The following is a 144179-nucleotide window of genomic DNA, read 5'->3' as shown; positions in this document are numbered from 1 at the left end:
TGGCAGCTGGCCAGGAAGGTGACCATGCTCATATGCTCCCCTTCAATAGCATCTCCTGCTGCTGTCCACTGACCCTGGCTACTGCCTGCGTGGACCACTGGTCTGACACTTCAGGCCCTTTTTAATGTCAGTTTCTGCTTGGTGTGCACATGAGGAGACACAAGGCAAAGCAGAGCCCAGGCTGACTGTTCCTGAGAGATCTCTGCAGTGCCCAACCCACTCAAAGGCAGATGGCAAAATATCACACCAGGAGTCAAGAATGAGCACCCCACACAGCCGAGCACAGTACTCACGCCCAACTCCTGCAGGAGGGTCAGCTTCAGGAAGGTCAGCATTCTTACCAGTGTAATAACAGTGCCATCCACAGAGAACAACAATCCATTTTCAAATATCTGTTTCTAAAATAGCTTAACTTGTATATTTTCTCTAAAGCCTGAAAAAGTTCTGTATGCATTCAATTCAGCAGAGTTTTGATTTTAGCAGGACATGCAAGAGGTGTCTGCTAATGCTTTTTCTTCTGCATAAAATACATAGGAAAAGAAATAAGCCAAATGATCACTGCCAAATACCACAACTAAGCACACTTTGTCCATCATACATGTCATTATCTTTATTATGGTAGCACTTCATGTGGATTATAAAATGTCATAGAAACGTCATTGCTTCCTCTGTTCAAAGATATATAACAATAATAATAATCCCTTACAAGTTTAATATTTTCTGTGGATGTCAGAAGCTCTTTAAAAAGGTCATCATCATTATCCTCCCTTTATGGCAGGGGAAAAAAGACAAAGGCCAAGCTGTTCCTTCTAGCTTTAGGCGTCGAGGATCCTTCTGCCATCAGTGAAGGAAGACAGAAAGATATGCATATGCAAGGAGACCTGAGTCCCTTTTTGGAAGGGACAAGTCCTCTCTTGGTGCCTTGCTGTCAGAAATCTGAAGTCTGAGGGATTAATTAGAGCCTGATCATTTGTACCTAGTTTCTACTCGTTCAACAACAAAGAACGGAACAGAGCCCAGCTGCTGATTCCCATCCTCCTTCTAGGTGCCCTCTCTTTCTTTCTGAAATAACAATGATGCTGTGCTTCCAGCATTACCCAGGCAAGCATAATGTGCTGCTTTTGGCTGGGGCAGAGTTAATTTTCTTCACAGTGGCTGATATGGGGCTATGTTTTGGATTTGTGCTGAACACAGGGTTGATAATATAGTGATGTTTTTGTTTTTGCTGAACAGGGCTTACACAGAGGCAAGACTTTTTCTGCTTTTCATACTGCCACACTGGCAAGGGGAGTGGGGGTGCATGAGAAGTTAGAAAGACAGCCAGGACAGGTGACCCAAACTGAACAAAGGGATATTCCATACCACAGGACATCATGCTCAGTGTATAAAGTGGGGAGAAGAAGGATGAAAGGGGAAATCTTTGAAGTGATGGTGTTTTTCTTCTCAAGTCACTGTTACGTATTATAGGACCCTGCTCTCCTGGAGATGGTTGAACATCTGCCCGACCTTGGGAATCACACACAGACTCACACAGAATCACTAGGTTGGAAGAGACTTTCAAGATCACTGAGTTCAACCCAGCCCTAACACCTCAATCAAACCATGGCACAGAATGCCACGTCCAGTGCTTTTTAAACACATCCAGGGATGGTGACTCCACCACCTCCCCAGGCAAACCATTCCAGTACTTTACTACCCTTTCTGTAAAAACTTTATCCTGATATCCAACCTATATTTCCCTTGGTGCAGCTTAAGACTGTGTCCTCTCATTCTGTCAGCTGCTGCCCGGAGAAAGAGACCAACTCCCACCTGACTACAGCCACCTTTCAGGGAGTTATAGAGAGTGATAAGGTCACTTCTGAGTCTTCTTTTCTCCAGGCTAAACAACCCCAGATCCCTGGGTGAGATGGAGGTGGTGATTTAATTCCTTGTTGCTTTGCTTGCGTACAGAGATTTTGCTTTCCCTACTTAATTGCCTTTATCTCATCCCAGGAATTTTCCAGCTTTTACCATCTGATTCCCTCCCCAATCCTGCTGATGGGAGACTGAGTGAGGAGCTGTGTGGGGCTTGGCTGCTGTTGGGGGTTAAACCTCGACACATAGGTCCTTGTGTAGACAAGATTTAATGCTGGGGGTGTGGTAGAGAAATTTTTGTCTTCCCATGCCTGATGGTATAGTAGATAAATTACTGAAAGAAACGTGCAGTCAGCATACTCTGAAGCCCTGCTTTCCTAAACATCCTAACTGTATGAAGTACTTTATCTGAGAAACCTGATCTCCCCACTGCTGTGTTACCTCTGGCAATGGCTCTGTGGGGAAAGTAAGGTGGAAGCAGAACTGACCAGCATGCTCCTGTTGCAGGTCCACAGCAGCCAAAGTCATGACAAGAAATTCACCCAGCTGATAGCCTGCCCTGCTTCCACCAAGGACACTGCAAATCAGCTGCTGGTCATGAATCATCATGAATCATCATGAAGTGTGACTGTCTTTGGCCATGGAAATGTCCTTGAATTAATGTCTTCCATTGTGAAAGTAATCCTAACATCAATCACCACAGTTTCCCTAATTGCCTTTTTTTCTTTCACAGTGGTGAGTATCAGCATTATTACCACTGATTTCACCCACAGTACAGGCTGATCTGGTGGTTTTCCTTGTGTGTTTTTGATATGCTTTTCCTTCCTGGGCCTTCATTATACTGTAATTTTCCTGATAAAATCTATCACAAGTATCTTTTAAATACTGCAACTTCCACACAGGAAATGTTAAAGAAACATGATACTTATAATAGAGAAAATAGTGGAGTTATTCATATAACTCCACACACACATACTACCATTAGTGTCAGTGTGTTAGTACAAATGTTTATGTAGGCAAATGTAAAATGCACAAAGGATTCTCACAATCCACCTGCAGAGTGGTGCCATGCATTGAAGTTGCTGTGCATTTATGCACACTGAAAGGCATCCAACCTAATAAGGTGCCCCCAAAGTTGGGACTTGGGTTGTGAAACCCACTTGCCTTGTAGCCAGCAATCCTATCTGCCTGGTTTCTGGACTGGGTAACCCTACATGCAGGTAAATTCACCAGGCATATCCATGCTTGGTCTGACAGCTGTCTGGATGTCCATATCCAATTTGGAGAACTCTCACTTTTCAATAATGCTAAGAGTTCATCTGTGCTGGGGAACTGACGCCAAGATAAGTTGATTTTGGAGACTCCTCAGAAGTCAGATGGGTAGTGACAGCACAGTGTTCTCCTCCTTCACACCAGCCAAGTGGAGCAGAAGTTGTGAAGGAGGGCTTTAATGGTGTGCCATGAGGGATCTCGGCTATTGCTATCTCACCTGGGAACACCCAGTTGCTGAATGAGGCTGAGTCACTGTGCAACCAAACACAAGAGCAGGGAAAGCAGGAAGGAGAAAGCCTGAGTCTGGCCTTCTGATCAGGGCATTCATCTGATGGTTTGGGGACAGGGAAAACTAAACCTCTAACAAAATACTCTAACACCATAGCTCAGCCTACTTTGAGACGGAGGTCGGATTGGGAAGAAAACTTTCAAAATGCTCTCAGGTTAAAGAAAAAGTTGAAGGCAAATCCAAGGCTTTACTCTACCACAGTAACCAGTTTAATTTGTTGTGACCCATGGAAAGACTCAAGAAAATAACAGCAACTAGATAACTGCAGTATGGTTTACCTGTACAGAACAAGCTGCTTATACTGATCCATTCTCTCAAACTTCTAGCTTCAGTATATTAGTATTCATGGATTAAAACTCAATGCATTTCTCCTCCTGTGCCACTCTGTATCTGAGGCTCTATTCACAGCATTTGTTAACAACAGCAGGTAGTGAAGGCCACTGCCCTGGGCCAGATGTGTGCAGCTTTGCAGGGGACTACAATTCTGACCAGAAGGACTATTAGAGAATAACCCACATGTTTCATTTTTATTCTGGTTTTGTCCACTCCATGCCCTTTTGTATTAAATAGCACATGCATATGAAAAATTAGGCAACTGTTGAAAGATATTTAAAAGTCATTAAGAGCGAATATTTAGATTATCTTCTTGTCCTGTTCATCTTAGGTTGCAATGCAAGATGTAACCAAAAGTATGTATTCTATTACCATTTGTTAAGACCAGGTGGGGCAGTGTTCTTTACCTCTTCCATGACCCATCCTCTGCCTGGGGGATATCTTCTGTTAATGGGCCCTTAAGGCTCTCTGCATGACTGATAAAATTACATCTTCCCATTGTGAGATGCTCCAGCCAGTGGGAGGAGCCAAGCATTCCTACCTGGATAACATCTGAGAGTCAGGACACCAAGGCAGTTGGTTTTCCACTGGATTCCCAGAGGAGGACTGGGCCCATCTACACCACCACCACTGGACCTTCAGAGGAAAACTACACCCTTCATTGCTTCAACAGAACCACTTCAGTCACTCGAGGACAGGAGCCACAATTCTAACTGGACTGCCACCAAACACTGACCAACAGAGTGTCAGGTCATATTCTGACTGTCAGTGGTTTTTTTCTACTACTGCATTTTTAGTTTAATTTTCCTAGTAAAGAACTGTTATTCCTATTCCCATATCTTTGCCTGAGAGTCCGTTAATTTCAAAATTGTAATTCAGAGGGAGGGGGTTTATACTTTTCATTTTCAGGGAGTCTCCTGCCTTCCTTAGCAGACACCTATCTTTTCAAATCAAGACACTCTTGAAACCCAAAATGTTGTCTGAAGAGCAAGCTACAGCTTGACATTGGTAAGAGCAGAGTACTCAAGGTCTTCATTATTCAGAATACAAAATACTTTGGTCTCATGGTGAAGTGCAGTTCTGCTCTCTCTCTTGATAACAGCATTGTGACAAGGCTGATAACAACAAGCCACGTGCTGTACCTTTTGCACAGCTACAAATGCAATGAAAACGAAGGCCAAGTGTTACTGACCTTCACAAGGACAAGGTCATTTGATCATGGTAGAAGAAAGCATGCCCACAATTTGGCTAAATGTGTGGCCTGATAACAGCCAGGTCCTGGCATTGGACTATGAACTGCTGCAAAACAAATACCATTTGTCTATTATGTTTAGTCATAAATAATTCTTATCTCTGCACCTCCAGAGCTCTTTTCAATATCAATTTGCTAATCTGTACAATCTTCCAGTGGTGAAAGGGAGGCAGTGCTGATCTGGGGTGCCCCAGGCTGACCCTGACTATGGGCCCAGGCTCTGCTCTGGCAACAGACACTGCTGCTGGCTTTGCTGAGGGCTGCCTGCATGGCCCCTGCAGTGTTCCAGGTCTGGTTGGGCCATGGGACCCACCTGCCTGCAAAAGGCAGATAGTACTTTCTTTTCCACCTCTCTTCTCCCTGCTTTGATGGATTTTGCAAAGAGGATTCTTCCTCTTGTCTATATCCAAAGGACTGAACTAGAAGCAGAGTCTGTCTCACTCCCCATTTTGAGCAAAATCCCATTTTTTAATAAAAAATCACCACTGGATCTCCCTGATGGTTATCTATCAAAAGTTTTCAACATTACAGGTTGTACAGCTATCTGCTGTACATTCCAACCACACACTCTTGAAAAATGCTCCAACAACCAAGCTTCTCACAGATTTCCAAAACTTTTCTGAATTATTGTCAGACTTTGCTTTATTTTTCTTAAGTGCAGCTTGAGAAGAGTCACCAAAACAGAGCACCTGCTGAGCCAGGCAGTTGTGCACTGGGGCCAGCACATGGGATCCCAGCTGAGGGCTGCAGCACCGCATGGGTACGAGTGAGTGACACAGAGTGTCTGAGTCATTCCTGCGTGCCCAGAGGTGAGGGGAAAGGTGCAGCTGGAAGCAGTACAAGGCACGGTGCTGCACTGACTGCCTCCGCAGGGATGAGGTGCTCAGTGCAGCTCCAGAGCAAGCGTAGGGCACCCCAGCTGAAGAAGCATCCCTGGAGGCTGTACCACCCTACAAACACCTGAGTCATAATCCCCTGTCCTCCTCCTTCCTCCTGGGAGTGGCAGCGATTTGCTATCTGTGTAAGCCTGCCAGAGCAAACCCCAATCAGGGGCCAAGGGACAAGCCTCCACCCTATTGTCCACCTACACTTCACTCTCCTGTTTTGGAAGGAAGGGAACAGGAAAGACTTTGGCTCTCTCCTCCACGCCTGGGCCCCAGGTCTGAGCAGCTCTGAGTTGTCAGAGGTGTTTTTTCCCAGGACGATTTTCTTCCTCCTGTAGGTTGTTTGGGATTTTTTTGCGTGCAGAGGAAGAATTTGTTCTTGCTCTCCATCCACGTGTGGGCGTGCTGCCAGGCACTGGCTCTCAAGCTGGTTTTGGCATCTTCTCCTCAAAAGTAATATTCCATCTACAACACCAGACTATCGCTGGGTCTGCTCATCCAGCCTTTTCTAAAAGATTTTACAGAATAACTCTCCGAAGGAGGTAATACGTGGCTCCCAGTGATCTCCTCTTCATAGCTGGGGATGAGTGAAGCTCCTAGTAAAGGATTCTTCCATTAAAAAAAATCAGATCACTTCCTGAACTTGCCTAGTTCACCAGTTTCATTAATAATAATAATAATAATAATAATAATAATAATAATAATAATAGAGTGGATAATGAATAATCATTTATCATCTTGGAATTGCAATTCCTGCAAGTTATGGAGAAGCATGTGTCTGTCCCAAATTCTGCATTTCCCTCCCCTCTGGACTAATGGAGCATGTGCATTAATTCCTTCAGAGATGTCTTTCTATCTTCCCCACTTAACCTACTCATCTTAAACTATCTTATCCTATTTGCTCCACAATTTCTAAAAAAGATCCTACCCCAGGACAAGATCATTCTTGTGAAATTTTTGTGTGTATTGGTTTAGTTTTGGCAAAGTTAGGATGTAGTTAAAATGAGACTTATAATGGAAAGCTAGTTGCTAACGACTCTCCATAATACATGTCTACCTTGCAGGAGAGTTGTGAGGATTAATTATTTGTGTTTGTTAAGCACTTTGAGATCCTAAGATTAAAGGTTCTATAAAAATGCAAATTGTTATTACAATGATAAATTCTTTATATGAACTCATATATTTTGCCTTAGAGGCACAGTCTCACCCTGAGTTGCGTAGTTATACACGTAAATCTTCAAACATTATGATGAAAATGTACCTCTGAAGGCCTGATCCTTACTACTACTCTACCATTTCATGACTACTACTCTACCATTTCATGCATAGAGCTGCCCTTGATTTCAGGCAGGTCCCATCCAAGGGACAATTGTAGGATTCAATGTGCTTAAGAAAAGAAAAGACCGTTGTGTGCCTCCAGGCTTCACATTGAGACACATAACTTACCGTTTCACTCCATAAAACCACTACTGTAGTTATTCCATCTTATTAATGAAAGGATTGAGCAGATGACAAAATCTGGATCTTAATTCTGACCCTTCCGAAACTCATGTTTTCAGAGATTTGTTTAACCTGTTAGAGAACAAGGGAGGTAAAAGCCCACTAATGGATATAGGATTGAATGACACTCATCTATCCGAAGAGAGCAAAATTTGGACAAAGGCTGTGGGGAAAACCAAGAAACTGAGCTTTCCAGCTGTCCTTACTTTTACTGCAAATCATTAGTGTGTACTCAGAGCTCTGCACTGGGACATCCAATATGCAGAAGACAAACTTTTGTGACCAAATGTCATGAATGAGCAACATGCACACATGTTGAATGAGGTCCAACAGGGCTGGGTTCTGCTCACCAACACATTCCATGGGCCCCTATTGTTCCCTGTCTATTCACATCATGCAGGGAATTCCCCACCAGCAACTGTGAGTTTGCTGGAGCAGTCTATTATCTCATGTGTTTGCACAATACCTTAAGACCTGATCCATGGGAGAGGTCTTAGGATTTAAATCTACAAAATGTTAATTTATGCAAATTGTGGCCAATTCAGGTCCTGCAGCTGCTGTCATCAGACAGCATTCTCCTTTCTGAGTGGCCATTGCAGTATGTGCCAGAGAGGACACATGAAGGGGTCAGGCCAGCACTGACACCACCAGTGGTCATCATTTGATTGTGATACTCGATGGACATACAAACACTGAGTGCTTCTTCACTCAAACCTTCAGGCTGTTTCTGGAGTAAATCAAGCTCTTTACCAGGGTGGGTGGGCTGAGAACCTGGCTGTGAATTATCTGTGACAACAATGCCCCACAGCCCCACCACTGCTTCACTATAGCAGAAGACAGTCCTTTACAGAACAGAGAGATGCAGGGCTGAGCACCAGTGCTGTGCCAACAGGACTGACCATTGCCTCCCGAGTCACTGGCTGCACACACAGGATCTGTCTGTCTCTTCCATGGCTCCCTTTGCATCAATCCCACAGATTAATGGAAATCCCACAGAACAGGCTGACCACTGATTTTCAAGCTAATGTTCAACAGCTTGCAAGAGCTCTTCTCTTTCTTTCTGACTCTCGGAGAATTTTGACATTGTCTTTGCTGAGAGCAAGATGAGGAGTCTATTAAAATACAAAGTGTTTAAATTCTGCTTAAACTCTGCTTAAACTACCATCGCATATTGCCTACAGAGCCCATGAATTAACTATAACAATGCTAGAGTCAAATCTCGTTATTTGGCTCACTTCTGGTGGGTGCTGAGTTCTTACAGAGGATGATGATACTCAAACACCTTGATGCAGTAAGTACATTTAACAACATGCATATGAGAGTACCAACTTTAAAATTTATTTTTCATATAGATCTATCTCAAATCTGTAACTGTGAAGGATTAGACAATGCTCAGACACAAAACTGGTGCTGTAATGTCAGAGTTATGTGCTTCACCTCGTGGCATGTGATGTTTTGAACTAATTTTTAACCATACTGGGCTACTAGGCCCAAAAAAGGCAAATCAGAAAACAGATCCATAAGCGTTTCTGGAGTTGAGCTGCAAAGCAAAGCTCTCTAGTCACTTCACAAGAATTTTGGTTACTCTACCTCCTTTAGTTTAGCCACTGCAAGGAGTTATTTTAGTTCATTGCTCTGACTCAAAAGGATGAAACATTACATTTGTAGCACTGAGTTGCAAGAAACTGTATTGAAAAGCCTAGAAAATGTGTAATAAAAGGGGACAAAAAATGTATCCTGGAAACATTGTTTTTCTCTAATGGTCTTTGTTGGATGACAGGCACAATTTGTAGGTTTTCTTTTCTGTGACAATGAACTGAAAGGGAATGAAGAGCTGCTGCCACAAGAGAGCTGCAGGTAGTCCCATGAGATTCCCCCATGCACATATCCTGCATCCCACAGCCTACATAGTACCTGCACCTCACACGGGCCCACATCTCAGCACACCCCTATCTGGAATTTACTCTCTGCAATCCTTGGTAAGTCCCTGAATCTTCCTCTGAGTCACTTTTTCATCCAGAAAGTGGAGGTACTATTTACCAACCTCCATGAGCTGTCACAGGGCTTAATTTCTTAAGAAGCGTGACAACTGTGGATAGACTCAGAGGGAAGGAAAGCAGTTGAGAAATGCCAGGCATTACCTTGAGGTTTCCCCCTGCTGCTGTGGTGGTGCTGGCCACTTCATCTCCTACTGGGCAGCTCTCCCCACCTGGCCAAAGCTCAAAGGAGCCTGGGGTTTGACTCCAGCTCCTCCCAAATTTAGGGGTCCATGAGAGCTAGGACATCCACCATTCGGCAGAGTGAGAGCCCACCAGGTGGCTGCTGCTGCTGTACTACAAGACGTAGGAGACACTGACAGATAGAGGGAAGTCAGACAGTCTTCCCCATCCTCTGCCCATCCACAGCAGCAAGGGCCCTGTGTGGAGAGAAAGCGAGGAGGGGAAAATCAGGAAGATACGGCCACAGTCTCCTACCAACAAGTGCTTTTCCAGTGCCCTCTTCTGGAAAACATTTTTGGCCCAAGAAACTGCTTCATACAAGGTAGTCTGGACTGGTGGTGACTTGCCTAAAGCTGCAGGAGCATCCCCCAGTTCTTCACACCCAGGATCTGCTCTGCCCCTGTGACTGGTAGAGCTGGGCAGCTGCTCATGCCCTTCAGAGCAGCTTGGCCAGACCCTCAGGGCACTAGCCAAGACACATGAAGAAAAGGACACGCCTCCTTTTTTGTACCTGATATGCCTGAAAGCTGCTCTTGACTGTCCTCTGACACAGGCACCCAGAGATCCTGAACTGGAGCACCTCCTGCAAACATTCTGCTCTTCGAAGACACCAGCTTCATCACCAAGGTGACCCTTGTCACCACCAGCTTTCAAGGGTCCTCCAGAGACAAGGACTGGGAGGATGAAATACTTGGTAATCCCATTCCTTTGAGGAGCTGATAAAACATTGCTATTAAGCATCTGCAAACAGCTAAGGAATGCATTGGTTCCCCAGGTAATTGCATCCTGTGGTTGTTTTTGTCACCTCTTTCCCTTGGAGGAGTCCAGCCTTTACTCCCCAGTCTTGGGTACAGTTCCATTTTGTCTCACACCAGAGCAGTGCCTACCCACTGGTCCCTGCCCCCCTGTCCCAGCCAAGGTCAGTCAACTGGGACACCACTGGGGACAGCCACAGGCTCTTCTCCAGCCCCGGCCAGAGGGGAGAAGGTGATGGGGGAACAGCTGGTACCAGAGCTGTGTTGGAGTGCTGGGGCCAGGTGATGGCCATTGTCTTTATCCAGACCACAGCCCTTGCTTTTGAGCCAGCTCAGTGAGCAGCTGGCTCCTGTGGTGGTGGCACAGCCCTTCCGTCTCTGCCTGCTTTTCCAATGCTTAATTCCAACTCAGACTATTCTGTGATTCTGTGATCCCTGATTGTTTACAGTCAGCAGAAGAAAAATAAAATTATACCTGCTGGCCACAGAGCCAAATCTATAGGCATGTGGACCCCATTATTTGCCCTGTTAACTGGCAGGGGAGGTGGTATGACATTCCTCAGGGATTTTGATGAGTTATCTTAAAAAGGACAATGCTTGTGCAGTGGTCCCACTGCATCAGAATCGCTGTTGAGGGCAGGTAGTGTCCTGAGGATCAGCTGATGTAGGTGCTACACACTGGGATGGTTTTCCCCACTCCTGGCTGTTATTTAGAAAACCTTCCGTAATTCATATCTGGATGGGTGATGACATACAAACACACCAAGTACATATATATTTAAAATATTTTAGGATATTTTGTTCCTTCTTTCAGTAAATTATTTTAACCAAAACCAGGACCTCTGTCCCCTGACATTTCTTTTGGCTGTGTCCCAATCCACCTTTTGCTTATTATCTGCTTGATCTTGATGTTCTCCTTTATTTCAATCCTTCAAGGGATTCTTTTGCAGCCCCAGCCTGATGCCCTCCACCTACAAGCCAGCTCCAGAAGGCAGGGGCTGTGGGACGGACAAGGATATCCCATTCATCTGCTTCTGCCTGAAATACAGTGGGTTTTCCAGCTGAGCTTGGTGGGAGAGGTGGGAGGATGGAACCTCTGGGGCCAGTGAGCACAACCTTTTGATTTTGTATCTCCATGAGAGCATCCCACACCCCACAGCAGCCATCACTTTTCCCCATGTAGGATGAAGGATTTTCTCCACCTTGCAGTGCTCACTCACCAGCTCTGCAGGAGGGTAGGGGCTGCCCAGATATCTGCTTTCAGAAAGCCATTAAAACAGCCTTCGGTAAGTTGAATATGGGGAGCAGGAGCACCCTGAGCTCTGTCCTGCAGCATGGGCTGCAGAAAGGTTCCTTGCCTCTCTTACAAATGCTCCAGAGGCAGCAGGGTGTAAAAAAATCACATTTTCAGCATGGCAAGGGCAGCTCCATCCTCCCACAAACATTGACAGGGCAGGGACTCAGTCCATCTAGCATTGGGTGAGGCTCCAACTTCTTCAAGAGAGGGGGAGAGGGGCAGAAAATGTCTGTCCTGGCAAGGGCAAAAAGCACAGTCGTTCAAGGATAAACCAAAAAATGGATTGAAAGGATCAGTTGATACCTTCTTAAAACTTCCACTGACGCTCATCTTTAAAACAAGCCAGCAATACAAAATAACCTTACAGTGGAAACAGCTACCAGTGTCAGAACAAGAGCGGTTGGAAAACCTGTGGTCAGTGTCACGGAAATGTTTCGGATAACACCCTCGGTGGTCAGGGATGCAGGCAGGGGCAGCAGCATCGCTGCGGACAGCAGCCAGCGCAGAGCACAAGGGCTGCGAGAGCCGCGTAAACTGGATGGCTCTGTCCTCCCACCGACACGTCGGGTGTGACACACTCCGGGTCCCCTGGCTCAGCAGTGCTTTCCTCCAGCATCAGCCAAAGGCATCGCTTGAAGCTGCAGCCCTCCGGCCTCCTGCAGCCGCTTTTTCACGCTAGGGCTGCGGTATCGAACCGGGAGTTCCGACTCGGGGGTACCGAACCGGCGAGGACGGCGCGGGCCGTGCACCTGCTGGCAGCCGGCAGGACTGGGGGCGCGCACATCACCCCACACGCGGATCCTGTCCCGGGCGGCCCCACGGGGGACGAGGCCCGGGGTGGGGCACAGCCCGGCACGCCCGGCGCACGGCAGGGGCCGGGGCAGGGGCCGGGGCCGGGCGGGGCGGCGAGGGGCGCACGGCGCCGTGCGCATGTTCGGCCGTACGTCACAATAGCGGCGGCGGGAGCGCGCCCGGTCCCAGCCGATCGCGGCTGGTTTGAGCTGGTGCGTTGCCACAGCGACGCCGCGGCGCTATAAATAGGAGCGCGGCGGCCGTGGCGAAGCTTTGTCAGCCGCGGCGCCTCGCTCGTCCCGCCAGCCCCGCTCCTCCTCAGCCGGTCCGGCGCTCCCGCCCGGCTCCGCGCACCGCGCCCGGCTCGCAGGAGGAGGGGGAGGCGGCTCGGAGCGAGGGGATCGGCTGCCGCGGGGCTTGACAGCAGCTCCGCCACCGCTGCCCGAGGCGAGGTGAGGCGGGCGGCGGGATGTGCCGCGGAGCGGGCGGGCGGGCGGCGGGGCCGCGGCGGAAGCGGCCGGCGCGGAGCCACGTGTCTGCGGGGCCGCTGCCAAGCGGCGCGGCTCGGGCTGGGCGCCGGTGCTGCCGCCGGCACGGGGATCCCCGGCCCCGGCGGGGAGGCGGGAGGCTTCGGGCGGCTGTAAGCGGGCCAGACCGGCTCCCCGGCTCGCCTGGGGAGTATTGGCGGCGTTTCCCGGCTGCGGGGGAAGGGACGGCCCCGCCGTGGCCGCCGGGCTGTTTCCGGGGTGGGGAAAGGCAGGTGCGTGGCAGGAGCAGGGCTTGGGGCGCCCGGGCTCGCCTTTGGGCCGAGTGGCGCCGGGGCGCGGGGCGCTGCCCCCCTGCACACCCGGCGGGCACTGGCCTGGGCCGGGACCGAATCAGAGAATCACAGAGTAGTCTGGGGGAAGGGACCTTAAAGACCATCTAGTTCCAGCTCTGCCTGCGGCAGGGGCACCTTCCACAAGACACGGCCGCTCAGAGCCCCATCCAACCTGGCCTTGAATCCCCCGAGGGATGAGGAGCGAGCCCTTCTCCCGCGGAGCGCTGCGCCCCCGGGGGTCTCGGGTGGGGTCCCAGCCTCAGGGTGATGTGAGCTGTAACAAAGGTGCCCCCCGGGGCTGACAGGCGCCTCCTCGGGAGGCCGCAGTGTCAGGCTGGGCGTGCAGTGCCCCGCTGCCGAGCCGGACAGCGCAGCCCAAGGCCGGCCGCGTCAGGCTCTGCTGCGGGACCGTGGGGCTTTGCAGGCAGAAGGCGTCGGTGAGCGCAGGGCAGCCGGCCCCGTCCGTGCTCACCGCCGCCCGCAGCGCTCTGCAGGCTCCGGAGTCAGGGGCGCCTCGGGCACCTTTTCTAGACGCAGCTTGGCTGTTTGAATACGGTGCCTGGAGGCATGACTCAGCTCTGTCTGAATACAGCTGCTGAATAGGGGAATGTTCTGGAGAACAAATTCTAAATGACCGTAAATTGCCTTTCTTCTGGGGAGCTGCAGACACTTTGCACACAGTCCAAATAGAAACATACTTTGGGAGGCTACAGTTCGCACCTACATGATTGTGTTCTGTCTATATGCTGTGTAATTACACTGTAGTTAAAATTGCACAATAAGGTGGAGATGGAAAGCTTGCAGGTACTTTTTAACAAAATCTGTTGTGGCCAGTAAAAGTAATTTCCCTTTTACATGTTGAAAAGTGCTTTTCATGCAGTGCTTTGCAGAGGGGAGGTTGAACTAAATGCTTCCTCATGATAGTCACTGCTCTTAACCACAGCTGAAGTCCCTGAACTGCTTTCTGCAAAGCTGCAAGTCTATGATGGGCTACAACTTCTCCTTAGTAAAAAGCACCTTCCTGAGAAGTGTTTAATTTGCTGTTTCTTATGATCCTTTCAAAGAGGCTTTTAAGAGAAGACTTTAATCCAGTTTGTGGTAGAATTATCACTGCACGTGAATGAGAGCAGAGGGAGAATGAGGTTCAAAAGATTGTTGGGTCTATTAGCATCAAAGCTTAATCTAGTTTGAATCTCACATTTGATTTGTCTCTGATACGTGAGAAGCGATCAAAGGATGTGAAGTAGTTCTTGTTGCCGTATGTTTCTGAAGGTTGAAAAGAAGTATAATTGCTGATGTTTCAGAGTTATTCAATAAAATTAAATGAATTTTATTACAGACATACATAGTATGAATGATTTTTGTTGGTTTTAGAACCTTGTTAATTGTAACAGCTATATAACATCCTTTTTCAATTGGTTTATAGCCAGACTTTTTGAAAATAGAGGAAACAGTAGCATAACTTAAAATTAGTGAATAATTCAGAGTTTGCATAGTTTTCAATCCTAGTCTGCGTGACTAGTTTGAGTGTAAAAATTGCTGAGAAAAGGAAGAGGGCTGGACCCTGTTACATGAAATTGTCTTCCCTATGAGTGACTTGCAGTGCTGAGGTGTTTGAAAGGTAGCACACACTCTGCTTGGCAGCTTGATGGAGCATGCTGTCATTTCGTATTTAGACTACACAGTAAAAGGGTGGCCCATGGACTTCATTGATCAAGGATGGCAGAGGAGTGTGCTTTTGCTCTTAAGTTCTAGTACTCAAGGGACTTTCTACTTGACAGGTAGATTTCTGATAGCAATGAAGATTTGCAACTGACTGCTGTAAAATCCTGTTCTAAAGCGCTAATTGGGATCACTGTTAAGACTTTGCAGGTCAGAGTTACAAACCAGTCTCAAAGTGTGTATCTGCCACTCATGACAGCTGAGGTTTTCATGTAGCTTGGAGGTCATTAGTAGGACAGGGAAGCTCTAACTACAAACAGAGCAACAAGGAAAGCCCTGTTTTCATGTCTGCTTTATGCATAGTCTGAACTGTATTGAGAATCCAGTTATTTACCTCACTTGGACCTAATGAGAGTTGTTACTACTCAGGAGTCAGTAACAGTCTTGGATTCTGTTGGTAAACCCTTTCTTCTGAAACTGGTGAGCTAAAATAGTGCTTATGAGTTGTTTAAAAAAACCTAGCCATAATATTGATAGCTCTGATGTGGAGGTGAAGAAAAAGACAGCAGAAGCTTCTAGAGAACCAGACTAATAATGTCTGACAGTATTTACTTGATTAATTTTTTCCTATGAGTAGATTCAGAACATCATAGAGTTGTTGAACAGAGGAGAACTTGCCTTCCAGCTAACAAGATTATTTTGGCCTGCCTCCTTGGTTCTGATTACATCTGTCATTATGCAAGTGTCTAATCTATGCAGCTATCAGTGATCGCTGTAGGAGCTGTATATATACATTGTAAATGATACGAGTACAAATTAGTGGACACATAATGACTATATGAATCTAAATGAAGTATTGAATGTAAACTATGTGAATTCAAATTAAGTAATTAATGGTTTGGGGTTTTTTTTCAGCAGTTCATACCCAGGTCTTTTCACGTAAATCTGAAATCTTGGAAGTCATGAGTAACTTCAGCAAAGAAGAATTTGAGTTGACCTTCCTTGATGAAGGCTTTACTGCCAAGGATATCCTTGACCAAAAAATAAATGAAGTGTCATCTTCTGTAAGTAAGATGGGAAAACCACTACATTTCATGATGCTACAAACTTATAAACTAATAGAACAAGTTGTCCTTGCAAATGATCTGCAAGACAGCCCCCTCAAATGCTGACCTCTAGGCTTATCATGTTATCTCTTGTTTGTAACGTTAAGATGTGTGTTTGCTTTAGGATGATAAAGATGCCTTCTATGTTGCTGACCTCGGGGACATTGTGAAGAAGCACATGCGGTGGCATAAGGCCCTTCCTCGGGTGACCCCCTTCTATGCCGTAAAATGTAACGACAGCAAAGCTGTTGTGAAGACACTTGCTGTTCTTGGGGCAGGATTTGATTGTGCCAGTAAGGTGAGATCTCGACTATCTCCTGATCTGTGATGTTAGTATCTGTTCAACCTTACAAGACGTGTTTGTATAAAATTAAGCATAACCCAGTAGTGTTGCTTTTGTTGTTCTGATTACGTTAATCATCCACCTAGAAATATCTTCTACAAGTGTAATCTGTTCTTTCTTCAGACGGAAATACAGCTGGTACAGAGCATTGGTGTGCCTCCTGAGCGAATAATATATGCAAATCCCTGCAAACAAGTATCTCAAATCAAACATGCTGCTAGCAGTGGTGTGCAGATGATGACATTTGATAGTGAAGTAGAACTAATGAAAGTTGCAAGGGCCCATCCAAAAGCCAAGTAAGTAATGCTAATTGTCCTGATATTCTTCCTTGGGTTCCCATGATAAAGAAATATCTGCTTTATCTGAAACTTGTTCTTCATTAGTTTAAGGTGGTCTGCAAAACTGAAATAATAAACATACTTTTAACCAGTGAAATCTAATCTCATAGAGTTTACTTGCACTTTCATAAGAGATACACAGAGCAGCTTGTATCTTTAAGCTCACTCATTCTGAGATCATACATGCCTGATAATGATGTCTGTTATACTGAAACTTCTCATTTTTTCCTGTTGCTAGGTTGGTCTTGCGCATTACCACTGATGACTCCAAAGCAGTCTGTCGTCTGAGTGTTAAATTTGGAGCTACGCTTAAGACTAGCAGGCTTCTTCTGGAGCGTGCAAAAGAGCTCGACCTTGCCGTTGTTGGAGTTAGGTGAGCAGACAGTATCAAAACACAGTTGTATTAAATAAGTTTTCTTTAAATACGCTACCTGACAATAGAATTGCCTTTGCTTGTGATGACATGAGTTTATATAAAATTTCTTGATTAATTTGCCAAGTACCAACTGATATTTTGTATCTTTTTGTAGTTTCCATGTTGGAAGTGGATGTACAGACCCAGAGACCTTTGTTCAAGCCATTTCTGATGCCCGCTGTGTGTTTGATATGGGAGTAAGTCTAGTTTGACTTTATCTGGAACTACTGCTCAGCTGTTGTGGCAAAACTGAATGAAGTGTACAACTATTATGGGTTAAAAGCTAGCTAAGTCACTCACTTCATGTTGTTGGAATTTTTTTGGTTCTGGTAGCTTGCTTTGACCAGCTTGGCAAAACTCATCTACAGATGCACTAAAATTGGCAGCTCAAACTCAAATGACTGTTACTTGAACATGTGTTAGCTCTGTTTTAAGTGTTAATGAAAGTGCATTACATTACTTTTTAAACTAAAATGATAAATTATGAACTGATATAAATTATAAACTTTCCTTGACAGTGTTGCTGTTAATCTCATTTTAGGCTGAACTTGGCTTTAATATGTATCTGCTTGATATTGGTGGTGGCTTCCCTGGCTCTGAAGATGTCAAGCTTAAATTTGAAGAGGTATAGCTTTGCTAAGAAGTTCTCAAGTTGTGGAGTCTGCTTGAGTGTTGTTCTGGATTAAATAAAATCTTGATTTTTCTGTTTGTATGCAGACACATTTGCAAAAATGTGTCTGCTTGGTCAGAAACGTAATTAAGAGGAAAAGAGGAACATTTCTAAAAACTGAAAATTAGATGTAGATAATTAAATACGTAGATAAACGACTGCACAAAAAAGTCTCAAAAAAGTAAGGCTGGTTTTAACTACAGGCTTGATTCTTACTGACATACAGACTTCTTCCAGTTGGTGCTGTAGTCAGACTGAATAGATTGGCACTGCTCCGAAATAGGGTGAAAGGGTGGGGCTGAACCCATACTGTCCTTAGGGGTGGCAGCATATGAGGTCAGTGTCTGATCCAACTAGCTTTTGGATAATTTTTAAGTTGTTCAGTGTTTTCTAGTCTGCTTTACCTCAGTAAAACTCTGCTTTCAGAAGAGACAAGGGGACTGAATATTGATAGGACTTCCACTTAAAGCAGTGTTGTCACCTTGCCTTCTAACCCAAGGAGGTGTTAAATGTTACATATAAACACAAGGATACAGTAAGTTACATAAAAAGTGTTTCCTTATAATAGTGTGAGCTAACATTGTAGCACTTCTGGTACCTCCTAATGGAGTCTGGCTTCTCATAGTGCAGTATGGGAATAGGTGAGGCATCAAAAGCAAATTATGTCATTGGGCTCCACGGCATGATACAGTCATGTTGGGGTTGGAGGCAGCTTCATGATAACTTTGGAACCTGGAAATAACTGATCATGAAGTCAACTGAATTGCAAGTATGATAGTAAAGCCCTTTGTTTGCTTATGATCCCATGAGATGACATCTTTAGGATTTAGTAAGCTGTGGAATAGCGCATAAGTAGCAGCACTACAAGTGGTCTACAAATCAAATTGGAAGTGTGGGGACTTGGAGGGCATTAATCGTGGTTCAAAGAGCCTAGGAGGGGTGATTTCCTTCAGCCTCAAACATGACCTGTTTTGTTACTTAAACTTTAGGCTGGGAGTGATGTCTGCTCTTGTTACTTTGTATAAATTTAATTGCAAACAAGATTTTGAATTGGAAAAAAAAGCAAAAGCAGTCTTTAGAAATTACAATAGATGTTAATACATGTTACATATTTCACTAGTATGTAATTTTGAATTTGAGGATCTTACTTCATCTCAGACTTCTAAAGTAGCACCTGAACAGCTGCTGAAATTTTAATACTGGCATCTGATTTTTCCCCTAGATCACAAGTGTAATCAACCCAGCACTGGATAAATACTTTCCTTCAGATTCTGGAATAAATATTATTGCAGAGCCAGGAAGATACTATGTTGCCTCAGCATTCACACTGGCAGTCAACATCATTGCAAAGAAAATTGTGTTAAAGGAGCAAACAGGTTCTGATGGTATGTTAATCGAGACCTGGTCTTAGATCTAGCCAACTGTGTGTTTCTTTCCAAGACTTTTTCTCACTGGTGTCTCAACTTCTTCCAGATGAAGATGATGCAAATGACAAAACTCTTATGTACTATGTGAATGATGGGGTCTATGGATCATTCAACTGCATCTTGTATGATCATGCACATGTTAAGCCAGTCCTGCAAAAGGTATGCCTGTTCAGAAGTATCACATACTAGTCACATATCACGGGTGTAGGAGAGTCCTTGTGACAGCAGTCACTTCTCAGTTCACTGCTCCCTTCATGTTGCCAGACTTTGGCATTTAACTTAGGAAGTATGCAATGGAATCAACTCAAAGCCAGAGGTGAAGAAGAACCTGCAAGCAGCTCTTCTTTCCTTCAGAGGTGGAATGTTACACTAACTATGATACTACTTCTGGAAGCTCTGGTTTGATAGTCGAATAATTGAACTCCACTCTCTTCTTTAGCGGCCTAAGCCAGATGACAACTGCTACTCCTGCAGCATTTGGGGACCAACCTGTGATGGCTTAGATCGGATCGTTGAGCGCTTTAATATGCCAGAGCTGCAAGTTGGTGACTGGATCCTCTTTGAAAACATGGGTGCCTATACTGTTGCTGCAGCTTCTACTTTCAATGGATTCCAGAGGCCAACAATACACTACGTGATGTCAAGACCAGCATGGTTAGTAACTAAATATTTTGATCCATCTGTACTTCTGAGATCACTGTAATAAATAGCTCATATCAGCTGATATGACAAACAGGGGTAGTTTTGGTTCCACAGCTCTTGTAAAACCTTCTGGTGTGGAAGAAGGCAGTGCCTCTGAAGGTTTTTGCTGTATGGTTAGAAAAATGCTGATGCTACTAATTACTTTTCTCTGTTTTACATATTTATAGGAGAGATGTTTTTAAAGGGGTGTAATGTTAGGAGTCTTCATTAATCTGGATTCTAGCTAGTGTTTTCACTATTGCACAGCATACAGAAACATTATGAATTCTTTACATTTAGCTTCTGTGACTAGTAATCAGAGACCAGTTAATCACAGCTTTAATACATTGTCTTCTAAATTAGTACCTTACTAAATCCTGATGCAGGGTCATTCAACAGTGTTGCTTCACAGTGTGATCTCTATGTTTGTTTGAGAGCTATTCCTTGGTTTAGGTTGAGCTCTGGCTCAGTGCTCAGTGCAGAGTGCTAGATCTCCATGGGAAGTTATTAAACAGGTAAGCAAAGAAAGCAGGACTACCTTTTAAGGGCACGGATACTGTGAAACTGCAACTTAAGCAGCAGTTTAAAGTAACTTGAGTGCTCTGCAGTGCAACAAAGATTTCACCTTCTATAAAAGTGGGGTTTCCTGTAAGAGGAAGCCCTTACATCTCTACTGGTATCTGCCTGCTCAGCTGGCAGAGGGCTTTTGGGCAGAAGTGTTTGCCCTAAAGCATGAATAGTTCTGATCTGGAGTTGTGTTTGAATTTATTGAAAATCTTTGAATTCAGGCGAATTCCTGAAATAAAAGTTAGTGGAAGCTTCCTCTATTTTCCTACTAACCCTGCCGGTGAAGCAGGGCTTGTATTGTTTCTTTACCTTAGTGAAACCTCGGGTCAATTGAAGCATTTTTCAAAACACATGATGAAGCTTTTAGACTTCCCTTAACATTCCAAAACTGTGTCTAATTGAACTAAATATGGCTCTGCAGGAGAATAATTAGCTTTTTCACTGTATCACTAGGTTGCTGTTAAAATTTAATACTTGGCCTGAGGCATGCTGAGCTTAATTGTGCAAACATAAGTGTCATCCAAGGCCACAGCAGAGCTCTCTTTCAGCCCTATGTGTGTTTCTGTTTTGGCAAGACAATTCTGTGATAAAGGCTGCCCCTTAACTGAGAGGCGTGCATCAATGAGATTATGGTGCAGATCTTACTAGGACGGGCAAAAGTCTTTTGGAATTTCATTCACATATTGTAAAGGCGTACAACTAAATTTGTGGCTAGAAACTGTGAAAGATAAAGAACAAGATGATTACATGTGTCCAAGTAAAAACTAGAAATACATGAGGAGCCATGCAGTAGCACAACTGTTTGCCTTGCATATCTAAGATAACTAGAACTGTAAGATGACACCAAGGTGAGTGTTGCTGTTGACACACCTGAGGGATGGGATGCCACCCCACACCTAAGGGACCTGGACAGGCTTGAGAAGTGGGACCATGGGAATCTCACGAGGTTTACCTTGGTTTAACCAAGTGCAAGGTGCTGCACCTGGACTGGGGCAACCCCTGGTATGAATCCAGGCTGGGGGATGAACAGATCCAGAGCACTCTGGCTGAGAAGGACTTGGGGTGCTGTGGGTGAGAGGCTGGACATGACCCAGCCATGTGCCCTTGTAGCTCAGAAAGCCAAACATGTCCTGGGCTGCATCAAAGGCTGCATGTGCAGCAGGTGAGGGAGGGGATTCTGCCCCTCTGCTCTGCTCTGCTCTGGTGAGACCCCACCTGCAGGGCTCTATCCAGCTCTGGGGTCCTCAGCACAGAAAGGACATGGACCTGTTGGAGCGAGTTCTGAGGAAAGGCACCAAGATGATCAGAGGGATGGAGCATTTCTGCTATGAGGAAAGACTGAGAGAACTGGATTTGTTGAGCCTGGAGAAGGCCTTGGGGTGACCTTATTGCAGGCTTCCCATACCTGAAGGGGACTTACAGGAAAGATGGGGCAAGATTGTTTGCAAAAGCACATAGTGACAGGATAAGTGGTAATGGTGTCCAATTGAAAGAAATGTCCCATTCCTGGAAGTGTTCAAGGTCGGGCTGGATGTGTCTCTGAGCAACTTGGTCTAGTTGGAGGTGTCCCTACCCATGTTGGAGGGTGGGGGGTAGAACTAAAACTTGAAGGTCCCCTTCCAACCCAAACCATTCTATGAACTAGGTCCAAAAACTTAGTCAGCTGAAGTTCTTCTGAGGCTGTGTTTTAGTACAACTCATTGTCTGAATATGGAAGGAGTTTAATGGTTTTTATTGGTCTGCTCAGCTCTCGTATATTCCTAGTCTGTTATCCATACTTTTTCTTGATTCAAGTTACCCAGTAATGTGAGGGTGTTGGATAAGTGGCAGTCAAGTTGTCAGGGATTTTCACATCTGAAATTCTGAACTGTTGATCACTAAGTCAGTAAATCTGTATAGCAGATTTCCTGTATAAATGAGGTATACAGGTGTAGCTACAGGTGTATATAGGTGCGTCTTTGCAGATCTAAGTCCTACACAGAAATGGTAAAATCAGCTTGGTATTGGCACTTACACTAAAAGCCTAGCCAGCCACAAGTGGCCTGCATAGATTCTACAGTTTTTTTATTTTTCCCCCCCCCATGATGATAATGTCTGGATTGTAGGTAATGCATAAAGAGTTCATTTCATACTCATTGGCAATTAAAAAAAATGTTTTACCTTACATTTATAGGTAGATTGCAGTGAAACAGTTTTTGACTCACTCTATTGTTGTTTTTTTTTCTTTCTAGGCAACTAATGCAGCAGATCAAGGAGCAAGGATTCCTAGCTGAGGTGGAGGAGCAGGATGTTGCTAGTCTGCCAGTCTCTTGTGCCTGGGAAAGTGGAATTGAACATCCAGCAACTTGTGCTTCAGCTAGTATTAATGTATAGGTAATATTTAGTAACTAAGTGCAAGATTAGTCATTGAATTTAGGGCATTTGGGGGACTGTTAACTTAATTCTTGGTAGAATTTTTAAGTGTTTTTTTAACATTTAGGTTTGGCATAAATGCAAGAAAAATGACTAGGAGATGGGTCACAATTATCTGTGTTCCTATGGAAACTATTTGAATATTGTTTTATATGGATTTTTATTCACTTTTCATGTATGCTACTAAAGACTGACCCTCAACTGTCAAACAAGTATTTGTAGCTTGTGTATGGCAGAACGGGCTAAGCTTAGTGCTTTGTGACCTACCTGTTTTAAAATAAAGTATATTGAAATAACTGGTGCTGTGTTTCATTAATCTGTAGAAAATTAATGTGTCATGCATGGCTCTTATAGCATATATGAGGGCAGACCAGATGCTGCAAGCCCAGAATTTACTAATAAATGGATCTGCCCTACCCTTGCCCTCCCAACTAAAGTGAAGGAAACCCTCAGTGGATAGGGGAACGGAATTGTCTTTTTTCATGTGTGATTAGGAGAAGGTTGTCTGCCAACAAATCAAATACTGTGTGAATTCACATTTTTTACACTACTGAGCATGTGTGTAGCAAGTTGCATATTGCAAGTTCAGTGCAGTGCTGATTTTCTGCAAGTTAGTCTACAAGTGCCATGGCCAATGCTGGTGGCTGTTTATAAATATATCTAGTCATTAATGAGAGAATACAGCACAGGCTCTGTGACTGGCACTCTGCTTGTTATGTGTGTAAGAACTAAAATATGTTACAGGAAAAGCCAGGAAGCTGAAACTGTGTGGCTGACAGGCTCTTTGACCTGTGTTGCCTAGGGCTTTAGTATAAAAGTATAAAAGAACATCTTCTGTATGTGCAAAATTGAGGGCTTATTGGAAGCTCTTATTTAATGCTATGAAAAGATGTGCTACCATTTTGACTTTGGATTAAATGTGATAATGACACCAAGGAGTAAATACTAATACAGGGGCTGTTGGTAATAAAATAGTCTCCTTACTGAAGCAAAGTATTCTGACTTATGTTTAACCTATGTTAGTTTGCTGCCACTTTTTATACTAAAATTAGAAAATGTTTCTGGCAAACGAATTGGTCCTAGAGCTGGATGTGGTCTGTTTGCCAGAAGGTCCTGGACTGCAGGCATGCCACAGCAAATGCCTGATGTGTAAAGAGAAAGATCTTAATGTACCAAGTAAATAGCTTAAGCTTTACCTAACTCGGAGTAAGTGTTGAAATTTGGAGAGTTGTCAAAAGGTTGGCATTGCTGATAGAAACAGTGGCTCTAGCAAGATGAGAAATAAAGTTGTTTTTGTACAAGCAGCTCTGAAAAGTAATGTTTAAACCTCTATTCTGTGCTTCCAGCAAAAACTCTACATTAGCTGAACTAGGAGGGTAAACAAGAGTGATGGTACCTCATTCCTGAGTCTCTTGAAGCATCCCAAGTGATTTTTTTGATTTTCTTTATTCTGACCTTCAAGCTTGTGATTGAAATAGCACTTGCCTTTATTCTTATGCATATGACAAGGTTCAGTACATACACATAGCGGAGTCATAGCCTTAATCTCACAGAAACTCACTGCATCCAAACCAGGGTTTCCTTTAGCTTCTCCAAATTCAACTGGAAACTTGATGGTTTTTACATGTAAACAGGTAGTAAATGGTAACCAAATGTTAATACCGTAACAATTTCACATCTAAATCTTGCTCTGCCACAGCTAAGTACATATGAACAGGTATGCAGAAATACTCTTGAGAAGCTGCAGTTGTCTAAAAGAGATGTAGCTGCTTTTTCAAAGTGCATATTTGAAGGCTGGGGCTGTTTTGAGTCAGAAGGGAGTTCATCTTAGCAAGACCTTTTGTGATTACCTGCACTAGCATCTAGTGTCCTGGGCAAGTAGCACAGTCTGCCTTCCTCTACTCACAGCCAGTGGAGACCATCTCCAGCAGGTAGTTTAAAGGCAATCTCTTATGGAAACTGAAACTAAATATTGAGCTTCACTGTGAGGAGATTGGCAGACTACCAATTAATTTCTTCATCTGCATTTAACTTGATTGGTTATTTTTGCTATTTCACTGGGTTTTGTGTCAAGAATCCAAAATTTACAACTCTACAGGAGGCCAGGACTGTGAAAACATGCTAACCAGCATTTTGATCAATGTGATGGTCCCCAAAAGGCATGTAGCTGACTGTAGTTCTTTACCTTTCTCTCCTACAGCAGGTATATCATAGACTTGGCTGATGCTCTCTAATCCATGTCTAGCAAGTTTGTCAAGGGTTTAAAAACAGCTAATCTGAAGCATCTTCTGTGTAAAAAATTCCCAATGGATTTTGCCAAGGGACTTTTAGTACTTTCTGGGAGCAATAGGTGTTTACAGTAATGCTGGTGTGTCTTTAAGCAAGACTTAACTTTCTCAGGTTATGCTGAACAGATGTTCTGTGCTTTGGGATACTTCATCTCACAGCTGCCTGGCTCCTGGCTTCCATAGAATCTTAGTTGCCCATTTGTTAATTGATTTTAAAATAGCCCAAGTGACAGCATTTGGCCATAGGGTGACTGTGGGTATTCCCTACAATCCACAGTAGGGAAATTTGTTTATAACTGGCATCTGGAGTGAGGACCATGTAGGACAGTAAAGATGCAACAAAGTAATCAGTGAGCTCACATGGTTTAGTTTGGCCTCCTCTTGATGGCCTTTTGGGACGTTAAAGCCTTTGCTCTGTTTTGCTGTGTTTATTGATCAAATCCAGTTGTTCTAACTGCACATCTTAATTATTCCTCCCTAGGGCAAGCTTGTCTGATACAGGAGGAAGGGAGGAGCTGCATGCCAGAAAAATTGAGATCAGCTGCATCTGTCTGATATAATTAGCTCAACAAATATTAAAGTTGGAGCCAAGAATAGCCTGTGCCTTTCAGCTTGCTCCTTGCTGGCCTTGCCTCTGTATGGTGCTTTGTCTGTCTCACTGTGGGCTTTGCTGGCTCATGAGCAGGGACTGTGGCATCCCTGCTCCAAATGTCCCTGGTACTTGCTCCACTTGCTGGCACCGGTGATTCTCTTGGGATCACACATGTAAAAAGAAAGCAATATCTGAGGAAAATACCAAGACATCTGCCTGAGATGGCTTCTCATCACCCCATTTCTCTTTTCTGAATAGTGAAGACACTTGAGATCTAACTTGAGGTCTTAGCTGGGACCATATGTTTAGTCCCCATGTAGCCATACATGTAATGTACTGGAGTTAAGCTGACATTCTTTGGTGCAAAGGTTGTTTCATATACCAAAAAAAAAAAGCTGAGAAACACTTTTCCTTTGGAATTACATGCAGAGGATGGAAAACCAAAGGTGGATATGTTTTAGGAGAGATTGGAGAATACTGACAGCGAGAGGAAGTAAGGGACAAGGGGAAGTTGCTGATGTCAGTGTAGCGTGGGGCAGAGACCCTTTATCTTACTGCTTAACCATTTAACTCATGTTTTACTTTTTAAGCTGCTGTCATCTAGGCTACCACATAGGCCTTGCAGACAAAGTGTCAGTGCACCATTTGCCATGGCAGAGTCAATTCTGCCGCCTCACCTTCACCAGCAGAGAAACCAGAGCTGGGAGCAGCACTGAGCAGGAACCCCATTACTCCACCTGCAGGAGCAGAAACAAACCTGGAGCCTGGTGGGAGCTCTTCTGCCACAGACCTCATCCCCAGAAGCTACTGTCCTTTAAACAGGTGTTTTATAGCTAAACACAGAATCAATTCGCAGTAAGATTTCCAGATCAAAACCAACCCTCTTCCACAAAATAAACTAAAAAAATAAAAACAAAAAACCCACACCATTATCCACAAGAATTGCAAGAGGAGCTTAGATGAATATTATTTAATTGACAAAAAAACCATTTCAATAATTATTATTTTTCATTTTCTATTTTCTCTTGAAAGAAGCACCAATCAATACCAAAAGAAGTGAGAGTGACTTGCTTTGGAGAGTGTCCCTGGTTTTGATTCCATCACCTGATTTTCTTTACAGTTTGCAGGCAGTTGGTATCTCCATGGCCATGGTCTGGTTTCAGTACCCATGTCACAAAGGCCTGCAATTCAAATTTGTCTTAAGCTCATTAAAGCACTGTATTTGACAACCCTAAAAATGCATTGAGAGTAGGGAGCTTATAATGGGGCTGAGATTTAGGTTTTGGCAAGCTTTCCTCTTGCTCTTCAGTTTCTTTTGTAGTTCTCAGTACAGTTGTTTAGAGCAACAGCCACGGTGGTGCCACTTTTGGAAAGCTGAGGATGAGCACCCAGAGGGGCATAGCCACCAAGATGATGTTGCCCTTTGCACGGTGAGTCTGAGGGTGTAGGTGAGCACTTTGGGCATGAACAACAATGGCCCCTTGAGTCCCCTCCACCAAGCATTACAGGGAAATCACTGGCAAATGAAGGGAGCTCCCTCAAGGGAGCACACTGCAGTCTTGTGTGTCCATGTAGTCTTGCAAGTATTGCTACAGTCCAGTAAATATTAGACCCTTATTTGCATGTGTTTCTTGATGCTTACACTGCAGCAACAGTTTTCCTCTGTGTTAGCCTTTGCCTGAAGACAAAAGCATTAGCACGCTGAATCCAACCCTTCTTTTGCTCACTCATTTTAGGGAGCTGGTCCCAGTCTTACCCACAATATTCCCACAAAAAAGAAGTGCCTTCCCGTTAGTCTCTTCAGTTCATGCTTTTTAAGTGCTTTGCAAAGAACTAATTGGTTCACCCTGCTTTTGTGGTACAGAGCCAACTGCCATGTTCCAGTCCAAAGAGCAGCCAGAAGACAGCAAGGCTGTGGAGCAATTCAGGAGGGGGGAGAAAGGCAGAGACACTTTCAGAACAGTGATGCAGAGACCAGTGCTCCCAGTGGGGTTGCTACCAACACCTTTCCATTGCTAGGGATGAGGAGGCTCACAGTACCTTGAGAGCTCAGCAAGCACTGAGTTTCTCAGTCAAGAGGTGAGAAAGGGCAACTGTAGCAGCACAGTACAAAGAATTCCCAAAATACTTCACAGGTATTATTTAACTTACCCTGAGACAGCAGTTCCCTACCATGTGAGAACAGGATTTGGACATTCAGTTGGCTTAAGCATCACCTTTTACATTTGGCTACTAAGCTCACTAGCTGGAAAAAAGAAGATACTGGCGATCTTGAAAAGCACAGGATTTGCAGTGCTTGGAACAGGATAACATGGATGCAGTTTTCAGTAGGAACAGAAGTGCTGCTGCCCTTACTCTAACAAGAAAATAATCTATTGCTTGTTAAATTAAAAAAAAAAAATCCTGCTTAAGAACTCCATTTACTCATCAGTAGTTCATCAGTAGCAACAGCATTTCACTGAAACAGCTCAATAAATATTTCTCAGCAGTGGTTGTCCCACTTTTCTGCAGTCAAAGCATGCACTAAACAATTAAAGCATCTGATTGAAGTGAAAAGCAAAAGAAAATCCAACTTGCCAGAGACTGCTGATCCAGGGGAGGGAGATTTCTCCTGCCCCCCACTGGAATGGCTCCCAAACTCCTCACAAGTCAGGTACTATGGGACTCACCTTCTTCTGTCATCTGGGTTTCATTTCCCGGTGGGTTATTTGGGCAGCCTGGTCTAGTGGAAAGGTGTCCCTTCCACGGGCAGGGTGTGGGAACTAGTTGGTCTTTAAGGGTCCCTTCCAACCTAAGCCATTTTCTGTGATTGATTCTATGATTATACCTGACCACGAGCAAAGCAGGGAGATGTTCCTCTGGCTGGAGCCGAGGGAGATCCTCCCAGACATAAGGATATGGTGACTAATTAGCCAAGCAAAAGCCCACAAGATGGAGCTCAGCTCAAAAAAAATGCATCCAAGAAACTGTCGGTGAGAGCCAGGGAAGGAGGAGGAAAGGAGTGAAATGGAAAGCTTTCAAATGAATCCCACACTCCCGATGTTAGACCACAGCATGAGTGAGATGTTATCAGAGTGAACAAATGCAAATAAGAAAGTACAGGGGAAAGGTATGTACAAAGTAATAATTAACCTATTGCACAGCTCAAAAAAAAAAAAACCAAAACAAACAAAAAAACACCAAAAAAACCCCCAAAACAACAAAACCAAACCAAAACCAAACCAAAACCAACCAAAGCTCTCATCCCATCTATTCAGAGATGAGGAACAAAGGATGTGAGGGTTTTAATACATAGAAAACTTCAAAAAGAGCTGGGGTTTCTTTAATTATTTATTAATGCTGTTACCTCAAATGTCCTGTCAGTTTCCAGTTTCCTGCTTGGTGCCCAGTCTGAGGCTTGGTTCATTCAGTAGCTATTTCTGTGATGTTGTTTATTCTTCTCTCTTCCTGGGGTTAATTTAGGTTTGCTGTTGTAATAGTTTTTGGGGTGTTTTTTTGACTAAGTGCATGGAACTGATTTATGCTGCCTTCTGTAGAGCAGCTTTGCAGGATTGCTGATCTAGTATCAAGTGCCAGTGGACACAAGCTGAAACCTGGAAGTCAGGCTGGATGCAAGGAGAAATTTGATTCATGGGGCCAACCAGGACTATTGGTGTTGGCCAGGCTCCATCTCTGGAGACTTTTGAGACCTGACAGATCAAGTTTTTGAGGAGCCCACAGCTGATCTTGCAATTGATCCTGCTTGGAGCAGGAGCCTCAGCTAGAGACCTCCTGAAGTCCCTTCCAATCCCGGTGTGCTTGTCATCACCCTGCTCCCCTGTGGGTCTGGCAGGTCCATAGGGATGAGCCCTGCAGCACAGTTCCCTCAATTCAACAATGGGGTTTGCCAACACTACCGGCTCCTTGGCTGCCTGCCCCTCTATGGGGCTCTGCTTGGTGAGGGCTTGTGCTCCAGTGCTAAAATGGATCTAAACTGAGCAGCAGCCTGAGCTGCTGAAGAGAAAGGACCCACTCCAGCCTCAAAATAAATGAAAAAGTAGCAGGGAAGAACTTGTAATGGACGTTAAACCAAAGGCACAGTGTCACTGTTGGAACAAAGGGAAGAGTCTTATCCTGCTCCATAGCATGAAGAAGATTTCTCACCCAGGAGCCCTGATCCTTATAGGGTGGCCTCTCACCTTCCTAAAGCAGTTTTCCTGTGTCCCCAGCTGAATGTGCTGGTTGCTGTCAGCTTGTCCTGGGAGAGCTACAGACACTGGAGGGAGTAAACGGCTTCAAAAGCTGAGAGCCATTCCCAGCCTCAGGTTTAGGCCACTGATGGTGTCCTTAGGACAGGTAGTGGGGGAGCAGCTGGATCCAATAACCGTGCCAGCACTAGGGCATGGGGCGGGTCCTCGCCCAGGTGCATCTCAGGGAGGAAGGACGCGGTGCACAGAGCCTGTGGGGAGCAGGGCAGAGCGACCGGCCCGGCCCTGCAGCCGCTACGGCTTCACTCTTGGAAAGGGTGGGCTAAACCAAGAGACCTTAAAAGATACCTTCTCTTGGTGGGTCAGAAGAGGAAAGCTGCAGAAAAGCAGTAATGTGGGCAGAACACAGCCGAAGGAGATGGCGTGGGTGAGGGCTGAGCGGCATCATGGCTAGATGGCAGCAGCAGCCCGCGCTATCCATCCCAAAACCGGCTGCTGCCACCTGCCCCTCAGCAGCGCACGGCCTTCGGCTCCGGCACTTTCCCAAGGCTGTGGTTACTGCCCGCACACTACATTTTTGGGAGAAGAGAGGAATTTTCTTTTTTACCAGCATATAAATTGGCTGGCACTGAGGCAAGCTGAGAGGCAAACAGGGCTTGCAGGAAAAACGTAAGTCCTTAAATCTTCGGCTTTTGAGCTTGAGGAAAGATGGAGGGGAGGGAAGAGGTCACAGCAAGGAGTCCCAGTACGCCCTACCCAGGGTGCATTCCTCCAAGTGGGTTGCCAGCAGCTCCCAGCGTTCTTCTGCCCAATGCCACCAAGTCCAGGGGTTTGTGGGACACAACAGAGACTCCCTGTAGTGTCCACAGCTGATGAAAGATAAGGCCAGGCTGGTTGAGTGAGGGTTCCCTAAAAACCTCTGCAGGAGATGAGTCCAGCTGTGCCCATCTTCCTGCACTCCTGACCAGACAAGTATCCCATGGCTCAAGGAAGGCTGGAGACAGATGTCTTACAGTGCCTATTGCATGTGGGAGGTGGAGGTCACCCCTTACCCAGGGCTGGACAGCTTAATCTGGGTGTGCCCTTGGATGCATCCCAAGACATGCCCTGGGAGAGGCCCTGAGTTCCTCCCACTGCTGTTGTATGCTGCAGAAAACCACCCTGCTTGGGCTGAGGATACCAGAGCACATCTCTGCTGCCCTGGCTTATTGATACTGTCTCCAGCAAAGCACAGGGACACTCTGCAACCGTCCTCTGACATCCCCTGTTCTTCCTGAGAGCCTGTGCACTGGCAGAAACAAGGGAAAGAAAAAGTGAAAAGAGAAAAAAAAAAAAGCTACCCTGGTCATTATCTATTACTATGAGTGTAAAGTGCTGAATTGCTGGTACCTAATGAGTTTTTTCTGTCCTGAGCAATACCACACTGTAAAGTACAATTTATCTTCGGGAGAAATGGGTGCAGCTGAGCCGGTACCAGACTTAGGACAAAAGAGTATTGACGTCACCCTCAGGAGTCCAGCAGCAGATGTTTAACATTGTCTCCAGCCTCAGGCCTAAGGTACAAGCCTGGTACACAAATTACCAAGGCAGATTTGCTGGCCTGCATTAGCTGCAGGGTCAAGAGGGGCTCATCAAAATGTTCCCTGCCTGCATTAGGCAGCTGGGAAGCCTCTTGCCACTGCTCTGCATGGGCATGGCTGACACTGTACGTGATTTAGCCAGGTACCAGCTGCCACGTAGAGAGTTTAAATTGTCAAGCAAAGAGCTAAGGGCACAGAAACACAGGCATGCAAGCTGCACAGGGGGGACATGCTGTGCCAGAGCAGGGGTGGCGTGTCCTAGAGGCCAGCGTAACCCCATATGATGAGTGCGATGCCCAGGGAACCATTTTACCCAGGTCAGTAACATCCTAAACTGTAAGGGTCTCCAAAAGCTTCTTCTTCTTGTAAGGTGAGCATTGAGCTGATATTTTCACACCTCTACCCTAAGTGATCCCTATACCATTTAAATTTTGACCTCAAAGTATATGAATGGTTAGAACTACTGTTTTTTAGACGTCTGTTTTTCTTTTAGTTAATATTAGATAACTAAGCTTTAGTTAATGGGTAGTAGCTTTGCTGCCTCAAAATCATTATGGAGAAAAACTTGTGTAATATTTTGCCTAAACTCTAACAATCCTAAACAATCCTGTATCACCAGTAAATTTCTTTATAGTTATCTATCCATCCATCCTTCCCTTTTCAGACCATGTAAGAATGTGTTACCTCTTCATTCCTGCAGAGATCACAGATTTATCAGGCAAAACTTCCATTTGTAGGAGTTCATTTTATCTCTTCACTTTATACATCACGTTTATCCTAGCATCTTCAATGCCTGTACTTTTCTATAGTTTCTACTGATTTTTTCTCTTCCAGATGTGAGGCTTACTGATTTGGAGTTCCTTAGACCATGCCTTGGAGTGATTAAAAAAAAACCCAGCTAATAATCTGGTATCATGTTTGCTGGAGGCTGATTTCAGAAAGAGGTTACACTCTCATCCTTCTGTTCTTTGCGTGCACTCAGGTGGCTACCATCTGATCCAAGCAATTTCTTTCTGCTCATTTTAGCAGGCTGCTGGAAAGCCTTTCCTGTGGCATTTCAGGTGGCAGCAGCTCCTCAGCCTGGGTCTGTGTCACCCATAGCAGTGGTTGAAACTTCGGTTAAGGAAAAGAAATTAAATAACTTGGCTTCTCACCGCCATGCTGGTGGCCTAAGGATTCAAATATCATTATTCTGGGATGAAAAAAAAAAAAAATTTTGCTACTTTAAGACACATGGATAAAGGTAAAAACCTGCCTGGGTCAAATACATTCACTTTAGCTCCTCTCACCTCTATGAAACCCCAGTTTACCCAGGTACTCACTGCACAACTCCATCCTCTCTTCCAGGACACAACAGGGCATGTCTTTGGGCTCCAACTCATTGCTAATCACTAATTAGTTATCCAAGATAACCAGCCAGCTTGGTAAGGCTGTGATCCATTCTCTGAAGTACCACTAATCCTCTCAATCCCATGGGGAGAGCAAGTGAACTTCGAGCTTTGTTTCCAGAGGCAAGCCCACCACGCCAACCCCTGCAGCTGGGTCTTAACACCTCCCAACATCACTTTTTTTTTTCATATTTGAAATAATTTCTCCCTATTTTTAAGGAAAAGGCATGACCTGGAGGCAAGCTGGAGGGTAAATCTCATTGCTGTTCAATGCTGTTCAATGAATGGGTGGCTGCATACCATCAGTGCAACACACTCCCTCACCTTTCAGGGCTTGATTAAGCACTGAAATCTCTGACTTCCTGAGGATGCTGGGCCATCCAGAAAAATCTACCCACTGTGCCCATGAGCCTCTCGTGCAGGTGAAGAGAGGATGCAGGCAGGGATGACTACAGTGCTCCAGTAGCACCCCCCTACAGCACTCAGAAGCTCTTTCTTTCTGTATCGTTGTTGTGCACAACATGAGAATGTGCCATTTCTCCTGCTTGTGCCCTTTTCCTTCATACACCCACAGCAGAGAAACCAACAGATCCAAGCTTGGCAGTCACTTCTCAAAAACCCACTCCAAATTGAACCAATTTCTTAGAAGCATGTTTCTCTTATTTAAGTGGCTAATTTGTTCTTATTGCCACAAGGTGAGGAAATGACTAGTGATTGAAGGGTGATTTAAATCACATTACTGAGGAAGGAATCCAACTTCAGCAGTCTAGCTTCAGAAAAAAACTTTAAGACAGAGCTGTGCTGCTGACGGAGGTGAAAATTTTGAACCGATTCAGACTTCAGGACAGAGGTGGGAATTGCTCATTCTAGGGAAGAACAAGGCAACCCCAGAGGCAGGATATTTAGCTTTATCCTTAGGAAAGTACTTGTGAGTACAAAGCAGCACAGTAAGGAACCCCACTGTCAGTGCCATCAGCTTCAAGCGCTGCTGGTGGCATCAGCTGATGGACATTTTCAAGAAAGTCCCCTTGCCACTGGTGCCTGCTCCCTGCCCACAAGTTCAGCTGCAGGTGTCTTGTTGGGTCTTGTGGGACACCCAAAGCAAGCAAGCATGGGCTGCTGGGGGAGTTACCATAAATTGGTGCTGGCTCAAGCATGAAAAGGAAGTTTAAAAACACATGCCACATAAGAGCACTGAAACTTGTAGCTGCGTGGAAGAAGCCTAACAAAGGCAGCTGGCACAGAAGGAACTAAAATTAGAAAAGTGATGGTGTAAATGCAAGAAACACCACAAACCTTGCTGGTTGATGGTAGAATCACAGAATATCCTGAGTTGGAAGGGACCCACAAGGATCCTCTAGTCCAACTCCTGGCCTTGCACAGGACCATTCCCAAGACTCACACCATGTGCTTGACAGTGTTGTCCAAACGCTTCTTGAACTGTCAGGCTTGGTGCTGTGAGCTTTGTTTTGAGAATCAGCAACCAGAATATGAAAATTCATCATAATTGTCCTTCACAGTCCTCTTTGTCCCTTTCCTTGTATCCTAGGTGATGCCAAATTCCAGCAAAAAAATGCAGCGGAGTGCAAAGCGCAAGGGCCTTGAGAGTAACTTTGCCAGACAATTGCTAGAATGGAGAAGAGAAAGAGAAGCCTTGGGTTCCTTCCACTGCCTTGGTTGCCAGATCATCCCATGAATGGCTGCACTCATGCTGCTGGACAGGGATGTATAGTTGCTTTCAAGCATCCTGCCCAGTGTGGATGCTGGGAACTGTGCAGAGAAGGTGAACATGGAGGGCTGCAAAGTCACCCAAAATAGAAAGTGGGGTTTCAAACAAGTTGCTCTACTTGAAAAGAAAGAAAAAAAAAATTAAAACTCCTGGCTTCTTTTTTGTGTTGCCATAGCAACTGAGATGGCCTTGGCCTCTACTGTATGGAGAGCATCATCTGGATACCATGTGGTGAGCACAGGATGGGCCACATGGAGGTGCAGCCAGGGTGGCCAGCATCCCCCTCACAGGCACCCCAGAAAAGCATCACACTCAAAGGAAAAAAAGGGAAAATACTTTTTTCTTGCCTTTTGTTGTTGTTGTTGTTGTTGTTGTTGCTGTTTTTTCCACACTGTTTCTAGCTGGCAGTTGTTAAAGGTCTGAGCAGACTTGGAGTTGGTGTGTTTCATCAAGTGAACAGTACTGAAGGTTTCGCCAATGTGGCCCGTTATGCCTTGGCCCATGATGCCAAAAGACATTGGGATCCTCATGGGACAGCTGGAGTCCCACAGGGGGCTGCTTGAGGAGCCCTGCTAAATGCTGCAGCTGTCAGCAGGTCCCACAGAGGACTGGTGGTGACATGCCTGAAGCACTAGCAGCTCAATGAGAAGTGAATATGGAATTCCCTGCCAACTAATTCAGAAGGGTTCAACAGCTGCTTTTAAAGCTGACTTAAGCCACTCCTGCTTAAAAGTGGAGTTCTTCTTTTACACACAATTAACTTTATCCTCTAAGGTTACCGAGGTGGGGCATAGCAAGGCTATGAAAGCCAGTTTCCCCAAAGATCACATTTCTCCAGAGTGGTCAGGGTGTCTGGCAGCAGCAGCTCCCTCGGGCATTACTGCACACAACGCCGGTGAGATGGAGGATGGTGCAGTGTGGGGTAAACCCTGGCACCTGAAAGCCATTTAAAGCACCAGCACTGTCCACAGCATGCAGGCAGCCCTGCTCCTTGGTGTCACCACACATGTGCACTGGCACTGTCTGTGTCCTTTAGCAGGCATCAAACCTGCTTATCATGAGCCTCACATGTATTAATAATTCATAAGGAAAGCAGCAAAGGAATAACCATGTCTGTGCAACACTAACATCTAAATTATCTGAGTTTATTTTATTTTCTCCAAGGAAAGTGTCTGTAATGTTTCTGTTTTGTTCCTGGTCATTAATGGCATATTAAGGCACAGTCGGTGCACTCACCTTTTCCCTGAGGAACAAGCTGCCAGCACTGTGCCTGCTGCCCGTGGCATCTGCTCAGCAGTGGAATTTGCCCTGAAAAAGGTCCAGGAAAATATTAAAGAAAATAATAAAGAGGAAAAACACATGTGTTCAGTCATTGCTGCAGCACCAGGAGCGGGGTGTTTGCTCACACCAGTTGGGTCTGGTGGCAGGAGGGGTCTCTTCTCCCACCCCCGCTTCGCAACTGAACCTTTGCACCAGAGCAGGGAGGCCAAAGCTCCCCCATAGCAATCCAGAGGGAGCTGGAGATGGGAAGCCTGCTGCTCTTATGAGCTGCAACTAATGAGGGCTCAGTGTCCCCAAGAGGATGACGCTCCCAGCTCCACGCTGTGATGCTCAGCACATGGCATTTCCCCTGGCTGCTCCCAAAACACTTTAAAAACCATTCACAAAGACATCTTGCTCCCAAACAACCCAAATGGAAGACAAATTCCAGCTTCAGGCAGAGGATTATCTGTACCAGCTCTGTTTCTCCCTAACCCAGTTCTGTTTCTCCGTAAGAGGGGATGGGCCAATGTCCTAGTGACTTAGCTGGCTCTCTCCTCTGAGCCTGGGCATCTTCAAACAAATCATCTTCAGTGTCTCTTCAAACAAGCCTGATTTCTCTTATTGCCCATTATTCATGTTCAGTTTAAGACCTGGGCAAGGAACACCCCAGCCCTGCTCCACAGATCTCCAGCACAGAGTCTCATGGCTACGTGCAGAAAGTGTGGGATGGGCTGTCCCTGCAGCCACCACCACGGTAAAGATGCAGTAGGAAAGTTCAAAGATGCAGTAGAACAGTTCTTAGAAGCAGGAACAAGGGTCCTACAGAGATGAAAGGGAGAGGCTGCCTGCCAGAGACCTTTGGAGTTCACGACTGCTGGTGCAGGCTCAGCACAGTACTGACTAAAACCCAAACCCCACATGGGAGGAACAAGATGTTTCTTCTTGCATGTACCCACAATGGAGACACCAGAGGGACGTAACAGTTTGCATCTTCCTCTCGTGCAAACAAGTCAAGGAAGGATTAGAGGTGCTTTAATACATAGAAGAAACACATGGCTGCTCTTGTGAGTCAGGAATGACTGAAGCAGAACCATGCACAGCCACAGCTCTGTCACAGAATTATGCAATCACTTAGGTTGAAAAAGACATGTAAGGTCATAGAGTCCACCACTAAACCACAGCCACATCTACACATATTTAAATACATCCAGGGATGATGACTCAATCACTTCCCTGGGCAGCCTGTTCCAATGCTTTATTACCTTTTCAGAGAAGAAATTTTCCTAATATTCCTAAGCCTCCCCTGGTGCAACTTGAGGCCATTTCCTCTCATCCTGTTACTTGTTAGTCATCCCCACCTGGCTACAACTTCCTTTCAGGTAGTTATAGAAAGCAATAAGGTCTCCTCTCAGGCTACTTTTCTCCACGTGTTGCTGAAGAAAATCTGGATTTAATCCTGTCTCAATATATACACACCCACCTTAGGCTTTAAGGATAGTACTTACTCGGAAACTAAAAAGCAAAATGCAAATAGCGACTGTAAAGGTGTCTGTGTCCTGACCTGGGAAAAACAATGGAAGTTTATGTTGTGTGTCACTTTGACACAATGGGACCCTTAGACAGGACGTGTCCCTGCTCCTGTTCTCTGCTGCAGTGCAACCCCATCCCCAGTGCTGGGAAGGAAAAGGCACTGCCAAGTGCTAGGGAAAAACAGGCTCCCTTGCTTACACCTCATTTCCTGCAGAATGTCCTGGGTGACACTGCAGAGGCAAATTTCAGCCAGCATGTAATTTGTCATATTTGCTGTAATATATCTGTGACCAACTTGGATTTTAGAGTGTGACCCACGTTCTGCACTAAGTTCCCACACTGCAGCATGGAACAGTTTATGCAAAGGAAAAATAAAGTTAAGGCAAAGGAAGCTGCCAAAGTGTTGGGCAAAAGAGTTGCATTGTTTTGAAAAGGTAAAAAATGCTGGGCTGGATGCCCTGCGAGCACAGCTGTGAGCTGGCAGTGCCCAGAGGTTTAGTGATGCAGCTCCCAGTGCCAGGTACAGGATAGAGAAGACACTAAAGATGTGTTAAAAGCTACAGTCCACAGGCAGGGAGGGTTTGAGGGAGCTGAGTATGACCCACCCAGGCCCCAGCAACACCAAACACCAAGGTGTGGGAATGTGCGTGGAGAGGAGAAAGGAGGGCATCCTGCTTCTCACCTTCATGTGAGAGACAATCCCCTCCAGTGACAGCCCAATCAATACAGATTTTGTTTGTGATAAATTGCTCCTCCATCAGGAAGAGCCAGCTAGCTCTTAAAATAACCCACCCAAGTGGTGGTCATGACCTTGCCCGTCTGTCCCCGAAGACACCAGGCAGCTGCCATGACAGCTCCTTGCCTCCTCCTGGCAGTGGTTTCTGACTCGTGTGACATGGCTGAAAGTCCAGGATTAACCTGATCCTCTGGTGATGCACTGGTTGCCCTTTAGTCACAGTGAACATGAGCGTGTTCAGAAGTGTGTCTGCATCCAAACCACCACACTGGGTACACGTGGGCAACAGGTAAGGTCTGCTTGCAGGCACACTGCTCCCAGTGATGCAGGCACATCTCCAAAGCTCCTACACAGAGAGATGCTCTGCTTTCCTCTCCCACCCTTTTCCTTCTTTTCAATAAAGCATCTCTCCTCCCAAAAGAGATAACAGCAATTATCAGGTTCATCAGCACAGTATCTGCCATGGTGCAGCACAGGGAGCTCAAAATGCCAGTCTGCCCACTGGACCATTAAAGTCAATGGCTGTTCCTAACCTTTAAATATGAATAGAGCCCTGCATAATGGATTGAGGACTATCCATGGAGACCATCTGCCCCGTGCTTGCGGAAATGTTCACGTTGTTCTTCACAGGAGTTTATTACTCAGAGGCTAATGCTAAAAATACATTGCAAAGGGCCTGATTTAAAAACAAAGGGCCAATTCAAACTTGGCAAGACTGAACCCAAGCACCTCTCTCAACCACGCTGGAGTTAGGCTGCAACCAGACAGACTTTATCTGAAAGGCAATGACATACTTCTGAATTAGCTTAACAAGACCCGCAATTCATACAGAAAAGCCTGAATTTATGTAGTAATTAGCCAGAGCTTTCAGAGTGTTAGATATCTCCATGGCAAGAAAATAATCACATAGGTTATTACAGTGAGGTAAAAATGGACACAGTGCTGAGATTTTTTTTGTGCTAAACTACTTTTGCTAAGTTTCACTCCATTTTTGACTAAAAATACAATTAACAAAAACATTTAAACCACTTAACAAGTTGAAGTTTTCTATTAATCACCTGGACTTCATTTTCCAAATGATTAACCCCTCTACACAATAGTTCCTCTATGAAAGACATTCCTGGGAGCCCAGCAAGCAGTAAAGCTCCCTTAACTTTTCATTGATTTCTCTATTGGTTTTGAACTCTGCCTGTATCAACATGGAAATTATCATCCTGGAAAAGGAGCCTGGAAATTGTTCTCCCCTCTGAGTCCTCGTTACCAGTCAGGAAAATGAGACATCCTCCAAGGAGCTGCTTAAGCACAGCCAAGATGATCAAAGTTATCCAGTAACTGTGGATGCACAACCTCAGCCTCTGAAGCAGGTCTGATTTTAAGAGAGCTGCTTGGCAGCAGCAGATAAAACCCTTTCCAGTACTTAGCTGGCCTTTTAATTAAAAGTTTCCCCATATCAGAAGCCACCTTTGAAAAGCTCAGCCTGGTTGGGCTTCCAAGCATCTCTCATTTTCCCCGGGATGCCATGCAGGTCCCAGGACCACCTTTCCTGGGCATCTTCCTTCACCTCTTCCCAAAAGGCAAGCTGGGACCATCTTACATAATTTGTGCCAGTCACAGTCTGGAATGAAATCATCTTGCCCTGAAAAGAAAAAAACCCTTAAAAGCTATTAAAACAGTGAGGGATAAGTGAAAAAGCCCCAAATCTGGAATTGGAAAGTTTAAAGAAGCAAAGGGAATGATGGAAGAAATTTGGTCCAATGAAGCAGGACACAATCCCAGTGTCTGCACAGGGCTCTGCAGGGGCTTGTCAGACCATGGCAGGCAGCAAACTCCATCATGGATACCTTGGCCCACTTCAGAGAAAAAATCGTAACATCAAAGAAATGGGAACTTCCTAAGCGCTAAAATTTAGATTCTTTCATTTTCTTTGTGCAAAAACACGGTCAAAATAAGCTTCTGTAAGGAGACGTCTTTTTGCCCAAATGAGAAGAGTTTGGGCTCTGTTAAACTACTTAAACTTGCTATTCCCTGGAGACAGCAAAGTAAACCAGAAGAAGTGAGATGCCAGGAAAAGGCAGTAATATTTCCACTTAGAGGAGCCAATGACTGATGACAGAAGAACTGCTGCATTTATGAATGCTACAGCAAAACAATTTTTACGTCTTTGGTACCCAAGATATCATGCAATGCTTGACTGAAGATATGCCTGACTCATTTTAAGAATGCACAAACAAGATTCAAATGTTGTGGTCCACCTCAGAGGTACCATTCCAGGACAAGGTCAAAGACATTTCTTCACACTCTCAACATGATTCAGAAATGATAAAGCCCATGGCGGCCAATTCACATCAAAGCAACTGCTTTTGGACCCAGCCCATGCAAGAAGAGTCATTAGTGTAAGAACATCTGCAGCGTATCTTACACCCCAGCATCTTCTGGCAGACAGACTGACAGCGGGAACACAAGCAGGCTGGAGACAGGCTATCAGTAACCATGGAGTCATATTTTTTTAATAGTTGGGCTTTTTTGCTGGGCTCACCCTGGGAAAGCAGGCAGGCTTCTGATTAACATCCCTATCAGGGTTGCCTCATCAGCAGGGTGTTGTGGTTGAAAGGACTTTAGTTTAATTGATCAAATTTGAATTTCCAGGGGGAAAAATGAACATACTCTTTTGCTTGGCAGCACTGATACGAGTTTGTCTTGTAGACCAAGTCTGACTAAATGCATTTCCACTTGGATATTGCAAACATTTCTCTCTCTTTCTTTTAATATTAAAGTATTATCACGTGACCACTACTAGAACATTCTACACAGCAAAAATCCCTTCATTACATGCTCAACATTAACTTCAGGCCAAATAATTTTTTGATACTTTATTTTGCAGAGAGGGCAGGCAGGCTTATGCAGCTACTTGCAGACCTCATGAATGTGGAGAAAACTGCTTCCCATGCTGCTAGTGTCAAAAGTTAGTCCAACAGCAAGTACCTGGTACCTGACAGGAGTTTTATTTTGTAAAGCTGTGGTCACGCAGCTGTGGGCCAGCAGCTTTTCCTTCATTGCCTTGAGATGCTCTGCATCCAGCAGAAATTCCTTCCTGCAATCTTTACCATGGATTCAGCTGGGATGCAGCTGGATCCCACAGGCACCAACACCACTGTGTTAACCCAGCCACAACAGCCAGCTCCCAAAATCCCCACGTACTTAAAAGGTAACATGTCTCAGGCAAGACTGGGAGACATGCACGGAGCCATTCTTGCCCTTCCCCAAATATCTTATGCTAGGAGCTTGGTGCATGGCTAAGACCAAAACAGGCAGTGACAAGAAAAGTAGTCTTTTATTTCAATTAATATTTCTTGGCATTAGGCAGATATTAAATAACACTGGAATGCACAAGACTATTAACATATTGACAGCAAAAGGGAGGAGGTGTAGCCAAGTCGAGAACAGCAGTGCCAGTCACGTCACCTCGGGGCACTCAAAAGCCATTTAACGCAGCAACCACCAGAAAGTAGGACTCCACTGAGAAATACAAAATGAGGATGAACTCCTTTCAGGTCTTTTGTTAATACAGTAATGCTGGAATGACTGACAGTAAAAATGAACAAATATTTGCATTCAGGAATTAAACAGAGTGAAATATCCACAAACTGCTAGTCATGCATTTCTTTTGGAACAGCAATTTGCTAATGCATAAATATCACAAAAAAACAATCTCCAAGATTTGAATAAATCACAGACGACTAGAAGAAACAAAGCTTGAATTCTATTTTATGCCTTAAATAGATGACCTAAATATTTAAAATTTTACTTCACCATATATATATAATTTATATATATATTAAAAGAAAGTAAAGACCATTAGATAAGTGCAAGCAATTTTCCTCAAAAAGAAAATTGGAACCATGCCCAGGAAAGCTGCTTTTTTTTTTTTCTTTTTTTTCTTTTTCTTTTTTTTTTTTTTTTTTTTTTACTTTCTACTCCATTCAGTCCACTTGTTTTTTCTTTTTTTTTTTTTTTTTTCAACATAGTAATTTCTGAAGCAAAATAAATTATCTACCATCTGCTATTTTGGGTAAAAGTCCTACCTAGCATCTTCTCGGGAACTATGGGAACATCACCTTTCTCACGGACTAAGTGAAGTGGTATCTCACCAGCCATTGAACTCTCTTTGTAGCTGCATGTAAACAAACCTTTCGATTAATGTTTAAAATGTGCAGAGTGAATCGTAACATTACAGGGAAGCAGAAACGGAGCTGCCGCAGGAGAACTGCACTGGTGTTAGTGGGGGGAGCGAGGGCTGGTTCGCTCGGACACACACACACACACGATCTGGCAACGGGATCTTATCCGCGGAGTGTGGAGGGATGGTTGAGAAGGCATCCGTTTGCGAGCAAAGCTTGAAGGACACAAGCTGAGATTCTCTGAGCACACTGTCCGCTTTTATCAGAATTGACTCGCGCTACTGGGGTCGCACTGTAACAACCGCACGATGGAGGGATCGCTCTTGGCACCTTTGATGAACTCTTCCAGCGACAGTTTACCTGACAGGGAGGAAAACCAAAATGAAAATCATTTTTTAAAAGTCAGTTGTTCCTGCCACCACTGCTGTAGCGAAGAATCCCTCCTCACCGAGGCAACGTAACATCTTTTTAATCTATCGCAAAGGCATTGAGGGGAATTTAGTGCAATGCATAGAAGCTAAATCCTACTCAAGCCTTTAAGCCCAAATGCATTTTTCTTCTGCAAAACAATCCAGCATAATAATTGCTGTCTTTTTATTTAAAAAGACAGTCCCAAATCTAAAAACAACTTTTCTATTACCATTTGGCAGCTTTTTGCTCAGAACCAGACTATACGAATAACATAACACATGAACACAAGGTATGGTACCTGAACACATGTGTGCTTTGAAATGATGCTTGTATTACTACAACACTCTAAACCTAAATATTCCAAATACTCCCACTTTGTCCTCTTGTTTCTTGTGACACATAGCACTGAGCAGTCATGGCTTCTCTGGCACCAACATGGCTGGCCCAGGGTTTGAGCAACCTGATCTAGTTCAAGATGTCCCTGCTCATTGCAGGGGGGTTGGGCTAGATGACCTTCAAAGGCCCCTTCCAACCCAAATTATTCCATGATTCCATGACTCTGCAAGTCACTTGCTATGCCCTGCTGGGTGTACAGGAACATGATGGGTTTTGTTTTTCTTTTTTAACAAGCAAAGCCACCCCTGGGGTACACCTACTGCTATATATTGCTCCTGAGCACTTCTGGTTCGTACATCTTTAGTTTAGGCCAGAGGAACTGACTGGGATGGACCTTGTAACAGTCTGAGGGTCTGAAAACTGCTCTCTGAAGAAGCAACACCCCAGTGTCCCCTGGCTCCAAGAGTCCTGTGGAATGGCATAGCACAGCATGGTACAGCAAGGAGGAAATATTCCATCTGCTCTTTCAGACCTCATTGTGGGGTGACCCAGCCCTCTGGCAGGTAGCTAGCACCATGCTCCCTTGCTCTAGCACTCAGAACCACAATGTGGCAATATTAAAGAAAAATGAAATAGTTTTCCCTATGAAAGGGAGAAGACAAGCATTTGCTGCATCCCAGACATCATGTTTAGTGATCTCCCATTTAGCTCATGCATTCACCTACCCTGCCCTCACACAACACCCCAGGGCTATCCTTACCCACCCCAAACTGCTGTGCTCAAGACCCACACACATCTTGCACTTGGGAGGTGCCTGCTGTCACTTTTGGCCACAGGCACCCAAGGAGAGAGAGGCACCAGATCACTGTGCCAGTTTGCACCAGCCCCAGGATGCTAACAGCCTGTTGTGGGGATGGAAGAGGAATGACTCTAGTGGACAGCACCCAAAACAGGTTGGAGAGGGAGGAACTCCTCTCCTAAGTAACAAGCAATAGGGCAAGAGGAAATGGCCACAAGTTGCACCAAGGAAGGTTTAGATTGGATATTGGGAAAAATTTCTTCCCCAAAAGGGTTGTCAAGCATTGGATCAGACTGCTCAGGGCATTTAAAAGACATGTAGATGTGGCACTTTGGGACACTCCCAGTGACCAGTTCTATGATTCCATGAATGAGCAAGCCTTCCTCTTGTAGAAATTACAGGAGCTCAAAAACCTGTCGCACACTAATTTCTGTCTTTTAAGAAAATGTTCCCAAACCAACCATTTTTAACAAAAGCAGAGGTCTCCTAATTATCAGGATATTTAATTGTTTGCCCATTGCCTTGTATTACTTAAAAGCAAAGCCCAAATCAAAATCCATTTGCAATGCCCAACAGTCAGATGGGGAAGAAACATCTTCAGCCACCACACATCTGCAGATGTTATTCTTTGGCACTGCATGGCTTTCAGGGCTGATATTTTACTGGGAATAGGATGATTTTATTTCAGCAGCAAAGTGCAACAGATAGAGGATGCATATATACATATATATATATATATATCAGATTTTGGGACCACTACTCTGTTACACATCTGCATGCACTGCTACTTTCCGCAGACCAAAAACATTTTAATCATGTTATTTTAGGGCCCTACACATGTCAAGACAGAGCATGAAGTGCTAGTTTTGATGAAGTCAAAGGTAAAATACTTGAGGACTCCAGGAAAGCCAGGAATTTGCCCTGGGGACTGCAGCAGCAGACACCAAAATGCAGCCATTAAATTCTCTTAAATAAAATCCTTTCTGTACATAAGACGGTATTTTTTCAGGTCTCCATATCTCAGTGCTAGAATCAAATCTTTGCTCCTACTGAGCACATCAGTAGGACACAGCTCCTGACTTTGATGTGCGCAGTTGCCATCTCAGCTTCTGACAGGGTAATTCCCAGGGAAAAGCTCCACCTCAGCTGGGAACAGAGGAAGCATGTCATCAGGCTGATGAGAAGAGGAAATTCATCATTTCTTGCCTGTATTTTTCAAACCTAAAGAAATGAGCCAGCACAGGTGGAGGGGTTGTGATGGGTACACTGTCAGATAATTTATCAAGGAGATCCACAACCTAGCTTGGGAGCTGCTACATCCCTCTGGTGCTCATAGTGCACCAGAGGTGTGTGACCATGTATGTATACATGCCAAAACCTTGTGCCAAGCTTGTGCTATGCCCAGAAAAAATAACCCAAAGACAATGGACACAGGAAATTCAGTGGAGCTTTTGAAGAAGGGGATTCACTCATGAAATGTCAGCAAAAGACTGCTCCCCTACCAGCCCCCCAGCAGGAGAATTCACCCTCTGTTCTCTGCTCACCTATTCACTCTACTTATCATGGACCAGAGATGCTCAACAAGGCCAGGCAGAGACCAGAGGCACCAGTGGGGACATCCCTACCCTCTCTCCCCTCTCCCCAAATTCTGACATCTACCAAGGCCAAGCTAGAAAACCTCTATTTCTAGAGCTTAGGAAGGGGTGCCTTCCTAAGGTGGGAAACCTACCATCATTGTTTGTGTCCATCTGTCTGAAGATCTTGTCTGTTCGCTTCTCAGGAGTGGATTCGTCCTCTGGCATTTTCATTACTGAGGAAACCATTTTGTAAATTGCCTGAGTATAAAAAAAAAGTTTTAAAAAAAGAGATATAAGAAAAACACAATTCAAATGATAAAGCAGGGGACAGAGAAAAAGAATTTAAGCCTGTAGCAACAAAAAAGGCAGCTGACCCTGGCAGGCAGCTGCAGGACTTTATAAACCAAAATGAATGGGAATGTCTGACTGCAGCTTTTTCATTCTTCTTTCCTGTATTCATTCATGCTTCAAAAGAAGTGTTGGGCCAGTTTAACTGAAAGTCAGTCTAGATTAATGTATGAGCAGGACTGACTGAGCTAAAATACAGGAGACAATGGGGTGCAACCCTCTCTTCTGCAGCTGGGCTAAGCCATCTCCTCTTTGTCTGGCTCTCACCCTCCACCCAATTACAGGTATGCCTGTGGAGTGCTGCATGGTTTATGATATGAATAAACAGCTATAGGGGTTGTTTTTAGTGGATGAGTAAGGAAATGCATCTTCAGACTTACAAGAACATGAACAATGACAAGACCACTTTAGACTGTCTGCAGGCCTAGCCTTCCATCTAAATTATCCCACCACAGCCATGAGGGCTGAGTGATAGGGCACTGGCTGATGCATGACTCCCTTGCACTGCACAGGATATACATCTCAGCTGCACAGTGGGTGACAAGCAGTCAGTGCTGAGGCCAAACCCCTGCCAGCATGTGGGGTAGGGGCACAGGGGACTGCGCTGCCTGGCCCCACTACAGACTCTGGTCTACATGTCCTCTGCTTTTGGGAGACAAAGGCATGCTACAGCCTTTCACTCAGAGTTCACATTGACTCAGATTTGAAGATTCAAAGCATTAATTCTGAGGATAATCAGGTCAATAGAATTTGCATTTAGGGTTTTTTGATCCCATCAACATCACAGTAAGAAACCCCCAGGGAGAGCTGCAGAATTTTGGCTGCAGGCCAGCTGCACAAGTGCCTTGTTCATATCTCAGGCCCTTTCCTCATCTGCATCTTGTAGGTCCCACCATGTGTCCCTTTGGGACCATGGGCTCAGAACCTCCCTGGGGCAGGAGCGATCCAGCTCTGCACACCCCTCATCTCCAGCTCCAGCTGTCTCATGGTGAAGAGGTTACGGCAATACAAATAGGATGTCCAAGAGGGGTAATGCCTCACCTGCACTATTTCTAGCATTTCCCCACGGCTGATGTACCCGTTGCCATCCAGGTCGTACATACTAAACGCCCACTTCAGCTTCTGTTCCAGCTTGCCCCGGGAGGTGACACTCAGGGCGATGATGAATTCCCTAAAGTCAATCGTCCCGTCGCCGTTCGTGTCAAAGGTGCGGAAGACGTGCTCCGCAAACTTCGACGCGTCACCATAGGGAAAAAAATTTGCATATATTTTTTTAAACTCTTCTACAGTCAAATGGCCCGTGGGGCAATCTTTTAGGAAGCCTTTGTACCACTCCTGCAGCTCGTGGTCTGTGAACTCAGTGTTCTCGCGCAGGTCCTGGAGCACCTCGGGGCGCAGCTTGCTGTTCTGCTTCCCCATCCTCTTCTGGGTCCGGGTTCAGCAGCTGCAAAGCAAGAGAAAATCTGCCTGAGCTCCAGCCACACTAGGCAGAGAGGGGTTGGGGAGAGGTAGAACACTGCAAGAAACAGAGGGTCCCCCTGGGCCAAGGGGGAAAGAGGAGTAAAAAGGATGCTATAAATCACCAGGAAAAGACCTCATTTAATTTGGCTTCCTTTCCTCTCCTCTAAGCTCTCCCAGTGATTAATATGCTGTGGAAGGGAAGGTAGTTCAGGAGGAAGTATTTGGGAAATATTAATTATATTTCTTCTTATTAATCCTTATTATATGGGAAATAATAGAGCTCAGTATTTTAGTTCTCTGCTGCAATCCCACTCCTCCATCACATGGCTTGTGATGCCCAGCTCTGGATTCCTACACAGGCTGATCTGCTTTGATGACGGAGAGGGAGCGGGCAGGGACAGCAGCAGTGATGAAAAGAAAAATTCATCTATTCAAAAGTGAAAGTAAATGCAGCTGAACAAGAGGCAGGAAGAGCAGGTGGCTCTGTTCCAGTCATGTTTGCATTGCCCAGATGCTCTTTGAAACCCTTTGGCTTACACAGCTTCTCCTCCCTCCCCACATCCCTTGCCCCATAGCAGTAGGGGCTTCCTGCTGTGTGGTGGGCTTGGTTGGTGCTCCTTGTGGCACCTGAGGGTCACAGGAGGGCGCAGCAAGGGTATGCTCACCACAGCCCATGCTTAACAGTAGCACCCCAAAAGACTTCTCCGCCTTTTTCTCAGCTATGGAGGCAGCATGAGCAGATGGATCACTGTGACAGCAGCACCAGTGCAAGGGATTTCATCCTTTCCAGCCCTCCCAAAGAATCAGAGAATAAGGCTTTTTAAAGCCAAATGTTTGGCAAAGCAACTCTGCAGGTTTACTGGGATTTATACTTTTAGAGAAGCTTATTCAGTAGGTTCAATATTTCCCCACAAGGGCCAAAGAGCATTTAAATTCAGGATTTCATCAGGATATCAGGAGAGGGCTGGGTCTGTCCTCTCTCTTGACAATGCCCACATTGTGCCACACAAGGTGAGACTGCCCAGCAATAGGAGAGCTCCTTCACCAAAATGAAAGATGGTCAATCTGCACTTAGGCAACAACAGGAAAAAAAAAACAAGACCTTGATAATTTCTGGCTTTTATCCCTTGAAGTCTTCCATGGCTCCCTAGCAATATCAAACTGTGCTGCCAAGCTAGAGGTTGAGCTGCATGTCTTTCCCCAAATTCAAGAAGTTTATTTGCAGGTGTACACAAAGTCACATCCAAACCCCTGTGACTGGTTTGCATAAATAATATTTCTCTGCACAGACTGTTGAGCCTATTGGGTTTGCTCAGAGCTAATGCAGAAGACAGGTGAGTAATAGGCCAACACTGCAGACTACCTGGAAACTGCAAGAGCTGAGCTGCAAAGCATGCAGAGACCAGGAAAAACAGGAGCTAAGCACTTCCCAGAGAGTAAAAATTCCAAGCATGCATAAGAACCCAAAAAAATTTTAAAATGCTAAAGGTCAGCAAAAAATAAGTTGCTCTACAGCAGAATGTAAGCTTGTTTTATTTGTATTCCACTTAGTCTGTGCACTGCCTCAGCAATGTAAAAAATCCACATCCTGCTCTGTGGCTTAATGCTCAGAGACAAAACCCAGCCAGCTGCTCATTAGTTCCATGCATCGGGCTTAACAGACAACTGTGTTATCATTGGCACTTCTGTTTTCCAGAAAAGCTGCCATTATTTCAACTCCAAAGCTTTATTTTTGTCCATTCTATTGCAGCGTTTTCTGGACATACCTGACATACCTCTGCTTGCTCCCAACATGCAGGGATAGTACAGCTCCTAGTCCCTGCCAGCGTCACCCCTAGGAGAGCATCAGGCTGCCCTCCAGTTAAAGCACTAACTCTCCGTTACTGCCACTGCCTTTCCATCTTTGAATCTCCTCTGCTCCAGATAGTCATCCTTGCAGTGCCAAGGGCAGAAAACACAAAAATCTAGTCTGTTGAAGTCAAATTGCAGAAAAGAGTGGCCTGGAGCAAATAATGGATCAGATGTGATCCTTTTTTTTTAAAGAGCAGAAGTTGTAACAGTGTGTTCCTGTCCTTGGGTTAGGAGGGCCCTGCAGTTTCCAGCCTTCAGTGAGCCCCTTCACTTCATGATTCCCAGGTGCTTGGTAAGAACTAGTGTCTGGATCAAAAAGCAGCCCCTGCCTCATCGACCACTGCCTCAGAATTCCCTGGGAGAGGGGCAGGAGGAACAGCAGAGCCCACTTAACGCAGGAGCTGGGCTTTAAGCAGAAATTACCTCAGCTTTGTTGACTTGCAGGGTTAAGTACCACAAAACTTCCAACTCAAAAGAGGTTTGGAAAGGTTTAATATAATTTCTTCCTCTTCCTGTTCCTTTAAAAACTGAGACCTCTAGACAACAGAGAGGTAAGGTAATAATTCCACTTTACTAGATTTCACTACTTGTTCTAGTGGTAGATATATCCTGTTATTTGAAGAGGTGCTCATTAAATATCAGTTTCAAAAGCTTTATATTCAAGCAATCTTTGCATTCAAAAGATTACAGGCCTTTTCAACCCTCCCTCCTCTTCCACATCCCTTTCCATCAGATGTGCAATGCTCTGAACACAACCTTGTTTTGCATATGAGCTTTCTGAAAGGCTTCTTAACGTGTTCAGCCCAAATGCAATCCTGCAGTTGTAACCAATTTGATGTGAATAATTAAATAACCAACATTAACATTAATTTATTAAAGCCCATCTGAAAAAAACCAGCTTTGATGTAAATTGTGTTGCAGGTAGCTCCTTCAAAATGAAATGCCTAAATATCTCATTAATCATGACAGCAACCCCTGCTGCTGGCATCCAACTGACATTTCATTCGATTGCTATAAAATGCTTTCATCAAATCACTTTCCAGAGGCTCAGCAGCTGATTTAGCCACAAGACCACTCAGAGGATGGCTGCTAATGGAAATCACAGGGAGCAGGGCTGGGATGCTCTGGTCAGTCCTGTGGTTAGGGCTGTGTTCTGTTGCTTTTTTTTTTAACAAGCCTTTACCAGCGAAATCACTTGTTGCAGTCGGTGTAGAAGGCAAGGCAGGAGAGACATCCTTGCACCCAACATTGCCCTGAGCAGTTAGTAGAGACCTAACTCCAGCACAGCCTGCTTTTTCCTCATTTCCCATCACACCAGGGTGAAATCCAGGGAAGCAATGCCACATACACTGCAGCAAGGTCTGTCCCTGCTTACCTCGATGAACAAAAGCCCTCAGAGCATCTGGCACTATCATAGCAGTAAGAAAAACAATCGCAGGAATGCCCTTGAGGTGATCAGACAAGGAACAGCTTGGTAGTCTAAATGCAGAGCTGAGGGCTTAGCAAGTCAATCACTGCTCATGAAAGACACGCTGGGCCGTGTAAGGCTTAAACAGGGGGAAATGCAGATGCACTTTTGTTCCAGTTTCACACCAAATTTTTTGCTAAAATTATGTGGTGCTACTGCCTGTTCTAATTCTAATTAATTCTAGCCAGGCTCAAAACTGAGCTGCCAGACAACTCCCACCTGAATGTAACCTCGATCCTTGTAGGCTTATAAAAAATCAGCAATAATCTCATAGCAAAAGCCTAGAAATGAGCAAAAAGGTCTTTTACTAAAGCTAAGATGCACATTGGTGTCCTGGTTTCAGCTGGAGTAGTGTTCATTTTCTTTCTAGTAGCTGGCACAGGGCTGCGTTTTGGATGAGAAAATGGGAGTAATGTTGATAATACACTGAAGTTTTAGTGGTTGCTGAGCTGTGCTCACCCCAAGTCAAAGACTTTTCAGTTTCCCATGCTCTACCAGTGAGGAGGTGGACAAGAAATTTGGAGGGAGCACAGCCAGGACAGGTGTCCTGAACTGAACAAAGGGATATTCCATACTATCATGTTCAGAATATAAACTGGGGGGGATTGTCACGGTAGGGGGCTGATCATCACTCAGGGATGTACTGGGCACTGGCCAGCAGGTGATGAGCATTTGGACTGTGCCTCCCTTGTTTCTCTTGGATGTCTCTCTCTCTTTTTATTATCTCGCTCTTCATTACAATTGTTATCATCATTATTATAATAGTATTTTCTTTTATTTCAGTTATTAAGCCGTTCTCATCTCAACCCACGGATTTATCTTTTTCACCCCAGTTCTCCACCTGGTCCCTCTGGGGGCTAGGGTTAAACCACAACATCGGGTTATGAAGCGCCAGTGTGAGTAACTGTAGCAAAGTCTGAAACAGCTAAAGTAGCAATTCTGTGTTTTTACCAACAGATGGACTGGCTGTCAGCATCCACGCACTGAAGTATTTGAAATACTCTCAACAAAGCTCAGTGCATCCTACTTTCACAAGAACTCTCTGTCAACCACCAGTTACAGCCGGTAGAAGCATGCTTTGACCATGTAACCCGGAAAGCCAGAGACCAAAACAGCTTTTTACTGCAAAGCTTGTGAAAGCAAAACTGCCTTGAAACGAGCTCATGATGGGATCCTCTCAGTGAAACAGTTACAGCTGCAGAAAGAGGAATAATTCCTTAGAGATGTATTTCCTTGTGCAAACCCCCTTGGATACTAATTTAGCGCTAATAAAAAGAGGAAAATTGATGAAATGCCTGTCTGTAGGGCAGAGGTGCTCTCCAGCTGAGAAAGACAGTGCACAGAGAAACAGAACAAATACTCTTCATATTATCTGAGCTATCTGCTTTGCGGGGGAGAAGTGCAGCACCATTTCTCTTGCAGTGCTCACTTATAAAGCAGAATAAGTGTGTCAAATCTGTTACAGTCATGAAGCTGTAGCACATGCCTCCAGGACTGCAGGAGCCCAAAGAAAACGAACAGCACAAGCCAGGCAGGAAACACTGCTCTGGGTTGGTCTGAATTGCAAGAACCATTTCACCAGGGGTGGAAGATTTTTTTTATTAAAACACCTAAAGGATCAGATCTGTCAGAGGGGCTCTATTTTTATAAGTTTGATCCATGTATTAAAAAAAACAAACCCCAAAAAAACAAAAACAAACAAAAAAAACACACAAAAAACCAAACAAAAAACCAAAACAAAACCAAAAGCAAACAAAATCTCAAACAAAACCCCTGCAAACAAACAACAAATCAAACCAAACAAACAAAACACCACAAGAAACTCCCCACAGGTATCCCAAACACAAGCCTCAGCCACTAAAGATGTGTGTTGCCACAATTCAGAACACACCCTCGAGAATACTTTTCATGTACCAGTAGCACCAGCTCACACCAACTCAGCCAACACAGAGATGTGTTTAGGAAGCCTCCAGCTCCCGTGGGCCAAGAGGGAGATGGTTCCCAGACACCCCAGCTAGTGACAAATGTTTAGGTGAAAAATGATCATGCAGCAACAGCCTGCAAAACAGGATTATGACAATATCCTCCGGACCATGCTTTCCAGAGGGCTGGTTAGCGGTTCTGATCTGAGCTGAGGGGGGAAATGCGAAGTTACACGGGCTAGGACAGATAATGAACTCCAGAGTGAAGAGCAGATTTTGTTACATGTTTTAATGTCAGTATCCTAAGCAACGAACGTTGCAACAGGCAAGGCACAGGATATACAAATACGTTGCTATAGATATCTGGTCCTGCCTGGTAAACTCATGTGAACTTCTTTCCTGCCCTGCGGCAAAAGCTGACACCCACATACCAGCCACTGCAGCACCTGTGTCACTTTCCCAGGCTGCAGACACGGGGCCAAAAGTAACACCTTTTGATAAAATCTGAATAGTAAAAAGGAGTATCTTCACCTCTCAAAATACCTAGTATTAGAAGCAGTGAGACAAAAGCAAAACCTTAATCAATAATGCTGCAAAAAATTCAAATCCTGCAGGGTTTAAGATGTGAAAGGCTTGTGACAAGAGGGGCTGAAGCTGCTTCTGCTGCTGCCTTCGAGGAAACAGAAAGAAAAACGAAACCTGACAAGTGAAGAAAAGACCACTCTAAATAAATAAATAAATAAATAAATGTTCTCTTTAAATTTTTCACTTTCAGTGACTAATTCTGCATTTATTTATACAAGAAACATTGCTTATTTGCAACTTACTTTCAAGTTCAACCCTTTTCAGAAGTTTATTAAAAACAGTAGGTGAAGGGGAAGGACCACTCCATGTACCACTCACATTTCAGTTTCAGAAAACTCTTAACAATTCACATTTGCTCATTGAATGTCCTTTGAAAGGTGGAGAGAATCGGTAAAGAGACCTCAAGCCACCTCACTCTTCAAGTTTATCCATAAACACACACTTAGGAACTGTGTGGTCTTGAAAACCTGATTCCATGTCTGGGATGAAAATCCATTATAAATAGCCACCTACCCCTCACCCTGCCAAAGAAGGATATAATTGCAAATACTCCAACCCTGGAAATGGCTACGTGAGACAAATATTTCCAGGCTGGCACATTCATTTCATGGAGTCCACTGCAAAGGCTAAAGCAGAATAAATTTCCTTACATGTGTCTAGGTTGCTCCCATCTACTGAAGTCACTTTATTCAGGATTATATTCCTGATTTACAGGGGAAAATCAGTTAGTCACTGACACAGAGCATCAGTAAATTAACCTGAGAACCATTTTACATTTGGATCACAAGTGTGTGGTGAAAAGGTGTTTGCAGATCACAGTGGCAGGATCTTTCCAGATGTTGGCGTCACAGCGAGGAGGCAGGGGATGCTGACACCTGCTGCACCCATTGCTACCCACTGTGCCCACCAACACTGACCCCCACCAGCAGAGGAGAGTTTGCCATGGATGGTATGGTTACAACCTACTGAAGCAAAAGAAACACAAACTACCCCCAAACACTCATGAATTGTTGATTATGAGTAATAAATGAGTTGGGACCAGAAATGTGGCAGTTCTTTGGGGAGCTCTCTGTGATGTTCTCCAGCTCAGGGAGGAGAGCTTATTACTGTAAAGGGCAAATATTCCCAAAGCAGTAAGAAAAGCACAGAAATATTTCAAGTAAATTAGGATATTGGGTTAATTTGGGTGGGAGCAGTTTGGGCAGTCATGCAGCTTGTAATTGCAGACAGGAAAAGAAAATCATGAGTGGATTTTCCTCATCTCCTCCCTTTGTCCTTTTTTTTTAAACAAAACCAAGGGAGAAGCAGCCAGCCCTATTTTTTCAGAAGCTGTGTAAAGTTGGCAAGGCTTAAAAAAATTAGTTTGTTTACACAATATTGCAGATCAAGGAAAGCATGTCTGCACAATGTCTTTTTCTGAAAAGGTTGGGTTGCATGAGGAAAATCCCACGTCATGATCACTGAATATAGTATTGTAACACAGAATTTTTAATAAAACCCAGTGAGTGCTGGCCTGCAGGATAGGGAAAGGTTCCTGATGGGAACTGGGAAATCAGAGAGAACATTCTTAGAAAAAGGGAAGAAAAGTGACAAAAATTAGCACAAGGTGCTGTGTTGATAATATAATTAAAACCACAGAAGTAGCACGGTTGGGCTGGTTTGTCATTAGATTTTAGAAATTTCCTATGATGCATTTATTTAATTGATGAATGTCAATCACAGAAAAATTCTCTACAGAATAATCACAGCCCTGGGAGAAAGGAACCCAGATTAAATATCAGAGAATTAGTCAAACTCTAGCAGTTGCAAGAGCCAGCCAATGGCACCTGAGCAAATTCCACAGCATTAGAGCCACTGCTGTGGAGAAGATGGAGAGTTTGGGGACAATGACACCAGCGAACCAAACAATGACAGATGATATCCAGCCCTCAGGCATGGTCTGCAAGACCATCCTCACTGCTAATGATGCCTAAAAAAAACCCCACAAAAAAACAAGGAAAAGATCTGACATCCTTCTCCAGCTGCAGGTACTGTGCTGAGACGCGGGGCTTGGAGGAATCAAGGGGATTTCAGGGCAGCTACTTTGAAACAGAGCAGGGAAGAGAGTCGGGTTGGCTTTCAAAGAGCAAAAAGAAACCTTTTTATTTAACTAAAAAAGCATTTTTTAGCAGGTGTATCCTTAGTAAAAATGATGCCGTGAGAGGCTACCTAGAACAGAGGCCAGACAGTGTTAAAGGAATAAAGTAGGTATTTATTAAAAGGCCTTTAAAGGATACATGTTGGGCAGCACAAGAGCCCGGCTGAGGCTACACCCGAGATGGACGACAGGTCACACATTTTCACACTTTTATAAGTTTTGGTCCATTTACATATTGGGGTCAATTGTCCAATTACAGCTTCAGGTCATGAAGTTCCTCCCTCCCAGATTGCTCTCCTCAATTAGCTGATGTTTATACTTTTTGAGTCTGAAGCTGCAACACTGTCCTTGGTTCTTGGGCTGGAAAAGGATTGCTTTGTCTAACTGCCCTGTGCGGAGAACTTGCTAACACTTTATATGAAGTTCAGAGTTATATACCAATGCAGTGAAGAATCTGGATAATATGAAAGCTAAAACTTAAGGCATCAAAAAGATGCTCCAAAATGTGGCTTTGGAGGTATGCCAACCAGCTACGTCTAATAAAAATTCAACATTAACTAAAAGTAGTAAAATATACTGGGGGAAAAAAAACTCAACCAAAAGAGAAAGATTCTTTGCCACCAACATGTTCAACCTCCAAATATGCAGCTATTGCTAACAATTTCTAGTACTAATACACAGGTTGGTTTTGTTCCAAAAATATTAAATCTAATATATATGCACCCATTTATTTTATTAATCTAGATTTCTAAAGTATCTTTTTTTTTAAATTGGTCATCACTTCAAAATAGCGCAAAAGCCACTAGTTAAATTACTTGTAAAAATACACTCCACTAAACCAAAATTTTTCTCAAAACAATGTTGTATTTCCCCTTCAGTGGTAAACACTAATAGCAGTAATCAAACTGTTTCACACCTTTCCTTTCTTGTTTATTGAATGGAAAAAAACCACTGAAATCTAATAGCAAATTTCAAATCTAATAGCAAACCTAGAGCTTAACTTCCCTGGACTTTTTCCTTACAGTGTTGTGAATTAAAAACTGAGAGTGAAATAACTATATGAGAACAGCATCCCACTGATAAGGAAGGAACCTGGTTCTGCTGGAGGCAGCAATTCAAGGAGCAGAAGACCAAACCTGCTGGTAGAAATCAGCCCAAGCTCTAGAACAGCTAAGGATATTACTCAAGCTGGTGCATGTGACTGTACCAATCTCACAGGGTTTTTTTAAAATTCATTTTTAGAACCAAGGAGCCAAAATTACAGCAACTACTATCCTGTGCAGGAAAGCCATGGATCCAGGACACACCCTCGACCAAAGTGTCACACCAGGAACACAATGCAAGATTTGTGTTCAGGTAATTATCAGGGGAGCCTTCGTGCCTTGAGAACAAAATGGCAAGCACCTTGTGCTGGATTATGGTAGAATTTATGCTGGGATGTGGACACCCAGCTGTCCTGCGATGTCCTCCTGTCTTCCCTGGGTGGCAAGGACTGCCCATGCCAAGGCAGGAGGCTTGCAGGAGGCTGGTGGCTCCCCACAGGCAACCACCTGCAAGGGCACTTGAGGGCTTTTGCCCAAGGCAGTGCCTCGATTGTGTGAACTCCAGACCAAATGATCACAGGGATGAGCAGAGCACTGGTGTTCCTGTGAGGTGCATCCTGAACACAATGGGGCCTCTTGACCAGCAGTGATATGACAGACCATTTCTTTGGCCATGCATGATGCTCAAGGATACAGTAATACCTTCTCTCACCTCTCACTTCAGCTTCCATCACTAAAAGTGGGAGAGTTATCTCCAGAAAATAGAAAACCATATGATTTTGTGACTAGTTCCTCTAAAATCCCTACAAAAATGGGCACCATCCCTTCACTGAGCTGTCAGGGACAGCACTGACTGGACTCTCCCAGCAGTCAAGATCAAGGCAAGAGGAGGCTGGTGCAGCAGCACGGCAGGACACCTCCAGTCCCAGCTCATACATTTAGTAGTTGCAACTTCCATTAATCCTGAGCACTCAGGAGTTTGATTTGCTCTTAAGTGCATTCACTATAAATTATGCAGAAGAACGATATGACTGTCTGTCTCCAAGAAAGGGAGTGCTCCATATCAGAGGAGAAAGAAGAGACAGTGGCAATTTTAGGGGCACCAAGAACAGCCCTATGAAAATCCTTTCTTTTGGCATTTCTGTGTGGCATTTAACACTTCAATGCAAATCATCTTGGAAGCACCTCATGCAATCTGCACTCAAGACATCACTTTTCTCATTAATGTCCACCACAGGGCTCCATCCCCAGCAATACCCACACCAAATGTGCTTTTCTGAGCGCTATGGGTGAGGGCTGAGCCTGGAGCTGAGCCTCTGTTAGGAGGCTGGGTAAGTAAAAAATGGAAAATCAAGTCATGCTGAATTTTATATGTATATCTAATTGATGGCAATAGTGGCCAAATGGATGTATTTTCTTCCCTGACTGGGTATAGTAACAGGAAGGAGATGTGATGATTTGGAGCAGGAAGCATCCCAACAGGCGTGGGATGAGAAGAGTTGACCTCCACCTGAGACCACATATGGGGCACATCCTGTCCCACTGCCTCGGTGCTGCATCGGGGAAGGTTTCGATTGCAAAAACAGGAAATGTGCCTTCTCTCAACAGTGAGGTTGAGGATGGACTTTCATGTTCACATGAGGAGAGGAGGATGAGGGAGAAAATCTACTCCTGATACCCCCTTTAAATTGCTCTCTCAGGTGAAAGGATCTTCATGAACTTCATTTTAGCAAATGCAAAAAGAGCACCTAATCTGTAAGGTTTTAACACATCAGGCCACGGAGGACAGATAAGCTTTCCTGGGTATGGCCACACCAGGTGGTCAGGATACTGACCTCAGACATTTTGTAACCTCTTAATTTATCACTCTGGTCTCTCAAAAGACCCTAAGCTACACAAGGTATCAGCTACTAGTCTGCTCCACTTCTAACAGGACAAAAAAAAAATTCTACTAACCCAAATTCTGCATCTTTTGCACACCAGAATGGATCCACATTAGCCCCACACCAGGCTGGCTTGTTGGTTTTGTTTGTTTGTTTGTTGTGGTTTTGTTTGGTTTGGGGGTGTTTGTTCGGTTTTTTGTTTGTTTGGGGGTTTTTGTTTTTGTGGGTTTTTTATTTTTATTTTCCTTCCCCAAGAATAACATTATCTATTTCCCTGGAAGTTTTCAGCAACTTTTCTGCAGGAGGAGAAGGTATCCTGTGTGAGAAACCATGTCAACAAGATCTTTCCGTAAATGCAACATTTGCGTAAGATCAACACAATAATTTATCATTTATTTTTTCCTCTTGAAAGGAACAGGAAAAAAGTGTTTAAAGGCTGCAGCAGTGGTTAAAATGAGGGCTCTGATGGTGGAGGATGGTGCAGGAATCTAAAGTTTCTAAAGTGATGCCTTCTCCTGGGGTGTGCACGCATCATCTTTCGGCACACAACAGCAAGGCCACTTCCCTTTGCCTTCAAGGCTGCTAACAGCTCTTTGTTGGCACTGCATATGTTGAAAAGGGAAGGCCAGCAAACGCATCACCCTCAGGGTCAGAGGAGCCAGTTCCACAACTGATATAGATGTTTGGAGTCACACTGGCATTGGGGGAGAGGTTCCTGCCAGAGGAAGATGAAGTTTTATTTGCTCAGCTGAAGCGAGTCTGGACCATGGAAGAACCAGGTAAATCTTCCATCTGACACTCTCCCCTGACTGAGCCTGTCATTCAGACTCTTCTTACCCACCCTGCAAACACAGGCATGATCCTGCTGCTGGACTGCTTTGAGATAAATGCAGCATAGCAGAAATAATCCCACATTTCTCCACCCCTGCTCTGAAGAGAGTAAGCAGTAGTACCTTAAAAGCATTTTAGGCCCTCACGTTCTTGTGGTTAACACTATTTTTTTAGCTTCTTGATCCTCTATTGCAGAGATCATGACATGTCAGACCTATTTTGAGACGTCCTCTAGGCATCACAACTCAAGCTCAATGGCAAGAATGAAATAGCCTCCCAAAGGAAGGCTGACCCTTGTATTTCCTCTGCAACTGACATTTCCAACTGCAGGAGGATGGTGAGGCAGGGTAGGCACATGGGCATTCATACACCCCTTAGCCCAGGACAGAGCTCTTCAGCATTTTGGTGCCTAAACTCTGTGTTTTAGAAAAGGAGAGGAGCTGCAGCTAAAGGATGACCCTGCTGAACAATAGCACACAGACCTGGCGTGCTGTATTTTGGAGTGACTCCAAGCAGGGTGGGACTGTAAGAAAGTGGACAAAAGCTTTGGATAGAGATCTAGAGGGAGGAAGCGCTTCCTACTTCCTCCACAAAAAGGACCAAGGCTTTAAATAAACCTCCTCCTGAGCTCTGCTGAAGACCAAAAGGGTTGCTGCTGGAAGAAAGTCCTGTCTGACTGGGACCCAGCTGAAGGCTTATGGGGCTCTCCTAGGGAATTCTGCTGCTCTGCTGCAGTTTCCAGCATGCTGGTGGGAAGTGGGGGAGGCCTGGGCTCCCCACAGTCCCATTGTGACTGGTATCAACTAGACAAAAAGCCTGTAAAACCTCAAGACAGGGCTCTCAGCTCTGCCACCAAAGGTGCAGAGTCAGACTTGCCTATCAAGCACATCTTTTGATGAAAAAGGTAAATCAAAGTGTACATTTACAGTTTATAATGCCATTTCAACATCATGTCATTTCTCAGACCCATTTACGTTTTAGGCCTTTCTTGTATAGCCTATGAAGCTGCAGTAGCACATTTGTTCTGATGGACAGAGACATTCAAACTGCTCCATCCCCCTCAGCTCCTTTCCACACTCCCCATCTCTGCAGCCACATGGGATCTTCCCCCCTTCCCTCCCTCCTTCCTCTCACATGGTCCCACACACAAACCAGGAACGTGGGAGACAGGGTTGGGCAACAATACTGATGAAAAAATGACTGGCATTGACAAAAAAAAAATCCCTCTCCTAAGAAATACCAGTGGAATATTTACTTTGCTTGGATGTAACAGAATCAGACCCTAAACACAGTAATACATACTTGCAAACCATCCAGATTTTTCCTCTGTACAGTACCACATCAGGTATCTTATCCATCTATTTTAGTGTACATATTCAGTTGTAATAACCCTCATCTTCCCTGTTCTCCACTCTGAGCATCAGCCCACAGCAAGAAGCCTGTCTGTTGTTTCTCAACCTGTCCTTAGTCTGCTAGAGAACCCATTGCTTACAACCCAAAAGAAGACTTGTGCTGTGCTAAAATTGCTAAAATGTACGTCTCTGATATTTTCAGTGGTCTGGAAGACTTAATAACAGAAAATAAGAGAGAGAAGGAAGGAAACCACAGGTTTGGAAAATATCAGGCTGGACAGATTAAGAAACAATGTGGAAAAAAATACTCCAAATTATATTCTCATAACAAAAACAAAGCTATAGGCAGGTCAGAAAGAACTGAATTGTGCACACATTTCTGCTACAGTAAGAAATGGCTTTGCTCTGCAATGGGATCGAATGAGCAAATTTCACATTCCTGGAGGAAAAAAATTATTTAATTAATGGCTTTGCCCAAAGCATTACCCACCACTTTGGAACAGACATCTGTGATATTGACCTGCCGAGACAGCCATTGAAACTGCACCTGCTTTACAAAGGAGCAAAAGAGTCAAAACTACTTCTCATAGCAACTATCTGCTAGGCTCTGGCTTCACCAGACAGCAAACTGCCCTCAATAAGAGTGCTGTTCTTACAAAATTCCCGGATTTTCTCTACTAATTCACACCCCATGGCAATCTGGTGAACATTCTGCTGGGGAGGTGGCTCTGTTGAGCTGAAATAAGGCAAAGTGCAGCAAGAAGCAGCCCATGCCAATACCAGATTTGTGGCCAAGAGTGAGAGGGGCAGACCTGCTCAAGTGCCAGCCTTGGAAAGGCACATCCACCACTGGCATGCATTGAAGCAAAGATGCTGAATACCACCGTTTCTGCAAATTAACACAACAACACAATTTTAGGTTATTTCTCTATTCCTTGTTGTTTCCAAGCTATCCTAATGTCCTATTTGCTTTTGTTACTCAGCTTTGTCCTAAAGGCCTCTGTACAGAGCTATGTCAGAGTGATGTATCTTAATATACTTGTACTTTTCTACAGTCAATACTCATTATGTTTAATACTCCTGAAGACAAGCTGCTCCTCTCGGTAAAACTATGTTCAGGCCCTGATACGGCAGATGTAGCATCAGTCACTGACTTTCTTCCTGAGCTTTATCCCAAAAGCCAGTTAGGTTTTGCTCCCATCACCTCAGTCAAGGCCTCATTCCTCTACTGGCTAAAAAATCATCTTCTAACTTGAGCTCAAACGTATTCAGTGCTGGTAACACATCCGCTCTGGTCCCAACACGATCTTGTCTGGAACTTCCCCTCTGCTATGCAGAGGGATAGAGAGCCATCACTCCCACATCAGCCTTGGCTTTCCTGGTTTAACTGATCAGGTTCTTCTTGCCTCCTCTCAGACACAGAGTGTCCTTTCCCCGTGTCATAGCAATCCTCCCCTGCACTTAGCGCAGTGACAGCCTCCTGACCCCTGGCACCGCACGCACCATCTCAACACCAAGTTTCCTTATCTGCACTGGGAACCCTTCCAAGAAGCGGATTTGCCTTTTGACCTTAGTGCCTTGGGTCAAGCTGTGTTCAGCTCTGCCTGGGCTCTCCTCCACACTTCCAGTGAGCAGCTTCTCCCCTGTTCAGGGACTACCACTGTGTTTCATGCCTCTTCTGTTTCTGCCATCCTCAGGGGCACCCTGCTCTCCCAGAGTGACAACCTGGTCTTTTTCCAAGCTGATGGCAAATGGCAGTGTCATGGCACCAGGTATGTGACCTGTGCAGCTCTGAATCTGGAGCTTCAAAACCCATCTGCTGAGAAGGTCTAATGGATGAGATGCAAAGCTCAGAGGAAAATTCCAAGAAGTAAGTGATCCAGTACATTACTGGAACATCTCTGCATGTAAAACCTGGTAGTGCAAGTCATACAAGGATTTTTCCAGTTTCTTCTCTAGCTCTCAGTGTCCGGCGAATGAGGAGGACCACTTTTATCACTCATCCAGTGCATGAAGAGGGAATAAGAGCCTATTTGTTTTAAAAACAAAACAGTAGGGTTGTATAAAGGCTGTACAGGGTTGTACAAAGCCAACCAACCAACCAAATGTAACCACACCCTCAACTAGGGGAGACGACAACCACTCTCTATTTGCTATTCAGTAGGATCTGTGTACTACACACATTTATTTCCATGTTATTCAAAATAAGAGTGGGTTTTTTCGCCTCATAAAGGGTGGGTAAGATTCAGTTCTGACACTTCAGAGGAACCGCTGAAACGAACAGAAAGACCATCAGGCAGTTTGCTCTGAAAACACAGTAAAAAAAAATCCCTCCTTAATAAGCAATGAAAAAGGTGACTGAAAATACCCCTGAATGCTACAATCAGACTGTAGCCCCCTTGGAGTGTGAGGAGCCTCAGGATCTGCTGCAGGGGCAGCAGAAGCAATATATTCATGGATGCTTATAGATCCATGGTTTTTGTAGTCAATGAGAGATTTGCTGCTGAGAAAAGCAATTTTTTTTCCTTTTCAAAGAAAGTTTACATCAAAAGAAGTGTGTCTTTTCTGCTCTAACCCATGCATGGGCCCACAGGTATCTAGCACAACTCTTCTCCTAGCTCTAAGCAGCATTCACACCGGAGCAACACAACACGACCTTCTGCAAACCAGAAAGTCCCTCTGGACTGGATCACTGTGCAAGCCAATGGATGGGGAGAAACTGCAAAAATACCCCAAATTTGCCAGAACTTTGGGCTATGTCATAAAGGCATTTGGATGTACACTGGGGCATGCAGGCACCTTTGGCCAGGCAGAGCTCTGCTCAGCTGGGCACTCACTCTGATGGCCCATCACTGCTGACATGTGAGTCACGACAAATGTCTCAGCATGCCACCGAATAAAATGTGTGTGTCCATAAACTCCCCCATTTTGACTTTTCCTATGCAAAGTGACTGCTTCTCTACCAGCACTGCTCTTTTCAGCAGGGAGGAAGCTGCAGCAGCATGTTTCTCCAGGCTGCACCACAAAATCACAGGGCCTGCTGGGAGCACGTTAGGCAAAGCTCACAGAGCTCCTCACAAACAGCACCACTCTCTGCCCACAAATAACCCCACTAAAACACATCCAATTTCTTGATGCTGCTGTTACTGCCAGGATTTCCAAGCCTGCAGCTTTCCAGGAGAAATCTGTGTCATGCACATACTCCAGACCGTGCTACATTTGATATGAGTAGCCTGGTTTCAAGCATCCATACAAGCAGTGGGAGCTCCCATTTTTTTACTAAGAGCAAATCTTAGGGTAGTCAAAGTTAAAGTTAACCAGTGGCAAAGCCTTCTGCTCCAGCTCTGCAAGGGGGAATATCTGCCAGCGGCTGCCCCAACTCAAAAGCAAGATGCTGAAGGGCTCCTGCTGCGATGCAGAGAAGTGGCAGCTAAGATCTTGCTTCTGCTGTGCCAGGCACCATGCACTGGGCCAAAAAGAGACTGCTGCTGTGCCAGAAAGTGAGTAATTCAAGCTGAAAGGCAGCTGATGAGACTTCGCATCTTTGCCAGGCAGCTGGCTGCAGAAACACATTGTGCAGCAGCAAACATCACCCTGCACTGATGAGGTGGAGAGTCCTTTCAAGTCAGTCTTTAGCAGGTCTAAAGATGGGCTAGAGATAGAGGAGCTGCCTGATAAATGGCAATGCTTGGCAAGCAAAAAAACCTACTAAAAAAACCCAAAAAACCTCTCTCTGTAGGCTTTCTCTCCTCCAAAGATTATGGTTCTTTTTCCTACTGCTGCCTCCCAGTCCATTAAATATCATTAAATTTACCCTGACTGAAAATATTAGAGGTCTCATGTCTTAAACTTGACGAACATTTTTTCAACTCAGACAGAGGAATTTTGCTTACCTTCATCAAGCAATAGTGCCAACAGTTGTTAAAGTACAGTATAAATATTAGCCCTTGCCAGTAAACAAATGCAAATTTTGGCACCAGATCAGACTGAAATAATCACATAATCACAGGATGGTTTGAGTCAGAGGAGACCTTTGAAGATCATCCAGTTCAACCCCCTGACATGGTCAGGGACACCTTACACCAGACCAGGTAACTCAAAGCTCCATCCAACCTGGCCTTGTGCACTTCAAGACATGGGGCATCCACGACTCTGGGCAACCTGTCCCAGGTTCTCCCACCCTCACAATAAGTTTGTTCCTTATGTCCAATCTAAACTTACCCTCTTTCAGTCTAAAACCATTGCTCCTTGTCTTGTCACTATAGGCCCCTGAAAATACCTCACCTTTCTCCATCTTTTTTTATAAGCCACTCCATATTAAAAGACTGCAATGAGGTCTCCTTAGAGCCTACTCCAGGCAGAACAACTCTCAGCTTTTCCTCACAGGAGAGGAGCTCCATCCCCTGACCATCTTCATGATTCTCCTCTGGACTTGCCACAATAATTCCATGTCCCTGCCTGCGCTGAAGGTTCCTGAGCTGGACACAGTGCTCCAGGAGAGGACTCACCAGAGGGTCAGGAGTACCTCCCTCGTACCTGTCAACACCTCACACCGTAAAGCCCAGCTGGGGAATATCAACATGGATTGAGAAAACCCCCACCAACAGACTGAAGAATATGTGCACAGCTACACTGGACCAGAATAGTTAGAAACTCCATTTCCATGCTTCATTTATTCATATTTAACAAATTAAAACCCTAAATGCCAAACTGAAGGTTCAGTGACAACTCATACTAAACAAAATAACCACTCAGATCATTAAAACACTCGAGAGATGCTTTACTTCCTTCTGTGTATGCTCTACTAATCCCTACACTTCTCTCAGTCTGATAAAGCAATTTAAAAAAAATCCATTTCACTTTCAGTTTCTGACCAAAGAAAGCACCACGGGTTCACAAGTTACCAGGATTTTTTTTAATTTTTTTAAATGAGAAATGTTATTCTCCATATATTTTCGGAAATAATCCAAGTGAATTTAGGTATGAAACAGATCTGCAAAACAAAACAGGCAAGAATGTAAACTTGGTGCCTCTGCTTCTAAACACTTCCAGCCTCACCTAAGGAGTGACTTGGCTGGAAAGCTATTTATTGGAACAAAGAGGCCAAGTGATGCAGGAGTGCTGAAGGCATGGCAAGGAGGGCAGGCAGTGTAATACCTAAGCCAGTTATGTAAGCGGGGAAGCACGGGGTGAAAGGACAGGAGGACGCTGCGGGACGCGTGGCAGCCAGCCTCGGAAAGCTCATAAGGAGCTTTGGCAGGACCTGGCTGCCCCGCTGCTGGGGCAGGTGACAGAAGCCAGGCTTCAGCACCCTGGCAGCAGGACCCAGCCCAGCACCCCGAGCCACAGACACAGGTGCTTTGCTGCTGGGCTTTGTGCTCATGGGACACAAGAGTAGAGTCTGTGGGATGTTGGGAAAAACAACAAAAGGGCTTTGGTGCTTTCTCTGCCATCTATTTCAGGTTTTATCACTGGTTTTGCTTCCCCCCCCCACCCCCGGTTTCACTGTTGAAGTGCCCACAGACAATGAGACTATTGAGCATTTACTACTGAGCATGAGATTAGTTTGGGTTTCTGCTGAGCCAGCTTATTTCCTTTCACATTCTTACAGGAACAGCTGCTAAAAAATAAAAAGGACAGTCAGCATCATAAAGGCAGAAAAAGGAAAACCCTTCATACAACAGCATGAAGTTAAAAATACTTTTTCACAGCTTTAGCCAGAGCCATTCAATAGTTTGCTCTGCCATCTAATTACATTAAAGAGGAATAAAGATTATTATTTTTTTTCTTAAGAACAAAAAAAACACAAACACATACACACCTCAAAATAACCCAACCAAACCTCCAACTACTAAACTGGCCAAACGAGCTGGATTAAAAGAAGTGTTCAAAGAAGCTAAACAGAAAAATTAGTTTTGTCCCCTCCCATTATGCATGACTGCAGTGCTGCCTTCAGACACCAAATTCAATTGCTGCAGCAATTAGTCACAAAATTCAAGGTGAGCTGAAACTTCCAGATACACCAAGAGCATCCCTGTGCAAGAATCAATTCTTTCCCCACAGAGGCAAACCAAGCAGATGGACAACTTGCAGATGACAAAAAGCCACAAGGCATTCCTGGGCTGCAACAGCAAGGACAAGGTGATGCCAGCTCTCACCAAACAAACTCCCAGCCCTTGTGCCACCACTCCATTCAATGCAGAAGCACATCTTCCCTTGGAGCATCTCTTCCCTGGGTCCTTTGGTGCTCAGTGGCCACAGCCCAGAGCATCCGCATGGAGCCATGCAACAGAGGCAGAGCCACCAGGGCTGGGACTTGTTTTAGGGAAAAAATAGGTGGAAAGAAACCCAGATTGCCCAACTGAGCCACACCAGCCACATTTCTCTTTCCACAAAAGTTACATCCATCAATTTTATCGTTTTTCAGAAAAGTCCCAAGTATGGCAAGATGCTTCTCCATGCAGCTCTGATATTCAGATACTTTGCCAGCTAGATAGGCAACCTGCAACCCCTCCAGACATTGTTTAAAGTACATTTTACATACAGACGTAATATCCATTATCCTCTAATGGTTTTAAAATGCTTCTCCTTAGCCACCCCAGATGTGCAACCCACTGCTCAGCAAGCCCACACCTTCCTGATGCTACTCCACCAGCTCACAGCAGAACCTGCCAACATCATCTCCTCCAAGCTGTGGGAAAAATACATTAATATAGGCCAGAAAACTGAGATCACAAAGGACCAAAGCCACTGATTACCCCATTAGGTTGCTTCACTGCTTGATACAAATTTTTCCAGGAGGTTTCTAAACCTCTGAGAACTACCAAGCCGCGAAGTACAAATATGTAATGTAAATAGAGAGACGTTGGTAGGACTAACGATATGAAATCACTGACAAAATACGGGAGGATTTTCAGACAAATCTTTCCAAATCATTAGCTTCTGGATTTAAGACAAGTGAAGCAGGTTCATGGAGGTTCAAAGAAGGTGGAGTGAAACAAATTAAGATCACATGGATAACATAAATGTCCCAGCTGGCAGCTTGGGCCAGAACCAGGCTCCACAACACCTTACCGACAACAACCTTGGGGAATTTCAATCCTGCTTGTAAAGAGCAGAGAACATGATGCAACTTCCTATTGCTTTTGTCAAGTTATTCATAAACATCTTAGTATTATGAACATGTTAATCACCTGTGCGTTGCCTACACAGTGTCATTAGGTTTTCTTTCAGAACAAACAAACGAAAAAATGTAGTATCCTTCATGTAAAAATAAACTCCTAGGGCAACACTTGACAAACACAGCTGCACCATCCCTTCAGCCAGGAGATGCCTTTCTCCCTTCCCTGCAGCTTTCCCAGAACCCGCTCAGCAAAGCACCCCAGCACCCACTGCTCCTCCCTGGCTGGAGGGCAAAGCAGTGTGTAGCTGGCACAGCTGGTGTCACACAGTGCCCATTGGCTCTCAGGCCCAGTTTTGGCACCAGTTACACCACCCTATGGCCACACCGCTGTGTCAGCACAAGGGGCTGCCATTACAGTACACATTTTTGATGGCTTCACCATTTCTCTGCTTGCTCACCCATTACACCTAGACCTCTAAGCCATTCCAGACCTCTAAGCTACTCTCTGGGATTTAGGGTTTAGAGCCAACCCCTTTCCCCACTGCCAAAACATACACTTGGGACTGACGGAGGATGTAAACATTCGTCCCACAACAAATGCTTATGGGTGTAGAGAAACTTGGCGCAGCCATCCCAAGTGGGACAGACACCAACTGACTGCAGTGTCACCCCCTGGCACTCAAAGAAGGAACAGCCCCACATCACCAGCCCCACTCCTCACTGGCTGCCCAAGAGGGTGCTGGCTGCCCTGTACTCACGCCCTCAGCCCACCCCTCCAGATGCCCTGCACTCAGGCAGGAGGGTCTCCAGGCTGGACTGGCCACCCCAACTCTTTGGCTGCTCCTTCACAGCCCTGTGTGAACCAGGAAGTGGATGCAAGCCAGCAGTTTATTTTTAACTTTTTTTTTTTCCTCCCTTAAGTAAAAAGCAAAACCACATGCACAAACCACATGTTAGCGCTCACTCCACCCAGTGACGGGTTTTACATTTTGCATCCTTCCAACGCTCAAAAATTCCTTGGCAGTGACGTCGAGCAGACATCACCCCACAGATTTCCATTATGCCCCTCAGTATCCCTGTTCCTACACTGGCAAAATAAAGAGTCTCCTAAACACTGAATTAAGTCTCTCCGCTAAGCAGGCAAAGCCTGAAGAGAGAGGTCAGTGAGGGTGACTCTGCTCTCAGCTTATTTCCCCCTTTCCCTCCTTCCCAAAAATCATCTAGAACATCAGGAGCACTGCCAGAAGTTGCATCTCACACTTCCAAAGCTTTGTTGCAGACTCTTCAAGAAAAAAAGAGCTAGTGTGGGATTATGAGTCCCTTCCCATGAGTTCAATCACAGCTTCGAATCCCCACAACCAGAAGCTGGCTCTTGCTTCTCTTCTGCAGCTCCTCAGACGTAATTACTTGTAACACCTTTGAGCGTTTCAGATAAACAAATGACAGGACCTCAAGTGACTCCTCAAACTTTCGTTTCAGAGATGCAGGCAGGTGGAAAGGGTTTCCCAGCAGCAGATAGTTTTGCAGTCCACAGGTTGAATTTTTGGAGCAAGGAGGAGACCACCCATTCACCATGGGAACTTTTGGTGCAGAACTTAGCTTCCCTCAAAGTTAAAATAAAAAGTTGAAAGATCCCGTTTTTTCCAAAATGTTTATTGAAACTTCACCTTCTTTAAAATGAAGGGGAGTGCTAGGTCAGTACACACATATCTACACTTTGAGCAGCAAGACTTCTGCACCAAAGTGACAAAAACTTCCAAGGAGCAAATACATTATCACAAGACCCAGTTTGTGCCCACAGTCTGATGTGGCTACATTCAGGCTCTAATGACAAAATTACCTGTTTTCAACTTCTGTTCAAAGAGAAACTCCATACCAGCAGAGTGCTACTTAGACATGAACATTAATACAGAAATGCCTGATTCAGAGCTCTGAAAACACTAATTAATCACAGCACTGGCTTTATGAGTGATCATTTACAAATGCCACGCCAGTTCTGCACCACCCTGAGATTGCTGGCAACGCCTCACCCTAAGCAAAAAAATGTCCTCACTACTTGCTGAATACCATACTGCTTGGACAGCAAGTGTAAGCCATCAGTTTTGATGAAAGCAAACTTGAGAGATAAAACAAGCCACTTGAAATCATAAGAAAGCATCTACCTCAATTTTAATATCTCCCTACTGACTTTTACCTCCAAGACAAAAAGAATTTGGTCAGTTTGCACAGCAGCTCAAGGATGGACTAGCCAGCTTCAAGTATTACAAGACTTGAAGACATAAGCTTTGCTCCACAACTTCAACAATAATAAGATGTTTGAGAGTAGACAAAGGTGGAAGCTGAGATGGTTGGGTCATTCCAACCACTGGGTTCCTCTGCACTAGGATAAAAAGTAGATTCAGTGCAGCCCTGCAAATACCTTAATTAATTCAAAAATCTGTTGGAAAGGCTGGCAATCCTTTTTGTATATTTTAGGAAGCAGAGCTGAAGTGGAACATATTCTCCCAGTCCAACCTAACAACCACATGGCAAGATGTTGGCTTCAGGACAGCAGATTATGTCAGCTAATAACCACCCCTTGCTTTACTCTTGCTCAGCCCTTTAGCCCATCTCAACCAGCCAAACTGGGTTCTCAAAACAGCTCATTGTTGGTTGCCGCAGGTGTCATCAGCCACCTTGTCCACACTTTCTTCAGTTATTTACAGTGCCCAACCAGCATCCTCTGAAAATGCACCAAGGTGCCTGATGCCAAGTTTAATTATCCCCTTGCTTAAGAACTGCAGGTTATTTTATGTGAAGCGATGGAGAGGTGTACTTGCTGGGCGAAGGGAAAGCCTTACACTGTGCCTCATTTCCTGAAGGAGACTTGAATTTAAACCTACTTAACTAGCTACCTCACTGTGCAAGGAGCAGTGTGCTTATTGTATGGAAGCATCGCAGAAACACCACAGTGAGGACACAATTTCCTTGCTCTGCAGAAGCAGCATATTCCCTTTCCCACTGCCTGAGGCTCTGCCTCACCTCTTTACCAACAGGGTGGATTTGAAACTGCAGTAACACCAGCCTCCTGCTCCGCTCCCACGCAAGACCACCCTTAACAAGGCAGCTCCCTCTTGTCTCACCACAGGGGTGGACACAGACACCCCACAGAGCAGCACCAGAGGGCTGAAACATGCTGCCAGCCCCCTCAGGGAATGCTGGCACAGAACCCTCAGGCCAAACATAGTCAAGTTCCCGAAGGAAAAGCATTCAAGTGCCAGGAACTCTCCTTCCCAGCCTCCAAGGAATCCTGCAGAATCCTCCAGCAGCCCAGCTGACTGTGCTTATTGCTGCATCCTTCACTTTATAGGTCAACATATACCAGAGAGCCAGCAATTCTCAGCTAATCAGATTTCTGTGCAGACTGACAAATGGCTCCCAATAAGAACATAAAAACCCAGTAAAATCAAGAGTCTCTCCAATCAACTCACTTGATGCAATGCAGTAAGCCTGCAGAAAGCTCACACACTTTGTTAACACATCGGACTGCACTTTGTGGCAGGACCTCAGGGGGCTGGCAGCAGTGCGGGGACCTCAGCCCAGGCCAGCTGCTGGAAGGAATGTCTTCCTCTTTGTTTTTTGTGTTCCGCTCAACGCTGTTATTTTGAAACTAATTCATGGTGATTCCTTGACATACCATTCGTGTGCTTTCCAAATGCCAAAGCTTAAAACTGGAGTGTGAACACACATTCATAAAAGACGTTCTTGCTCCACCACTGGATTATCCCAGCCTGGAAACTTCTTATAGGTGTGTCCTTTATATCTCCCCAGGCAGACCCAAAAAAACCCATGAACTGACATTGCCAGTGGGGTGCGAAAATCATCTTTCCCATGAAGGCCAAGCACCTTGCCTTGTTACCAACCCTGCAGCTCTGCCACAATCTAACCCTCTAACCTCCTGATCCTACACTCTTTACCCCACAAAGCTCACTCGTCACTGAGGAGAGCTTCAGAAATTTAATGACATCACTGACATATATATGGCACCCCTTCTCTTCCCACAGCAAGGCTGTGGTGACAGCAGGGCACTGCATGTCCAAGGAGGCAAATGGCTGAACCCAGTGAGTCAGGAGAGGAGGAGATGATGTGCAGAGAGGCAGGTGGAAAATCATGGCCTCCTCCTCCACAATGGCCCTCAGCTGCTCTTCGAAGATGATGAGGATTTCCAGCTAAAACACTGGTGCTCTCAAAGGTCTGGCATCCGAGCTGCTTGAGCAGGTAAAAGGGACGGTGAATCTGTCAAGGTCCCTGATTAGGTGTGAAAGAAAAGCCCTGTGCACACAATGCTCTTACTGAAGCTATAAATAGTCCCCTCTGCACCAAAGTTGTGCATACTGTATCGACACTTCTGACTTAATAGGATTTCCTAGGTAGCCTGAACCAGCTTGGGCTGCTGCAGGGCAGTCTTGCTGAGCCATTTTCACAACACATGTACACTGCTGTGACTGGGGGGAGCATAGGGGATAATTGTGTTTTCAATGTCCTGATCACACTAAGACAGAAAAAGACCCTGAGAAGCTCCTAGAGGGTTGTAATGAGTTTGCATGTGCAGCATAAGAGGGAGAAAACTTCCAGGATGGAAGTTTTTCAATGTAACAAACTTATCTCCCAGCTACATATCAGAACTTACTACAAAGGCAATTTTTTTCTTCTTTATATTCATCCTTTTTGCAGTGGTAGAGAAAGATAAGAAACAATGTTCTAATAAAACATACAATATAATTTTTAGATAAAATAATGTAAAATATTATTTTCCTATTCAAATATATCATGTAATTTCAGTTCCTGTAAGTAAATTAAACCAGTTCTCCCACTAATGGCTCATTATTGCCTTCAAATATGTAAGACAAGAATTTAAACATCTCTTATACTGCTTTATTCCTTCTAAAGAAATCCCACCCTGTTTGAGTTACTGTCTGTTAACCTGACAGGCTGACCTGAGAACTGTTAACCAAATAATCTTCTACTGTAACATTTCCACTACATCACCTTTGCCTTTGTGGTGCTTAGCAGTCTGCCAGTGGTGCTGGGAATCATGTCCAAGTTTTGCCCTGACGCTTTGTGCATGTATAGCAGATTTATCCCCTGCCCTTGGACCTGAGGATGAGCCACGCTGCTGAGCCTGTGCCTGCCTTCCCAGGTACAGCCACAGTATTGCTTCACCTGCCCTGCCTCATTTCTTCCATCACCTGGATAAAGCACTCCACAACCTGTCTGCTCATGTGCTGTGGAGAAAGTTAATGTTGACCCTTTCGTGCCCAAAAGGTACAAGTACCAAGGGCCTGACTATAAGTACCTGACTGCATAGCCAGCTACCCCACTTTGCACCATAGTTGCAAGGGCGGGCATCACCTGGCTGAAAACATCACCCCAACATCTTGGGGCATGAGTCCCAGACCAGGAGGCAGAAAACTTTATGTTGTACAGATGAAGAATAAAAAGATGTTTTCTGGTATCCCATGTCATCCTCATCATCACTGCCCCACAGACAACTTACCTCAGCAAGGAATGATGTAGGACACTTGCCTATTGCATATTCCCTGCCAGCCCCAGCTTCCTTCAGCTGCTCCACCACCACAACACAACACAGAAACCCCGCAGGGCAATCGTACACATACATCCACATGCTAAGTGGATGCACATAGTCCATACTGCAGTACTACACAGTGCTGACCCAACCTGCTCAAGATGAGCTCTCAATCGTGCCTGTCGCCCTGGGCATGTTGTGTCTCCAGGGCTTAGAGATGCAAACTCTCTGTGAGCACTTCTGTGTTTTTCTGGAATGACACTTGGCTATTTGGAGTCCTGGGATTTCGTAACACAAGAAGAAATAATAAAGTTGACCTCAAGCTGGTTCAATACACTCATCCTGAAACTAAAGTAACTAGAACATGGTGCATCATTTTTTCCTACCACAGTCTTAGCTGTTATGGAAAATGCAGCAATGAAGAAAAGAGCTGGCTCATGAGCTAACATTACCTGTCTACACCTCTTGTGCTTCTTCAGTCTGCTCTGTATGCCACAGCACTGATACATGTAGTACTTGCATGGCTATCTAAGAACCCCAGGCAGAAATGATTGCAAGAGATACATGTAGTTCAAAATTTCATTAAAGAAATGGCGATAATACAATCAGAAGCCACTCAATGCACTGGAGGCTGAATGTTGCTAAGGAAAATTATGAACCTCCTCCTGCAAATATTCTTATCTACCCACAACAGAGAAAGAGCCAACAGTGTAGCAACATCTATATTCAGCACAAGGACTAGACCAGAATAAGGTGATCATTAAATAGCTTAAAACAAAGAAGATAGCAAAATGTAATGAGCCTCAACAAACCAAGTGAATCAGGGCTAAGAGGTTCTAACAGCTATGTCTTGCACTTGGGCACCTCTTAGGAAACCTTTTGTAGGAGATGGAAGGACAATCAGCTCCCCAAAAGCTTCTGCACTGGATGGATGATGGACAGGTGGCTCCTTTTGCAAAACCCACATTCTTCATTCTACACAATGGATAATTCAGCTGAAGGATAAGGAGAAAAAAAAAAAAAAGCAGAGAGGGAGGTAGGGAAAACGCTTGAATGCTAAAATAGGCAAATTACTGAGCTAGAAAATCTAGATTAAATCAAGCATTCCTGCAAATGTGTAATAGAGAAACAAATGGCTCCCATCTGGAAGCTCAGCAAATTAACTTGGATCCTGGTTAAGACAACAGCACCAGAGTCTGCTTCCAGAAATGTAAATATCCAGTGTGCATTTGCAATCCAATAACAGGCTAAAAATATAAGACAACTTGGAGTGGAAATCTGATTTTGTGTCTACCCTCTTAATGGGAAATAAAACAATAATTCTTTAGACACAGCAATCTGGACTCATTTTTCCTTCTTGGAGAGATGATGCAAGACATCTTTGCACCAGGAAAGTCTTTCAGCTGCTTCTGATTGCAAGGCCATAGCTCACATGTTGGAGGCCTGACTCTTCTCCATCGTATTCCACTTCCCCATCTCCTTTTCCATTCTGTGTCCCCTGGCTGCTCCACTGTACTGTCCTCAGCTCCCTGTTTATTTATACCTCTTCACTTGATTCTTCCTACTAAGAGTATTCTGGCTTCTTTTCCCCCCAGAGGTTTATCTCCGGCCTTCCAGTAAGAGAAGGGCTCTTGGTCTCAGTGTGCAGATGGAGAACTCAACCACAGGCATGAACCAGGCTCAGGACTAAATTTAGCCCAGAAGAGGATAGTCTTTCTGCCGGTAGACCAGGAAGGCAATTTGGAGCAGGAGCCTATTTTAGATGCTCTCTGGTGGTGTCTGCCTCCCTCTAGGCTATAGAGAGAGTCTGGGGAGATCAGCCTTAGACCCTGAGCACCATCCCTGAGGAACTTTTGATGCTACAAAAGGAAGGAAAAGCTATTACAAGTTAATGTCATCCATATGGTTAAAGAGCTGACACTAGAAGAGAAGTTTTAGGGTGTTCCACTAGCAGAAGGCATTCATGGAAAAAAAGGACGTTTTCTCTGTGTATGAGATACGTCCTTCTGTGATCACAGCAGGCACAGCCAGGAGTATTAAACTACAGAAAAAAAAACCACCTCTAGAGACAGGATAATCAGGAAAATCAGTTAATTCCCACATCTGCTTTTAATAAACAGATGGGGGGATTGGTGAATGTGGACTAAAAAGCACAAAATATCCAAACTTAGGAGAGCAAAGAACATATGAACATTAATAGCAGCAGTCGGATAGAATGTTAGATAATTAGCCAGAATTCACAGATGATGAGTAAGAAACAAGAGCATGGATTAACGTACTGATACCAAGAGAAAGGGCACTGCAATAGAAAACTCAGGTAGCAGAATAAGAAAGTTCAAAGGACTGCAGTGGTATGGGGTCAACACTGCTTGGTAGAAGGAGGGGTGACATCACAGGTTATTCTTCACCCTACAGAGCCTGCATGGCAGTGCAGATTGCAAGGTTCACAGCAAGGCAGAAGTGCCAACAGAGCTTATCTTGCTGTGGGAATGCAACTTCCCAAAATACCCAACTGAAGAACCCACTACTAACGTAAAGAGCTGACCACAGATATTCCTGGAAGCAGAGGACAACAATTGTAATCCTCCAGCTGCTGAACTAGAAAAGGACAGTTCTAATTTAGACACTATAAGTAGCTGAAAGTCCTCAATGAAAGCAACTCTGAAGGCAATTGTAATCATGGAGAGCTGATTTAGGGAAACACAAAAATTCATCTTATTAATTTCCCATAAGCTTTGAGGAATCTAAGGAACTCTGCATGGAAGTCAACTGGACAGAAGTGCTCAAGAACACACTTGTAAGAAGCTTAAAATATCTGTATGGCAAAGATGGGAAAAAAAAAAAAAAAGTTGGTACTGAGCAACCCCAAAAAGAGTAGGAGAGATAATCTAGGGAATGAGTCCTGATCTAAATGGAGAAAAAACAAATATCACCAAAAAGGGATTTTTAGGGCTAAGCAGAGTGTATGTGAGGAATGGAAAAGAAGGGCTACTCATCAAAGACAACTGTGTCAGAGGTCAGGAAACAAAGGGGGAAAGAGAAATTGTCAAAGTCAAGCTGAATTAGGTCATGTAAATAAAAATAAAGAACAAAGATCAAAATATTCTTCAATGATACCTTTTTTAAAAAAAAAAGTACAGAAAGTGGAAACTAGCAGCACTTGGCTGATGTATCTTAAAACAAAAACAAAAGAAAGGAGAGGAGCTTTTGTTGTTACTGCATCAGGATGGGGAACAGCAGATGGGAAAAAAAAAAAAAACCTCACAGCGCTGACAAAAAAACCCTTCAAATTATTAAACAGTCCATGATCAAGCTGAAACTGAAAGTTTTTCTAGTCAGGGTGGAGGTGAACAGCCTATCCCTAGGGCAAGCATCCAAGAGGGGAGCAATTTGTTTGGGCTGAAGTCTACTCCCTGCTCCCTGCAACAACACGAGACTGCGCTTTGCAATCAACACAGCCTCATGAAATCTGCTGTTTTGAAACATCTGACCACAACCAGCTCACAGAGAAACCTAAACAAGAAGATGATGAGAGTGTGATGATGAGTGTGTAGAAAAAATCTTAAAAATAAGGTTAAATGGGATCAGTTGCCACTTGTAGCCTTATCCCAAAGCACTCAGAGGAAAGGGTGCTCTTGATGCTCCCCTTGCATCCCTTTTCTGACTTCAGCACAGGTCTCCCACACTTGGAGGTTGAGAGGAAGGGAGACTGTTTATTTATAAGCACTGTGTTTATAAGCACTGGTCATTTGAGTCATTTCTGAAGAGGCACCAAAGCTACCCCACCAAAACAATCTGTTGCTGAGTTGGAGTAGTCTGTCTCACCTTTACTTACTAAAATTTGATAGCAAAGGCATTAAGATTGAAACCAAGCTTTGCTCTGAATAACCATAACATAGCACAGATATCTTTCTGGAGCTCACTCCCAAACTTCAGCATGCTGAGCAAATGCAAACTTACATAATTTATAAGCACTTCAGGAACTGTTTCTTCCACTGTATGCAATTAAAGAAAGGTGTACCTGAGAAAGATGGGATTGTAAAAGTGGGCAGTAGGAGCTAGTGTCAAAGTTTTCTCATTCTCCAATGAAAATGTCACTGCCAGAGCACAGAGTTGCCTTTAAGGGACAAGAAAATATTTCCAAGTGCAGACAAAATGTGCTATAGCTTCATCAAGTCGTGATCAACCATGCACGCAGCAACTGGCTTTGTGTCTGATGTTTATTGACAGCTAAATGCAAAACCTCTGCAACAACAGAACTGGCATCACACAAGCCAGAGAAGCAAACCTGTTATTGTCCAGAATTATTATTACATTGTATTATTAACCAAAACAACTTAAGGAAAAGGTTAAGAAACTGTGAGTAACTCCATGACTTATGCCCAGCTCCACTGGTGCTCATCGACTCCAAGCCGGCTCAGTGGGGCACACAACCAAATGTATCATTGCTATTCAGAGTCATGAGGAACAGCTTAACCTCTAACCTCGGGGCACATTTGAGGACATCTCTTTCAACAGCAAGACAATTAAAATCAGAACTAGCACATAGGCAGGTCCACAGCATCAACAGGTGTTGGAGGGTTCCTCTGAGTCAGTTGTCTTGAGGCAGCACACTACACAGTGTTAAGACTCGTAGCTGCAAAAAATGTTAAAAATGTACAGTTTGTAGAACACATGAAGAACCAACCTGGAATCTTTTCTGTGGTCTTGCCTTTTCTCTGACAAACTAATGGATTTTACAGTGTTTAGTCACCTCCCTAAATTCAGCTGCATATTCAGCTCCATAACTAAGCATGAAAAGTTCTCCCTCTACTCTACGTAGCCAAAAGCAGAGACCTTCTGAGAAGAAAACCAGAATATAAGCAGATATTCCCATTACAAGGACTACTCCAGACAATGAGATGACCCATGAATATTTTCACGTGCTCTGCACCTATGCCACTAACATAAAGCAAAACACTTGTGACCTCCCATCAACAAAATCTTTCAAGTATCATTATTCACCTGGATTAAGCATGCACTTGCACTTAAGTGCACAAATAAATCCAGCCAACCCCAAGATAATTTAAGCATATGCCTCAAATGAAATACAAGACTGGATGTTCTGCCTCAGGGCAGACTTCAGATCCTTTCATTATGCACTTTTCAATGCAAAACAGAAGCACAATGCTGAAGCAAAAGAGGAGACTGAAAAAGAGGCAGGCCACACATCACAATTTATTTTATGGTCTTATCTTTAAATCAGACTTGCAGGGAAAGAACAGCAGGGAAGAGGCTCAAAAATTGTTTCAAAGACACTACTGCACTGGCTGTCTGGTAGTAGATTAATCACTTAGTTGTCAACCTTGCAAAAAGAATAATTGTTTTGGAAGACATTCATATTGCAAAACTGTAAGCACATACAGTAACAGTGAGTCAAGTTGAATCTAGCCCTTCTTCATTTTACATTTGCTTTAGACGTGTTTTCTCCAGTACAGAAAGAACCAACTTAAAGGAAAAAAACCCCATCATGTAGATTAGAGTTTATTGATTACCCAGACACTAATTACAGCCCAGCTCTTTGAGATCTCTCCAAGGGGAAAGAAAGAGATGGTATTTACAGAAACTACTTCTAATGAGAAAACCTTAAGGCAAGGAAGGTGAACCTGAGAGCAATGAGTACCAATTTTATAGAATATAAACAACTGTTTGCTCTTGTAATTGCATTTGCCTTTCTAACTACAGTCCCTAATCTCTACCCTCCTCCAGAAACACCCACTGCTAGGCAAGGATGGCCAAAGCTTGTTACATCACTGTAACTACACGGAAAACATGTTATGATTTGCTTAAGCTCACTTTTTTCAGGGAAAGCCTTAAGTTTATCAGTTTGGAAAAAATGCTATAAAATCAGTGTCACAGACAGAGTATGCATTTTACCGCACTGATCTGAACACCACAATATTGAATAGAGCTCTATGATGAAGGACTATTTTATTACCAAAACAAAACCCGGTGTCCCAAGCAGCTAAGTTCACTTCAGAGAGGGCACCAAGGCCAGGAAAAAGGATAAAGGAAAAAAGGAAAAAGGAAAAAGAAGCTACTTCTTCCAATTCTTCTCCTGACAAGACAATTTTGTTGAACGTAATGAGGAAGTCTCCTTTGTTGGCTACAGACCTAAGCCAGCAGGACCTTCAGCTGTTCTTCTGCAGGCAGAAGACACTCACTCCTGCAAGGTTAATCCCTGTTAAACTCCTGTGTTATAGCTATATGCTGAAGCTCCAGCACCTGGAGTGAGCAAGGAGCCCTGACCATGCAACTGTCACACCTTTTCTAACAGCCCTGGGCTCTGCAGGTACAGGGTTTGCCTCCATCAGATGTGAAGCACCTGCAGTTCCTCCATCACCGAATGAAGGGAGCTAAAAAAAACCCCAAATGAGCATAAAGCAACTACACTTTAAAAAATATTCTGAACTGAGCTACAGCTGAGTTTGCATGCAAAGAGATTTGGGGTTCATGGACAAGCAGCAACAACAGGAAAGAAATTAAGTAAACAGACATTTGCAAAATACAACTTTCAAAACCAGTTTGTCAGAAAATGGCAACTTTGGTGAAGTGTAGGAATAGGATGGAATGGACATTCTCACAGCATCACATTTTTATTTAGAGAAGACAACCAAGGAAAAAAATAAATACATTTTGCAGATGGTCTGTCTCCGAGTGGCCCCGATAAAAGCTGCTGTGCCCTGATGCTGGCCCAGCCACATTCCATCTCCAACTGCACAGCCTTCAGAAGCACTAGCAGTAATTAAGAAGAGCCAACCATAGTGATAAGCCAGATGTCTATAAAAAAAATACATGATGCACTGATAGAGATTTATTTTTTCTTTCACTTATTTTTGGTGGACTAACATGGTACACTCCTTATAAAGACATTTTTCAAGTCCTTCACACTTATTCCTCCAATGTCGACTCACTGAATCCCAGACGGGACCCTTGGCATCACTCATCCCAGCAGGTCTCTAGTACAGCACCAAAGACTTTATGTGTGGTCACCATGCAGATACTGCTCTTTCAAATTGCCACACAAGTGCCTGAAGCACAGTTCTTAGGAATTCACTGTGATCTCACAAAAAGCATTGAGAACCACTGATCTAGTCTAATACCTTTTCATTCAAATAATTTCTCCAAGAATTCTGGCATCCAGCCACCACCCAGTTGGCCTATACCACCTGTTTTCAAAAGATATGCAACCCTGACCTAAAAGCCTCCAAAGGATGAGAACTCCCATAGCCAGAAACAATTTTCTTCAAACAGTGATGTTCTTCTACAATTAAACAAGCAAAGGATTCACAGCCTTTGCTGTGGTAGAAGTAGGATAGGGGAATTCAATCATTTTGTGCCATCTCCCTTTGTACCATATATAACTCAGTGCTCACTTGTGCAGCTCACTGGAAGATTAGCTGGCTCGTTCAGACAGGCAAGGGTAGACTCCTAAGGCGTTTAAGTGATTTGGGGCAGGATGATCATCATCTGTCTCCTCCCTGCCCACAATTAACTGTTCCATGGCCCCTGTCTTTTGCTAGGCCTGAGCATGCTGGGGAAGTGAGAAAAACAGGAGAGCTGAGCTCCTTCCACCATGGTCAGGAGCATCTCTGCTCCCTCAGCCTTCAGTGGTTTAAAGGAAATTGTCACAAAGGGAACCAATCCCACTTATGATCCAGGATCTTGTGTATTCAACCTAAAGCTCAGCGTTTCAAGCAGCAGGGAAATCAAACAACAAAGCTTTGCAGTAAGCTGATAAATCATTGTGTGTCTATGCTCAGATGGTTGAAAGGAGCATGACAAACTTGAAACAGACTGCAAATTTCTAAAATTAAACAGTTCTTGGTGTTACAGAGGTCAGCCATCTGTTCAAATATTCATATTTTAGTTAATATTCTTCTTCCACTCTTCTCTCCTGACTCAAGCATACTCCCTAGGAAGAAGAGAATATGACTCCCTAGGAAGAGGAGAATATCACTGAAGTCACCACAACTAGACAGCCAACCTCTTCCATGAAGAACTGCGTACAGAAAGCACGTTTGTGGTTAGGACAGACTGTGGAGGCAAACAAGAAAAGTGGTGGAAAGAATAGTGTATTATCCAGGTCTCCCAGGATCACCAAAGCCTGCAGAGAGCCAAGATTTCTGGTGACAGCTGCAAGAGAAGTTGTCGGGTTCTGAAAGCTACACTCAACATCCTGGCTTGTCAGGACATCTCTGGACCTCTGGCCCACCCTCCATTCCATCCTTCCTAACCTCTGCTCAGCCTTGCAGGGCTCCAAGAGACATGAGAGCACTGCAGCAACCAGCTTTAAGTTGCCATCTCATGGCAGGGAGAAAGTGAAATATGACTGCTCTCAACAGATTTCACATACATTTTTAGTGGAACTGCTTGCTTTATAAAAAATTGGAATTATCTGCAGTTATTCAGCAAGCAAGGCCAGCCCCAGGCTGAAGCTGGGTTTAGAGAGCAAAAAGTAGGCTCCAAGTTATGTACGGTATGAAGAGATATGATGTAAAACAACAAAATTCTGCTGTTTGACATCCTTTCACAGTCTGGGTTATTCTGTCCTCTCTTCTGTTCCTGGTAATACAAGGAGGAACAAAAAGCCCATGAGCTCCGAGAAAGGTGAAGAATGAGGGGGACAGGAAGACAGAAGCCAAACAAGCACTTTCAGGAAGAAACCAAACTTGGGCAGGGGAAAAGCAAAAGTTAAAAAGATGTGCAAGTGGTTGACTGAGAATAGGCTGGTCTTCTGCAACCATCAGCCTGCTCAAAATGTGTCTTCAAGGAAACTGGCCAGTGCATTTAGATATGGATACTCATTGTCCATCAGGACATCTGGCATAAAGGCAAAACATGCATCTTTAAACCTTTGGCTTTAGGCTGAAAATGATGTCCTCAAAAGAGACAAAGCAACATATTGCTTTATTGTGAGTAATTTTCAACCAGCAGGAGCTGGAAGAGGTTTTGATAAAGACATTTGGATAATATTCTGTATAACAGAGATATTGTGCAGAACTACCTACCGGATTAAACACCAAGCTGAATTTAGATGGAGAAAAGCGTCCCCATACTCACTTCTAAACCCATCTTGGAACAGGTGTGAATCCCTGGTATTGCACGTGGCTTAATTCAGGGGAATAACAGTGAATGAATTACTGGAAATATTGTCATTCATTATTTTCTAACACCCCCAGTTTAAAGCCTAGCAATCGATTCACAGCTTGACCTTTGGGATGAATGTAAAAGCAGTACTACAGCACCAAAACAAAATATTTTCCTGTTTTTTTTAAAGTCAATAGGACCTGTATTATTTGAAGAATGGTAGCCTCAGGGAATCTGTTTCACTGCAAAGCCATTTAGGCAGCTGTCATTAGTTTAAAAGCCCATTTTTGTTTAATGACTGCTGTTTCACATACTCCCAATGCCATGCATCATAACTGTCATCCCTAAAGCTTAGATTTATGAAAGCATAGAGCAGCAGCATTATACTCAGGGGTCTGCTGATATTCCCATTATTAAACCACTTCTTACAAGTTTTGACTTGTGTTTAGGCTTGACAAATCCTGTGTTCTGTGTGGGTGCTGTCATGGAGGTGGATGCTGCTCAATTCCCCCAGGATGCCTGGTGTCCAGGCAGAGACATCACCATCCCCAGCTGGGGCATCTTGCAGAGCTTAGGAGAGGGATGCTTGAGATGCAATGAGAAATAAACCAAAACTTTTTCGTTTGTTTAGATATTCTTTGTCATCATGGGAAGGATTCAGAGGGGGTGGAAAGCATGACAAGGCCCACTCTCCTACTAAGTCACACTTTATCCAGGGTGCAGAGAAAACATGGCTGGAGGGGGACACTACCTAAAAGTTGTTAAAACATCTGGAAACAATTGAAGAACCAGATAACCTGCAAAACCAAACCCTTTTTCCTAGAGTTCCAGACTATGATCTTTAAAACACACTGACTCAGGAGGACACTGAAGTAATTTCCCAGGTAAGACAAAAAATGCATTATTTAGTACCTGCCTGCTGCGAAATTCCTTTTGCTCCTGCTATCTTCTATCAGTCCTCCACTCAGTTGTCACTTTGCAGGTAAATTCACCTCCCACTATTTTTATAGTGGAGAACCGGGACCATTCAATCCTTTTACCTCACTGAGGAGCTGAGTCTATGAACTGTACTTGGTTGAACTTAAAACAAATAACCAATCAAAACAAAAGAAAAAAGCTGTTTACTTCAGGTTCAAAATGGTTAGAAAACACATGAAAACTCAGGGAAGGTATTCCTGGCATATTCTGAAACCAGTGAGCACAGATTTTACATTCTCAAGTCTATATTTTCAGGCACTTGTATTAACATACCTCACTATTGTGCTCCTTGTTGCAGTGTTAAAACATTTCATTATCATTCATAAAGAAGGTATTTTTACCTAGGAAAAAAAAAGGACTTAAAAGCAACCTGCCTTAATGATTCCAATATAAATTATCTGATCTAGAAAATTAACTATTCTGACAAATAGGCAATAATGGTAAATAACAGGCAATGAGACATGATATACACCCATAAGGATATATGTTTTAATACTGATGTGCCACAAAATAATTTCTTGATGGTAAATACCTAAAATGAAGTTTCCTCCCAAAATTACAAAAAGTTACATTTTTCCTAAATTATATTGGCCGTGGCATTTCATTGAATAAAATGACAAATTATATTCCCTTTGAAATTCAATGAAGGTCAAATACAATTTTTTTTGAGGGAATGAAAAATTCTGTAGTTTAATCCACTTCATTTTTACTGTAACAGATTTACTATACTCAATTTACTGATTAATTCAATATTGAGACAATGAATTCTCAGGCATTAGGGCATAACATAGCCAACCAGCAAGCACCTAGAAAAGAAAATCTCTCCCACCACTTCTGCCCAAAAGCAGGAACACATCTACAGCTGGGATCTGCAGCGTAGTCTTCTTCCAGCTCTCCAATCTTATTCTGCATTCCTGGTAATTAAGGAGAAGGCTGTAAAAACCCCCATATTAAATGCCTCCGTCATTTCAAATGAAGGTTTGATGGGGACAGAAATGTTCCTTCTGTCTCTCTTTATGTTGATGCTCACACAACTGCAGACCACTCTCCAGACAACCATGGTTGCTTCCTGCTGCCTTTGGGTGCCATGAGCCAGTTACAGCCATTAAGCTGCTCACCAGCCAGGCTGTCCCAGGATACAGAGCCCAGGAGGATGCCCATATTCAGCCTCTCTCTGCATCACCTCTCCTCCCAAATACTGATGAAGGCCAGAAAGGCTCCTAGAAACTCCCCCTCAGGAGACAGTGCTGCATTCCCTGCCCTGGAGCAGCCCTCCATCCCAGTGAATCCTGGAGGTGGGAAGTCTAGGAGTGGTAATGTTCATTCTACTGAGTTCCCCAGAAAGGGAGCTGCATCCAAGCATCTTATGGGAGATATTCTTATGAGCTACTGTATTTCTACTGTGCAATTCCTAGATCACCAAAGCAATGTGGTGAAGCAGTTTTTGCACCCACCCGCTTTGCAAACCATGCTGACTTTTAGTGGCAACTCCACTCAGACCCATTGCAAAGGAACTTATTTTGATCACCTTCATATTTGTCCAGTTGAGGAAAATCACACCTTATCTCATTGCATTCCCTTTTCAAGAAAGGCCATGATTTTTTTCCCTTCCCCTCTGGAAACACAGTGGTTGGCAGTCTATCCAACCTGCAGGCATGCAGCTGGACAGACATGCTGTCTGTAGATATTTCTGGCTGCATCCCTTAGCCAACCTCAACCCCAGGACACATGTTCATCTTTGCTTTACCAGGGTACCAAGCTGCTGCAGGGTAAGGAGGAGGAGCTAAGCAAGGTGAGGATCCACTCCAAATTACCCTTTTTTAAAATTAAGATTGGTGGGGCCTGATATATAAAGTCAGCAAGGTGGATGGACAGGACTGCTGGTCACAGCAGGTTTCATTTGCTTGAATTAGAAGAGTCCTCAAGGGTTCAGGTGGGTGAAACCCACTTGCACTCCCTTGGTGACTGCCCAGGTAACTCCCCTGAGCATCCCCCAAACCTTGCTCCCTCTTACACCAAAGCCCCCCACTTCCACTAAAGCTTCTCCCAGCAAGTACCAAGTCCCTGACACTGTAAGCCAAGGCATCATCTTATTTTATTCTGAGCCTGGCCAACACAATGGAGGTCACAGGAAAATTAAAAATGTAACAACTCACTGTAGAGGAGAGAGGAAAAAAAAGTGTCGAGTTCATGACTAATCTTTGCAGCTCTCGCCATGGACAGGATTTGTACAGACATGTTGATTTTTTATAAAAATAGTAAATCGTATTACACCCATGCTTCAAGACCAAAGATTCACAACGATACCTTAATACAGCTTAAATAAAAATAGTACTACCTGAGTCAATCTGAGCATGATAATGCTTTGTAATCCCACACTCTTAGGGGATGAACAGTTGTATAGCAGTGAATCAACACGAGATACTTGCCTTAGGAGCCATTCCTTTTTCATGCTATATAACAACATCTCTACAAAATGGAGAAGGCAGGTGCTGTTTGGGGGAGCACAGTGCACAATGGGGAAAACAGGGCAATTTTAGAGCCCCACTGTCTTTCAGCTTGGAAGTCTTGGATAAGAGTTTAATTTTTAAAAGGAAAGTCTGTTTTAGTTTTTCCCCATCACAGTAAAGAATTTAGGAAAAAGTTTGAATTTTAGAAGTCTTTGAAAAGTGAGCAATCCCAAAGCCTGTGAGCACTCAAGTAGAAGATTCATTCATAAAAACAAACACAGCCAAACAGCAGTGTTGCACAGTCATTCTGGGTTTTTTTTCTTAACATCCTTGAATGAGCAAACAGCGTATATGAAAAGCAAATGTGCAGTAAAACATAGAAAAGTCTCAACAGAGGAGAATCAGTAAAACCTATTTATAATAAGAATGTAAAAGCTGAAGACTCAAATAGCAATTTTAAAGGATGGTTAAGGAGAAATTTGGAAGCTTTGATTAAAGACAAGTTAAACCATAATGAATTATTTTCAATTGCTTTGTTACATAAGCTACCCACAAAAGGTACTTCATTTGCTATTGTGCTCCCCATTTGTTCTTTTTTAAGACACATTTTCCAGTTAATTGCGCTTCCATCTCCCCTCCCTGTACCCACGGTATAATTTTATGTATGGCAGATATGTAGCTCTTACAGTCCCCTCCAGACAGCAGGGAAAGGTAACTGGAAAAGTTAACAGAAAGGTCTCCCTTTCCCCAAGAGGACTTGAGTTTTTAGTTCTGAAACAAAGCAGATTTTCAAGGCTGTAGAGCAGATGATGCCCAGGGGAAGGAGAAAACAGCCTCAAATTCCCACTTATCTTGCCTGCTCCCTTCTCCTCTGCCCTGGTGCTCAGCCTGGCACTGCTGTTGGGTTTTTTCTTTCTGCAGAGCCTAAATGTTCACAGGAAGCATGATGCCATGGGATCTTGGATATGGGGACACAGGTGGGCTGTAGAGAAGGCAGGGTAAAGATGACAAGAGCAGTAGAGGCAGAGCCAAGCTGAAAGGCACCAGGACTCAAGGATGAGGAGATCCTGGTGAGAGGAGATGTTCTAGCGATGGACAGAGCCAGGTCATGGGGAGATGCCCATGGCCTTGCTCTGTGCACAGAACATACAGCATATTTCCAACAAATTTCCCAGCACCAATGGCAGGAACATTCCCTGATTTCCATGTCTTTCCACAGGTGATCCTGAGATATGCTGAGAAGCTCAGCCCTCCAGTACTTCTTGCAACCTCCCATTCAAGGGGACCTCTCTTCCCACAAACACAAGGGCTGCAGAGGTTTCAACCTAGCTTTAAGTTTAAAAAGAGAATGTTTCTCAAAGCCAGTTTGGTAGGACAGACCTGTCAGTCTGGCTGCAAAAAGTTTCACATTGCATCAAACACACCAGTTCTGGACCAGAGGAGCGAGGAGCTCTGTTCCAGACTCAGAGCCTCATGTCCTTGCAAGCAACAGGCAGTTTCTGAAATGATGTTCACACCATCTCACGTCCCATCCTCTGCCTTCCCCAGCCCTGGGTCACAGCCACTTACGTGCTTCCCCAGAACAGCAAGGAGGTTACAGCAATGCCACCTCCACAGCCTCCCTGCACTGCCCCCGAGAAAGAGACAGCTCTCCTGACCACATCTCAGCTCCAACCTCCCAGCACAGTCACTCCAGCAGCACCCACAAACATGTCAAGGCATGGGGCCCCTGACCCAGTGGTCCATTCAGGTGTCCTGCACAGGGTGGGTGCATCTCCCATCATGTGTCTGGCTCCCTGGTCTTCTCTGCCCAGAGCTGCTTATGTGCTTACAGGCAGAAACACAGGTAAGCAGCTTGCTGCATCAGACCCTGTGGTATCCCAGCAGGAGAGCATCCAAATGCCAATTCCCCACTTCCATGGCCAGCACCCTCACTTACAGATGTGCTAAGCTGGGGTGAAATTCAAGCTACATTCAGGAATGCTCATACACATTTTAGTTTCATACTTTTTTCTGAAGCCATCCACGTGCCACTGGCCACACATTACATTTGGGAAAATGCCCATCAGGCTCAGCACTGGTCTGCTTTCAAGTCTGTCTCTTACTACATGTTAAACAGGAACTGATGCAGCCAGACCACTGTAAGACTTCATAGAGGAGCTATTACACTCTGGAGATGTACCTTCTTCTGGTATGGGTCATATAAATTCCCAAACTGAAATCATGGACACACCTGAACTTGAAAAGGTGAGGAATACAGACCATTAAAGCATCAAAAAATGTGATGTACAAGCACCCAACAACTCTAATCTCTGTTAGCAAAAGTGCATCAGGACCTCAAACTCCACTGAAAGACCACAGGAGCTTTTTAAAGCACTACCCAAAGAGACTATCCAGGAGACAGACATATTAAGAAACAGTCTAGAGTAACAACAAGTGTCTTTTTTTTACTCATACCCTATTCAGGTGTTACTTGAAACAAGAAAACAATAAAATCCAGATTTAAGTACAATTTAAAGTTTAAAATTACCTGGATTTTACACACATGGTACTACTCTCATCCATCTCATACTCTTCTGTGTCCTCAGAAGAAGAGTTTTGTTTCATTTTTCAACCTCTCAAAAAAGATCCACTGAATATCAGGTCCCAATACAGAAATTAGCAATACAAACCATGCAGGTTTACAATACACATCCCATCCTAGTTGCAGGGCTGGGGATGAGGAGGAGTTCATAAGCTATAGCTCACAAGAGCATTTTGGTGAAAGGCACATGGGATTTATGATTTGGGCTTTTAAAACTCAAGTTTTAGGAACATAAGCCTGAATACAGAAAATAATGGTAAGACAGCTTACTAAGTAAGGAATGTTTTCATTGATGAAAGATGTAGTTGATAACATATACATTTAAGGGGTATTAAGTAAGCCCCTTATAAACACAAAGTAACCATTTTCTAGCACAATGAACACATATTTAGCTTGACAGACACACCAAACTCCCATCATCCTCCCCCACGCTGAGAAATTACCAGTGCAGATGGCTACATTTCACCTGTATGGACACTCCAAATCAACCTGGGACCATGTGTATCAGACCCATCTGATCTGTTGGAAATACACAGATTTGGAAGACAGAGAAGTCCATTAGACATTTGGGGCATTCTGCCATAGTTCATTAGTCAGTCTGAACACACGAGAGCTCTAATAGCTTGTATCCTGTGCACTAGGGAAATGCAACGAAAGAATGAACTTCCTGAGGAATTAATGGGTAATTATATAATTTGGTTAATCTCATGGGGAAGAAATCTAGAATTGAAAAAGGAAACAGAGTATGTATTTCTCTAGAAACAACAAAAACAAACAGCAAAGGGTGTTACAGAGCAGAGTCTCAGCAGGCACCATTGGAGAGACCAGCACCAGCAGAGGAAAAGAAATTGCACTGACTGACATCAGCATAAAAGGTGGCTTTGCACCTGAAATGGCACCACATTGGCAGTTCTTAGCAATCTCATACTCCTGCAGCTCTTGACTGATTTAATGTTTCACTTACTCACAAATAAGAACCTAATGAAGTGCATACAAATAAAATGCATGGAAGCCTTGGGTGCAGGCAGAACAAAACCAGTCACATGTGGCAGAGATTAGCATTGGTTATGCAGCTCATTTAACTCTCTGGAAGTTGCATTCCTTTAGATTAATACCTTGGACAGAACAGAAGGGAAAAAAATCCTAAGGCTGCTTTCTGACACAGAAAACACTGCCCAGTGGGATGTGTAGGCTTTTACTAAAAAATACAACGTAATTTGTACAGATTTTCCCTAAAGTCAAGTATTTCTTAAAACGTAGCAATTCACTTCTCCAATCTCAGGAAATTATTTTTAGTGCAAAGGTTGTTCTTAAGTGCAAAGCTTAACATTTTGACAACAAACTCCTGCTCAAAGATTAGCCCTGCCAGCTTTAAAATTAAAGCACGTCATTAACTCAGAAAATGCAAACTTCTGCACTCAATGCTGAACAAAAAATAAAGCTGGTACTGTTACTAAATTAAAGAGTGCCTTGAAAGGAGCAGGCTCTGCAAAGTACTCACCACCTATTTTGGAATCTCTTCAGAGAAAGTCCACAGGGCTTGATTACCTGGAAGACACAAACCAAACATGCTTTACATTACAGCTTTTCTCTAAGTGACAATCTTCACACTATTGGCCTCTCCAGTAAAAGCTACCATTCCCAGTTCAAAAAAAACCAGAAATAGTCTAAACATGCAAAAATCCTGCTCCAGTTCTTACCCTACAATGGGAAACAGCTTTGTTGTGTGTTTGCATTTTTTTATATGTCCTGAAATAAGAAAAAATTCCATGTTGAAAAATGCACAGATCTGTCTTGAATTCAGATAGCAAATTCTTCTGATGTTTAATAATCTGTTGAAATCATGCATCTTACTTTAAATTTTCTTTTGTAAAAAGTCATCTTTCAAAATAAGCAAGTATCAAGTTCCGACTTAGAAGGTTTGCTTGGCTCAAACCAAAGAATATTACTACACCAAAATGTAAAAACTGGAACAAAATAAACAAAAAATATGAGAGCCAGTTCCAAGTTACTGCAGCCACTAAGCATTGCTTTGAAAGGTTAAAAATCATTTTTCTTTCACTGAGCATGTTTCTCAAGGAAAAAGAATATGTGATTTGCATCCCATCAGCATCTGTCAGCTCTGAATGCTGAGGGTTTATCAGCCTTTAAGGAGTCACAGATAAGAGCACCAGGAGCAAGGTTCACCTTCTCCCGTGATTCCTAATCTCTCAAAATCTGTGGATTAGAAAATCGAAAGCAAGTGACTTGCTCTGATTCCCTCTCTCACAGAGCTAACCAATATTTTCCTCCACCACCAAGGCCAAGCTCAGCTTGGAAAAATTCATCTTCTCCAACCCAATACACCAACTTCTTTTCTACCAGATCCTTATCTGACCGTGTAACTTCTGCAAACAAAATCCCACTGTGTTTAGCTCCCAGGTGCCTCCAGCCCACTCCTAACACACACATGTGGCCTGCCCAATGCCAAGCCCCAGCCACAGACATCCCAGACAAAGCCTCCCAACAGTCTCCTTTGATACTTCACCATCCCTACAAGCAGGAGTTCCTGCTTTTCATGATACCACTCACATTCATTTCCACTGGCCCTAACTCCTACAGACACAGGGATTCATATTTCATCCCTTACAGCGAGCTGCTGCTGTTTGCTGACACTGTAAACTCCTCATGCCAATCCTACACCTTCTCTCCAGACCAAACACCCTTATTCCTTCCCATCTTTCCTCTTGAGTCCTCTTATTCAGATCCTCACCAGACTTTTTCATTTTTTTTACATCTTCCATCAGGTGCAGTGTCCCATGCAGGCTTTAGTACTCCAGCCAAAAGCAACAGGAGATCCCAACACTGGACACAAAGTCCATCCTCCTGTTTATGGAAGTGTGTCTGCTGCTGTTGGGGCAGGATGATGCTGGAAGAGCAATGTATGACCCACCATGATCCCACAACACTTTTCAGTGGAGGCCCTCCAACCACCCCTGAGTATTCTGTACAGCCAACCCATCCACCAGAGATAAATGCAAACCCACACTAAAGCCTTTTGGTGAGAATGATGGACCCTCCAAGGTTATCTTCTGGTTCTGTCCAAAGCTACTTGAAAATCAAATAACTTCCTCCCCCCAAGTACTTGTAACATCCCCTCGTTTGGTGCTTCTTGTTGAGTCTGAACCAGTATTTTATCAAATGCATCTATAACAATGACCCACGGCACAGGGTCCGCTTTTGGAAATCCTCACCCAACACTATTTCTAAGCTTGATCACACACAGCCGCTAAGTCTGGATCATGGTCAGCACATCTACCTTGCACTCTCAAAAAGTTTCAACAAAAATTCTTTTCCTTAGCTTTTTTTCTATGAATATCAAAACATTACCAAAAACTTAACTAGGATTGGAGTAAATCATATAATCTGCTCTTTTTCTATCTACAGTACCTGTTAGGCTGCTCCAGAGAGTAATTAGGATGTCTGACATTATTTGTTCCAAACTAACCCATGCTGTTACTCATAAGCACCCAGAAGATGACTAGGTGGGAAATAATTTATCAACGTCTAGAAAAACACTGTAATAAAAGTCAGAGTGACTGCACTGCAATTCCATCTCCTCCTTTTAAAAAATTTAGCAGTATATATTTTGCTTTTTGATTGTTATGGTAACCTCACAGACTCTCCACGCTTCCAGAAGTAAACACCAAGAAGAAATTGAAAAGAAGACAAGCAGCCAGCTGAAGTGCCGCTCCTTCTACAAATCACAAGAACAACACAAGTGTCACAGAAGTGAGTTCAGGGTATCCTGCCCTGTCATGGGGTCATCAGTCATCCCCTGAAGGTGCCCTCTCCCCTGATTATGGGCAAGTGATGCTGGTTGAATGGCTTGTACTGAAGATCAGCCTTCCCACATGCATCTTCCCATTATCTGGGTGCAGTTTCAAACAAACTTCTCTAGGGCCTAAAGAGTCTGGAGGGAAAATAAAGACAAAGAGAAAACTCCTTAAGTGTGTGCCCCTAAATTACTGTGTTCTTATTTTATCCTGGTAGGTTCCCTCATCAGTGCAGGTTTTAATTACACCAGTCCCAGGAAGTAAATTCCAATAAATTTTCTGTTACCATGAAATTTTCTGTTACTCTTGAGAACCCTGGGCAGGCACTCATAAATGTTGCAACCTGGCAGTACCAAAAACATTTAAGCAAATCATTTTAGATTCAACATCTTTTTATGATAAAAACTTAGTATCCTTATCTTACAGAGTGATGGATGTTATTTCTCCAAGCTGCAAAACAAATGAACCCCAATGGAAAAACAAGATAAAGAGTGAAACTGGTCAATGGCAAAACAGGAAAGACAACCCACAAACTCTTTTAATTTGTCTTCTGTGTTGCTACTGCAAAATTGTTGTACCTTCCCCATCCAACAAGCCAAATAGTGCAATATTATTTGGCCATATGTATGTACTCGAAGTAAATGGAATTTCACAGTCCAGATGCTGGATTCTGGCATCCCAAAAGACTTTCAGGGACGTCTGAAATCATATATAGGTTTGTTCCAACCTGCAGGAGTACAAGGTAACTAGATAGCACACATTACTTTCTGTTTACAGTCCATGCAGTATTCAAATTCACTGACAATTAAAAGTATGCTATAAATGAATTAGCAGAAGAAACTCATGGCAGAAATTCAATCACAAAGCAGAATTAAAGGAAGAGATGTCAGAAACTTTTGGAGGCTGGGCAGGAAGACATGAGTGCATCAGTCTACTATTTTCAGAGCTGCTAGCAAAAAAGCTTAAGAAGAATACTGCTCCAAATAATCATGTGTAAAGATCCTCCTTACAGAAAGACCTTAATTGAGAGACCTGAGAAACCAAAGTGGCAAATTATTTTTTCAGAACAGGTTTTGATCTGACAGGGGTAAAACTCCTTCTGAAGGGTCAGATATCACCCACCCCTGCCGGCCCCATGGGCATTGCAGCTTTGCCATGTCCTGCAGAATCCCTGGACAGGCCTTGGCTTGCACCAAAGACACAGCAGACACCTTTGCTTTTGTCTTGTTTTTCAAAGTGATTTTAACCCCATTCCTTTACTTTGAGTCACAGGCATTACATTTTAAGGAGATTTCTTCCTACCTGATGGAGAAGCCTCAAGGGCTGTGGGCAATTTTCTTCCTGTATTGGTCACTATTTTACTATGCCCTGTTCAAGCCTCCATTTGCTCCCCTTTGGCTGATACTATCCTTCATCAATCTTGATGCCAATTACCAATAAGGCCCTCCCACACCTCCAAGGTTCAGCTTTCATAACTGCATTAGGACAAATCAATACTGTTATTAACATTGCCACATTTGTGGATGGCGTGACCTGCCTGCAAACGCCACATGCAGCAGTGGAAATACTCCCAGGACTACATTAAGTCTCTGCACTCCCTTGTTTGCAATTTCTCTTTCAAGTAGACTCTGCTGTTTTAAAACATGGGGTGGACCTTTTTTATCTTTTTCTTGCAAATGCAAACTGATGAAGGCTTGTAGGACACACAACTTTGCCATCCCCTTCACACGTGGGTAGCAATACTCCATGGACAGCCAAGAACTAATTGTCCAGTCACTTGCTTTGTAGTTGGGCTCAATGATCATTGTAGGATCTTTACAATTGAACTGTTCTATTCTACTCTAACTTTCCTCCAGTCCCCCCAGCCAGGTCACTCATCACCCACCACCACACCTCAGCTTTGGCTGTTCACTCCTGCACCTGCTTGTGGATGCATTCAGACGGCACATGCAGCCATGCCAGCACTTGTGCTGGCTGCCCAACTGCTCTGGAGTATGTCCACGCACCCCTTCACCTAATGCACAGTCTCTTCCCACTCATGTCCCACCTCCTTCTCCTCCCCATCTTTCACACCAGGTCCAAAAGCCACCATGCCTGGAGCCCACCTCGACATATGATTCAACCCACAATGCCAGGAAATTAACTCCCTGGCAGAAACAGAGGGCTCTAGGCCCCTATATTCCAGCAGAGCTGTTGGTCAGTTCACTCTGGCCATCAAAGGACAGTCACTACCCAAGAGCACTGCCAACCTGATTCAAGAGAGCTCAGATGCCATCACAGGCTCCTGGGCAGGTTTTCCAGCCCTTCCTGACCTCCAGGGTGCTACAGTTAGGAAATTTGATACTGGCTAATGTAAAAGCTAATTTCGAGTGCTCTTCTTGATACCCTGCTGTAGCTGCAGTGCAGAAACACCTCAGACTGTGCATCACCTGAGAGGCTGGTATTGCTGAGAGAGACTGATGCTGTCCACAGCACAAACTGCTGCTCTCCTTTCTCTGCCTCAGATTCCTCCAGTGGCACCTCTCCCGTTTCCATTTCACCTAAGCAATGTGCTTGCAACACCTCCAGTAACTATGAGAATAGTAATAATGCCAGAGCATGGAGGAAACACCAAGCACTGACAGTATCAGGAAACAGCAACAGGGAGGAGTTCAAAACATTCTTCAGAGGCCATGTATTGCTTATTTGGAACACCTTCTACATCTATTGACTGAACAACTTCAACAGGCTCCCAGGCTGCTTTGATTTCACATGCTGTAAAGCAGCCTGCATTTTTAGTAGGTGTCCAACTCCTGCCAGCTCTCTGCCTCCAGGGTTTCCCTTCTACAGTTCACTTAGACAACCTTCCAACATAAATTTTTGCAACCTGAAGCCTGTTGCTGCATCATTGGTACTTAACATCCATTCACAAAGCCACCTTGACACTGCTTGGTGAATTTAACCTGTAACAGTGAAGTGAAGTGAAGTGAAGTGAAGTGAAGTGAAGTGAAGTGAAGTGAAGTGAAGTGAAGTGAAGTGAAGTGAAGTGAAGTGAAGTGAAATGCAAAGCCAGGTGCAGGGAAGAAATAACAAAGCAGGGAAGAAATAACAAAGAATTGTGCATGTAAAATCATAGAATAATTTGGGTTGGAAAGCACCTTTAATGGTGATACAGTCCAGCATCCCTGAAATGAGGAGGGACATCTTCAACTAGATCAGGTTGCTCAGAATGCCTTCCAACATCGCCTTGAATGTTCCCAGGGATGGGGCATCTATTACCTCTCTGAGCAACCTGTGTCCGTGATTCACCGCTCCTGTGGTAAAAAAACTTGTTCCTTACATCTAGTCCAAAGCAACCTTCCTTCAGTTTAAAACCATTACCCCACATTGTACCATTAAAAAAACCAACCAAACAAAACAATTTAAATCCTGAAAAGAAAAAAACTACCAAAAAAGCCCCCAAAACAACAACAACAACAAAACCAGCACTTCCCCCCCCCCAAAAAAAAAAAATCACCAGCTTAAAACAAAGGAGAGTGGGTCTTCTGGGTGTTGTCAGGATGGTGGTGTGATCTCTGCCCTGTTTTCTCCCAGTTTCCCTTGGCAATCAGTCTATCAGGTAAGTCAACAAGTCCTTGAGAGCGCAACAAGATATTCACCTGGGAACTTAAATTAAACTCTCCAAGTGACTAAGAGATGAACATCTTTGTCTGGAAGGCTGTGACTTACGCTCCTGCCCAAGCAGGAACATCACACCTTAGCTGTGAGACATCAGAGCTCACAGAAGCCACAGAAATCCTACCAAATGAACACACATATTGCCTTAGATTTTTCTTGTGGGATTTTAGAAAATGCTCCATGCTGACCTATACATATTCACTGCATATCTGCTGTGCTGGAGCTCTCCTTATAGCACAGAAACACTTGGAGCAGACTCTGAAAAGTAGGACCTACATTAGTAGCTTAGGTCTGCAGTGACTAACTGTTGTTCCACACCTCGAAAAACCTCATTCTGAGAATCCCCAAAGGTTTATTTATTGAACACAGCTGCAAAGAGGTAGTTAAACCATTGACAGCCTGAAGCCTTCTGTACAAGAATCTTATCCCTGACTGATGTTATCCTAGCAAGCAGTGATCCCTGCCAGATTCAGGGAAACAGCAGGGAAATCAACAGAAGCCAGAAGAGGCTTGTGCAAAGGAGAAAACTGCATGCCAGCCAGGCCCTTCATTAAATACATCATGGGCTACTCCACCACAGACTCATCTCAGCGGAGGCAGAAGCAATTCCCTCCAACCCAAATTTCCAGATTGCGTTTCTGCATTATATGTCAGTTTTGGCTCCCATCCCTCCTGACTTCCCTTACTGAATCACAGAGTTGTTTAGATGTTGGGGTTTTTTTTTCCCCAAGAAGATTATTGACAAATGTCACATACTGCCTGGTCTGACTTGCAGTCAGCCTACAGCTAAACAGGGTACAGGCAGTTGGGGACAGAACAGTGCCAGTTATTTACCCTATTTCCTCTTAAACATTTTTCCAATACAATTGGAAAAATGTAAATTGTGCAATTACACATTCATTGGCCAGGAAGTTTCTCTCTTCCCCTTTTTAGCCTCCTTTTCAGTTGCATTTCCCTGCTTCACAGGATGCTCTAAACTAAACATTACATTCAAGTTACACAATAAAGATTTGGGTTTGATATAATGAATGAGGAAGGTCAAGGGAAGGGAGGTATCTGCTAAAATAAGATTTGCTAAGCAACTACACAAGACCTAGTGTCAGCTGCCTTTTATTACAGGAGACTGTAATTTATATTAGCTAAGATACCAGATGGAGGGGCATAAGAGATCAAAAGTTGAAATAGTTCAAAAACTTTCCAAGGACTGAATGAAGTCTGAATTAATTCAAAACCCAAATTATAGTGATATAAGCTGTTACGGCAGAGCCAAGGTGCCTCACATAACCTTAACCCTCTCTGCATATTGAGGCTCTTTTATGCTACATAAAACCACACTCCAGCTACAGGAAAATGCAGCTGCATTTAAGTTTATCACAAACTAGTGCTCCTGGGCAGATCATTCATTCATTTAAAAAATCTACACACTCTCATCTTTATAAGGGGAAAACCACCTTGGAAGCGAAGCAAAAACCAGATACACCAGTGTCTTGTTAACTTCCCAAGAGCTGGAAAAGCAATGTTAAGTGCAAAACTTCCATCACACATCAATCACATTTTCAGAGGCTGTAAAATATTAACCTCAGGTGACAAAGATTTTTCTAAGATGAGGGGTCTTCCTCGCTCTGCCAGGACAGGCTGTCACTTCCTCACAGGCAGCAGCCCTCCTGCAGCCCACAGCTTAACTTGGCACAGTCTGTCCTGGCACAACCAGGGCATGTGCAGACGGGTTCAGTCAGCAGCAGGGCTCTCTCCAGGAACACAGCTGGGCAAATTCCTCCTCAGGAGCCACAGGGACACCTGGGTGACAATGCTGGAAGTCCCCTTGTCTTTTTACTTGGTGGGACCCATGAGCTGCAAGAAGCCAAGCTTTTCTAAAGAAGTCTGATGGTTTTGACATCTTTGCGACCTGTCACCGTTGCCACTGCAGTCAGGGATTTTTCCCTCTCCTCTCATCCACTTCTGATCACCAGTTAAGAAATGGGTTTAAATGGAGTCTGATATCATGAGCAGGAGCCTGACATCTCCAAGCTTGATGCGGGCAGCAGGGGAGGACAGGAGACAAGCAGTGACAGACTGGCATCCTGCAAGCCCCAGAGCACACCAGCCACAGGCTGCAGCCAAAGACACAGAACCTGGCACAGGGATGTCACAGTCACAGAGAGATGGCAGTGGTGGCTGGCCTTGAGTAGCTCAGCTGGCAGCACTGCTCTGCCCCAGCACCTGCACACCTTCCTCAGGCCCTGCTGCATTCGAACACCAGGAACAACATGGGGGGTGTGCTCACATGGCAAGCAGCAGGCACAGCATTAAACCCCTCGTGGTACTCACATGCCACTCACAGTTTGTCTTTCTGTCTTAGGCTACTCCAGCTCAGGATGCACTTCTCACAAGCCCCTGAGGAGCCATTAATATTCAATAGTCAGCCTGGACTTTTGCATGCATATAGCTTAAGAATATCAAAACTTCCACCAAAATGTTTTTGCAAAGCTTTCCTGGAATGGAGCAAGCAGTGCAGAGCATTTTTGTTAGAAACGTGTCTCCTCACCAAGGATAAAAAGCTGTCAAAGCCATCAGCAAAACATAGAAGACCCCAGCACCTGCAGTGGGCATCAAGCATCTGAAAACAAAGCTCGGCACAGCTAATTCAAAATGTCCCAACACAAATGGAACTAACCAATACTCGGCTGTGAAGCCCCTGGTGCCCAGAAGGTGATGGCTCAGCCGAATGCTGAGGAAGATCATCCTTGAACGTGTCCTGCAACAAATCAGAGCTCTGGAAATGGCTAGCAAGTGCACCTTCATTTCCAAACTGTGCCTCCTGAATTACACGCATAAAAGCAAGCAGTCAGTAAATTCAGCTGTCTCTGGTGCTATCAGCTCAGAACAGCTTGCCTCACTTAAGGGACAGGACTTCTGGGAAGCTACAGCATACACCATGTGGAACAGCCTACCAACACCCCCCAGCAGGGGCCATGAAAGACGGAGTCAAATACCAGGAGATCTGGGAGAAGAGAAATCATAGTTGGTGTGACTGAGCAGATCAGATCTGGTATACCCCATGTATACCAAGACGTTTTATCAGAAGAGAGACAGGGAGATCCCCCCTTGTGACAGGCTCAGCAATTGCATCCATCCTCCACCCTGGTCAGTCCAGTGGTACCTCGGCAGGTGTCAGCAATGGAATTTTCCCCTGCAGAGATCCCTCTCCTCTTTGTGACTGGTAGGGAAGCATTGCTGGAGTGACAGATTATTCAGCCTGAAACTGCAAGCTGCTTTGGAGGGCTGTTCCATTTGAACAGGATGAGACAGACTCTTTGCTCTCTTGCAAATCCCACTGGGGTCAGGAGGCTTCCCATGGGGACAAACCTGGCTGGGAAATACAGCCTACAGGTTTAGGGAATCCTTAAGGACATGGGAGATGAGGGATAGGGAATGAATTAAACATAAAGTGTGATCTTTTCCTATCTCCTGAGACAAACACAGCTCTCAGTAACAGAGCTTGAGGACCAGATTTAGGAATGAATGCCATTTTAAGAAGCGTGACACGAGCAGAACAGAAAGTTGTGGCTGCACTCTACAAAGCTGGATCTTATTTACTTTCAGACCATTACCAACACTTCAATTATCCTCATCTGGAATGAAATGTAATTTTCATTTTAAAAAATTATCTTTTGATGCATCTTCTGATAACCCAAGAAGAATCCCTGACTGGTCCTGGCAGAGCTGCTGCTCCTGGGACGAGCCTGGAGGAGCACAGCATCTCGGGTTCATACTGTGTTCCCTGGGGGGACAGACACATGCAGTGACCAAACTCTTGACACCCAGAGAAGGAGCTTCAGCCATCACTGAGGGTGCAGCAACAAGTGAACCCTCCCCTGCCGATTAGCAGGGGAACCACCTGAAATGAAAAGGTCTCCCACAACTGATTTCAGCCAGTTTGCTTCACATCAAGCCTAAGCCAAGGGAATTCATTTGCCGTGGGATTTGGGGAAATCTGGCTACTTACATCAGGGGTGATCTTGGTCTGCCATCCTCCGCCTGGATCCAACCATCCAGGATTCATTGCACAAAGCCACTAGAGAGTCTGGACACAAGCACGTGCTCATTCCCATTTAAATGGTTCTGACTCTCAGAAACACATGTGATTCCACAACTGTCAAATGTCTGTGTTTCTGACCCATGTTTTATTTGGCATAAGTGCCTCCTTTAATAAACTCTTACACACAGCAGCACCCATTTTCTGGAAAGCCTCCCAGAACCCCTCTGAAGCAAAGCTGACATACACGAGCTCAAGAGCAATAAAACTCAGCCCAGCAAAAACCATGGTGACTAACCGTGGAGGGCCTTCTATGCTGACCCCACCTTCTCACCCCCCTGCCCCTTACAGTGACTCCAGCTGTCTCAGAACAAGAGTTTTAGGAGGGTGGACACCATGGAAGGGAGATCAGAGAGATGATACAAGACACAGGGGTATTGACTGTTGAAAAAGAATCTTGAGCTGAAATTAGATGGAAAAGCAGAAACCTCAGCTTGTTCCAGGACAGTGCTTTGATCACTCTGCAGAGGATGATGACAGGCAGCTGCCTGTGATACCCACTGGCCAGGCAGCTCCTGCCAGGCCCCTGCTCCCAAACATAGGTGTCAAGCTGCTGCCTCCCCTTCAGCTCTGGCAAGGGAGACACAGGGTTTTCAAGCGTCTTCTAACATAATGAACAGATGTTGCTTCTAGGCCCTTTCCTAAGCACTGCAAAGTACGGTTGCTTTTATTTTTTGAACACACATTTCATAATCAAAGTTGGTGCTAATGGTTATGCATCCACAACATCTTCCCATGTAACTCCCACTCTCCTCTCACACACAAGCAGCTTTCATCCAGCAGCCCCAAACTGCTCTACAAAGAAAAGTCTGCCTCTCCCCAGATAAGTTTTAAGAAAGTGATCGTGTTTGGAGAAACAAAATTTGCCTGCTAAATAAAAAAAGCTTTATTTAAGAGAAAAAGGAAAGGATGCCCTGCAAATGCTAACCGGCTTTGACACTGGCTATCTGCATTGTGGCCAAACCAGCAAGCTTTCTCCCCTCGCACAGTGGGCGAGCTGCCAAGAATTGAGCATCCTGCGCATAATGCCCTTTTGAAAGCAAAAAAGAAACCTGAAAAAAAAAATCCTGCTATCTCGGAGCAAGGAAATGCTCCTCTCTGCACAGCCAGGCCAGGCAGTGCGGAGCAGAGGTGAATGAGAAGCGTGGTGCGGAAGGCTGGCGAGCACGGCTTGCAGCACGCCCACGCGCTGGCTCCCAGCCCCCTGAAGGCATTTCTTTTCCTCCCTCCTCCCACCGCCGCCCCCAACTATTCTAAAATGACTTTGCATGAGCCACACGCCAACTTCTAGGCAGAAGGTACCATGTATTTCCTTATTCCATGCCCAAGCTATACCATCCATCACGTTTCTGTTCTCAAGAGGCTACAAGAATCTGGGGTGTGTACACACAAGGGACACACAAGTGTGCGTGCTCCCACTCCCAGACAGTTCGTGTGAAAGGTCTCTTGCAGTTCTATTGCTGGGAAGTACGTGCCCGATGCTGGTATGCTGCATGGTTGGGGAATCAAAAACAAACCCCTCTGCCACTCTGACTAGTCCACCGGCTAATTCATTACGATAAACCCATTGTCCAAAACAAAAACATTATTTAATTGCTAAACCAGCTGCCCAAGTTTAGCTGTTGCTCTTGGCAAACATGTAAGGATCTCAGTACAACTGTTTCTCAGCAAGTATCTCTGTAGGTGCAAGCCATGCCTTCCACCCTTGAAGTCTCCAAAGTGTCCCTGTCACCAATCCAGTGTTTTCCAACCCAAGTGGATATTTAAAGGGATACCATCAGCTCAAATGCCCCTCTGAATACATTAACATTACAGCAACTGAAATACTAGCAAGCATCCTTTTTCCCCCCCAGCTGTTAAACGTGCAGTTATGCAGCTGCACTCTTTCCCATCAGGCAGCATGATTTCCTTTAAAAATGGAGGGCACAAAAAGAAAAAAAAAAAGATTAAAACGTATTTGAAGGAGTCATCAAAAAAACTGGCAGAAGGTCTCAAAGGCTGATGCCTGAAGTGTATGCAACTATATGCCTAAGTTTTCTTGCTGTTTTTCAGGTAGATTGCGCCACTTCAGACAGGCAACTCAATCACTGGGAAATGCATTGCATGCAAGGGAAGAAAAAGGCTGGCCAGGTTGTAGCTGGCATCTTTTGAACACAATGCCGTATGGCATGGGTTCCCAAGTATCTCAACTAACATTGATCACCAGGGAGAATTCCTTAAACTACTTGCTGCTTTCTTTGATTTAAAAAAGATACACACCGACAGGGCAAGAAACGCTGAAACAACCCAAGAACTATTGCCATTTCTTTCACACTGGTTACTCACAGGTATCTACAAACTTACTGTGAAATGATAAGCAGCATTTTGTAACAATAATAATAATAATAAAGGCATCTTTCATGCAGTGCAATTCAGAAGAACTGCAATATTTCTTAGATTACAAGACTGATCTGCCCTCCCCCCTGCCCCCCCCCACCTCCTGCTTTCTAATTCCAACACAGTCAGAGCAGGAGAATGCATAATTCATCCTGCGGTCAGCCCTGTGGGTCTCCCAGTTATTAAGCAACACCAGACTTCCAGAAAGGTCACATTTCCAGGAGATTCAGCTGAAAATTCTCTCCTATGCACTGAAAGAGTCTGAGAGGTAAAGTAAGGAGCTCCTCATGGAGTATTTGCCCCCACTGTTCAAGGATTAACAATTACTTTGCCAGCAGAGCATGACAACAGGCAGAGGATATTTATCTGGGTAAGTCAAGAAATGTAGAAATCAATGGGTTAATTAGCAGGCTAGCAAAACAAAACCGACTAGTGGAACCCTTCATACAGCAAAAAACTGATGAAGTGAAGATAACTGCTTGCATTTGTTATCCTCTCCAGCTGGTAGAAGATTATTGGAATAAGGGAAATTTTAGGCACTGATCAAAACCAAGTTCTATCCATTAAACTTCAACAATTTTGCAAAAGCAAATCATTTCATTATCCATGAGTAGCTTCCCACACAGTACAGTAACGCAGTTATCACAATGTAAGATAAACCTCTTGCCAAAAGAAATTTAACTTCTGTCCAAGTTAAGCTCAATGCAGATGCGTATGTTGGACACAAACAATTTTCTAATACAGAAAATGAACAAAGAATCTGATCCCACGTATAGACATTACAGAAAGCATCCTAGGAACATGATGGAAAACAAATTTTTTTTAAAAAAAACAACAACAAAAAAAAACCAAAAAACAAACCCAGTCTGTATTTCTTCCATTAATTGGAAAACACATTGCATTTTTTCCTGAATCTGACCTAAAAGCCATGCTTGGAGGAAATTCCAGCAGCTCTTTGGAAACGTGTGAGATCCTCTTCCCATGAGTATCAGTGTATCTTGCACATGCAAACAGTGCAACATCATTGCTTACAGTTTCACATCACTAAAAGGAAGTGAAAAACTCAATGATACAGAATTTTAATTCACACTGCCCCCTTGGTCTACCAGCATTCTTGTCTCCCCCATGTCAAAGTAATCAACACTCAAAAAATGTTGCCTTGCTTGTAAAAAAAAATTAAAATCATGTTGCGTGCGTCTTTTTAATTGCAACATTTCTAAGCCCAGGTTACATGCTTTCTCTTTTTTCTCTTTTTTTTTTTTTCTTTTATTTTTTCTTTTTTTTGTGGAGTCATAATCCAAGTTTAATATTGCTTAGGTTACAAATTAATCTCTATCCCCAGCTTCCAACTACTGGCCCATGTTCCTTCCATGCCCATGAGCTTGGGTGGTAGAATGGGGGCACCACAGTGCCAGCTGCGACACGCAATGAGCAGAGCATCGCCTGCACCCACAGAGTGGCAGCCTCAGCAGAGAGCTAGAATGGTTTGTCTACACAAGTTCCTGCCAGTGCAAGCAGCCAGCTGCAAGAGCAAACCCCACTCCAGCACCATGGCAATTCCCTGAACAGACTAAGCTATGCCAACAAAAGCACTTTCTTTGCCAGCAGAGCTGACTCCTCAGCAGAGCTCCTGACAGTGTTGCAACAGCCACTCTATAGTGGCACCCATTTTTTCCCCTCACAGTTTCCTACACTTCCACCTCTACACAGAGAAAGGCAAGCAACAAAGAAATGCAGAGAATAGGTGTGAGGACAAGGTGATGTGTGTCCTGCTAGCTGGCCAGCACGTCATCACCGAACCTAACGAAAATGTGAGATGATCTGCCTTCTTCCCCAAGCCCCATCACACTACGTGAAGTCAGACACACTCAGCTCTAAGATCCATTCACCTGAATCAAAGGGTTTCCAATCCAAGCATCTGAGGAGAGTTGAGGGGTCAGAAGCGAGGTTGATACTCGGCCCTGGAACAAGCAGTGAGGTTCCTCCTGGCTCTGCTCCCTGGCCAAAAGTACCCAGCAATGCTGGTGGACCCCATGCAAGACAGCATGATATCAGTGGATATCAGTGGCTGCTGAAACAGTCTCCCAGTCTTTGGTCAAATTTCATCTCAGGCAAGAAGAGCTTTTGAACCTGAAATTACGACAAATGGGTCCCATTAGGAAAAAAGGGAAATATTTTGGGGAGGGAGTGATTGTTTCCTCCTTTCTTCCTCCCACAGAGAAAATTTGATCTTCCTACCAGATTTTTACTTGTGAATGGGATTACAGGACAATGCTCAGCTACAGTGCTTGCCTACAAGTGTTCCTGTGAAAAAGCCCAGGATTTTGTCACACAGGTATAAATCACCCCGCTATGAGCAGGAGACACAGACCTACTGAGCACCCAGCTGTTTTTCTCAGCAAACCTTTCGTTCCCAACAATGCATAAGACGACCTTTTCCCAAACGAAGCAGGGACTTATTTATATAGAAACTTACTTGTAAACACGCTTGCCTTGTTTTATTTCTTATTTCTTGTAATTCTCCCTACTTCAGCGGCTAGTGTGTGCTGGAGCCATGTGCTCCAGCAGGTCCCCAGCAGCCTGATGCAAACCACGGCTAGCAGATGCCTTTGCTGCCACAACCTCACAGGAGCAGGGTGTCCCCCCTTGCCTGGCTTTCAGGGAACTGGGGTGACCTTGGTTGCAGCCATCCAGCCTCCAGCACAGCCCCAGACATCTCCCAGGCGAGGAGATAGACAAAAAAGCTAACTCACCAGAGGCAAACGCCAGCATTTTTTAAAGGTCGTTTGGGAAGGTTGGCAATAGGAAGTCCGGATCTGTAGTAGTTGACTCAAAGGGCCCTGCAACATTCATGCGTCGGGAACTTCTCCGGGTAAACCATTAACCACCATAAAGCAGAGCTGCGAAACGCCCCTCACCATCGGGGAGGCTCACACAGCCGAACACACACGCGGGCTGCACGGGGATATGGACACACAGATATACAGATATCCGTACAGCTACAGACATGCAAGGACACAGATACACACGGCTTGGGGTTTTTTGAGGGCAGGGGAAACGCTGGCAATTCCCTCTGCTCGGGGCGAGGCGAGCGCTGACACCGCAGCCCCGCGGCGGTAGAGGGGGGATCCGCTCGCATTCCCCGGACGCGAAGAGGGCGCCCGGATCCGCTCCGCATCTCCTGGCGGCGAAGGGAGCAGCCGCCTCGCTCCGCGCCCCACGGGGATGTAAGAGATGCGCGGAGCGCCCCACGCCCGCAATCTAGGCAGGACGTTTTGAGCCCTCTCTCCCCGAAAATACCCACGCCAAAAGCCAGAAATCTCCCCGCTCCCTGCAGCTTCGCTCTCCGACAGTCCCCGCGGCAGGAGAGAGCGCGCAGACCTCCCGCAGCCCTACCGAAGTTTCCGCGCCGCTCCGCGGGCGGCGGCGGAGCGGCCCCAGCTCCTTACCCGGCTGGTGGAGCGGGGTCCCGGGGCGGCCTGGAAGCGGCGGCGGCGGCTGCGCGGGGGCGCGGCGGCTTCCTGGGAGCTACAACTCCGCGGCGGCGCCCGGGCGAGCCGCGCGCCTGCGGAGCGGCGGCGAGCGGGGAGGAAAAGAGGAAATGAGCGGGAGGCGCATTGGAGGGAGGGAGGGGGAGGAAGGAGCAGTCGCCGAGGGACCAGGGAGAGCGAGGGACAGAGCGCAACTTCCCCGGCGGGGCAGCGGGCGCGCCGGGGGGCGGAGCGCACCGTACCGCCGCTCCGCGGCCGCCCCGCGGCGTGCGCAGCGCCGAGCCCCGCGCAGGGGCCGCCCGCCGCCGCCGCTCCCGCCGCGCCGGACACTTGGTATCGCCCTGCCCGGCCCCGCCAGGGCTGCCGCCGCGGGCAGGAAGTGCGGGGCCGGGGGGAGAGCGCGGAGAGGTGGCTCCGCGGGGCTAGGCGCCCGCGGGGAACTGCGCCCGCCCCGCTGGCGCTCGCTGACGGCCCCGCCGGCACCGCGGGCGCGAGCAGCGAGGAAGGAAAAGTTCTGATTTTTGATGTTGGGTTGGTTGGGAGGGTTTTCCTTTTTTTTTTTTTTCTTTTTTTTTTTTTTTTTCTTTTTTTTTTTTTTTTTTGGTGTGATTTTAACCCCCAAAACAAATAAGGGAACGCCGGACAGGGACCCCTCCCGCGGCCCCAGCTCGCCCTGCACGTATCCCATAGCGCGGCTGAGGGTGTTCAGTGCTGGGTGCACGGGGACGGAGGGAGAAAGTCGGCAGCAGTGGCCGCTTGGAGTGGCCGCTGGAAGCGAGCGCAGCCGCCCCCAGCACATGGACCCCACGCTTCCCTCTGAACAGGGCAATGGGACAAGCCCCGTGCCACCACAGTGCCCCCATCCCGTGTCGGCAGCGGCCCCCAGCAGGGCGGAGAGCGGCGCAGGTGAACTTGGCACCGTCGGCTGAGTCTGGACGGGTGCCGTCCCCCTCGCTGGAGACAGGCGCCCACCCTTCGCTCACTGTTCTGTGCAAAACGTGAACTTGCAGAGCCTCTTGCGTACCCCATCACAAAATGGAGGGGATTTAGGGATTGATGCTAATCTTCTTCCTTAGGGAGGTGATTGGAAACATTGCTCAGAAATACCGCATGCAGCACAAAGAAGTGAGTCTTCCCGTTAGGATAGTCCTCCCCACCCACCCCCTCCCAGCTCCTGCCCAGCACATTTTTAAGTCAAAATATATGGAGAATTTAATGTAGTTTTCACTGTGCCTTATCGGTAGCTTTCACTCTGCCTCCCCTTTTAGGAGACTCCATGAGCACATTCAGTGCTGTCTTGAGATAAGAACTGAATAGAGCTGAAATCAAGGCCTCACCAGGAAAAAAGATACTAAAAGATCTAAGCGACAAAACGGGGGGGGGGGGGGGGCTTGGGGGGGGGGGGGTGAGGAACGCACACAAAAATTTCACCGCCACCAAAGCAGTTTTTCAAGGCTTATCTTTGCATTAAGTCCAACAGATTTTCATAGGGACTGGGGAAAAGAAAAAAAAAATAAACCAAACAACCAAGCAAGAAAAAAAAATTACACAAAGAAACCAAACCTTTCACATGTCACATGTACTCCAAAGCTGGAATACCTTGAAACTGGATACATTGATGCAAAGAGAAGAAAATGTTACAGAGATTAAAATGTTACTTAACAATAACCACTTTCTCCAAGGCCTTTCTAAAATAGTTGAACCATTCTCCCAGTTTGAAAAGAAAATAATAAAAATGTGAGCCCAAGGAAAAGAACAGACTTTGAAACTATAGAACAGTTTAAACTAGAAGCAACTCAACCAGGAATATATAATGGAAAATTCTATCTAACCACCAGCGCTGTCAACTTCGCCTGCTTGAAGCTGGATTCTCCTCGCAGGAGATATGTGAATTTTGGATTGATTTCCCAGCAAACCCTTCCCTATGCCAGCATTGCCGACGTAAGCGCGGCCGGGCTGAAGGATGGGGCTGTGGCTCCCGCCGTGCCTCTCCGGCTGCTCTGCCAGCAAGGGCGGTGGCACGGGTGACGACACCACTCCGCCCAGGAATAGGTGGCAACAGAGCAAGTACATACTTGAGGCCTCCTCCAAGATTTACAGCCCTCAGGGCTCACGTCTGGCGCGACAAAACAGTTTATGGTGCTTAACCCCACTTTCTTTATTAATGTGGTTGTCAACCTGTAGCCCCAACAGCAGCAGGTGTCCCTCTGTGTGGCACTGCCCGGTGACCTGCAGCGGACAGGTTTTGAGATGAGACCTGCAGCCATTTCTGAGGCTGCAGTGGCTCTTCTCCAGGCTGCCCAGGTTCAACGGGGAGTGGCAGCTGTGAGTACTGTGTTCCGTTTGGGGAGACCCTCAAGTGGGTCTCTTTGTGCGGCTCTGCCCCCGGCTCAGCACTGCTCTGAACAAGTCTGCCTGTGTTGGGAGGCTCGGGGACATTCCATGGTCGGTGGGTACTTACTTGAAAATTGTCTGTGGCTGCTGCTCTCTTTGAGCCCTTTAATGTTCTGTGTATTATCCCACAAGAAATTACATAAACACTGAAAATAATTCTGTATTCAACAACTATTGGGGAACACACAACAAGATCCAAATGAGGTGTTGCTGTCATTTATGCCCAACTTCTTTCTTCAAGAATCACAGTTTCCAGCATGCAAGATGGTTCAATCCAGACAGCCAACCAGAGAAATACCAGCAAGATATCCAATGATTTAGAGTCCTAATGGTTGCTAATGATCAATTCCTGAGTTACAGAAATCCCTGGGGAAATGAAGAAAAGTAGCCATAGAAAGCTGACAACTGCTCACAAACAGTCTGAGATGAAAAGAGGCTGCAGATCCACTCCTGCAGTGAGTTCATGAGGGCTGCTTCTCCCCTCCTAGAAGAGCAATGGAGCGGGTGAAGGATCTAGAATATATGTCTTATGAGGAGCGGCTGAGGGAGCTGGGGTGTTTAGCCTGGAAAAAATGAGGCTTGTGGAGGACCTTTTCACTTCCTGCAATGATCTGAAATGAGGTTGTAGCTAGGTGGAGGTCGATCTCTTCTCCAGGATAGTAAGTGGTGGAGTAAGAAGAAATGGCCTCAAGCTCTGCTAGGGGAGATTTAGATTGACTGTTAGGGAAAAATTCTTCACAGAAAGCATTGTCAAGCATTGGAATGGGCTGCCCTGGGTGGAGTGGTATAGTCACCATTCCTGGAGGTATTTAAAAATGAGTAGATGTAGCACTTAGGGACATGGTTTAGTGGTGGACTTGGCACTGTTTGGTTAATGGCAGGGCTTGATAATCATAGAGGTCTTTTCCAACCTAAATGATTCTCTGATTCTGTGAAAGCATTTGCAAAATTGGTCCCACTGGGTATATTTGGCTTATTTGATGTTCTTCTTTTGGTGATGTATGTTTGTTAAGCCTATCTGTAATAATCCCATGATGACCCAGCTTGGACTTTAGCAAACTTAAATCCACAACTGCTCTGGCATCTCACCTTTTGTTTGATTTTTCTTTCTGCTTTTCATTCTGTTTCCACAGTCAGGAGTGAGAAACAAAGAGAGATTAAATTGGATTCATTTGCCTCATTCCAATTATGCTGAATTTGAAGATAATGTGTGAAGGGTTTTTTTGCTGTCTGGGGTTTAATCATCAAGGGATTAGATGGAAACTAAGGTATTTGAGGTGTGTGGCTTTTTAAATTTCTTCAGTAATAATGTGAGCTTCATAAGGCTATTGCTAATCTTGAATTACTATCTGCCTTCCTGTGGTTTGCCATGATTAACTGAAGGAAGAGATTAAAGTGGTATTTACCTTTTTTCAGCAGTTTATCGACTTGACCTGGCCAGCCCAGCACCAAAAAGCAAAGGAAGAAAATGCTGGCGAGGATTAAGGATTGAAGTCCTCTTTTCTCATTGGTCTTCTGATATCTGTCATGATTGTTGGGATGGAAAGTGCTGGTGGTGTCTTTGAAGGTGACAATTTGCTCCAGAGGTGGCCAGGCGTCTGGCAAGGAAGATTGCTGCAGGTCAGGCTGGCTCTGATCTGCCTCTCCCAGAAGAGACAGGACTTGCCTCCTCTGCAAACAGTGACAGCAAAAGCATGTCTTCTGCCTTTGAACTGGGGACGTGGTCATCCCCGCACTGTGTCCTGGAGGCACATGGCACTTCCCCAAGGGAAGCTTCTGGCCAGCAATTTTGCCTGGGAAGGAGCTCTTGCCTGGCTGGGCCATTTGCAGAACAGCCTTGCAGGAGAGGTTGGAGGAGCAGCCCTGAGACTCCCTCCATCACTGAGCTTCCTCTCAATGTATGTTTGATGAAGAAAGCAGTATTTCAAAAGACAATGTAATTTTTTTTAATCCTCTTTTAATCTTGTTTTTGAAAATCCCTCAATGAGGGATCACTTTAGAGAAATTCAAGTGAGAACAGTAATGGAGACATGAGCCACTGTTATTTACCTGAGATAAAACCAAGCTGGTTGGAAGGTGCTTGGGGAAATTAGAGAGAAAATTGTTAATCAGAACTATTTTCTTTGATAAATTTTGAATTCCAATGATAAACCTCTGGATGCTCATGTATAACGCCTCCTATTTTTGCTACCAGATGCTGGGGCTTGAATCTTTGCCCCCTCTTTCTTTGGGAAGTTTAACGCCTCTTTGTGCTCCTTTTCTTTTCCGAGTCAGACTAACCAGGCAAACATAACTTGGGAAATGCCAGTTGCATCCATGGTTCTTTCCTTCTGTATGGGCAAGCAGCATCACCTGAAGTGGCAGACCTAGTATTTCATGTAGTACCAAAACAAATATACCAAGGGGTTTTGCCAGTCATCTGGATCACAGAAACTGGAAGTGAAAAAGAGCTGGTAGAATTTACAATGCATTTTCCTGCCAAAGCAAGATTGTTCCCTGCAGTATTTTCTAGTGTACTTCCCTGGCCTATTTTAGATGACCTTGAAGGATGGGGAGAGGCAGGAGAAGGGAATCTGCTAGTTACCTCCGTAGGTTCTTTGTCTTGTTTGAATAGTATAACACAGAGCAAGTGTTCAGAGAATGTAGCTACAACACATTATTTAAGGTAATTTTTGCATACTTTTTCATCTCCAACCTACTTGCTATGCCTACCACTATGCCAGTAACATCAGACAGATGACAAAAGAAAGTAACAATAATAGTGTCAATAGTCCACCTTTTCAGGATTGCACTTCTTTCTCTTAGCAGGATTGTCTTGGGTGTTTTCTTCCTCTGCAAGGAAAAATAAATGGTAAGAGCTGCAATGATTGGCAGCAAGCCTGAGAACAGCAGATGTGAGCCTGCACAGCTGGACAAACACAAAAATACACTTTCTACCTACGTTTATATTAAGTTTGCCCCAGGGACACCCCAGTGCCTACGGGGGCCTTAGTATTTGAACAGCCAAAGTCATCAGGCACATTTACATATATGAGAACACTTGGTATCCTTTTCAAAGTCAAAAAGAGCAACAATTAAACCAACATAAAGGAAAATTGGCTGCGTGGTTTTTCTCTCCTATAATAGAAAGACTGAGGGTGGAGATATTAAAAAAAATTAGGCTTGACAGAGGTGAAGAATTTATGAATTAAACTGACACATTTTCATTTAATTTACTGTTGTCTACCCATTTATTACATGGAAACCTAAAAAGGACCTGATTTTGCCTCCCAGGCTGCAGTTGCTATGTCAGACACTAAAGTTAGGTTTTTAGACAAGATTTTAATATTGAAGTTTCTTACGTAAAAAGAGGAAGACTTTGCTAAATAAGGAAAATTTAAAAGTCTCATTTCTCACTATGGTGCTTTGCTAGAGTTTTTGACTGTAGGGTTTGCCACAATATTTGCTGGTATCATCATCAAACAAAATTTGTGGCCAGGGGCATTTTAGCTGTATCTATTAGCAAAAAAAATTGGAATTTCCTACACTCCATAGCCTGCTCAGGATTATTTCCAGTTGCATCTACCAACAACCCTGTTGTCCCAGAGGGTCTCTGCACGAGGATATCCACCATCAGGGCAGAGCAGCAGGGCCTTGGGTGTCTGCCCGTGATCCCGTGGCATTCCCACCTGGGCTTGGCATTCTCACCCAGGCTATTTCCTCATGCTGGCAGCAGCAGCAGCAATTTCTAAACACAAAATGACATGTCTAATTTGACTGAGCAGAAAATAACAGAGAGCTCTTGAAATGGATGAGTTCCTACAGAGAGAAGTAGCCACTGAAAAACTCTGTGAGAGTAATAGAGTCAACTCTGGTTTTGTTGTTCAACATGGCAAATTTATGCAGAGAAAGGGGTAATAGAGTAAAAAGACTCAAGTGTTTCAGTGCAGCAGAAAGTATCAATACTGTTACTTGTTTCTATTCTGAAACACAACAGGAGAATGCAAAAGTCAGAAAATAAGAATGGAAAAAAAACCTGGTGTGTCTAAATGAAAATTAGTTTTTGCCTTGCAAAGCTTTTGTAATGCCAAGTATTTTTGTTCAACCGGGGCAATGAAAAATACTATTCTAAGCCTGGTGTTTCCCCACAACAACTTTCAGTCTTGCTGAGACCACTCTTTTTTTTTTTTTCTTTTTTTTTCTTCTTCTTTTTCTTTTTTCTTTTTTTTTTTTTTTTTTTCTTTTTTCATATGGCTGAACAAAAGAGAAGGATAAAGAAATCTGACATCACTTTCTAGGATGCTGGAGCCAACAAGATGATACTGTAGTGGTCTTCCAGCCTGCATGCTCTGGGATGCCTTCCAGAGCCCTGCAAAAGCCAGGGCATTCTGCACACTGGAAGCAGGGTGCTGCTTCCCCTGCACCCTGGGGTTAAGGGACTTTGTACTGTGTTTACACTTCTCATCCAGGGCTCAGACCTTACTGCTGGGACACCCATGTCCTCATGCTGCTCCCATCTGCATGAAACCACCCTGAAAGACTTATAATTGAAATTAATTTCCATACTTAAGGTGGGCTTATAGAAAGATGGGGACAGACTTTTTAGCAGGGCCTGTTACAGTAGGACTTGGGGTAATGGTTTTAAACTAAAAGAGGGCATGTTGAGACTAGATAGGAGAAATGTTCTACAATGAGGATGGTGAGACCCTGGCACATGCCCTGTCCCTGTAAACTTCCAGGGAGGCAGGTTGACTGGGGCTCTGAGCAATCTGATCTAGTTGAAGATGTCTCTGCTTATTTCAGGGGCTTTGACTAGATGATTTTAAAGGTCCCTTCCAAACCAATTCAATCTGTGATTCTCTGAAAACAGAGTGCCTCATAAAGCAGCACTTCCCATGGGATTGAGGTCTCCTGCTTAGTACCTGAAGGCACAAGCCACGTGGATCATTCAATGCAATTTGGAGAAAGTCAGTTTAATTTTGGCACTGGGAGTGGAGCGCTCTTGTATTGCGCTTGTTGGTAATTAAGAGAAAGTAAATCACAGGGGAGGACACTAAAAGTATTAAGTAACAACACTTTGATTGAGAAAAAAGTTAGTAATTTTGGAAAGGTTGCTTTATGCCTGAAGAAAATACTTAAATAGGGTAATCACACTATTGGGCATTTGACAAATGCACAGTAGTAAGTAAACAGAGATATTGATTATGCATTTAGATAATCACCAGATCCCCCATGCTCTTGCAGGCATGTCCCAGTTCTCCAGCCTGAAGCTTTGACTTGAAGTATTGAAAAACACACTTAATTCCAAGCATGCAGACAACCACGTTCACTCACTGGCCTGAAAAATTCATGTGTGTTTCCCATCAACTGGAGCACCCAACCTGTGATCCCACAAAGCCACAGTGGCCAGTCTGTGGCAGGCACGTGGGAGCAGATCCCCTGACTCCTGCTGGAATGGCAGGACTTCTCCCCAGGGCAGGCTGCTTTCTAGCCTTGCCAAGCATCCTGCACTACTTTTGCCACAGCACTACGAAAACACGCACTTTTTAAAAATAAAACCAACAGAGAGAGAGGCAGCAGATTTGAGACTAAAAAGGCTCACAGTTTCCATGGATGTTTGATCACCTTTTAACACAACACAAACCATGAGGCAATCTGCTTCAAGCAGAGGATATTTTCCCCTCTCCAAACAGACAATAATCCAATAAAAGAGCCCACAAAAGGATCCCGGACAATGTGTGACAGTGTTATTATCAGCATCCCATTGGTGTTCTGGCAAGGTACAGCCACGCTCAGCTGATCCTCCTGACAGCATTCAAAGGCACAACTTATTGGAGCCACAGCAGCTCCTCTGAGCTCTGATTGCCATGCAAATACCACCAGATTTTTTTATATTATCATGATACCAGGTGTCCATTTCATACATCTGTTTCATATCAAATTATATCCAGGCAAGTAAGAGAAATTCAGTTATGTACTCCATGCTGGTGGTACCTGAGAAAAATTTATCCTGACAGAGGTTTTAGAGGCATGCCTTTATGCTGACAGAGACTGAGAAATAATAAAGAGAACCCGATAAGTTCCTAAACCAGATGTATTCCTAAAAGTGCTGGACTGGGTCACCTTTCCTGTAAGGGTTTCAGCATTGTATAATTAATGTACAGTTTGTCTTCAACTAGGCAAAGAGCAGGTTACTGAACTTCCACACATGAACCCCCAAGAATGACACAACTACTGCTTTTCTTTGACATCCTGTCAGAAACAACCAGCCTTTAATGGCACACAAAATTTAATTTATGGTAACAAAAAAGATAGGTAAACAAATTACACTGGCAGGGGCAGAAAGTAAAAGTAGGGACTCTGGAGCTTTTGGGGTCTTCCAGTATCTTCCTTTTCTATTCTCTGCTAGTTATGCTTTTCTTTCACCCTGACAATGCAATTTTCCATTGGAAAAAAGGCTGCTTCTTTGGAGTCATCACTGCAGGAAATCTCCTGTTTTAGTGGGGTTCTCTGTGCCTGGCATCGGTGGCCACTGACAGCCACCCTTTCCTCAGGGCAGGTCCTATCTCCCAGTGGTGGCATTGAAATAAAAACACAGACACCCAATTATTAGCTCAGCTGTAGACGACTCCAGGTGTGGAATTTGGTTTCTGAAATTACAGATCCAACCAAGCCAGTCCTGAACCAGTAAAATTCAGTTGAGTTTCCTCTGACTCATAACTGTTTTTTCAGAGAGGTTTGTAGCAAAATTTCTACAGCAATTCCTCTGTTGTTGCCTGACTCATGCTGAAACACCAAAATCATTATTAAGGTGAAATCACAGCAAAGGGGGTGTGAATACTTGGTGTTTATCAGTTCAAAATGCTTTAAAAAACATATTTTGCTATGAAACGTGCTTTGTCCAAAAAATAAATACTGTATTACTTACAAAATCAAACAAAAATCTGTCATATAAGACACAGAGGAAGCTTAGCACTTACAAAAAAAAAAAAAAAAAAAAAAAAAAAAAAAGGTAAGGTTAATTTATTCTTCAATAAACCTTCATTTATCCTTCTGGTACCTGTGTAATATTTGTGTTCAGCATCCCACCTGCTTTCAGTCTGAAGGCCCATCCATGACAGCAGGAAAGAGGATGCTCAGTGTGAAGTATGAGCTGTTCAGATGTCCCAGGATGAGCAGTGGTACAAAGTACACAACTGTGAGCAGTGATCCCTGATCATGGGAGCAGAAATACATGCAGAGGTAGGGGCAGAGGTGTCCTTACAGCTCCCCCCCTCTCCCCCGACAGTGCAAAGGGATGGGACAGAGGAGTCAGGCTAGTTAGCAGGTCACTGAAGCTTCTGCTCCTGAGGAAAGGCTCCAAACCTGCCGTGGCTTGCCTCTGTCAAAGGGTGATCTGCGAGGGATGGAGGCATCGTGCAGCCCACTGCTCTCACTTTGGGTTTGCAGCATGGAACCAAAAAACCCTTTGCCTGATGGAATGCTGTGCCTGGGAATGGCCTGGTCCCCAGCTGCAGTGGGAGCCCCACTAATTCACTGGGCTTTGCAGTGCCATAAAGCTCAGAGGCCTGTGATGGTGGACCTCAAGGTGCATTTTGGTGGAAAAAAATATTGCAACATCATTTTGTTTGCTTTTTGAATTAAAACTCAAACTATTGCAGCAAAAGAAGGGACTAAAAAAAATCCCCCAAGTCTGGGAGCTCATATTTACCTTCTTACCAGCTCTGCAGATACTTAATTTGAATGTTGCTTCATCTCCTGTCTCCCTCATGTATCATCACTAATTAAAGTACACACTCTACATTTACCCAAAGGAGGATGTGGGAGGCAGAAGAGGCCCAATCTCATTTGCTGGTGCTGCTGTATTGCCTCTGCAGAGTCAAATGCAGGGAAGCCAGGGTCCTGCTCTGTGCCTGGCAGCTGCAGCACAGACCTTTCCCTTCACTGCTCTGTGTGATGGAAACCCACAGTGTGCGAGTGGCCTTTCCAGGGAGAAAGACCCAGTGGAAGAAGTGGCTGTAACTCACTGGGAAGATGAGGTGATCCTGGTGAGGGCAGGAGCAACATCTCAGTGTGGGCACATCTCCCCACACACCTACTTTGGGGACTGCTCAGGCCTCGCTGAGCAGGCCAGAAGAACTGTGCCAGTAGCAGCCCCATAGGTCTGTGATTTGATGCTTCCACGACATTCAAATCCTCCTACTAACTTTCTGCTCAAGTAAAATTCAAACAAAGCTTTATGCTTTATTAGGACACATCTTCCCCAGCCAGCATCCCAGAGACACCCCTCTCACATGTCCCCAAGAGCCCAGCCATCCCCAAACACACATCCACTCACTCTCAGCAGCAAAATGATGCTGTTGACTTCTTCCCAGCTTCTGGTTCCAGGCTAGAAGTCTGTGTCTGCCAGTCTCTACTGCACCCCAGCTGCACCTCACTCCCATCCCAGCCAAAATGTGGAGGTATTTTTGGCAGTGCTCCGCTCTACAGCCACACTGGTCCTCATGCTCACAGCAGCCCCAGCTGCCCCACAGTGCTACAGGTGGCATCAACCGGTAACACGAAAAGGGAGACTTGAAAGCCTAAAAAAGCTAGGGAGGGAATACAGACACTTTTAGCCTCAGAGATTATCTATGCCTCAAAAGATTCAAGAAGATGGTGTCAGAGGAGGACATGCTGAACTCAGCTTGTTTAACATTTGGACAAAGTCTTTCCCTTGTCCCCTTCTGAAGTTCTGGTGCATGCTCTGCTCTACATGAGTGAAATGCATCCACATCCATAAAAGCTATGGAAAAGCACTGCTGAGAACTTCTACAGCTCTGAATAATTAATTCACAGAACTATAAAAAGCTACAAGGGAATGGAATTTAGAAAAATCTAGTTTTAGGATAATTATAGTTCAAACCAGGCGAGCACTTGGACCCAAGACAGATGCATTAGTAGGACAACAGAGCATAGTGGATCAAATTCAGACTTGGCAGAATTGTAAAGTCTTATAGACAGCTCCTCCTGGGGTGGATTCAGCCCAGGCAGAGAAAGCAGCCCCTACAAATGATTAAGTGAGTAGAAATCTAAATTAACACCTCTAAATAACACCACTTAGTAGGAAAGGCATAAAAGAAAGGAGTACAATTGTTTCAGGTTAGCATTCATACCCCAGGTGTAAATAGGGAGTGATATTTACTGAAATATTTTGTTATATGCGATCTTAACCTGTTTTACTTCTACATTGCTTCCACTGCCATGTCTACTGTGTTACCACTGGTTCATAAAATCCCCGTTTGTTTGCAGACCATGTCACATGTAGGCTTTTTTAAAAGCCCCGGATGCAGGAATTCATGTGTTGCTTGCAGACACAGACCTTCAATTTCCTAACCAGTTATATTTCTAGTCCATATTTTTTATGGCAAGTGTGAAAACATTAACCCTGAGCCCTGAGTCACCAGCAAGCAAACACAGAAGTTTTCTTTCATTTTCCTGAGTTTAAAGCCAGGCATTACTGTGCCCAGGTAGATGTTGAATCTTTGGGACGGCCCATTTAACTCCCCCTTCTCAGGTAGAGAGATGTGGGGCTTTCATAGTCTGTGTGCTAACACATGTAGTCAGGCTGCGTACTGGGCATGTTTTAATTGAGTGCTGGAGGAGCCAGTGTTGGGTGACTGGTTTATGGCTGACACCATGCAATCCCAGAGCCCTCAGCATCTCAGAGGGCTCCAGAAGACTCTGCACAGGATCCCCCAGGATCCACCAACTCTGCCTCTATGTGTTGTTTGCTGGTTAAAAGAGCATATCCACATACAGGCAGGAGGTTATGGCTTTTTCTTAGTAACAGCAGCTGAGAATTCAGTTTTATTCAAGCCAGAAGTGGCAGGCTACTTAAGACCAACAAGAAGATTATCACTACTTCAGAGTTGTTTCAATGTCCAGTGTCCTGTTTGGCACAGGACCAGGCATTTGCAGTTGTACCTCCTAACTGAAGACATATGTGAATTGGCAGAGGGGTCTCTCCTGAGTCAGCTCCTGTTTTCACAAGTTCCCTGTTACAGCATTATTCATTACCAGTATGAAGTTACTGGGCACTGCCATAGCACACTATCAAACAAGGGCTCTTTACATAGTGGTAAGCTATGATTTTCTAGAGACTTCATTTACGAAGAGCACTGGCATCTTCCAAAGCAAAAGGCTCTCCTATATGCCATTGCCATTTAGTGTGCACAAGAGGGGTATGTATTATAAGCAGATACCCTCTCCTCTGTTTGCAAGTGCAGGAGTTATTTGTCAGGACATGAAGCAACTGGAGAGAGCAAGTGAGAATTACTCTATCAGTCAAAAATGTATTCAGCCCTGCTCTGGGGTTCCTGCTCCAAACAGAACAAATTCCATTTCTCTGACACTCAGCTTTTTAGAGTTCTAAAGGGGGTGGCAGGTAAAGCATCACATATTTTTCCCTTGTGTCCAAAAACATTAGGATCAATTAAAGAGAAGAGCATCTGCTGAGGGTTCTGATGATTGAGAAATGGAGAGTATGCCTGTCAGCTTATAGATAAAGCAAGGCAAGTGGGAGCTGTGGGCAGGAAAAGGGCAGAATGACAATTCAAGACAAGGGAAAAAAGATGGGGAAAAGGCCTGGGAAAAGGATGCAGTTCAGTAGAGACGCGTGTGAGGTAGGCAGGAACAATCAGCTGTGCAAACACAGCCTGGCTTCAGCTGCCAAAAAAAGAGATGAGAGGGTGGTTGTGGATTGCAGAGTGAACATGATTTAACAATGTCATGTTGTTGTGCAGAACATAGATGTTCTAGTGTGGGTATAGTAGGAGAGGAGCCCATACAATGGGAAATTACCCTTCCACACAAGACAGAGTGATGTGCTGTGTCTCGAGGAATGGAGCTTGCAGAGAGCCCAGCTGCCAAGCAGGGGGGGCAAATGCCCCAGGAGCAGAGGCTGGCTGAATAGGGGTTTAGCCTAATTATGTGAAGCCTGAAGGGAAACATAATCCTCCATCTACGTAAAATGTTGTCATAAATGGATGTCTACTACCATAAGCAGGAGCAATGAGCTTGAATTAAAGCAAGCAAAAATTCAGAGCATGCATGGGGAAAAAAAATCCTGCAGGTAAGGACAGCAGTTAGGGAGACTGAAATTTCCATCATCCTACATACAGGTCACACAGGAGGTGGTTAGAAATGATAAAGTGGTACAACCTGCCTTGACACTGGAGAATAAAAGATTAAATGAGCCCTCGTGACTCTTTCTAGCCCTATTTTTCTGTGAGTTATCATAGGATTCACAGCTGCAGTTTTCCGTATTTTCATGGTTTAAAAATTTAGTTCCACTGTCCAGCACCGCAGTGGAGATGCCAGGAGAAAGTGGAAGCCTTCTTGTGTAAGCCCAGTGACGCCTCACCACTTTTGGAGCAAAGTCCCCATGAAGTCACCAGCAGGCTTTGCTCTGGTCTCCTCTGGAGCTGAGAAAGTAATGCTCATAGCAAATCTCTGGTTTTGTGCTGCTGAAATATAAAAAAACAAATTACAGATGGGTCAAAATAAAAGCAGTGTTTCTGTTCAGCTTCCAGATTGTTTAACCCTTCTTTCTTCCATCATTCCTTGTCAATCTCTAAGTCTCTTCAAAGGCAAGATTAAAGAAAACCCCCTCAAATTCCTGTTCTGTAAGTGCCAATGCCAAGCTGTTCACCTTCGTGAATTTGTTCTGCTTTTGTAGCAGAAATGGTTCACAAATTGAGATTCATGTGGCCTTTCAGTCTCCCAGAAGCTATTATGAATATATTGGCTCAGATCTGTTTTCTTCATTTCCTTTTTTTGGAGGGAAGCAGCCTCCTGCTGCTTAATACTGTGGTGGGTTACAGGGAAGGACAAAGCATCTCAAAAGTTCTTCGCCTCTTCACAGATACACACCTCAAAAGGACAAGGGAGAGCGGTCAGACATGCAGCAGGGGAATCAAGCAAGGTCTTTTCATCATGAGGGTGAATAGTCCAGCATGGGCCATGTTACCCAGGGAAGCAATGCTTTCTCCATCCTAGAGTTTCAAAGTTCAGGGGATTGAGGGTGTGGACAATATCACCTGACTTTTAAGTTGGTCATACTGTGATCAGAGGTGGGACTGAGACCCCAGAGGACTGTTCTGTGATGCCAATTGAGTTAAACCAGAAACTTCCTGAGTGCCAGCAGAATTTCCCATACTTTTTCATACCTAGAACATACTTTTCCCCTGCATTTAGGTTGCAAATGGTTAGGGTGTGTCTCCAAGCTGCCCCAGTTGCACCCAGTGCTACTGAGCAGCTAGCCCAGGGCTTGCTGCTGAATCTGTTCCATGCCACATCCCACCCCTCATCTCTCCTTGGCTCACTTCTCCTGCTAGATTCCGTCTGGAAGCTTGTTAATAAGGACAAACATCTATTTCCTTGCTGTGTTTCATGAAAACAGAATAGATACATATATCAATATAAATCTTTAAAATAAAATTTAAAGAAAAGAATAATGAACATCCTTTCTTCCATTGCTGTGCCACTGCAGCATGGGAGAGAACAATTTATGTCAACTCCTCTCACTTTCTCATAGTATTTGTTGGGGTTTTAGGGCCAAATGTCAGCCAGAGAAGACACATCATAACAGTAATGGCTGTGGTTCGAACAATCTCAAAATGCACTTTGAAAATACTGAAAAGCATTCTCCCTATCTGAAAGAAGAAAAAGAAAGTGAATATCATCAGTGTGTTACTCAGATCAAAATGAGCACATATTTTTATGTAGCCTTTGCTTACAACTGCACCAAACAGTTTTTGCTTTCACTGGATCTGCCGGATGTCTACACATGATTACCGGTCACCAGGAAGGGCAGAAGCCATTTTGACTTTCAGAGCCTGGGTGATTTGGCAAAATAGGGCTCTTAGGAGATGACTGTCTTGTAACCAAGCCAATTTTAGTGCAGCTCTGGAAGCTCTACACTGATGCAACCATGACAGTATACATAAGGAAATCACCCTGTCTTCTCGCAACAGTTTTCTGCCTATTAGCTAGACAATAAATTTTTAGAAATATTCTATTTCTTTGCATAGAGGTCAGATATCTAAGGCCAAGATGATGTTTAAAACAAGCACAGAGATTTCTTGGTTAAAGCACTAAAAATGTGAACAAAATGAACATACCTTTACATCCACCATTGTAAAGGAATATGCAGGGCTACCAGGGCTTCCATCACCTCCCTGGTGTGCTCTCCTGAAAAGAGGGGTGCTTGGTCATAGGTGGTGCTAAAAGAGCCTCTCCGGGTGCTTGCATAGGCAAAGGATGGACGATACAATCGATCTGCTTGAATTTAAAAAGACAGATTTATGAAGAATAATTGCCTTCTAACTTGGCAGACAAGTGTACTGTCTTGAAGGGACTCACAGCTGCGTCTCGTTCTCATGGAGTTAACTGAGCTTAGAAAAAAACATTTGATCTATTCTTCCTGCCTTAATTCAACCTAGCTGAGAACCTCCCAGGATATTTCTATTTGAATTGCAGCAGGCTTTCCATTTTGATGTGTTGGCAGTGAATATCTGTCACACTGATGGCATTTTCTACATGGAAAGTATCACCAACACTTACAGTAGACAGTAGCATATACATCACCCAAATGGCTGACTGTGTGTTGTAGGAAAAGCAAGATGGGCTACCTTAGACTGTTAATGCAGGTTGCCTTGAGCAACACAAGTTTTGCAGCCAGAATCCCAGATTTTGTACCATTTCTGAACTAGATTGACAGCTCTGGCATTTAGTTACATTTAAAGTTAAGCCACAAATTAAGTACATAACAAATAAGCAGCAGCACCACTCATGTACATAACAACCTTCCAAACTTCATCCATCATTTCCTGCAACCCCGTGCAAAGACGTTTGACTCTCGCCTTTAAAAAGACATATTTTTCATTTTTAAATCTCGTATTTGCTCAGCACTTGAACACGGCTGGAAAATTCCTGCATAACCTTCTTCCCAGGGAAGAGGAAGAGGCAAAGTCCCCTGCAGGAGGTCTTGAAAAGTGACCACAGAATTAAATGAGTAATACAAAAACAATGAGTCTAGATGAAAGAAAAGCAAATTTCGTCTCCAAAGCTGAAGGTGAAGCTTCTTCATCTGAGGCTTTTTTTCCTTCTCTTTTTGTCTTTCTCTCTTTTTTCCCTTCTCTCAACACAATGTTGCTTCATTTGGCCTGTGTTGATCGGTGTCAGCACTGAAATCATTTAGAGGAATATGATGCAGCCACCAGGAGAACCAGTTTGCAAGTGGTTAAGGTAAGTGTTACCTATCTACCCTGACTCAGACTCTGAAGCTCATAACTTATGTTCTTTTACTTATATGAAGAACATGAGTAAAGTTGTAGAATCATATTTCCAAAGTAGATCATTAGTAGTCAAAGAAAATCTGTCCCGTGGAAACTATCTTCAGAACAGTGTTACTTAGGGATGAATCCTAAGTTCTCTGGGTATGTTAAGCACATTATTTCTTCACTGAGAATATGTCTCAAGGCTGGTTTCTGTAATGTAGATCTTTTCAAGGCAAGATAAAGCCCATAGTGCTATGCACAATATCTGTAAGGCTCTGTTAGATATAGAGAGACCAAGACATTGCCCAGGTCCACGTCAGGACTCCGGTTCATGCCAACTTCTCCCTTCACTCTGCAGGAAGGAAACCCTGAGCTTGGTCCCAGCGTGGGAACTGAGACCAGAGGGGACAGGGCCAAAGAAGTGCTCCATTTTGGTCTCAGTCCAAGTGCAGGTGAGGCAGCACTCAATATGAAATTTACATTAATATATTGTTAATACTAAATTGTTAAATTATATATTTCTGCAAAATTCAGTATTTGAGGGGTTTGAAACTTGCCCAGTTTTAAAAGTAAGACCCCAACATACTTATTTGTATTGATATGGTGATCAAAAAGGCCAGTTTAGGCCACCTCTGCCAGAAAAGCATTGCCCTGGAGGGAAGATTTTCCATCTTGCTCAAAATATCCTTTCATTTCCCTGAGAGGCCATCCAAAGGTTTGTTTCATGACCTGCATATTCAATGTCTTCTGGCACTTACAAGACATGCATATGCTAAATGCATGCAGATCTCAAACAAGGCTTCAGGAAAAATTTCCAAATGAGTAGATTCAATTAACTGCATTTGTTCTTCCAGATTATTTTTTTTTTTTTGAATCAGTCTACAAACAACCATTCAGTGACCCTGGGATGGTTCGCATTGCATCTCATCAAGGTGATCAAACTCAGGATGTAACTGGCAGCACAGGGGAGGTTCCTTCCCTGTACAAATGTCATAACTGCACTCAAGAGAGGTCTGAGAGCCAACAGCCCTTCAGCTGCTGCTCTGGGGGCCTGCTGACACTGCTCAGTGGTTACCTGGCTCCCATTCCCCAACAAGGGTGCACCTGATCCCACTGCAAGGTGAATCGTCTTCCACAAAATCCTCCTCAATTGGATTTGAGAGCACTGATCTTGTATTGGAAACGTATTGCTCGTGCAAACGTTACCTTCAGAAAACACTTTGCAAAGATTCAAGGCTACTTCTTCAAACCAAGCCTGGATCAGTCATTCACAACTGAAATACTGCTGCTCACATCTCCCTGGCACTGAATGGAAGCACAAAGCACCCTCCCCACACACACACCTCCCATCCTCCTTCCTTCATGAGTCAGCTGTATCCCTCACTTCTTTGCCAGCTTTTCACTTCTCCCAGCCAAGGTATCACACTCAGGCTGCGCTCCAGCTGTAAGACTGTCACTTTCCTGTGATCAGTGCTCTGTGGCTACTCACTAATTTTAATACCTGCCTTGTCCTTTAATTATGTCTCTGCATCAACCCTGCTCAAATGCTGTCAACCCTTCACAGCCCTTTCCTTAAGGAGAAAAGCAGACCCCTAACCCAGATGGCAATAAGTGCTTGAGTTCACCATATATGGTGAAAGGATCACTTCGGGTTTAGCATGGAAACACACAGAGCTCTATTTTCTGATGTCAGGGTTAATACAAAAGGTATTAAATTCAGTATATCATGTCTCCTTTACTTCTCTCCTTCAAAGTGTCACGCATCCTGCAGTATGATGTGCTCTGCCAATCTGTCCCACTTCTCTTGATGTAGATTGGAAAAGCAATTCATTCCTTTGCTGATATTATACAAGATATTAGAGTGTTCTGAAACATGTCTGCCAGCATTTTGATCGTATTGTTCAAATGCTATCACAAGAGATGAGTCTGCTTAATGTGGCAGCAGTGTTCTGTTCCTCTGTGGTGACTTGTCCCATACAGTGACTGAGGAGATCTTGTACTGAAATGTCTCCGTGCTTTTCTGCTTCCCTCTGATGCACTAGCTCATAATCTCTTATGTGTATGAGGCACCTCAATCACCTCTATGCTCCACCCCAAAGCAGTCCTTACCCCACTGGGCTGCTTTGATCTGTGAATCCTTTCAAACTCAGCTCATGGAGCTGACAGCAAACCCTTGCCTCCTGTGTTGGAGGACATTCACATTTTACTTGATGTTATTTCCAGTCTGTTTGTTGAGGAGGATGCTGAAGAAACTCACCCATCCTGAATTTGATCATAGAAGGCCATATACATTTGATCTGAGAAGGCCATTGATTACAAACCCACCTGCCTCCTCACCATCTTCTCTTGCTTCATATCCCAGCTCCTTACTGTGCTTTTTTGCCCTGCTTCTATTCCTACCATCCGGATTACCCTGTCTATCTCTACATCTGTTCTCCACTCACTAGTCTGTCCCCACCTGCTTTTCACAGCTTTGCCTTATGCATCCATATGCTTGAACTGAAAGTGTGGCATTCCTTCATCTTTGGCTCCAATTCCCAATTCCAGAGGAAGAGTTCCTGAGACTATGTTGGGCTGGAGCCTTAAGTCCAGAGATGAAATCATCTGAGAACTTACCCGCAGCACCATATATCTAAAGTGTAAGTGAAATAGTGATTTTTTTTTTTTTTCAGAGGTTTATGTCTTGGCCAGATTTGAGGAGAAGGAAAAATGAAAAATGATCCAGTTGCAAATCAAACTCTCCTACTGAGCTTCATTTCCTGCTCCAAAATGAGGCACTGCAGTTCAGGCTAAACAGCTCCAAGAATCCTGACTTAAGGAAATTAAACTGGTTTGTGTCAGACTTTTTCCAAATTTGATGGATCAAATTTGCTGAAGTTTGCAAAGCCACCAACTTCTGGGATAGGTAGTATATTATGTAATTCATTTAGACTCAATTTTACTTGACAAGGCAGAATCAACTGAAAACAGGAGTTGAAAATGGAAATTGTTTAGTAATTCTAAATTCATACAGCTGTGAAAATTTAAATGTTCTTCTCCTTCAAGAGCCTGGAAGCACAGAGAAAAGGTATGAAACACAAGTTACTAGTAATAACCTTCATATTTAGTAAAACAAAAGATTAGACCCTAAACAAGGTTTATCTCAACTGTCAGCAGTCATCTTTAGCCCTTCCTAAATGCCTAGTTACAACTTCTGAAAGACAAAAAATGCAAGATTGAGTTAGAACCTGATGGAAGACCTTCCATGGTCAAGTGTTAGAGCTCCAGGATCCCATGCTCAGTTACCCACAAAAGGTGTTTCTCTGTATTACCCTGCACCACACTGCAGAACAAGACATTTTTAAGTAATTTGGGCCTTTCATGGCTTTGGTTTACCCTCATTAAGAAGGGGGTTCTCACCTCAAAGCAAAGCTGACATTTGTTCTCTTTTGTTAATGGCCATCACATGTTTACCCAGAATTCAACAGAGCAGACACCCAAAAGTTGCCCTCTGAATGTTACAACAGTATGACTCAACAGCATCACTGCTCCGTCACCAGCACAGCTTTCCCCCAGCTTGCTCTTTCCATCTCCATAGTTCATATAAAGCAGGTGCCATTAGTTTCTCTCAGCAGCAGCAGCAGCAATAGCTGCACTCTCTGGCTCCATTCCCATCTCAATGCCACAGGATGCTTTTCCCAACCCAGTCCTCTTTCACATGCGCAGACAGAGGCAATGGTCTCTGAACAAGAGTGGGAGCTCTGTCTTCCACTTAGTGAGTACCTGCAGCTCCTTTCCAGAGGAGGCTGGGGCACTGGCTTTTCTGGATTTGTGGATCTACTCTACCTACTCGTCTATGGTAAATGAATAAAACCCAACACCTCTGGATTAGGGATCTGCTGAACCTTGTTTCATCTCTTTATGCAAACCTTTCTCCTTGAAGATCACAAGTTGCTGGACCATCTCCAAATGTGTGTGTCCAAGTTTGCTCTGAACCTCTTTGCACAGCACAGCCCCTGGGCAGGTGGCTTCATCCCACCTCCCTCATCCTCAGCCACATCCTCAGCTCTCTCCAGCTGCTGTCACAGCCTTGGAGGGGACTCCAGCACTGCAGAGGTCTCTTTGCCACTCTGCCTTCACGACTTTATCCTTACTGACATCACTGTGGTGAGTGGAGGCGTTACTGTCTCTGACAATAAAGCCTTGTGAACACCCACCTTCAAAGCCAAGCAGGGTCAGCTACTCATGGCCTCTCGCAGACCCTCATGGAGTTATAAAACTCACACAGCGTGACTGCAATACCTATACAGCACATTAGCCTCATCTTCCACTGCACAGAATTTTAACACAGAGAGCCAGAGAGCATCTTCAGTCATTTACCACAAAGAATGACATAAACTCCAAAGAGAAAATACAGCTGCAAGTTTCAGTAATTCAGAAGAAAATATGCGCTTTCAAGACTCCATGCATATATCTTCCCACATTATGTAAAATTAATTTCCGTATCAGACAAAGCCGAAGAATTATTAGGATGAAAGGTCACTAAAAATGATCTGTGTTACTGATTTTATCAGCCACTACTTACAGCTTTAAAAAAGTCAATGCCATCTAATAGTGTCCATATTTCATCTGTTGAGAAATCTAATACTCACAGAAAGGAAGCAATATCAGACTGCATGGTCAGTCTTATGTGGAAGAGAAAGACAATTCTGAGAAACAATAAGAGAATGAAAATCATGGAACCCAGCTAATATGCTGCATTTATACACAGAAGGAGAAAAGGGGAAGGAAAGAAACAAAATTATTGTGATGAATAGTGAGAATATCTTACAAATAATGCAGATGCCAACATAAGATATCCTTTATTTCTGGAGTTGGTAATGAAAAAGATGAAGATTACTGCAATGTCACTCCAATACCATGAGAGCACTGTCAATCCTGTCAATAATCCCAGTTGCAAAGTGGCATATGTACACAGAAGGTATTGGTTTCTGAAATTCAGGAGTGCAACAGTAGATGTCCCATATTAATATCTTTCTCCCAAATTTTATGTTGTGCATGCACCTCCACCCATATAGTGCTGTTGACCCTGCAGTAGCATCCAGACGCCCTGACTTGGGGTCCTGTTGTGTGAGAAGCTGCAGTTTCAGCAGGCAAAGGCTGTGGCTGCTCCCAGCAGGTACCAACATGTGGGTAAAGGGCAGGCAGAGACATACAGTGCCTAGGCAGCAAGAGAATCCTGGGAAAGGAGCATGTCTTTTCTTCATTCAAACATACTCATAAATGCAAGGACAAGGAGACCTTAACTAGATTTATCCAATAGCAATGAAAATCTCTCTTCAACGGATAATCTTACCTCTCAATTGGCAGCATTTGCGGCAGAGTTTGCTTAGCCCCTCACCTAGTTCAAGCAAGATCATGCTCACTTCCATGAATTGTATCAAGTGGCAATAAAAGCAGAGTAAATGAGGTGCTTCGGCCTCCTGTCAAAAGGAATGCAACTATGGCACATCAGGGCATCATATGTGGAAGGACAGAGAATGTCTCTGCACTGAGACAGGTGAGCCCTGTACAGGGCACCAAGTTGCCTTAGTTACTGGCTGCCAGCTGCATTGGCAGATCATCTCCTTTGGTGTGGACACAGACACCTGAGGCCTTTATCTACCCTTGCAAAGCACTTCACCTTGTCATCCCCAAGGGCCAAGCCATGTGCACAGTTCCCAGCCAGTTCCCTTTGCTTGCAGCTGTCCCCTCCCTGCTGCCACCTGCCAGGGCTGGGAGAGCTGGGAAGTGTTTCCATCAGTGCTCCCACCACAGCTGATTCCCTCTGCCCCCACATTCACTTACATGTCCTCATGCACTTGCAAGTATCCCTTTCTGCTGTCTCGTGGGGGTTGCCCCCAGGACAGGGCATGGTCCATTCTGAACTGCTTCAGGCCACCCAGACTGGCAGAACCCGTGCAGAAGTCTAGTCCGTACCTCTCCTTTTATCCCATGCCACTACCTGTTCCTGTTTTGCATTAAGAGATTTTTTTTTCCTCCTCATTTCATATTTTTAAAAAATCAGCTTTGTCAGTATTCTGTTGCCTGAGCTATTGCAGGAGCACTGTATTAACTCAGGGAGCAATACTACCAACACCAGGCTTGTTTTGAAGCTGGTAACACCGTTACAGGTATTTTGCTTTGGCAAATTTAGTGCATGAGATTTCAGCATTTAACACCTTTCCCTCACATTGTAGTTCTAGTCATATTTTGTTTGCTTAAAAGGTGGGGGGTGGTGTTTTTACATGGTTAATCTGTTTTTTAAGAGAAGCTCAATCTCCTTGATCTGGTCCATCCACAAAAATACCGCAGTCAAAAGAAATCTGCCTGATTGTACTACACCACTGATTTGGGGCGAGAACATCTGCTCTCAGAACATCTGAAGTTCTGCCTCAAATCAGCAGCTGAGATACTATCTCCCTAATCAGGCAGTCTTTTATATTTTACTTTAAGAAGCTATATGTGTAAAAACAAGTCAGCTGACTCCCTGAAACTTTTAAATTATTATCGACCTATCCATCTTATGATCAAATCTAACACGTCTCATCTGAATGCTTACCACAGTGCCTTGTCATCCCAACTTAAAACTAGTTAGGAATGTTATTCACAATTGTTATTTTAATAGGAACCCACTCCTAGAATTACCTGTCTGATCAGGACTTCTGTTCAGTGGATGAATTTCATGGTCTTGCAGAATTAGTCTTTACATTATCACAATTATGTGCAGAAATTACATGACCTTGTTTTGTATTTCCCTGACATGAATTTTTGTGTTTCCTATTAGTTCCAGATTTTTATCTGATTGCACAGTGATAATTTCTTCCTGAACACCAAATATCTTGTGCTTGGCAATTACACACTCAGAAAAGAAGCAATTATTTTGCTTACAATGCTTTATGAATTAAGTTCACAAAGGTTGAGACAGAGGTGTCATCTATTCTCCATACAATCTGATATTTGCATGTTAATTGAATCCTCCTCCAGGAGGGCCACCCTGTTTAGCTCATCAGAGAAGAAGCAAGAAAGCTAATTAATACCTCAGAGGGGGTAGATGAAAAAGGGCAGCCATTACCAAAACGAACAATTACCAACACGAAGAATTACCACATTTCTTTTATATTAGAGGTAAAACACACGTGTATAAACAAGGCTCAGTTCGTGGCTGCTGTCAATGGGCCTCCTTTGCAGTCAATGGGGTTATGTGGGTTTGTGCTGGCTGAGAATCAGATTAGTGCTGAAAGAATCCAGGAGAAGCGTATGGAAATTAAAGGAAGCTCTTAGTGCCAGACCTCACCCAGCAGAAGCTGCAGCATTTGATGGCCATTTGCATGTCATTACCAAGGTCCCTAAAAATCAAAACTTGCCCACGTTCAAGGTGTCAGAGGCATTACCAAGAGGAGAATACCTGGTTTGTTCCAAGTCAGGAGACCTCTGTTATCAGTGACAAAGTTTGGCTGGAATAGCTGCTAAATTGCATCAAGATTTAGCCAGATTATACCCAAGTACCCAGCCATTTGCCTTTACTTTAACCTATTGCCATAAACCAATATTGTGTGTGACTCTCTGGCACTAGTGGTATCTTGCTCACAGAAGCAAGATTATGAGATTGGGACACCTACAGTGGCAGCTCTCTCCTAAAGGGTGGATTCTGACCACTTGTAATTTTCATCAGTTTCAGAAGGTTCTGACAACTGAAGATTGAAACAAATTAATTTAATTCCTATCTTGTACAAGTTATTTCTAAAAAAAAAAAAATCGTTCTTCTTTTCTAGCATTCACCAGGATACAACATTTTAAAACTTAATACGAGATTGAGATACATGAGGTACTATCTGAGGACTGGTGAATAAACTTTATCTGTACATCTGGCTTTCAAAATTTTATTGTAGCTCATAATTTCCTGTTTTTAAATATAAGTTGAAGATTTGTTCTTTGCATGTGACTTTTTTTCTTAGGTAATTGGGATCAAAATTTTTTGTCTAAAAATACAGATACAAAGTGCAATAGCAACTTAAAAAACAATTACTTTAGTAGTATACTCCTTAAATCTTTTATGAAACATGATTCCTATTGAAAAAGTTTCTTATTTATTAACATAGGCATTTTCTATGGTAAATTAATTAAACTGGCCACCAGTAACCACAGGGTCTGTCAAGACATTGAAACCATTAAAACTGCCCTCCTCACATCCCACTTCTATGAGAATGCAGAAAAATCACACTTGTTTTTTCCTATTTTGAAACAGGTTTTCAGCTTTCAATTTATTTGTCTTTGAGTTCAACTAGATGAACATGCTGAAACAAAAACCCTCCTGAATTCCAGCTGAGATGAAATAGCTGTAAAACTATCTTATTTTGACAAAAAATACCCTTGTTTTAGATGCTTGTATGGTGACTTTTATGAACTGTTTGATCTTTCATTTTCTAGCTTTGAAAATCAGCAGTGTCATTCTTAAATAGTCTATTTAATTTATATCAACTTAAATTCTCAGCTGTTGTAGCAAGTTCTGCCCTAATACACTTGTCATAATTTCATATCTCAAAACAGATCTTCTGTTTCATTATTTGCTTCTTTAAAAAATCTGGTTTAAATAAATATCTTCTGTTTTTTAAAGCAACATAATTTTCTATAATGGCAAATTAAATACACTGTGGATAAACAGACAAGAGAAGAACAGCTCCTGCCTTGCTTCCACGATAGTGGTTTCTGAGCAGTCAATAACTACTCAGGATAAGGATGCTGAAATTATAATAGATGTAATGAGCTGTAAAGAGCTTGAATAATGATATCAAAAAATGTTGCTGCAGACACAGAGCTCTCTAAACCAAAAAAAATTGAAAAATTTCAGATGGACCTCACTGAGCAGTATTTGGGCAGCAAGCTGGCAGGTAATTAATGGAAAAACATGTAGTGATACACATGGAAAATTTCTAATCCTGCCTAAGATGAATTTTAAATTATTTTTTCCATGTGGTTAATGGATGAGATAGCTTTTGAAAAATTCAGCACAGTTGCAGTTAGAAGTAGTGATCATAAAAATAAGAAGAGAAACAAAGAACAGTAAGGAAATTGTCCTAGTGGGGCTGGGGCTGTTCAGAGAACATCTCCAGGTCACAGTGTGTGGGTCAGGTGCCCTCCACCTGCAGCAGCATTGATCAGCTGGGAGGGACACAGGGCAGGGCAATGAAGGTTCAAGACACTAGTCATCTTCAGGTCAGTGAGACAATAGATCAAAGGCACCACGGAGAGCTCCAAAGTTCAGGTGGGATGGAGAAGACAAGCAGGATGATAATTTCTCAGCCTGTCTCCTATCAGTTTTATTTCATGCTTTCCAGCTGGACAAAATTTTGAGAGTGCAGAAAATACTTGATTACACAATATCTCTAGAGTTCCTTGCCACAGGTTACAGAAAGCTTGTGGGTGCAAAACACAGAGTTACACAAATCTGGAGGAGGACAGGAGCCCACTGAAGAGTATGAACCTGGAGAAATACCACCTTGTGTCTCTAAACAGATGGGAGGCGCAGATGGAAAGAAGGTGCGAACATGTTACCACATGCTCACTCTCTTGCTTCACTCTTCTACAACTTTGAAAATAACCATGTTTCTGGGAAGGGCTGGATCATCACCTAGATAGGTTTATGCACTTGAGCAATTCCTTGTGCCTGAAACTGTAACCTATATTGTGCTATTATTTGTCATGTTTTATGAGGTAAATCCATTCTCTATGTATGATACCAGCATCATGCAGATACTGGTGGCATCTCAGAAATTAAATAGGAAATACTTCTAATGAAGAAGCAAGCAATGTTGACTTTTCATTTCTATTTAATGTGTTTAATTCTGGTATTGCGGATAACAAAATCTGTGAAGGTGCTTAAGCATTTGCAATTGCTGAATGGTTTCAGAAAGTAATCAGGAAACTGAATATATTTGTCTGATTGCTGCAATAGAAAGAAAAGATTCAGTTATCAAATAAGTCATAAAAGATTCAAGTATCCTTGACCACTGCCTGCCTCCCTCCCACAAAGCACATTTTAGTATCTCCATGGATCAGAAAATAACCCTGATACTCAGCATCCAAATGGGTCCTCTACAGCTTGACTGGAACTCTACCCACATATGGTATTTAAATTTCCAAACTGACAGCAACTTAGAAGGAACTTAACAGAAGTCAAACACTGCCTTTTACCTACCCAGGCATTAATACTAACCAAATGGACAACAGTAGTGCATAAGAAGAGATTTTAGCCATAGCAACATAACCCAGCAATATTACCATGGGTTTGCATCTTCAAATTAGTGAGCCATTTCTACACCTTACCACAGCAAGCACAGGGACACTTTGCTGCTTAAGGATTTGTAGAGGTGTAAGTGCAGCTGGAGACACAAGAAGATCTTTCATATCTAGGTCTCATTATTTTTAAAGAATGTTATGACCTAGTCTTGATTGACGAAAGTGTCTTCATCCAGCCTCTTGGGACAGTGTGGCCAGCAGCAGCCCTTGCTGTCTCCAGCTGCAGTGCCTGGACTGTGGAGGAGAGCTGGGAAGCCCGCCAAAGCCTGCAGCTGTTTGCTGGATGTGACAGGAGGGCATGATCAACAGAGGCCAGCTAAAGATGGCAAATAGAGAGGGTAAGGGACAAAAAGGAGTGCCCCCGTCTCTCAGTTTTTTCTGGTACTACATCTTGTTCACAACGTTAGTGATATCACCAGGCTCATATTTAGCCCTTTGCTTCATCAATTCTCAAGCACATTGTGTAGAGAGGCAGAGCCACCTCTCCTCCAGCCCATTATTGCACCACCCTTCACCATCCAGGCATTCAGTGACAGCCCAACTTCACATCTTACTTTCTTAAAGACTTGAGCTAAGAATATCTGCCAGGAACAAAACCAATGTTTATCCAGCAGGTTTCAAGTGCCAAAAGGTTCCCAATTTAAATCTTCCCAAGCTTTCCTTCACCACAAAATTAGTGTTTTGCTGTCAGGGAAACAGACAACTGAGCACTGATCTCTGCACTTTGGTCTGAAAAACAAGAAGCACTTGCCTGAAACCAATTCAGATGAACTAAACTGTGCACCATTGGACACAGTTCAGATGTTAATAATGTGGGGGTTGACAGATGGGAAGAAAAATATTTCCTCTCCCTTCTTTGCCACGACCTTGCTTTCCTGGCAGTTTGGGAAAAGGGGACCCTGGGACACCTGGGATGTGACTGAGCTGGTGTGTGTGGCCCTGCAAGGAGAGCAGGAAAGGGATGTTCATGGCATACCCAGTCCCAGAACAGAAGTCAAACAGCTGAATGATACCTCAGACAGCTGCAGAGCAGCCAGATTGAGGAGGGATTTCCCAGGTGGCCCAGCAAAGAGTCATTTAGAGAGGCCTTTGCATGAAACCAGATGGCCCTAATGAGTCCCTATCCGTGGGACCATTGCAGGAGAGCTGACCCAAACATGCAGACAGATAACCCCAGCCCAGGGAAACTGCTTCCTGGCTCCAGACCAAGATAATGCCCCCTTATAATTTCTTAGTTAAATGTAGATGGCAGAATCCATCAAACCAAACCTTTAACCAGACAAAGGTCACTTATCTCCCAAGAGTACTGTGCACATACTATAGTGAAAACAGATGCTATTTACATTATTATTAAAAACCTGATCATTACCAACAAACCTGATGAGCCAAAAAGCAACTAAAATATTACAGGTAGAGAAAAGGCTTTTCTGGGGATAGTTTGAAAATGCTGGTGCTGTAGCAACAAGACCCTTGTCTGGGAGCCTTCAGCATCTTTCCTGTTGCCAGTGAAACATTCCCACCTTTGAAAGAATTTCAAGCAGCCATGATCAACTCCACCACCACCCATGGCTGAGAATGGATGTTTGGGAACCCATCTTCAAACCTGCCTGAAAACCAGTGTGAGGTGCAGTGGAGCCAGTGGATGACAGTTCTTCATCTTGCAGAATTGGACCCCCACTGACAGTGTATTTGATAGATTGCCAACAAAAGTGGAGTCATCCCAGAGAATGATGCTCTCTGTACACCATTTGAATTCCAAAAGGCCTGTTTCTTCCCAGTAATGACAGTCAGCAATAGCAGGGTAGCTCTGAAATATTGAATGACTACAAATGATATTTTGATTCACAGAATATCTTCCATCTAAAAGGGCCATTGTAGTTAAAATTATCATGAAATGACAATCTAGCCTATAGCACGGTAGTCTTGATTTGCTCCCCACTTTAAAGCCCCAATCAAGTTCCTGAAGGAAACAGTGATTCACAACCCTCATTTGCTATTCTGTGTCAGAATTTCACTAATAATTAATAGTATTATTGTAGCAGTGTCCTATTATACAAATTATTTCACATGCACAGAATAACATATTCACCAGCTTTGGCAAATAGGAAGCAAAGGATCCACATCTCATAAACAGAGAAAATTTAGATCCAAATGCTTAAATCAAACTAAAGTTGACCAGAAATTATCATTGCAAGTGGAGTCAGGCTTACAAAGTTATCTTTAGTGACACAGACCTACCTGACTTAGAAAAAAAGTCTGTGTCAAAGACAGGAACTGATGTCTCTGATTTAAGTCCAAGGTTTTAAGGATTTGGCAGCACAAGTCCACAGCGCAAGAGACACTTGGTGCTTATTTGATCAGAAAAGGTCACCCTTTCCTTCCTGGGGTCAAAGCTCCTGTGTTAGACCCAGATGTTTCCATCCGCTGCTACAGCAGCCAAGCCCAGGGGCTTCAACAATGTCATAGAAGCAGAGGGGACACCCAGGATCTGGCCCAGGTTGAGCATTCATTCCAAAGACGGTCCTAGGGATCAAGCCAACACAGCCTGGCTTTCTAAATAACACAAGGAATCTGCTGCTTATGTGGAATAAGAATTTGTAAAAAAAACATATTTGCTTCCACTGAGACTATTTCTGTACCCCAAGTCCCAAAGAGAAGCCCTGTCACTTTGCAAGGATGTAGAATAAATAAAAACTGACAGATAGAGGAAAGAACTCAACATGTACAAGCTGGGGTAGGATGTAAAGGGAGGCACAAGAACTGGAGAACTTTGGGAAGTTGAGTGAGATTTTTAGAGTGGAAGATCACAGGATCACAACTGAAGAACTCCCACTGGACATGGGAAAAGCCATTGAAGTTGTTATCATGACTGGCAGAGCTTTAGTGGAAGCAGTGCATACATTAATAGCACTGTATATATAAAAGGATATGGCCGGGATTTAGCTCTATTGGGAAGAAGTGAGGTAGAACCTGGGTAATTGTCATTAATTCAGGGATCTTCTATCTCTCAATATACCGATGCACGCACTAGTAAGCCATTCACAGTGAATAAAACTTTTTTACCCAAATTAAAAATAAAAATAAAAATAAATCCTATAAACATTCCATATTTTGCTATATAAAAACCTGCCTATTTTATGATCCTATTTATTTTGGCAAGTGTTGAATTCAAGAGTTATACTCATGTAGAAACATTAACCAGTTTAATCTTCTTGTGAGTCGGAGGATCTTTGAAACAGCATGTCTACATTAAGAAAACTGTTATTATATTTTGCCTCTCAACTTAATTAAAGTCTCTTTTATGAAATGTTGCATTTGTAACTGCTTTCCCCTTCCTGAAATGAGCCATCTTGTCTAGTACAGTAATTACAACAACATCATTGAATCTGTATTCATAGGCTGTTTTTAAAATAGCTCCCATTTCCTAGTAAAGACTAAAGATGTGGTGAGTAGAAATGTTGATAAGATGGATCTCTGCGGCAACATTCAGTCATGGACCACAGACCACACCCATTAACAGGAAAACAATTGTAAACATCCAAAGGATGACACCCCCAAAGTTTGCATTAGAGCAACACTGCCCTCAGCCCTGCCCAGCAGCCACCAGCCAAAGCATCCCCAGAAGTACAACAGGATGCAGCTGATCACTTTTTTCCAGCTGGAAGTTATTGTTAAAATCCATCAATTTGAGCTGGGAACTGAACGTGCTGCATTGGTGAGACCCTCCAGAGCCGAGCACCCCTGCCAGCTCTGCAACTGACTGATAGCACAACCACAAGTGACTCACTTCACCTCTTTGTGCAAGACTTTCCTCTCCAGTACTTGCCTCACATTTCAATACATGAGGAAATGGAAGAAATTTTCTTGTGGAAAAGGGTGAACTAGTTTTCCAAAACCTGCGAGCTACACCCCCAAACAACTGTTGACATTAAGAAAGCTTTGTGCCTTTAAAATGTTGTTGTAGAAGTCTGAAGATTTCCACTTCAATGTTTCAGAGAATTTAATAAAGGAAAAATTAATTTTTAAAGGAGCAGAATATTTTAGGTGAAAACTTTTGACCCAGTTCTTCCCTAAGCAAATTTAAATTGGTTGTCTTAATCAGTTTCTCAAGTTTAAGCAGGTTACAAAAAACCTCAGGATTTCAAAGAGACCAACAGAACATATTACAAGAAATTAATGTAAAGAAGCAACAGTTTGTCTGACATAAATCTGCAGCTATCAGATTCAACTGACATGGATGGAAAAATTTATCAATGTTTAAAGAAGTTGTTTTAAAAATAATTTCAAATTCCCTAACAACTTCAAATAGTTGAGGAAGAAAATTTATTCCTTTTCTGCAAAAACTATTCTCGGCCTGCAGTAACTGAATCAAATCCTAGATATCCTGAATTATCTTTAATTGGCTCAGCATTTTCGGGCCTTTAGCAGAATGCTAACTGCTCACCCCTCAGCCATAGCTACATATATATATACAGAAGACTTTTCATCTTCTTTGATGCAGTATTGCAAGTAAGGAGGACAGAAATGCCTGGCATTTCAACCCTGCCAGCTCAGATCAGCACCAGACTGTAACATCATCCCAGTGAGGAAAGAAAAAGGAACATTTATAACAGAAACACACTGTCAAAATTGAAACAGGAGTCACCTCAAGACATGAACTGGGTTTGTTATGATTTCCAATTATTATTTTAATTATTCTTCCACATCTCGTTTCCGTATTTCCAAGACTGCTGTTGCTCTGTTCTTTAAGAGCAATGTTTTCAGAAGGAACCCAGATGACCACAGTAACCACTCACATACAGGAATGACAGCTCAGATTTGTACAAGAATGCCAACTTATATTACATGCAGTACATTTAAGAGCTAAAATCCTGCTGAAGATGGCAAAATAAGGAGCTTTACTGAGCAGGATGTCGTCCCAGGAGGTTTTAGTAATACATGGAAATGGATATTCAGCAAAAGCAGTGGAGAAAGCCCAAAATGTGGAGTTCCTCTGGGAGATTTTGTCTGGGCTTTTTTTCCCTTTCTTTCCGCATTACTAAATGGTTCAGGGAAGAACCTACACAGATTTTACAGAAAACACCCTTCATGCAGACCTGAGTAGAATCTTGTCCACTGAGCTAACAACCTGCATCGTCGATAGATAATCCTTTTTGCCCTGCTCAGTGGCCCAGCACAGGCAATGGTCAGGAGTGCAAAGGACACCCCTAGTGTGCAGAACAAGTTGAGATGCTTTAGGGCATATTGTGCTAGGCATGGGGAAATAATGTGGAAGGACCTAGAGGGAAGAAGTTCCTCCGTAATGCCACTGCATGCTTCCTGGTACAACATGCAAAGTTGGACACTGGAACATAATTTTCTGAAAGACACTATTAAACATAGTAACACAATATGAGAATTTGGCCCAAATTTTTAGAAACTTTGTTTATTCTGGCCAACTTCCACCTGGTGTACCTCAATAAACGGTGAGAAATTTGCCAGTGACATAGCATAATGACCACAGGGCACTCATGCAGAATGTGTACACTAGGAAGAGAGTCCTTTTCACCAAGGCACAGTGAAACCATTCTCTCTCCCAGCTCAAAGGAGCTGTGCTCTGCTGCTGTGCATCTTTAGCTGTGCTGTAGCTAAGTGGCATGTGGAGTGAAACCCTGCAGTGGCAAAGCTCTGGTTCACCACAAAACAGTACAAACTATGAGGTGGATCTCAAAACCAATGAGAATGTCAACTCTGAGACTTTGTTTCACATGCAAAATAAGATTGTATGTAGCAAAAATCAACTTTTAGGTAAGATATCAGACAGTGTTTTCCTTGCTATCCATGACCTTGCAGGTCAGATGATTAGAGGAATGGAGTACTTCTCCTGTAAAGAAAGACTGAAAGAACTGTGATTGTTCAGCCGGAAGAGAAGTTCCTGGTGTTACCTTATTGCAGCCTTCCAGAACACTAAGGGGGCCTACAGGAGAATTAAAGAAGGTCTTTTTAACAAGGGCATGCAGTGATAGGAGAAGAGGCAACAGCTTCAGGCTGAAAGAGAGTGTGTTTAGGTTGGATGTTGGGAAGAAATTCTTTTCTGTGAGGGTGATGAGACACTGGAACAGGTTGCCCAGAAAAGTTGTGGATGCCCCATTCCTGGACAAGTTCAAGACCAGGTTGGAGCAACCTTGTCTAGTGAAAGGTGTCCTTGTCCATGGTAGGGGGGTTGTCAATGGGTGATCTTCCAGTCCAGGCCATTCTTTGTTTCTATGATTCTATCCCGGCCTCTGGGCTAAACTTTGGTCTCCTCAGCAAGGCTCTTAATTTGCAGCACATCCTGTGCAGTGCCTCTGAGCCCTAAGGAAAAGTCTGTCTCTCTTCCCTGAATCCAGTTGGAAGCATGCAGTAGTTGCCTGGTCTCTTTGGCCACTCCTGGCTCTCTCTGAGGCTGTGCTGAAAACATGCCTTCTTTCCCTGGCTGTAGGCATGCAGTCCTTTTACAAAATACAGTCCCCACTTCACCCAGGATCAGCAGCCAGAAGAAGGCAACCAGGGGGAGTATTTCTGGTGCCTACTTTTGCCCTGCTGACAGCACACAGAACTGAGCACATGAAGATACAAATCAGAGAGCACCTGCATATTCCCCTGCCTGTGGCCAGGCTCTCAGGAACTGTGAGCTGGCTCTCCCTGCCTGCCATCTGATTATAAAAATGCTTTTTAAACAGGTTTCTATGGGAACAAGGCTTAATGCTTCCACACTTTCTTCTTGTCTTCTTCTAATAACTTCTGAACCCTTTGGCACATCCCAGCCAGAAGTTGACAGAAAAAGACAAAAATGCAGAGATATTCTAGTTCCTCAAGTATCATAAGCACAAGGGCTGAGCAAGTAGTGGAGAGAGAAAACATGCTGTCAGTGCCTTGGCAAATAGAAAAGCTGTAGTCCAAGCCCACAACTCAATGACTACTACATGAGCCTTTTTATGAGGTCCCTCTGTTCCCTAAGGATAAGACATCCACTGGGCCAGCAGGCAACTGGCAGACAAGTACACTGGAAACTAGGCTTCATCAGTACCTGTGCACAAAAAAATTTCTTGTTCCTTCTTATCATCCAGTAGGTAGAAATATAAATAATACTTGGTTCTGGAAAACCTGCAGGATGAAAGACCAGACTGATTGTCACATATCGCTGGACAGAATTTCTCCCCTGTTTTTAACCCCTGCTTTTCCTCAAGATTTTTACTCAAATTTTTGAATTCTGTTTTCTATATCAATATCAACATTTACAAGCAAACTTGCATACACACCCTCTCCCCTTTCTTTTGCTAAAGTTATATGACCAAATACTAAAAACTGGTAACATCTGGATGAAAATCTGTATGTTGTTCCTGTTCCCATATTGTAAACCTGGCTCCAGCTGATTTGGAAATTTTATCATGGTCTGTAATGGGCTTAGAATTGCAGTTCTGCTGTATAAGGTTCAGCACTATTCACAGTTACTGCTTTGGAAATTGCAGAATTTAATCCCAAATGAAATAAATGTCATTACAAACTGCTTTAGAAATAAATTTGACTTCACACAAAGGTTTCTAACTTTACCAACAGATAAAATCTTTTTTTCAGGTGAGTGAGCCACGTCATAAAGAAGATAGAAGGTCATACTGAGGGCTTTTACAAACGGTGTTGTTCACCTAGGGATGCTACAAAGGAATAAGAACAGGGCGTAAGTGGTGTTTTCCCCTATGGCAGGTTCTCAGCTGATGGAACAACTAGAGCGTGACTGAACAAAGGCATAAAAGCTGCTCTAGGACCACTGGATATTCTGCCTGTCAGTAATTCAGTATGTTCAAAATGAAGAATTCCTTCTACATTAAGAGAAAAGATTACCAGCTTGCCAAGCTGAAAGATTTGAGGCTTGACTGTACTGTACTGTACAAATGAGAGCATCCAGAGCACCAGATCCCCAGAGGTGCTCAGAGCCACAGAAACTGCAGCAGGGACTGCCTACAGCCCCCTCCATTAGCAGCCTCAGGCATAATGACTTGCCTTTGGCTAGCAAGACCCTAAACTGATGGCTTGCATTTTGAAGTGCTTCACTTTTTGACTGCTATTTGCACCATGTGAGTTTCTATATCAAGACACTGCTGCTGAAGCTGCAGGTACAGTGCTCAGAGCAGCCTTAGCAAGAGTCTTTCCCAGCCCACATGCCACAATCCATGTTCTTTATCTCAGTTGTGCCATGATTCACTCCCTCTCCAGTGCCATCCCAAGAAATTGTATTAAGTTTGTGTATCTTGCTAAACTGTGACATCCCAGTCAGGACAGACTTTTATTCTTGCACTTTGATAGCACCAATAACAGTTTGGCAGGGATACACACCGTGCACAGCAAAAAAAAAGACCCCAAAAGGTTCTCCTGCATTCAATCATAAGAAACAAAACCTAGTCTTTCCATGTAAATTTTGTTATAACATTGCTACACTGGGTTACAGATGTTAGTCTCCTCTTGGCATCTTCTCTTCCCACAGTTCACATCCCAACAATTCACTGAGGTCTTGAGAAATCAGTGCAACATGAAACAGTATATAAGAAATGTGATTTTTTTTTCTCTTGGATTTACTCATTTCTACAATATTATCGGAGGAATATCTCAAAGTAGTCCCAGATCTGTTTTTCCTTACTAGCTCATTTAAATTGTCTCTGGGGTCCCCTAACCTACTTTCTGAGACTATACAACTGCCTTTCCTTGTAGCACGCTTGCTTTGCAAGCTTTCCCTTAAAGATAAGGTTGAGTATTTTACTCTCAACTGCTTTGACTTTTGTTATCCCCTTAAATAGTACTACAGTCATTGAAATACACAATCTGTATCCTGCCTTATGTCACAACCTAAATAAAAAAAGTACTAGGCTGGTATAACAACCTAGATGTATTACAGCACAAAACTGTCATTAGGGGGAGAGGAACTCAATTCTCCTGCAGTAACATGGCAAGGTTTTCTACTTCATAACCTTCCATAATGTCTCCATTAAAGGAAAAATAAAGCAGTACATTTTGACCTGGGAGTATGACAGAGGTTTACATTATTTTTATTTTGAAGATGGATGAAAGCACATAAAGCCCTTGTAGCAGTGTTTAGCTTGGCTGATCATCTTCCTCAGACTTTCATGACCTACTGTACAAGTATTTGTTCTGTCTACCCTCTAAGAATGCTTTTTCATTAAGCTTCAGTTTATTACACTCCTGTCTTTCACCTCAACTGTCTTTTGCCCAGACCTTTTCATCCTTTGCATCTTCGTACTTTGTTTCCTCTGGAAAACAAAATCAACGGTTACATAGCTATTAACAAAGATCAGGTCTATTTTTTTTTTCCTTCCTGCAAGTCTAATCCCATATGAGCCAGATAATCATCAAATTTTTAATTCTGTGGCATATAAAACAATTAGAAGAATCATTAGTTGAAGTTTAGATGTTAGTTGCTTTACTCAACCAAGTTACCCCTCTACAGGAATGAGATTTTAGTGCTGAGTAGCCAGTGCCATGCAAAACAACACAGCCTTTTTAGCAACCATACTGTAGTAACTTGTGCATTAAGGATACAATCACCAGTAGAGTTTGTAGAGGTTTTTGCACTCTATACACACTGCAAGCATTCCTTAACAGTGAACAAACCAAGGCTAAGATTTGCCTTGTCCAAATTAAACTACATAACAAAAACAAGGTTATCGACAGTTTAGGATCTACCCATTGTAAGAAAGGTTTTGCCAATATGGGGAAAGCAAACTGAGCATCTCAGTGAGATGGGAAAAGTGTGAGGTCTAATCACCCCTGCAACTTTTTAAGAGAAAAATATAATATCTGTGGTGAGGATCAAGCAATCCTCTAGCAGGAGACACAGAAGGCCACAGAGATATCTCCCTAGCCCTCAGTCTCACTGCAGAGATGAGCTGAGAACAGGGCTGTAGTGGGGGAAACTTGATTTTTAAACTCTTGCTAACCCTTTCAGACCTTGCCTGAAGACATTCCCTGGCTCAAGGACCATATATGGCTCTCAGCTGCTTGTTTTACAGTGAAGCTGTGCATTTTGGCACAGATATGCCATATCTGCACCTGCTGACCATTCCCTACTGCTCTATGCCCGCAGAGCACTTCCAAGGCCATGTCTGAGAAGGCTTCAGTATCAGGACTGGTGTAATGTCCAACCTCTGGTTCTGTGGTTGCATGATCCAAACCCCACAAGACCTACTCTGAGGAACCAGAAATTAACCTATCTCAGCTGGATGGTTGGAATTAGACCTTCTGCAAGAAAGAACACTACCCTCTCACTATTTTATCTCCAGGTAAATGACAATATGATTTCTTTGCTCAGGCACTGGTCAGCTTGTGGTTTTCAGCACCTGTAGGAAGTCCATTCTCTTTCTGTAGTCTCTCAAATCCTTTTAGATCTTATCTGACCTTTTCATTTAGCAGCTCCCTAAGCAACAGGCTTATTTTCCCTTTACTGTCGTCTATAAGGAGATCTGAATTCAAATCTGCCAGCCAGGGGATACAGGAAGCAGGACATAGAAATAAGCACCAAGGGAAGAGAAGCCAATGCCATCATTGAAAACAGCTGAAAAAGATGGACGATTGTGTATGCACTAAAGGAAAGGCAACCCAAGCAGGAGACATCAGGATCTCAAAATCTCCAGAGACTGTGGCAAGAAAGAGGGCTGACTGGTCATCAGGGCAATGCAATGGTTTGAAAGGGCATGTGGGCAGCCTGGTCCAGGGGCAGTCTCCACAGGTCTCACTCAAACACCCTTGCAAGTCTGCTGAGCCATGGTTCATCCTCCAGGCTCATGACACACACAGAGAGGTGTGAGGACTGAGCTGACAGGTGAGTTTGATACAGTGGATGGCACACCCTTGGACGTGTCCAGGGCCAGGTTTGATGCGCATCTGAACATCCTGGTCTAGTGGAAGGTGTCCCTGCCCATGGGGGGTGGGTCAGAACTGGATGATCTTTAAGGTCCCTCACAACCCAAACCATTTATGTTTTTATGACACCATGAACCCACAAGGTTTGCAGTCCTAGCCTCTGGTCTGTCTCTATCTGTAACCCATAGTAGTAGTACATTGCTTTGAGCTGTTTTTTGCAAGCTGCCTCAGTCAGCAGGCAGAGCTGAATGATCTTTCCCCCATTGGCAGAAGGGTCTCTCTTTGTTGGTGGCCAACTAAATTCTTTCCCTCCAACTCTGAGTAAAGTACCAGTTTAATCTCAAACACTGACTAAAACCTTACTTCGATACTTAAATTTAAAAATCACGTCAAGCTCTTTGAAAAAAACCCCAGGCCTTCATTATCATGAAGTGGGGAGTTAATCAAAGGATGTTTTACATTTTCCAGGAAAGGAACCTCTGAAGCATTTCCACTTAACTTGCTGGAATTTAAGGAACAAGCTAATTAATTTGTGGCTTGTGGAAGTACTCGAGGGCTTACTGTAAATTCTTAAAGACCTTTTAAAGTGATTTAAATGTTACAAAAAGTACTGAGACACTCCCCTTGGAGACTGAAAATACTTTCTTTTC

At 44.1% G+C, this 144179-nt stretch overlaps 2 protein-coding genes across 4 annotated transcripts; one reads left to right on the top strand and one right to left on the bottom strand.

Annotated features, from left to right (window-relative positions):
- Positions 1-12710: 12710 nt before the first annotated feature.
- Positions 12711-25738, top strand: ODC1 (ornithine decarboxylase 1). 3 transcript variants are annotated; one of them, XM_066179924.1, is made up of 12 exons: positions 12711-12899; positions 15845-15993; positions 16160-16333; positions 16502-16674; positions 16955-17089; positions 17247-17328; positions 17673-17756; positions 19024-19186; positions 19275-19387; positions 19668-19882; positions 22708-22849; positions 25658-25738. In XM_066179924.1, exons 2-11 carry the CDS (start codon positions 15892-15894, stop codon positions 22847-22849), a joined length of 1383 nt encoding a protein of 460 aa, XP_066036021.1. In that variant the 5' UTR covers positions 12711-12899; positions 15845-15891; the 3' UTR covers positions 25658-25738. The 3 variants fall into 3 exon arrangements, with proteins under 3 accessions (XP_066036021.1, XP_066036020.1, XP_066036019.1); XM_066179923.1 differs by lacking the exon at positions 25658-25738 and having other exon boundaries at positions 12713-12899; positions 15848-15993; positions 22708-23184; XM_066179922.1 differs by lacking the exon at positions 25658-25738 and having other exon boundaries at positions 12713-12899; positions 22708-23184.
- Positions 25739-41493: 15755 nt separating this feature from the next.
- On the bottom strand, positions 41494-105818 carry HPCAL1 (hippocalcin like 1). The gene is made up of 5 exons (XM_066179921.1): positions 105587-105818; positions 89695-89741; positions 46872-47274; positions 45635-45740; positions 41494-42719 (listed from the first exon to the last, which is right to left on the bottom strand). Exons 3-5 carry the CDS (start codon positions 47247-47249, stop codon positions 42622-42624), a joined length of 582 nt encoding a protein of 193 aa, XP_066036018.1. The 5' UTR covers positions 47250-47274; positions 89695-89741; positions 105587-105818; the 3' UTR covers positions 41494-42621.
- Positions 105819-144179: the final 38361 nt, after the last annotated feature.

This window comes from Chamaea fasciata, unplaced genomic scaffold (genome assembly GCF_029207755.1).
Source record: "Chamaea fasciata isolate MVZ Bird 193981 ecotype frontalis unplaced genomic scaffold, bChaFas1.0.hap1 SCAF_3, whole genome shotgun sequence".
Taxonomy (NCBI): domain Eukaryota; kingdom Metazoa; phylum Chordata; class Aves; order Passeriformes; family Sylviidae; genus Chamaea; species Chamaea fasciata.
This window is presented reverse-complemented; position numbering and strand designations above follow the sequence as displayed.

Coding starts and splice junctions, on each gene's coding strand:
- HPCAL1 (XM_066179921.1), bottom strand. CDS start 47,249: ATGGGGAAGCAGAACAGCAAGCTGCGCCCCGAGGTGCTCCAGGACCTG. Junction 45,741..46,871: donor AAATGCTAGAAATAGTGCAG/GTGAGGCATTAC, acceptor TTTTATACTCAG/GCAATTTACAAAATGGTTTC. Junction 42,720..45,634: donor GATGGACACAAACAATGATG/GTAGGTTTCCCA, acceptor CCTCCCTGTCAG/GTAAACTGTCGCTGGAAGAG.
- ODC1 (XM_066179924.1), top strand. CDS start 15,892: ATGAGTAACTTCAGCAAAGAAGAATTTGAGTTGACCTTCCTTGATGAA. Junction 17,329..17,672: donor GCTGTGTGTTTGATATGGGA/GTAAGTCTAGTT, acceptor ATCTCATTTTAG/GCTGAACTTGGCTTTAATAT. Junction 17,757..19,023: donor TCAAGCTTAAATTTGAAGAG/GTATAGCTTTGC, acceptor TTTTTCCCCTAG/ATCACAAGTGTAATCAACCC.